Below are 117,019 nucleotides of genomic sequence, written 5' to 3' on the forward strand. Positions count from 1 at the left end.
AGGGAGATATGAGTCTCCAGCTTCAGGGATTTTTGCAGTTTGTTCCAGTCATTGACAGCAGAGAACTGGAAGGAAAGGCGGCCAAAAGAGGAATTGGCTTTGGGGGTGACCAGTGAAATATACCTGCTGGAGCGCGTGCTACGGGTGGGTGCTGCTATGGTGACCAGTGAGCTGAGATAAGGCGGGGCTTTACTTAGCAAAGACTTATAGATGACCTGGAGCCAGTGGGTTTGGCGACGAATATGTAGCGAGGGCCAGCCAATGAGAGCAGTATACGGGGCTTTGGTGACAAAACGGATACCACTGTGATAGACTGCATCCAATTTGCTGAGTAGAGTGTTGGAGGCTATTTTGTAAATGACATCGCCGAAGTCAAGGATCGGCAGGATAGTTAGTTTTACGAGGCTATGTTTGGCAGCATGAGTGAAGGATGCTTTGTTGCATAATAGGAAGCCGATTCTAGATTAGCATGCATTTAGATTTACTTGCATGTAAGAGCAGTTGAAGGCCATGGAAGGAGAGTTGCGTTGTGTCCTAGAGACCACAGTAAAGTTGTAAAACGCTTCTAGTGATAGTAAACTCTCTGCCAAAGTATAATGCATTAGAATGTCTCCGCTGGAACTACAAACATAAACCTGTAACTGTCTCTGTTCTGAAACTAAATTTATGTCAGAAGAAATATATTGTTTCTTATTCAAGAAGTCTGGTGTCAGGTCATAAATGGTGATTTTGTGTGTTGCCACATTCTGGTAGGCCTTCTATTGCTTAAAACTAACCTCCAAAATAAAAAATACATTTCTGGTTAAAATATTATTGTACACATCTTAGCTAGCTTACACCATTCACTAGGCTATGAAGACATCATTGAAGAAGCCTCTTTATGCATGCAGAGCATCACGCGGTGGTCTGGCCTCTCCTCATCTATGAGAGACTGAGGTCTCTGTTTCTATGGCAACACCCCTCCTCCCTCCTCCCTTCCCTCACGCTCTGCGCGCACAACTCGTACGCACCCTCCTCTCTGTCTGCATCCCTTCTCCGAGGCAACGACCCCCATGCTCTGTGCGAGACCCATAGCAGCGTCGCTCTGTCAGGAGGATAAAGCAGGAGACGAGACAAGGAAACAGGGGAAAAAAACATGGCGCTCATCCCATCTCAGGTGCTAAGGGTAGCCATCCTCCTGTCCTATTTCTCCATCCTCTGCAATTATAAAGCCATTGACATGCCCGCGCATCAAACATACGGCGGTAGCTGGAAGTTTTTAACATTCATAGACCTGGTAAGTGTAATATTGTTCTCTAGAACGGCTCCTGGTCAGAAATGGTAGCACGTCATAGTATGGTATGCTACAGACGGTCAGTGACCTACCTCCAGTTGTTGATACCGCCCACCCTCGGTTGCGAAACGGGCCTAATATGTCTTATTATGATGTCCGCTACAATATGTTTTGTTTTTTCCAGCGTTAATACGGATTCCTCACATTTTTGGGCACGTGTTAGACATAAAAAGCTCACACCCACTAAAAAGTGCCACTCTCTTCTCGGCTGCTGCTGATGCGCGCAAGCGGTTTGCCTTCTGTTGCAACATTGTAATCATATCATGAATCACAATTAAGCAGCCAGCCGTGCCCCGTGGGTAACCGAGATGATGTTATTAAGATAACAAGGTCCCGAGCTCAAATTATTCCCCTGTTACATTATCACACAGCCGTCATTTTAACAGAATGTGGTTTGGGTAGTAAAACATGTTGTATGGAAACACCCAGGATGTTTTCTTTATCTCTCTTTCTGTCTTGCTTGTTTTTTTTTTTGGAGCGTTGTACTTTTGTTTTCTGAAATTAATTGTAATTTTCAGCTTTACTACTACTGCACACACACACACACACACACACACACACACACACACACACACAGACACACACACACACACAAAGCACACACTTTTATTGGGCCAGTCAATTTTTTTACCAATGACTCATGTTTTCCACATTAGAAGCCCACTGCTGAACTATTTTTATGGCAATAGTGTTAAATGCAATAACAGCAATAAAATGTTTTGTTATTGTGCATTACAACAGCTATTGATTTTGCCTGTCATAAATCCTGACACAACAAAGTATGTGCGTGCGTGTGTGAGAGAGTATGTGTTTGTGAGAGAGAGAGAGAGCGTGTGTGTGTGTGTGTGTGTGTGTGTGTGTGTGTGTGTGTGTGTGTGTGTGTGTGTGTGTGTGTGTGTGTGTGAGTGAGAGAGAGAGACTTTCGTGCGTTCAATATTCCATCTTTAATCGTGATCCTACAGTAATAAGAAAAATGACAATATGAAGTCAATATGCAAATTCCAGGAATAGTCCTTCAATTGGCTCCTCTTTTTTGCTTCCTATTTACTGTAATTAAATTGTACAATGTCTCTTCCCATTATAATGGATCCTCTCATTCTGGCATCAATATGTTTTTTTTCTTCTTCTCGGGAATACGTGTTTTAGCTCATACAAAATTGCCATGACGAAAATAATCTAACATGAAGTGACTCAGAGGTGGAAATATATTGACTTTGACATGAAACAGCTACAGTATGTACAGGCCTTTTGAATAACTGGTTTGGTTATTGGTAAGGATTACAATTGCTTTAAGCATTTCTTATTCTAAATGTTCATCATGATTGAGTCATCTTACCTGTTAGAGTGGTTGCTATATGTAGAAGTTACTGGAACAGACAACAAAAAACATGTCATCACAGCACAATCTCTAGCCACAATAAGACATGCCACTCGCTCGCAGGCTGTTGTGCAACGAACCAGACCTTTCCAAGGGGGAATGGGAAACTCTAGAAACAAGCTGTAGGCCTGTCATCCATGGATCTGTCAACACTAATTCTGTAACACTTCACTTACCTTGCTGTGATTTTAACCTGTAGATAGATTTTCATTGGGACTCAGTCATCCATTATTGAGTGTTTGGGTCAGATTTAGGTTCCCATCAGGGGGATACATTAGGAGGAGAACACAGGGCTGTCACGTGGGGTTATACCACCAGTGACAGCTGGCCTTTGTCCACATCAATCAATAGACAGAGCGAAACCTCTAACCCCTGTGTTTGGAGGAATCAAATGATCTGAAAAATCTCGCTCCGGTTTAACATAGTGCCTCCGTCGGAAAAAAAGTGAGGCGCCTAGCAGACAGATTGTGAAACTGAACGTCTGTTTGGGTCATACCTTTGGTTTAAATTGTTCTCTCACTTCCACGTTGTTCGTTAAACTTATCAGTTTTAAGCCAAGTAAGTAACCGTATAGAGCAAGTGTCATCTACTCTATGTTATGAATCACATGCACACACATAAGTAGTATCACGCACATAAGTAGCATTCGATAACTGCGGTGACAGTGCAGAACCCTCCTGCCTTGCCCCACAGAGTCAGAGTGTCAGGTGATGCTTAGAGTGGGGCAGGTGTGGACAGAGAGATATTCTGTCTGGCTCTTTAGTACATATGAAGTGTGTCCCCGTCCCTGGAGTATCCAGTCCAGTTCTCCCTCTCTGCCTCTGGCCAGCATGCTACACAGCACGTGTAAAGAGGGATAGGTGGAGTGTAGGACAGTACCTAATGTCTACGTTAACTAAGGACTACTATACTCTCCTGTCAGCCTCTGCTAACTGTGGAGGTAATTAGATTCCTATATACATTACATTACTTCCCATTGTTCTATAAATGGCTAACTGATGTTTCCTTAATGCTCTTCTCTAATGTAATATAGTTAATACACACTGGATATGTTCAGGCTTGTAATTATTGTATTGTACGTGCGTCATAACTCCTATAGCTGTTGTAAAGATAAACTGTCTCACACTTGTTCATGCAGCATCCATTTTCTCCTTCCCAGATTCCCTCTGGCCCAGCTGTATACATTTGAGTTGTGTGGAGCAACACTTTATGACTTGCGCTCCAGTCCAGGAATTACTGTGGTTGCACCTAAGTGCCTGCGATACAGGGTAGGGAAAGGAGCCCATAGAGCTAGTAAAGGGTTTTATACTTAGCAATTGGCATTCATTCCCTGTGAGAGCTCTGTTTTTCAAACCCGTTGCATTTGATCTTAGTGAAAGAGACCTGGAAGGCATTCGTTTTTAGAATAGCCTCAGGCTAACATGCTGTTACGGAGGCAAAAAACGAAGTAGAAGATATAAAGACAACTAAGAACTTCTGAGAAATTAAATACCTGTCTTGCGTGTTAGCTAGGGGTCATACTAATGCCGTTGCTGGGCACTACCCTGTCCTCAAACCAAGTTTTGCGAGGCAATTTTCGGACCAAAAAGATGTGGGTTCCTGGAATCCTAAATTAAACAGTGAATTAATGAGAATTAAAGTCACACTTTCCAGTCTGTTGGATTTTTGCTGTGGAGATAAAGACACCCTGTTATGTTCTCTTGCTCTTAATTTAATGCATTAATAATCTCCACCACTGCCACAGACTGCTCTTAGACTCACAGAAAATGACATATGCTAGCTTAAGGGGATAGACATTGACAGGATGGGGTTTATGCAATTGTTCAGTTGTTATATAATGCTTATTTAAATACAAAATACCCTCTATGAATGTATCTATCTCCATTTTTTGTATTTATCTCTATACTTAACATGAATATTCATCGTATTTTAGAGAACACCTCAATTGAACTCCTTTGTGATATACATTCTGTACATTGAGCTCCAAAAGTTTTGGGACAGTGACACCATTGTTGTTGTTTTGGCTCTATACTTCAGCACTTTGGATATGAAATGATACAATGACTATGAGGTTAAAGTGCAGACTGTCAGCTTTCTTTTGAGGGTATTTTCATCCATATCGGGTGAACCGTTAGGAAATTCACCTTTTGTGTATAGGCCTGTCACGGCTGGCTAGGTGTGTAGCGAGGAATCAGGCGCAGAGAGCAGAGAGGTCCAGGGGAAAAGTGCACTTTAATACGGCACCAAAATGAAATGCCCAACACGCAGGGCGCAAACACTGACCAACCCAAAACAACGGGTAACAAGGTCCAGAGCACTAACAACACCAACGATACAACGTGAACATCAAAATAATCCCGCACAACAAAGGGGCGGGTTCCATACGCTAAATAGGGAAGAAAATCAAGCACACACAAAATAGGAACAGGTGTAACAAATGAGACAAAACTACCCGAAAAGAAAACGGGATCGGTGACGACCGCCGGGCACCACCCGAACAGGCGGGGGAGCCAACTTCGGCGGGAGTCATGACAGTACCCCCCCCCCCCCCCCCCCCGCGACGCGCGACACTCGCAGGCTTCGAGGGCGCCCCGGAGGGCGAGGCAGTGGAAGGGTTCAAAATGTCCCCCACCGGTACCCAGCACCTCTCCTCCGGACCGTACCCCTCCCAGTCCACAAGGTACTGTAGGCCCCTCACCCGGCGTCTCGAGTCCAGAATGCTACGTACTGTGTATGCCGTGGAACCCCCGATGTCCAGAGGGGGCGGAGGGACCTCAGGCACCTCACCTTCTTGTAGGGGACCAGCCACCACCGGCCTGAGGAGAGACACATGAAACGAGGGGTTAATACGATAATAAGCAGGTAGTTGTAACCTATAACACTTTGTTTATCCTCCTCAGGACTTTAAATGGCCCCACACACTGCGGCCCCAGCTTCCGGCAGGGCAGGCGGAGGGACAGGTTTCGGGTCGAGAGCCAGACCCGGTCCCCCGGTGCGAACACGGGGGCCTCACTGCGGTGCTGGTCAGCTCTCTTCTTCTGCCGTTCCCCAGCCAGTCTCAGCGATTCCTGGACGGCTTTCCAGGTGTCCTTTGAGCGTTACAGCCATTCCTCCACCACAGGAGCTTCGGTCTGGCTCTGATGCCATGGGGCCAGGACTGGCTGGTAGCCCAACACACACTGGAAGGGAGACATGTTAGTTGAGGAGTGGCGAATGGAGTTCTGAGCAAGCTCTGCCCAAGGAACATACCTCGCCCACTCCCCTGGCTGGTCCCGGCAACACGACTGCAGAAACCTGCCCACATCCTGGTTTACTCGCTCCACCTACCCATTACTCTCGGGGTGGAAACCTGAGGTCAAGCTGACGAGACCCCCAGCATCTCCAAACTCTGGACGTGAACTGGGGACCCCGATCAGAGACGATGTCCTCAGGCACCCCATAGTGCCGGAAGACAAGTGTGACCACGGCCGTTGTGGAACGGGGAGGGGCTGTAACTTTCCTCTAGGAAGGTGTCGAGGAGCCTTGCTCTGAGCGCACACTGAGCAGGTGGAGACATAAAACCTCACTTCCTTCGCCAACGTGGCCACCAGTATCTCCCCCTAAGATGCCAGGATGACCCGAGGAGCCCAACGAATCAGCCTGTCACGGACACCCCGCGGCACGTACTGAGCCCCCGCTGGACACTGAGGGGGGGCAGGCTCCAACCGTAATGCCCTCTCTATCTCCGCGTCCACCTCCCATACCACCGGTGCCATGAGACGTGAAGGTGGAATGATGGGGGTCGGCTCGATGGACCGCTCCTCGGTATCATATAGGCAGGACAGCGCGTCGGCTTTAGTGTTCTGGGAGCCTGGCCGGTATGAGATGGTGAAGCAGAACCTGGTAAAGTACATGGCCCATCTAGCCTGACGTGGATTCATTCTCCTCGCTACCCAGATATACTCGAGATTACGAAGGTCAGTCCAGATGAGAAAAGGGTGCTTAGCCCCCTCAAGCCAATGCCTCCACACCTTCAGAGTTTTGACTATAGCTAACTCCCGGTCCCCCACGTTATAGTTTTGCTCCACCGGGCCGAGCTTCTTCGGAAAAAAAGCACAAGGGCGGAGCTTTGGTGGTGCGCCTGAGCGCTGGGACAGCACGTCCCCGATCCCCTGCCTCGGACGCATCCACCTCCACTATGAACGCTAAAGAGGGGTCCGGATGAGCCAACACTGGCGCATTGGTGAACAGCTCCTTCAGATGACTGAAAGCTCTGCCCACCTCTGCTGACAAGCGCAAGCGCGCCGGTCCTCCCTTCAGCAGTGAGGCAATGGGAGCAGCCACCTGACTAAAACCCCGGATAAACCTCCGGTAGTAATTGGCAAACCCTAAAAACCGCTGCACCTCTTTTACCGTGGTCGGAGTCGGCCAATTACGCACAGCTGTAACGCGGTCACACTCCATCACCATCACAACGGCTTGTTTGGAGAACACCCATTTCTCAGCCTTGACATACAGGTCATGCTCCAGCAGTCGCCCAAGTACCTTACACACCAGAGACACGTGCGCGGCGCGTGTGGCATAATAGATCAAGATGTCATCGATGTACACTACCACTCCCTGCCCGTGCAGTTCTCTGAGAATTTCGTCTATGAAAGATTGGAAGACGGCTGGAGCATTCTTCAATCTATATGGCATGACGAGGTACTCATGCGGTTTTCCACTCATCTCCTCCCTGGATATGCACCAGGTTATACGCACTCCTCAGGTCCAGTTTTGTGAAGAAACGCGCCCCGTGAAATGATTCCACCGCCGTAGCGATGAGAGGTAGTGGGTAACTAAACCCCACTGTGATTGAATTAAGACCTCTATAATCAATGCACGGACGCAGACCTCCCTCCTTCATCACAAAAAAGAAGCTTGAGGAGACGGGTGACGTGGAGGGCCCCTGCCCCTGCCCCAGAGATTCAGTGACATATGTCTCCATAGCCACTGTCTCCTCCTAGGACAATGGGTACACGTGACTCCTAGGAAGTGCAGCGTTCTCCAGGAGGTTTATCGCGCAGTCCCCTCGACGATGGGGTGGTAATTGGGTCACCTTCTTCTTACATAAGGCGATAGCCAAATCGGCATATTCAGAGGGTATGCGCACGGTGGAAACCTGGTCTGGACACTCCACCGTAGTCGCACCTATGGAAGCTCCTATACACCTGCCTGTACACTCCTCTGTCCACCCTCGAAGAGCCCCCTGTCTCCATGAAATCACTGGGTTGTGATGAGCTAGCCACGGAATTCCCAACACCACTGGAAACGCAGGTGAATCAATAAGGAATAGACTAATCCGTTCCTTATGACCCCCCTGCGTTACCATGTCCAGTGGCACCGTGGCCTCCCTGACCGGCCTTGACCCTAATGGTCGGCTATCTAAGGAGTGCACGGGGAAAGGTTGGTCTAACGACACCAAGGGAATCCCTAGCCTTAGTGCGAGCCCATGATCCATAAAGTTCCCAGCTGCGCCTGAATCGACTAGCGCCTTATGCTGTAGAGAGGGAGAACCCAGGTAAAGAGGTCTGATGCAGACTCACCTGGGGTGAATGAGTAGTGCTCCGCCTGCCCTCCCGACTCCCAGTCGTGTGTCCTCGCCGACTACAACTGGTGCAGGAGGAAACTCCTCCTCCGGTCCCCCTCGATGCAGCCCCCCCTAACTCCATGGGGATGGGAGCAGGAGGGCCTGGGGGTGGAATCAACAAGGCCCGTTCCGGACGCCTGCGGGCTGCCAGCAGGTTGTCCAGACGAATGGACATGTCCATCAGTTCATCCAATGAGAGAGTAGTGTCCCGACACACTAGCTCCCTGCGGACGTCCTCCCTGAGGCTACAACGGAAGTGATCCATCAAGGCCCTGTCGTTCCACCCAGCTCCTGCGGCCAAGGTCCTGAACTCCAGGGCAAAGTCCTGCGCGCTCCTCGTCTCCTGTCGCAGGTGGAACAGCCGTTCACCCGCCGCTCGGCCCTCCGGTGGGTGATCAAACACAGCCCGGAATCGGCGGGTGAACCCGGGGTAGTGATCTCTCGCCGAGTCTGGGCCATTCCACAAAGCATTGGCCCACTCCAGGACTCGCCCCGTCAAACAGGAGATGAGGAAGCTCACGCTCTTCTCCCCTGAGGGAGTCGGACGGACGGTAGCTAGGTATAATTCCAGTTGGAGGGGGAACCCCTGACACCCAGCCGCCGTCCCATCATACTCCCTGGGGAGCGCCAGACGCAGGGCCCCGGAGCCGGATGCTGAAGCAGGGGTAGGTGGTACTGGTGGGGGTCGGTCCATCCTCTCCATCATTTGATACATGGCGGACCCAATCCGGTGAAGAACGGTGGTGTGATGGAGGACCCTCTCCTCCATCGATGGGAGAGGAGGTGTGGCTGCTCCTGCTGATTCCATATTAACAGGTGCGGGATTCTGTCACGGCTGGCTAGGTGTGTAGCGAGGAATCAGGCGCAGAGAGCAGAGAGGTCCAGGGTATAAAGTGCACTTTAATACGGCACCAAAATGAAATGCCCAACACACAGGGCGCAAACGCTGACCAACCCAAAACAAGGTCCAGAGCACTAACAACACCAACGATACAACGTGAACATCAAAATAATAACACACAACAAAGGGGTGGGTTCCATACGCTAAATAGGGAAGAAAATCAAGCACACACAAAATAGGAAGAGGTGTAACAAATGAGACAAAACTAACCGAAAAGAAAAAGGGATTGGTGGCAGCTAGTATGCCGGTGACAACGACCACCGAGCACCACCCGAACAGGCGGGGGAGCCAACTTCGGCGGGAGTCGTGACAAGTCCCCCAGTTTAGGGGACCAAAATAATTGGGAAAATGTACTTGTGTATGTGTATTAAAATAGTAAAAAGTTAAGTGTTTGGTCCCATATTCATAGCACACAATGACTACAGATGCACAAGTATCATACCCCCTCCCAAAACTGCTAACCTGCCCTGTTATTGTAATGGTGAGAGGTTAGCATGTTTTGGGGTATGATATTTGTGCGTCTGTAACTTTCTCGCCCATCATTATTCACGATTCATTCACGATTATCTATAATCATTGCCTCATCCACATGAATGTAGAAGTGTTTAGAAACATATTATATTCTTATTTACAATAAAAGTAACCCCAAAATTACACAATACATTATTTACCATTCACAACATAATCTGAAACACAACTAAAACAAACAGCAAATGCATCCAACAAGTTTGTGGAGTCACAAGCTTTATGTAGTCATTGCATGCTATGAATATGTGACCAAATACTTAATTTTCTACTACTTTAATACACATATAAGTTCATTTGTCCCAATACTTTTGTTCCTCTAAAATGTGGGGACTATGTGCAAAAAGTGCTGTAATTTATGTACAGTTCACCTGATATGATTGAAAATACACTCAATTTATAGCTGACAGTCTGCACTTTAACCTCATAGTCATTGTATCATTTCAAATTCGAAGTGCTGGAGTACAGAGGCAAAACAAATGATCACTTTCCCAACTCTTTTGGAGCTCACTGTATTAATGTATTGTAGATATCTTTTTAAGGATTACTATGTTTTTCATGAATATAATGTGATGTAAATATTTGAAGCTACTGTGCTCTTGAGAAATGAGGAACTACTGATTTTGTGAAAAAATGATCAACCATTTCCTGTTTGCTAAAATTCGAATAGTTTGCCTAATTTCAGTTTGTGACAAAACAAGCAATGTATCGTGTAGAGAATCATTGTACCATCTAAACCGCTGTGAAATATATTTTCATTACACCAAAAATATAGTATTTTCTTTCAGCTGTTTGAAGCTGGTGTACAAAACTGAAAGTAAAAGACTCAAAAACAAAACTTAAGAACGGGAAACATAGACATAGAGCACATTGAACAGATCTACCACTTCTTAGACTTGCTTTCAATGAGAATGACAAATCTATAACTCAGATTTCTATGTGAATTTGGTCAAGTCGCCCAAAAAGTTACATATTGCAGCTTTAAAGACATGCTTTGGTACTTTGGCGACTTGTAAACATTTTTTAAACCTTATGCTTTGGATGGGATGTGTCAATGTGTATTTCAGACATGCATAATTTATGAGCAGAATTACCGTTTTACCTGAATTAGTGTCACGGATCCCTACGGAACTTTAATTGCGCACACCTGGCCCCTATTCCCACTGATTGTATTTGTATATATATATATATATATGCCTTTTGTTCACCATGGTGCTGTCGATTATTGTTATTATGCCGTTGGTTGTGTGAGTACCTGTGCTGTGTGGTTTGACTTTCGTGCCATTGTGGATTGCGCAGATGATTACGGGTCTCGTCCCGTGTGTTAATCTTTGTGCGTTTGTGTTATTTATTCGAGGTACTCCTCGCTCTTTTGTTTGGGTTTCAACCCTGTGTTTTGTGTACGTGTTTGTTTGTTTTTTGTCCCCGTGTCTTTACACGGCTCGCCCTAATTTTGGGTGTAATAATAAACCTTTTTACGCATTCCTGCTTCTGTCTCCCGATCCTTCATGCCAACGTGACAGAATAATGGACCTTAAAAGGAGACAGCAGGAATGGCCCCTCCGACGACCCTGAGACTGGTCCGTCCGGCACTTATGGGACTTCGGCAGCTGCAACTGGTTCTTCCGACTTCGCCACAACTGGCCTGTCTGACGCCGCCACAACCGGTCCGTCCGACGCCGTCTCAACTTTGGCAGCCGCAACTGGCCCATCACGATGACGACGCAACTTCGGCAGCTGCATCTGGTCCTGATCGACCCACACTGCATTCCTGTGATCGTCCTCGAGGCCGGTGTCGTTGCGCTGCTGGTGCAGATCCCTCTGGAACTTTCATTATGCACACCTGCCCCCTATTCCCACTGATTAGTACCTGTATAAGTGTGGCCTTTGGTTTCCATTGGGCTGTCCATTATTGTTACAATGTCCGTTGGTACGTGTGAGTACCTATGCTGTGTGTTTTGGCTTTCATGCCTTTGTGGATTGCGCAGATTACGGGTCTCGTCCCTTGTGTTAATCATTGTGCGCTAGTGTTATTTATTCGAGGTACTCCTTGCTCTTTTGTTTTCGGTTTCTACCCTGTGTTCTGTTATGTGTTTGTTTGCTCTTCGTCCCCGTGCCTTTGCACGGCACGGCGTAATGTGGGCTTAATAAAAAAAAATATTACGCATTCCTGTGTCTGTCTCCCGACTCATTCATACCTACGTGACAATTATCCACAAAATCCTTAGTTTGAAAGCAACTGTTTCCCCCCACGTGGGCCAGCTTTTAGAAATTATTTATAGCCAATGAGCTTCAGCCCCTTGCCATTTGAGGTACAGCTAGCTAGATGCACACACAGTAGAGCGAGAAGGAGAGAAATGGCGTGGTGCACATATCTATAATTTTCGAGAACTACTTTTGGCTCGTGGGCGCTACTTTCAGAATTACGGGCTAAAAAGTATACTAAAGTACCGGTGAATCCCTTTAAAATGTGCAGAAAATGCTTTTCTGTGACAACTCCTGGAGCTGCTATATTTTTTTTTTAAAACACTAACTACTATGTACTCTGTGTGTGGCTGATCTGTCTGGAAGTACACATGATGTGATCTACATGTGTCTTCTCCTCCCCTGTTCTAGGTTATCCAGGCAGTGTTCTTTGGCGTGTGTGTGCTGACAGACCTGTCCAGCCTGCTGACCAAGGGAAGTGAGAGCCAGGAGCAGGAGAGGCAGCTTAGGAAGCTCATTGGCCTGAGGGACTGGATGATGGCCGTGCTGGCCTTCCCTGTTGGAGTGGTAAGTAGTAGTCACCAAACAACGCAAGGCCTAGGGCATTGGAGTCTGCTCTCAGATCTGTTTGTGGTATATCGCCAACTCAACGACCATTGGTGTATAGCACACACAGATCTGGGACTAGGATATAGCACAAAATCTGAAAGTTAGTTCAAGGAGAAATGAGCAAAAAACACTCTGTGAATGTTCTACATTGTAAATAACTGCGTTTCTTACTCTGACTGTCTAGATGCTTGAAACCACAGATCCACAACAAACAGATGCTTCCATTCTCATTGCCTTTTCAAGCATTATTCATGGGTAAAATTAAGATTTTAAAAAATGTACATATTTGAACAAACAGATGCACCCGAATTAGCGACGTAACGATTCACCCAATTCAATTGTTTAAGATGCATGTCACCAACTCAAACCTTACTAATCACCAGTTCAGTTTTTTTGCTTCATATTACATTCTTTCTAAAAAGACCTAATCTTTTGTGACAAATGATGCTTCTTCTGTTTCAGTGTTGAAATGCATGTAACTGTGCTGATCTACAAGTAATTTTGCGTGCCTAATAACACCAGACAATATCAGGAGCCTAGTCAAATTTCGCACTGTGCCCAGCTTCACGGGCTGACCAATGTGAGGCGGCCTGTTCCTGATCTTGCCCATTTGCGCGGCACCTTCAGTATTCAAATGCTAAAATGGCTTGTGTGGTATTAGGCTTTATTAGTTGTATGACAACCTGTCATTTGCTAGGTTATTGTTATCTATGAGCCATTGAAAATGGTGTTTTACCAGAATTAAAGTAAACTACCAGAGACAACTCTCATCTGGCAATAGCCTACCTGCTGAACAGGGCTTACAATAGCTGTTATTTCGATTGCCCAAGTTCAGCAATAGTTTTGGTAGTTTTGCTTTAAACAATCGTTGTATATGTTCATTTTTAGATATATACGGTAAAGTGAATCATTTCATAACAAGCAATCACTTTTGCGAGGTGCACTGTATGGCCGAATTGAAAGAAGAGGACATTTCTGTAAATACATCTAAACGGTCAAAACCATTGAGATGGGGGTGAAATCCAAAGTTGTGCCTGACTATGTCATAGCTCATTTGTAAACAATAATTATTGATATATTACCAGTGTTGTAGTGCTATTTTTTTTAGGTGAGGAACAGCATTTTTCCTCAAAGTTTGTACCGACAGATGTAGCCAATTTAATAGCCTATCATTAAAGAAAATGCTTATGCTCCTTCGATAGCAAGGTCTGCATGTGCCCACACATATTGTCTCAAGAAAATGTTATATTTGTAATACCCTCAAACACCAAGTTAGGCATAGGCTACCTAATTTCAAAATAGGCCATCATCACTGTCCATCGTAAATTATAATTCTTCACATTTTACAAGTTTTACATTTTACTTCCAAACTGCATCCCCTGTTAATAATTTGATTGATCTCAATCAGTTTCATGTATTTAGATCTTCTTGAATTACTGTTTCATGAGTGAATTAGAGCAAATGATGTTAACAAACTATTAGCCTTTCTTGTATTTTGTTTCAATCAAACCATATGTCCATATGGCACAGTTTTGGCACATTATATTTTTTTGTCTTTTGACTATTCAGCTTCAGCTAACCATCCTGAAATCTCATTAGAAATGAAGAGGTGTTTTTGGTGGAACAGTAAACGTTGAAGGACTATGCTATGGTATGATATCTGGTTCTGTTATGTAAAATGCGAATTCATCATTATGTGATCTTGCAAGACATTGATTCAGCTTTGATCTAACTTTACTAAATGAGCACCATTGTGAGAAGTGATGATATTCTGTTATAATAATAATAAAATATTACTATTATTATTATTATTATTACTAAGAGATGAGAAGGACTATTAGGCGTAGGCAACAGATCTTGATGAGTGTTATTTTAAGCGATTGGAGCGCCCTTCGGGGTGCTGAAGGACAGCGCCAGGATTGCGTAATGATGTTAAAGAAGTTGAACCAACTTGTGGTGCTGAAGGATAGCGCTGCCATTTGGTTCAGGAACAACAATAATTTGCAGTAGGCCTATAGCCTAATAGGCCTGTGACTATATGGTATAGCTATTTGTAGGCTATAGCCTAATGTAAATACAAATACATATAGCTTAATATCATTACACTGTTTGCGAGGAGAGCTTTATTGTGTGTTGGCATTTTCATTGTATTGTGTACCTTACACACGGCATCATAAATAAACTTTGATTTGATTAGCTTAAACCCATGGTTACAATATACCCTATTACAGAATAAAACAGAGGTGAACTATCACTTCATAGAATTTATTTGAATAGATTAAACATGCTATCAAATAAATTGACCAAGTAGTGAACATGAACCATTACTACGTAGAATTACAGGAAATTCATTATGAAACAGCCATAAAATCAAAATGTTGGTGTGGCGTATTCATGCATCTCAATAAACTAGAAGCTTAATGCATTGTTACCTCCAACTTGGACCAATTTACAATTCACATTCCTGACTGACATTCTAAGCTAGAACAGGCCCTGCATCTCAGCTAATAGTCAATATAGGTTAAAGATCCAAAGCAGAGCTACAGCAACTTCCAGACAGGGTCCGGCTTTACAGTGGCCACTCTGGTTTGGGTGTCCTCGGCAGAATGGTACCACTGTAACCAAGTGGTCGCATATTGTTCTGGGTTCCACTGTGCAAGAGGGTTCCGCTTTTGTGAACATCAAGGCAGACACACAGTGAATTTTTATTTTTTTTCAACGTTCTGATTGGCCAAAATGGTCAAGCCGACGGGCCTCCGCAGTGCACACACAGCCTATAGTTTTTCCTCATTCGCACCACCACCAGAGAGAAGACAGGGGAGAAACCCCCATTCACCTCTAGGCTGCGATACATATTTATTTGGTTTGTCATTCTATCGTTTTTCATGGAGTTTTAGTGGTAATTAAATATAATTTATAATTCATTTTCCAGAAATAGTTTTATCAGCTCCATGTATTCTCAAATTGAAAAAAGTGAGGGCAGCACTACTCCCCTGTACATTACTAGCTCAAACACTTAATCTGCAAAAATGAATAGTTAATTAGTGGGTGATGGTAATTTCAAAACCAAAGTGGGGAGACAAAAAACAGGCTACATTGCCCCCTCTAATCTGGTAGTGGGGTGGTACAGTAGATGCCTAATCTCCTGTATGGCTCAGCTCATAGTACATGCACCATAGACAACTGGTCAACTGGTCAAACATGTAATTTGGAAATTTTGCACAGAAAATCTTTCCAGGTTTTTCTTTTTAAGAGTTATTGCATTTTTGTTTGCGAAAGAAGAAGAGTTGACAGAACTTAATTGAAGCATTCATTCTATCTTTATGACATTTATGACATTGTGGTGAGCAAAGGTTTATATCGTTTCTAGGACAACATATGACAGAAGAGAAGCTGCATGTATCTAATTACAGTATAGACAAGTTGACTAAGAAATAGCCATACTAAAATGTTGGAAATTATAAGCAGAAACATATGCTATCTACAGTGCATTTGGAAAGTATTCAGACCCCTTCCCTTTTTCCAAATCTTGTTATGTTACAGCCTTGTAAAAAATAGATTACATTATTATTTTCCCTCATCAATCTACACACAATACCCCACAATGACTAAGCAAAAATAGATTTTTTGAAATATTTGCAAATGTATTAAAAATAAAAAACAGAAATACCATATTTACATAAGTATTCAGACCCTTTGCTATGAGACTCGAAATTGAGCTCAGGTGCATCCCGTGTCCATTGATCATCCTTGAGATGTTTCTACAAGTTGATTGGAGTCCACCTGTGGTAATTTCAATTGATTGGACATCATTTGGAAAGGCACACACCTGTATATATAAAGGTCCCACAGTTGACAGTGCATGTCACAGCAAAAACCAAGCCATGAGGTCGAAGGAGTTATCCGTAGAGCTCCGAGACAGGATTGTGTAAAGGCACAGATCTGGGCCAGGGTACCAAAAAATGTCTGTACCATTGAAGGTCCCCAAGAACACAGTGGTCTCCATCCGTCTTAAATGGAAGAAATTTGAAGACTCTTCCTAGAGCTGGCCGCCCGGCCAAACTGAGCAATCAGGGAGGTAACCAAGAACCTGATGGTCACTCTGACAGAGCTCCAGAGTTCCTCAGTGGAGGTGGGAGAACCTTAAAGAATGACAACCATCTCGGCAGCACTCCACCAATCAGGCCTTTATGGTAGAGTGGCCACTCCTCAGTGAAAGGCACATGACAGCCCGCTTTGAGGTTGCCAAAAGGCACCTAAAAGACTCTCAGACCATGAGAAACAAGATTCTCTGGTGTGATGAAACCAAGATTGAACTATTTGTCCTGAATGCCAAGCGTCAGGGACTGGGAGACTAGTCAGGATCGAGGGAAAGATGAACGGAGCAAAGTACAGCTAGATCTTTGATGAAAACCTGCTCCATGGGCTCAGGACCTCAGACTGGGGCAAAGGTTCATCTTCCAACAGCACAACAACCCTAAGCACACAGCCAACAGAGGGGTTTCGGAGGGGTTTCGGGACAAGTCTCTGAATGTCGTTGAGTGGCCCAGCCAGAGCCCGAACTTGAACATCTCTGGAGAGACCTGAAAATAGCTGTGCAGTGAAAAAAAGGAGGAAAAAAGAATAAGGCTGTAACATGTAGAAAAAATGTAGAAAAAGTCAAGTGATCTGAATACTTTCCAAATGCACTGTATATCAAAAACATCCTGCACCCCCTGTCAAAAAATAATTATGCCGTCTGACTGTAGCCTACAACGCATTTTCTATATTTTTCGGATTAGGGTCGGGTGTACATATAGTTGGGAGGTTGCCGATGGGTTATTCCATATCTCGCATTTTCCGTAATTGACACATATGCTTCGCTTTTCAACTAGCTAAAAGCTAGCTAGTTCGACTGTACAGTACTTCTGTTTGTACTACTGCATCGTAAAACAATGCACGAGTTGAAAATATTGAACGCATGCAGTACACAGAACGCACCGCAGCCCAGTGCGGCACCCCCATTCTTCCACGAGAAATTCCATCATTTGGAGCACCTCTCCAAAATCTCACATAAGTGTTCAATTGGGTTGAGATATGGTGACTGAGACGGCCATGGCATATGGTTTACATCGTTTTCATGCTCATCAAACAATTCATTGACCATTCGTGCCCTGTGGATGGGGGAATTGTCATCCTATGGGGGAATAGTATGGTAGCCAAAATAATGTCCAAAATAATGGCTTGCTCAGTATTTTTATACATGATCCTAAGCATGATGGGATGTTAATTGCTTAATTAACTCAGGAACCACACCTGTGTTGAAGCACCTGATTTCAATATACTTTGTATCCCTCATTTACTCAAATGTTTCCATTATGTTGGCAGTTACCTGTAAATGAGAAATAGAACCGAAACTCAACCGCTCCAGACCTAATAACCTATAAACAAGTGTCTGTTTTCCTCCTACCTCGCCAGACAAATGCTAGTCTTTAGTCTATATGTAGGTCAGACAAATCTAGGGTTGTCTCACACCTCGCAGGTGAAACAGCAAGGCTGGCGGAAAGGAAAAGTCCCCTAGCTAGCCTTCCGTCTGAGTTAGTGGACACTGTCAGCATTCTTTCCCTGCTGCATACCGCTGCCTGTGGCCTATCCTGGACTGCACTGTCCTCTGGGAGGGCCTTTGCATAAGCCTAGTAGGGACACCGACACACATTGTCTTGGATGCAGCACAGCCAATTTGCTTTGCAAATGCCAAGTCATCTATCTGGCTGGGTGTCATGCCGTGGCCTTGGAGGCAACGGGCAGCGAGTAGTAGCAGGACCAGAGGGCTGAGCCCTGGGAGAAAAAGGAAACACTGCATGTTTGTCTTACTTTTATATGCCCTTGTGTCCGTGATGGCCATCTGATAATTACTCGGAAAATATTTAAATTGGTTCTTTGCTGCTGCCTCTTTTCCTGTTAGCAGGGAGAGGTGATGTTTTAGTTTTATATAGTGAGGTGGTGGTGGTGAGGGGCCAGGATGCCCAGGCAGCAGGTGCTGAGGGGTTCATACAGGGATGTGAATTTATAAAGTACTGGGTAAATATTTGAATTATAGTGGAAAGGTACTGGTTGCTAGTATACAGTTTTTCTTCCAGGCCTCAAGCCAAAAGAGAGGGAAATAAATTAATTTGTACTAACTTTGGCTTAGTAACTGTGTAATAAGGAAGAACATTGCATGTCGTGTCATCATCATGATATCTATTTTTTACCATGACCTACAGTGCCTTCGGAAAGTATTCAGACCTCTTGACTTTTTCCACATTTTGTTACGTTACAGCCTTATTCTAAAATGGATTCAATTGTTTTTCTCCCTCATCAATTTACACACACTACCCCATAACGACAAAGCAACAAACAGGTTTAGACATTTTTGCTGAAATATAAATAAGAAAAAAATGTAATATAAAATGTACATAAGTATTCAGACCCTTTACTCAGTACTTTGTTGAAGCCTTGAGTCTTCTTGGGTATGACGCTACAAGCTTGGCACACCTGTACTTGAGGATTTTCTTCCATTGTTCTCTGCAGATCTTCTCAAGCTCTGTCAGGTTGGATGTGGAGCATTGCTGCACAGCTATTTTCAGGTCTCTCCAGAGATGTTCGATAGGGTTCAAGTCCGGGCTCTGGCTGGGCCACTCAAGGACATTAAGAGACCTGTCCCGAAGCCACTCCTGTGTTGCCTTGGCTGTGTGCTTAGGGTTGTTGTCCTGTTGGAAGGTGAGCCTTCACCTCAGTCTGAGGACCTGAGTGCTCTGAAGCAGATTTTCATCAAGGATCTCTCTGTACTTTGCTCCGTTCATCTTTGATTTCATCAGACCAGAGAATCTTGTTTCTCATGGTCTGAGAGTCTTTAGGTGCCTTTTGGCAAACTCCAAGCGGGTAGTCATGTGCCTTTAACTGAGGAGTGGCTTCTGTCTGGCCACACTACAATAAAGGACTGATTGTTGGAGTGCTGCAGAGATGGTTGTCCTTCTGGAAGGTTCATCCATCTCCACAGGAGAACTCTAGAGCTCAGATTTACCATCGGGTTCTTGGTCACCTCCCTGACAAAGGCTTTTCTCTCCCGATTGCTCAGTTTGGCCAGGCGGCCAGCTCTAGGAAAAGTCTTGGTGGTTCCAAACTTCTTCTTTAAGAATGATGGAGACCACTGTGTTTTTGGGGACCTACAATGCAGCAGCTATTTTTTGGTACCCTTCCCCAGATCTGTGCCTCGACACAATGCTGTCTTGAAGCTCTACAGACAATTCCTTTGACCTCATGGTTTGGTGTTTGCTCTGACATGCACTGTCAACTGTGGGACCTTACATAGACAAGTTTATGCCTATCCAAATCATGTCCAATCAATTGAATTTACCACAGGTGGACTCCATGCAAGTTGTTGAAACATCTGAAGGATGATGAATGGAAACAGAATGCACCTGAGCTCAATTTCGAGTTTCATAGAAAAGGGTCTGAATACTAATGTCAATAAGGTATCTGTTTTTTATTTTAATACATTTGCAAAAATGTCTAAACCTCTTTTCACTTTGTAATTATGGGATATTGTGTGTAGATTGATGAGGAACATTTGTAATTCATTTTAGAATAAGGCTGTAACGTGACAAAATGTGGGGAAAGTCAAGTGGTCTGAATACTTTCCGAAGGCATTGTATACTGAAATAGGGACATGCGTGTTATATACATCACAGGCCCTGCTTACCAGAGATCATGTGATGTGTGCTGTGACCTGTGTTCTTCTGCGTAGGTAGGCTTTAAGTCATGAGTCATCAGAGCAGCAGAGCGGAGAGAGAGAGACGACGCGCTGCTCCTTACATATCCTCCTAGAAACTAGGGACCAGTTGCTACACTCTTAGAAAAAACACGTACCTCTGTGTAAAGGGTTATACCTGGAACCAAAAAGGGTTCTTCATAGGGTTCACCTATGGGGACAGCTGAAGAACCCTTTTCTCGTCACCGTCACAGATCAGTGCAGTGTATGATGAGCCACTTGGCACCAGTCCCTGTCTGAGAGTTGGCCACACAGTTCAGTTTACACACCACACAATGGATGTCATGTGCACCGCAGCTAATGCCGGGAAATGAGCGCTCATTAGCGTTGATGCTTGGATAATGGTAATATGTGTGTATCTGTAGTCTGCATGCTGCTCTGGTTTGTGTGTGTGTGTGTGTATTCTCCCTGCATTGGTCAGGTGTGAATGTATCCCTGGCAGGGTCTAGCGCACCCCTCCATTCTTCCCACCTCTCCACATGATGATGAAAGAGGAGTGTGTGCCATCAGGGCACAATAGCGGGGACATTTCACATGCATCCATCTGAGGCGCAGATGGCAGACCAGGTAATTCCATCCCCCTCGGCTGGGCTGTGGATGGTTTGGCTCCTGGACAGGCCTAGAGGCCCCTTACGGGGCCAGGTGTGGTTTCCCTACGGACCCGACGATATGGAGCCCATGCAGCTAAAAAGGCTGAGGGTGTGGAAATGTGAAATGTCTAAATAAACTACCTGTGTCAGACTGAATCCATTTACTCACACTCTGCACCTCGGAGAGGAAATAAGAAATTCTGTTTCTCACTTTCGAGGGTCTGTAATAAGCTGCTCCCTCAGAGTCAATGCTCTCCATTCAGCAGGCCTGCCTGCTTGCTGTGGCCTTGTAGTTCAGCCTGTTTATTTGGCCACAGTGGCAAGAGACTTACGGGAAATCGTAGATCCAGCTAAATAATGCGAGTACAAAGCAAAACAGGATTCTGTCAAATCCCTAATCGAGGTCGATTAATGCAAATAGGTTGGGTAGTTTGGTAGGGTCGGGAGCAGTTACAACTGTCTGGATCAGAAGGATTACAGGCAGAACTGGAATTCTTTCATCGAGGAAGCTGCTCCACTCCACAGAGCTGGAACTTCAAATACCCCTTTTCAAAGCCTGTACACTCGACAGTAACATGCTTGTTTTTGCTGTGCATTTGATCTCCTCACAAGCTTACTGCTGTCCTTCTTACAGGAGGCATACAGGGCTGGTGGAGAAGCGTCGGGATAAGAGACAAGGAGCGGCGAAGAAGTCACCTCTTAGGGATTAATTATGGTATGCTGATATTAAAACATTAGCCCCAGAACTGTCGCTTCGCTTCGCCTCACCCGGCATGGCAGGCTTTATTGCTAGCTCGCCTCGGTGTTAGTCGGAGAGTGCCAGGCAACCTGGATGAAGGAGATAGCTAGTGCTCAGGTCAGAGGCTGACATCTTTATGCTCCAGCACTGGTCCTTAGAGGGGCAGACTGTGGGGGCAGCAGGGTCAAGCTCAACCCAGGCCAAGCAGGAAACCTCAGAGAGAGACAAGAGAAGAGCCAGGCCACAGAACCAGTGGATTTCCTGGGTATATGATGACCTGAGGTGAATGGCGTGTCCAGAGGGCATAAGACAAGGGCGGAAAATGGTCTGGAAAACCCCAATAGACCATTACATTGCCTGTCAAATTATGAACATACTGTATTTGACTGAAAATATAATGTACTTAGATTTGTATTTTTATTACACTCATAGCTATTATGCAAATCTCTTTTGTGGATAGCTTGACCTACATTATCTTGGGATAACATGGGCAGCATGTAAACATTCATGGTTATTTGACCCCCTGGGCCAAAAGCTTCTCCGGCTCTCTGTGATATACATCCAAGTGGGCATACGACCTGATAAAGACATATTTTTCTGGTTGAAATCTGGTCGGGACGTCTATAACTCGATCACAACCAGATTAAGACCTCTTTTCCATGATGTCTTTTTGACGTCATGAAAAATAAATATTGTTCTTCATTGAAATCTGATTGAACAACTAATCAGTTATCTTAATGCTACTCAATTAATAGACACCAATCTATATAAATATGCACAGTGCATTCGGAAAGTATTCAGACCCCTTGACTATTTCTGCATTTTGTTAAGTTACAGCCTTATTCTAAAATGGATTCAATTGATGTTTTCCCTCACCAATCTACACATAATGGAAAAACTAAAACTGTTTTTTAGAAATTTTAGCAAAATGTATAACCCCCCATTTACATAAGTATTCAGACCCTTTACTCAGTACTTTGTTGAAATACCTTTGGCAGCGATTACAACCTTGAGTCTTCTTGGGTATGATGCTTGGCACACCTGTATTTGGGGAGTTTCTCCCATTCTTCTCTGCAGCTCCTCTCAAGCTCTGTCAGGTTGGATGGGTAGCATTGCTGCACAGCCATTTCTCTCCATAGCCATTTCTCTCCAGATCCATTTCTCTCCAGGTCTCTCCAGATGTTCGACCGGGTTCAAGTCCGGGCTCTGGCTGGGCCACTCAAGGACATTAAGAGACTTGTCCCAAAGCCACTCCTGCATTGCCTTGGGTGTGAGCAAGGGGTTGCTGTCCTGTTGGAAGGTGAACCTTAGCCCCAGTCTGAGGACCTGAGTGCTCTGGAGCAGGTTTTCATCAAGGATCTCTCTCTGTACTTTGCTCCGTTCATCTTTCCCTCAATCCTGACTAGTCTCCCTGCTGCTGCAAAACATGCCCACAGCATGACGCTACCACCACCATGCTTCACCGAAGGGATTGTGCCAGGTTTCTTCCAGACGTGACGCTTGGTATTCAGGCCAAAGAGTTCAACCTTGGTTTCATCAGACCAGAGAATCTTGTTTCTCATGGACTGAGAGTCTTTAGGTGCCTTTTGGCAAACTCCAAGCGGGTAGTAATGTGCCTTTAACTGAGGAGTGGCTTCTGTCCTTCCACACTACAATAAAGGCCTGATTGGTGGAGTACTGCAGAGATGGTTGTCCTTCTGGAAGGTTCATCTCCACGGAAGAACTCTGGAACTCTGTCAGATTCACCATCAGGTTCTTGGTCACCTCCCTGATCAAGGCCCTTCTCCCCGATTACTCAGTTTGGCCGGGCGGCCAGCTCTAGGAAGAGTCTTGGTGGTTCCAAACGTATTCTATTTTAGAATGATGGAGGCCACTGTGTTCTTGGTGACATTCAATGCAGCAAACATTTTTTGGTACCCTTCCCCAGATCTGTGCCTCGACACAATCATGTCTCGGAGCTCTATGGACAATTCCTTCGACCTCATGGCTTGGTTTTTGCTCTGACATGCACTGTCAACTGTGGAACCTTATATAGACAAGTTTGTGCCTTTACAAATCATGTCCAATCAATTGAATTAACCACAGGTGGACTCGATGTAAGTTGTAGAAACATGTTTTGTCATTTATGGGGTGTTTAATTTAATACATTTTAGAATAAGGCTTTAATGTAACAAAATGTGAAAAGTCAAGGGGTCTGAATACTTTCTTAATGCACTGTACATACTGTAGTGTTTGGGATCATTCACCCATTGGATATAAGACACTAGAACCATTAAAATGATTGAAATTGGAGTAAATGTTCTTTTTCAGCAGGGTTTGCATGATTCAGCTTAAAACATTTGGCAAACGACAGCTGGCAGAGCGCACCAAAGCGGGTTAAGGTCTCATGGCATACTGGACCCAGTCAACACGTTGGGCTCGTGCCTATTCCATTTGAGACTTGAAGGACTCGGCATGGACTTGGGGGGACTTCGTACGGATGAGCTTTTCCCGCGTCAGGCCGAATCATATCACTCTGGGCTCCGGCTAATGGTACTCGAGCCGAGCCCATTTCAGTTTACCCGGGCCGATTCACTTTTTCAGGAGTAGGGCAATTTAAGGTTTTTATTCGGCAAGGGATGAAATACCAATATAAAAAAAATATTAAAAAATATATATATTTCACCTCCAAGTCATCGAATTTTCTAGGTCATACAATTTGTGTCAGTCTCTGCGGTCCTATAGCTATCAGAGATGGTCCCTAATTTAGAGAATATCCAATCCTATAAATGCTTTTGCTTTTACTAAAGGCTATGGCAGCTTTTGTTTTACAGTCCACCCAATTAAAAAGTGCTCATTCCTTTCCATAACATTGTTTCTAGGTTACCAGCATATAAGATATACGTGCACAATAATAACTTTACAAACATTATCTGCTAACTTGCTGTGTGTGTTGGCTTCTATGGTCATCTTTTGTCTGTGTTAGCTAATTGCACTGTTTATTGTGCTGCACATGTTCTTCTGTTCCACTGTATGCCATTTTGATGTTCTATTATGACTAACAAAAAAAGATCTGAATTTAACAAATAACACACAGGCCTATTTTTTTCAATATCCTACTACAATTTACCAGGATTGACAAAATCCTATTTTTATCGCATTTATTTTAATCACTAATTAGTCAAACATGATTGCACCTGAATTTGATCCTGAAAATATGACTATAATATTTTCCCTTAAAGCTTTTAAGCAATAAACATAATGCAGGCGGTAATTGTATTTTAATTTCAGTGGCTAAATAAGGAGGTAGGCATATCAGTTCCAGCTGAAACTTGGATTGGAATCTGTGCTTCATGTGCAGCAATAGATCTCTCCGGGCAGCGGGCAGCCTGCTTGCTTCAGCATTCCATAAAGCCGTTGGGACAGAGCACCGGGTAGGCTACACAACAACACAGCTGGAAAAGAATGACAGTTTCTCAATGTACACCAAAAATATATATATTTGACTGCTAAGTGGTAGTCCCTGTTCTCCGGCATTCTTGTTTTACTGCTGTAAGTAAAGCGGTGGTTTGTTGGGGAAAAGAACGTCAAGGAAAGGTTCGCTAGCTAGCTAACTTTAGCTAACTAACGTTATCTCTCTGGCTAACCCTCCGTTGACATGGTAAGTTTTCATTTTGATAAATGTTTAGTTAATGACAGTAAATGTGCGTGTGTGTGTGTTCTCTGTGTGAGAGAGTGTGTGTGTGTGTTCTCTGTGTGAGAGAGTGTGTGTGTGTTCTCTGTGTGAGAGAGTGTGTGTGTGTTCTCTGTGTGAGAGAGTGTGTGTGTGTGTTCTCTGTGTGAGAGAGTGTGTGTGTGTGAGTGAGAGAGATGATGATGATCACAATAACTTATAGAAAATATAGTTGTCATGTCAACATTGTGACATGCTAGCTGTGTGTGTGTGTGAGAGAGAGAGAGAGAGAGAGAGCGCGAGATGGTTGATGAGTACACATATAAGAAACATTGATTGTGTGTGTGAGACATTGCAAGCTAGTCTAATTCTTGAAATGTGTACCCCCCCATATGGATTAAAAAAAATTCTTGATTCATCAGAGATCCTTGTATTTTTGTGTATTTTGTATTTGACAATACGATACATTTTGCTATACCTGCTCCCCCTCAACACTCATTCACATGTTGCACCTGTCAACTGCCTTTTTCAATTCTTGATTCTCTTTTTTTGCGGAAATCTTCACACTGGGCACACACTAGTTGAATCAATGTTGATTCCACATCTTTGAAATGAAATTACGTTGAACCAGCGTGGGATAGACGTTGGATTAACGTCTGCTCCCAGTGGGGTCCAACTTGGATGGAAGGGTAGAGGTGGTAACAAAGGAAAGAAGTACAGAAGTTACCCAGCCTGCTGACTAAGCCATTTAAATAGCCTATCTCTCGCTCTCCATCTGTCTGCCTGACTGCCAGATTGCTGTGAGGCAACATAGTCAATGTACTTGCTAGGCTAAGTCTAACTTAGTGAAGACCTTAGGCAATGGTTAATCATGATTTGTCTCGGTCTTTAAAGTTCCTGAAACATGTCAATGACATGATGCACGGCTTCTACACCAGTGCTTGGCCACACACTCAGTTACCAGTGACCTATTCTACTACATCCCAGGGATAGGATAGTCATAGTCATTGACAGTTTTGTGTGGAAAATGTTGTTTTTGTCTATTTGATACTCTGATATTCAATGTGTATTGATTCCTACTAATCAGCTTTGTAAGAGCTAGGTTTGTACTAGCTATGCTGATGATCGTTAACATTTTTCCATTAAATCACTGAGACTGGATTCCCCAAGAGACATGCTATTCAGCTGCCCATGATTGCCTGAGTAAGTAGATCCAAATTGCTGTCAGTAGATCAAATTGGAATAGCACCACTTCTAATAATAGAAGTTTGTAAAGCATATAAAATCCTATTTTAACTCACTTTTTTTTTTCAGGTGCAAAACCGTTGTTCTGATTCAAGAGATACCTACCTCCCTTGGTGAGTCATGTGAAGTTTCTACCATTTCTCTCTTCCTCATTCTTAAAACATTTAGAGATATTATCCAACTACTGTTACATTTTTCAATCCTTTTTCTTAAAATGTTTCAGATGATGACCAAAGAATTAATGTTCCACTTCAATATAAGGGCTAGAGGAGCAAGCATGCCTTTGCTACCACTAGTGTGTGCTCTTCATTGTAGTTGGTAAGTAAATATGAGCAGTTGAGACATTTGACATAAACAACAGCTAGATTTACTTCAGATTTTCATGTGAATATTCACAAATACACATAAAAACAATATGCACATTTTCTAAACAGAGTTGAGTTTCCATCCAATTGACTTTTTGGTGATGAATGGCTGTGCGTGATGACGTAGTAAACATAACATTTGCGGTTAAATTCCCTTGTACCGAATAAGAAATACAAGTTAAATGGGTTTCCGTTGCATTTTCAACTCTACTGATGGTTTTCTCACAACAAATGTTGCGTTACATCGTGAATGTGCCCACTTTAGTCTTGGCATGTGCACTCAAGCCAACAGCTGGCAGATACAATGTGGGCAGGCTAACTACAGTGCCTTCAGAAAGTATTCACACCCCTTGACTTTTTCCACATTTTGTTGTGTTACAGCCTGAATTTAAAATGGATTAAATGTAGATGTCGTTTTTGCACTGGCCTACAAACACTACACCCCATAATGTCAAAGTATAATTTTTTTTTTCAAAAGTTTTACAAATGAAAAGCTGAAATGTCTTAAGTCAATAAGTATTAAACCCCTTTGATATAGCAAGCCTAAATGAGTTCAGGAGTAAAAATGTGCTTAACAAGAATAATATGTTGCATGGATTCACCTTGTGCAAAAATGGTGCTTAAAATGATTTATGAATGACTACCTCACCTATGTACCTCACACACAGAATTATCTGTAAGGTCCCTCAATCGAGCAGTGAATTTCAAATACAGACTTAACCAGAGACCAGGGAAGTTGTCCAATGCCTTGCAAATAATTGCACCTATTGGTAGATGGTTAAAAAAAATGAATATCCCTTTGAGCATGGTGAAGTTATTAATTACACTTTGGATGGTGTATAAATACACCCAGGCACTACAAAGATACAGGCATCCTTCCTAACTCAAGTTGTCGGAGAGGAAGGAAACCACTCAGGGATTTCACCATGACAGTTACAGAGTTTAATGGCTGTGATAGGAGAAAACTGAGGATGGAACAACATTGTAGTTACTCCACAATACTAACCTAAATGACAGAGTGAAAAGAAGGAAGCCTGTACAGAATAAAACATATTCCAAAACATACATCCTGATTGCAATATGGCACTAAAGTAATACTGCAAAAAAAATGTGGCAAAGCAATTAACTTTTTGTCCTGAATACAAGAGTTATGTTTGGGGCAAATACAACACATTACTGATTACCATTCTCCATATTTTCAAGCATAGTGGTGACTGCTTCATGTTTTGGGTATGCTTGTAATCGTTAAGGACTGGGGAGTTTTTCAGGATAAAAAAATTAACGGAATGGAGCTAAGCACAGGAAAAATCCTAGAGGAAAACCTGGTTCAGTCTGCTTTCCACCAGACACTGGGAGATGAATGAATTCGCCTTTCAGCAGAACAATAACCTAAAACACAAGGCCAAATCTACAATGGAGTTGCTTACCAAGAAGACAGTGAATGTTACTGAGTGTCCGAGTTACAATTTTCAGTTAAATCTACTTGAAAATCTGTGGCAAGACCTTAAAATGGTTGTATAGCAATGATCAACAACCAATTTGACAGAGCTTGAAGAATTTTGAAAAGAATAATGGGCAAATGTTTCACAATCCAGGTGTGGAAATCTCTTACAGACAGAAAGACTCACATCTGTAATCGCTACAAAAGGTGCTTCTACAAAGTATTGACTCAGGGGTGTGAATACTTACAGTATGTAAATGATACAGTATTTTTTTCAAACTTGTACTTTACTTGCATAAAAAGGTTGGATGGAAACCAATGTTAATGAAACATTTTTTGTAGATTCTGACTGTTGAAGATAGTTTTACTGTGTATTACTGTTCTGTCATATCCTGCATGCCCACATTATGCCAAATCGTTCATTTATTTTCTTATCTTTTTATGCTTACAGTAAGTGTCATGAAAAGTCAGAACACTCAGGAGGTTGTGTTACGGGCTCTCTGGAAAGTCCTAAAATGTGCCCCTGACTGTCGTGGTGGAGGAGGACACAAAGTATGTACCATGAGTATACAAAATATTAGGAACACCTTCCCATATATTGAGTTGCACCCCCTGTGAGGCCCCGGTTAGTTGAGGTAATATGTACATGTAGGTAGAGTTTTTAAAGTGACTATGCATAGATGATAACAACAGAGTAGCAGCAATGTAAATAGTCTGGGTAGCCATTTGATTAGGTGTTCAGGAGTCTTATGGCTTGGGAGTAGAAGCTGTTTAGAAGCCTCTTGGAACCTAGACTTGGCGCTCCGGTACCGCTTGCCGTGCGGTAGAAGAGAGAACAGTCTATGACTAGGGTGGCTGGAGTCTTTGACCATTTTTAGGGCCTTCCTCTGATACTGCCTGATATAGAGGTCCTGGATGGCAGGAAGCTTGGCCCCAGTGATGTACTGGGCCGTTCGCACTAACCTCTGTAGTGCCTTGCGGTCAGAGGCCAAGCAGTTTCCATACCAGGCAGTGATGCAACTAGTCAGGATGCTCTCGATGGTGCAGCTGTAGAACCTTTTGAGGATTTGAGGACCCATGCCAAATCATCAGGAAGTCCAGGATCCAGTTGCAGAGGGAGGTGTTTAGTTCCAGGGTCTGAGCTTGATGAGCTTTGAGGGAACTATGGTATTGAATGCTGAGCTGTAGTCAATGAATAGCATTCTCACATAGGTGTTCCTTTTGTCCAGGTGGGAAAGGGCACTGTGGAGTGCAATAGAGATTGCATCATCTGTGGATCTGTTGGCGCGGTATGCAAATTGGAGTGGGTCTAGGGTTTCTGGTATAATGGTGTTGATGTGAGCCATGACTAGCCTTTCAAAGCACTTCATGGCTACAGACGTAAGAGCTACGGGTCGGTAGTCATTTAGGCAGGTTACCTTAGTGTTCTTGGGCACAGGCACTATTGTGGTCTGCTTAAAACATGTTGGTATTACAGACTCGGACAGGGAGAGGTTGAAAATGTCAGTGAAGACACTTGCCAGTTGGTCAGCGCATGCTCGGAGTACACGTCCTGGTAATCCGTCTGGCCCTGCGGCCTTGTGAATGTTGACCTGTTTAAAGGTATTACTCACATCGGCTGTGATCACACAGTCTTCTGGAACAGCTGGTGCTATCATGCATGCTTTAGTGTTATTTGCCTCGAAGCGAGCATAGAAGTAGTTTAGCCCGTCTGGTAGGCTTGTGTCACTGGGCAGCTCTCGGCTGTGCTTCCCTTTAGTCAGAGCATCACAACTTTACATCACATTCAGAGGCACTTCAATCTTTTTGTCTTGCCCATTCACCCTCGGAATAGCACACATGCACAATCCATTTCTCAATTGTCTTAAGGCTTAAACATCCTCCTTTAATCTGTCTCCTCCCCTTCATCTACACTGATTGAAGTGGATTTAACAGGTGTTATCAATAAGGGATCATTGCTTTCAGATGGATTCATCTGGTCAGGCTATGTCATGGAAAGAGCAGATGTTCCTAATGTTTTGTACAAGTTGCTCTTTTTTGAAGACACCTCTAATCTATAACTGCCACAAATGTCTTCAACTCGTACCATGGAAATACATTTAGTCAGCTGAGTTCAAAGTTTCTTCAGGAATGTTATTTTCTAGTTTTCTTTAAAATCTCAAATTGATAAAGTTGTGATGCACTGATTCTGTTCATTGCAGATCTGACACATCACACGACTCTTCAAGGCCACTACGCTCCAGATCGTCTTCTGTGCTCAGAGGTCCTTCATGAGGATCTACCCCATCACACCACTCTTATTAATCATGAATAAAATAAAAACAATGAGCCTTTATACACTGTGTCCCAGTCTTTCTATGTATGTAATGTCTGTGGGTGAATTATGAAACAATTACTGTATGCAGATGTGCAAAATGTTTTGATGTATATTCGTTTTTGCCATTGCTTGATATATTTTAAATGTAAGAATATGTTGCATATTGAAACATTAATTGGTGCCTATAGAAACTCATAGAAATGTAATGAACCATGTATTCAATATCAAACTTCATCCTCTGCAATACGTGTTACAGTAGGTAATAAGCTGTAATCAGGTGGTCATTCAGGTTATGATATCTTAACTATGACCAGTATATACAGTGCCTTCAGAAAGTATTCATACCTCTTGACTTTTCCACATTTTGTTCAAATCCTCACTTATCTACGCACAAAACCCTGTTAATGACAAAGTGAAAACATGTTGATAGAAATGTTTGCAAATTGATTGAAAATTAAATACAAAAATACCTCATTTACATAAGTATTCACACCCCTGGGTAAGTCTAAGAGCTTTGCACATCTGGATTGTACAATGTTTGCACATTATTTTCTTCAAGCTCTGTCAAGTTGCCATAGATTTTCAAAACGATTTATGTCAAAACTGCAACTAGGCCACTTAGGAACATTCAATGTCATCTTGGTAAGCAACTCCAGTGTATATTTGGCTTCGTGTTTTGTCCTGCTGAAAGGTGAATTTGTCTCTCCGTGTCTGTTGGAAAGCAGACTGAACCAGGTTTTCCTCTAGGATTTTGCCTGTACTATTCCGTCTCGTCTTTGCCGATGACAAGCATACCCATAACATGATGCAGCCACCACCAGGCTTGAAAATATGAAGAGTGGTACTCAGTGATGTGATTTGCCACAAACGTAATGCTTTGTATTCAGGACATAAAATGTATTTCTTTGCCACATTTTTTGCAGCTTTACTTCAGTGCCCTATTACAAACATTGAATATTACAAACATAATGAATATGTTTATTCTGTACAGGCTTCCTTCTGTTCACTCTGTCATTTAGGTTAGTATTGTGGAGTAACTTACATTGTTGTTGATTCATACTCAGAGTTTAATGGCTGTGATAGTAGAAAACTGACTGTTTTAATGTCACCATCATGGTGAAATCCCTGAGCAGTTTCCTTCCTCTGAGTTAGGAAGGACGCCGTATCTTTGTAGTGACTGGGTGTATTGATAAACCATCCAAAGTGTAATTAATAGCCACCATGCTTTTTTTATCCATCTACCAATAGGTGCCCTTCTTTGCGAAGCATTGGAAAACCTCCCTGGTCTTTGTGGTAGAATCTGTGTTTGAAATTCACTGCTCGGCTGAATTTATAGATAATTGTATGTGTGGGCTACAGCGATGAGGTATTATGTGACTTGTTAAGAAGCTGTGTACTCCTGAACTTATTTAGGCTTGCCATAACAAAGGGGTTGAATAATTATTGACTCAATACATTTCAGCTTTCCTTTTTAAATGTTTTTATTTACCATAATTCTACTTTGACGTTATAGGGTATTGTGTGTAAGTCATTAACACAACATAAAAATTCAGGCTGTAACACAAAAAAAGTCAAGGGGTGTGAATACTTCCTGAAGGCACTGTAATATAGCCCATCATATAGTGGTCACAATTATGATCCACTTGTCATATGGTGGTCAGTAAAAATTACATTTTTTTTGTTCAACCAGTTTGCGACCAGAATAAGTTTTCTTAAAATATAATAATTTTGACATCTTTTCAACCAGGTTTTGCCCACTGGGATATAGGGTGATATACTGTATGACAGTGCCTAGCTGGATGGTGTGAGCCATGACATGGCTCAGGGTGCTGTACATTTAGGTGTGTAATGGTATGTGTGTCACCTATTTATAGACTCGCCACGCATTGTTTCAATATTCAATCATAGTATTTCCACGTCAACCAATATGCTTATGTGAAGTGCAGTGAAATCTAACTTTGAATTAATCCTAAACATTATTTTTTGATGAATGGGTTTTCTGAGAAATGTAAGCTCTATTGCGGTCTTACATAAACATTTTATCTTCTCTATGTGGATTATCTGTTTGATTGTTTATCTTTGTGATTCATGATTGTTTGATAGTTAATCTTCTTTTCATGTAACTGATGTCATCACTGTCTCTACTCTCTTTGTCCTCACTATGTCACTCTATGTCCTTACTACGTCTCTCTATGTCCTTACTATGTCTCTCTATGTCCTTACTATGTCTCTCTATGTCCTCACTGTCTCTATGTCCTCACTATGTCTCCTATGTCCTCACTATATAGCCTATATCCTCACAGTCTCTTATATCCTCACCTTGAATCCTATATCCTCACTATGAATCCTATATACTCACTATGTCCTCGCTATGTCTCCTATGTCTTCGCTATGTTTCCTATGTCCTCACTAGGTCTCCCATGTCCTCACTATGTCTCCTATGTCCTCGCTATGTCTCCTATGTCCTCACTATGTCCTCACTATGTCTCTGTGTCCTTGTCTCTCTGCAGTTTGTGGTGACCATGTTCTGGGCCCTATACTTGTATGACAGAGACCTGGTGTACCCCAGACTTCTGGACAACTTCATACCCCAGTGGCTCAACCATGGCATGGTGAGTACTGTCTGTTTACTATACTGTTCCGAGACCTGTCATAGCGTTACACTGTTGATTATTTAGCGTGGTTAGTACAGGGTGTTTAGGTAGCTAGAATACGATTTTAAAAAATCCTTCATTTTTGCTCAACATTTGGGTCCAAAAGACAAATGTTATTTAGTCCCAAAGATACATGTTATTTCACCCATCACACTTCTCTGTGGTAATATTTGTTATTTATCATTATAATTTACAAACATGTTATCAAGTAGAGGTATGTATTATAGACCATAGAGCATTTTTCCATTTCCCCCACTCTATTTAAGAGCCCACTCAGTAAATAAATATACATTTGAAAGCATATCTGGAGCCCCAAACACATCAGTCACAGTGGACAATGGGCAGCTAATGGTGCCTAAACGCTTCCCATAATAGCAGACACAGTAGTGAGGCACATCTTGTTCCCCCCAATAATCTTCGCTATGGTCATGTTGACGTCAGCAGTCAAAACAATGGGAAGAGGTTGTGTAACTAGTGATATCTATCAGGTGGAACCGAAGCCCTCCGGCTGCCACAATTAGATGAAAGGCTTGTTATTCTAGCTGGTTACACTGGTGATTGATGGATGTGTTCGTTCGGTGTGTGTGTGTGTGTGTGTGTGTATGTGTGTGTGTGTGTGTGTGTGTGTGTGTGTGTGTGTGTGTGTGTGTGTGTGTGTGTGTGTGTGTGTGTGTGTGTGTGTGTCTGTGTGTCTGTGTGTGTGTGTGTGTGCATTCGTGCGTCCCAGCGCCCATGCTGCATGTCTTTTGGCTCCACAATCACATCCCAATCCTGCATCAAGAGTCGAGCTCCAGCTGTGTCCATAGACAGTGTATAAAGAAGCCTCAATGGATATCTTGACGGATGCGACATACTGTAGTAGTCTGTCACTGCTAGCAACCAATAATAGTACACAGACTGGTTGCTACATAACAATAACTGTTCACAAAGACTGTGGGAAATTCTGTGTAAGCAATTTGGGTGTATGTAAATGTCCAAGGCATTATGTATGATGATATTAATTGGTGTTTAATGGGCCATACTACAGAATATCAGCATAGATTTGGCAGTCAAACCGTGGAATAAAGCCTTGTTTTGATTGTAACTATGGATATGCGATCTTTCCATTCACGTGAGAGATAAATCCGATCATTTTCCAGCGGCGCTATGCAAAAATGCCGGTCTAATTTCCTCAAGCATATTACCCCGACCCATATCCACTTCAGCGCGTGCCGGGAGTGTTGTTTGTTGTGTGTGTTGGAGTCTGTGTTGCTACGGTCAATTCAAGTCCCAAATGCTCCGATTAAATACAGACCAAGAGTCTTTAAGTCAGGACGAGATGTTACCCCGCGCCTCAACAATCATGTGGACCAACATGAGTTTAACCCAGAACAGACACTCACAGAAGGTGATCTGGCCTCCAGTCCTGCTAACTATTTTACTAAAGGCTGACCCCAGAGAAAACCCACAACGGGTCCAACAGCTGAAAACAATTCATGATATGCAAAGCCTCCAGATACAGTATGTGAGTGCTGAGCACCGGACGGGTGACGACTGCAGCAGCAGAGTTATTACTCCACAGTAACTATTTTCCTGCATTTCATGGTACCGCATTTGTTTGTTTACCCCCGCTGCCACGGCAACTGTCTCCAGCTCCCCTCGGTATGAGGAGAGAGTGACCGAACCCTGTTACTGTTTGGCAGCCTGGCCTGTGAGTGCTATTACAGTTCACTACAGAGCAAGAGAGTGTGGCCTGGTTCAGCCCTGTATAAACACTGTGTGTGTGTATGTGTATATATATATATATATATATATATATATATATATATATATATATATATATATATATCTTCACACCACACCATCTTCACACCAGTCTCAACGTCAACAGTGTAGAGGCGACTCCGGGATGCTGGCCTTCTAGGCAGAGTTCCTCTGTCCAGTGTCTGTGTTCTTTTGCCCATCTTAATCTTTTATTTTTATTTGTCAGTCTGAGATATGGCTATTTCTTTGCAACTAATGATACTAATGTACTTGTCCTCTTGCTCAGTTGTGCACCGGGGCCTCCCACTCCTCTTTCTATTGTGGTTAAAGCCAGTTTGCGCTGTTCTGTGAAGGGAGTAGTACACAGCGTTGTACGAGATCTTCAGTTTCTTGGCAATTTCTCGCATGGAATAGCCTTCATTTCTCTGAACAAGAATAGACTGACGAGTTTCAGAAGAAAGGTCTTTGTTTCTGGCCATTTTGAGCCTGTAATCGAACCCACAAATGCTGATGCTCCAGATACTCAACTAGTCTAAAGAAGGACAGTTTTATTGTTTCTTTAATCAGAACAACAGTTTTCAGCTGTGCTAACATACTTCCAAAAGGGTTTTCTAATGATCAATTAGCCTTTTAAAATGATAAACTTGGATTAGCTAACGCAACGTGCCATTGGAACACAGGAGGGACAGAGTCGGAACATAGTCGTTTACAACATTAACAATATCTACACTGTATTTCTGATGAATTTGATGTTATTTTAAATGGACAAAAAAAATTGCTTTTCTTTCAAAAACAAGGACATTTCTAAGTGACCCCAAACTTTTGAACGGTATATGTATATATATATCTCCTCCTCACACTGCTTATCACGTGGCGGCTGTTTTGAAGATTCAAATACACCGGCAGGCGGTGGGATCTAACATAGCAAAGGAAGGCGGTCGGGAGGTATTTTGCACCCTGTCTACCACACAATGAAGCCTTGGTGCACACAGGGAGCGAGGTGTTGATAGAAACCCGGTCTCATCTTTCTCTCTGGGTGGGAGATACGACAGACCATCCGGACACAGTCCCTGACACAGTGCACTGCTGCACACAGCCGTAGAGATAACGTTTATTCAGGGAATGCACAAAGAGAAGACAGAAATGTTTTATAGACTCTGTAAGGAGTGGTCTGATTACGATGCTGTTGGTACAGCGTGTAGTACTGTCAAAATTATATCCCACTGAATAACCTAGTAACGTTCTGTTCATTTATGCAGAATATCCCTCCCTGAATATTCATTTCAAGTTCACAAAGTAAAGCGAGACGTGACTTGAAAAGTGTGCCATGGAAAGTGCAGATCTGCCGTCAAGAGATTTGCCTTCAAGAATTTACACAAAGGCAGAGAATATAAACCAGTGTGAATTCCGGAGCATTTGCAACCAAAGTGGGAATAGATGGGACAGTTTTCCTCAGCACACGTTTTGATGTTGTCAAACCCGGTGCTGCATGTTTGACAAGCTTAACAGGACTCCCTTAATGTGGCTGTGACAATTAGGGCAGAGTCATTTCATCGCCACTTGAAGAGTTCGGTGTCACGCGTTCACTGCGAGAGTTCCACCGAACCATCAGGAGGCAGTTTACCTGCGTCAAACTCACTTTGACAATAATCCACATCTCCACTATGTAATTAGTGGGCTGCCGAAAGAGGGCTGTCACAGAGGGCCTCTCTGTCTCTACTGTAATGTTAATGCCAGCCATCTCCCACAGCCCAGGTTCAAAGCAGCTCAACGCGCGTCAACACGGAGGTAAACATCTCACATTTCCCCAGAGGGATACGTGTAGGGATGGAACTCGATACCAATGTCCCGGTTCTCAAAAACAACAATGAGAGAGACAGAAACTGACTAAACAAGCAAGTTGCAAGTTTGAAGGTATTCTTGTTCGGCCCCTGTGGAATTAGAAGGAAGCCTTTATCCATCTCTCGCTCTGTCTGGGCCACCTTATATTTAATTCAGCAGGTCGCTTCAGGGGACATTTAAATGACACTGTGCCTTGAGATGGACCTCATTGTGCACTGGGGCCTTTATGAATGATTATCCCTGGTAAACACCCCCTATGTTGGCCAGGCCTTTAGTTGCGCTGCCAAGTGTAAAGCCGGAGAGACAATGTGATACACCACAGCACCCTTTTCATAAGAGCAGCTCTCTGATTCGCCCAACATCAACTATTCATGTCCCTCCTCTTTAACTCTGCGTGTGTTCCCTCTCTATGTTCCTTTGTCATGTGCCAGTGGAAATGCATTTGGATTATTTGAAAGAGTTTGTCACACATGGTTGTACCAACAATGTAGTTATACGTGCATTTTCAATATCCCCTCCTCATTCCCGTCTGTTTATCTATCTAATGCAATTTTTCTCCCTGACTGTCTCTCATTAGTTTCGAAGTTAGTACAGTGATTGGACTGAAGAAGCTGTAAACTCTGTAGACTGCCTCTTAAACTGTCTCTGAACTATTTGCGGCGTTTCAGTCCAATTCCTTGTGCTGGATTTGCAGGCAGTCGTTAAGAGTGGAAAATAGCAGTGCCCACAGACAAATGTGGAATAGGCCTTTCGCAGAGGAGAAGATTGTCTCTAACTGTAAGCCCCTGCTGTGACTTTGGAATTTAAGACTGGGACAGAGGAGATATCCATTTAAAGTAAGACTTAACAGTCCCTACTGTAACTCTTGTGAAAGTAGAGGTCTCTCTTAGTAGGGCTACGACCGATCAACATCCCTTCCAATATACTGCTAGGATGATTCAGGCTTCCAATGCACTCTAATGGTGTCCACATTGTTGATAATGACATGTTTGGTTTACCAACACCTAAGGAGCTACATACAGTCCCAGACAGCTTTCAAGTTCTTTTCCTTTTAGTTGTATTTGATTTAAAACATTTTGAAAATGTGTTTTTTATTGTTTTTCCACGGCGCACCACAAACACAACACAACACACAAACAAAATGGCCACTATACAACACATTCCCCAAGGTGATCAACATACGGTTTCCACATTTTGTCAAATACCTCCGTTTTTTGTTTAACTTCATAACTGACAAAACCCAGCGGCATCACTAGATAGTTCAGTCCTCCACTTTGTTATTTTTGCAGCAATTGGACTTAGATCACAAAACTTACTCTGATATTGTTCACCAATATTAACATTTCCCAACAGACATAATTGTGGAGATGGATGGATATAAAGTCCTACACACAATGAAATGACAGCACATACAGCACATAATCCCAGAACGGTGTCAGTTTATCACAGGACCACAACATCCTTTGTGCTTTTTTGCATCTCTAACAGAGATGTGACCTTTCTGGGTGCGTTACATGGATTTGGGCAGGAGTGTAGGAAGTCCTATAAATGATCTTTAAACTGCAGTAGTTTATGTAGTGTAACTTCAACCAATGCTATTACCCAGACCAAAGAGAAGACACTTTTACTACGAGAAACAGAAGTGTTTGTGTTAAGTCCACTGTTTTTCAGAACTCTTGTAGACTTCACATTTCGTACCGTATGCACACTTGGATCCCAAGCTGTTTTAGGTGCAACCTCAAGAACGCAAACACAGATGAGGCGAACACCCCATTCATAATGAGAAAGACGTAGCTAGGCGTAGCCCACTGTTAACCAGACTTCCCCCATTGTTACAGTACTGCACCTCCCACCTAAATCATTCAGTCATGTTCGGAACTCTGTGGTGCTTCCTCTGTCTTGGACTGATAAAACACCTCACTGTTACAGTCCAGGTAAGACAGAGGCAGCTGAAATAAGATTGCCCTCTGGTGGGCATTGTCCATAGCTGCCTGGCACATGAATCAAAGTTTATTAGCTGACATGACACATTTTTTTATTGCAGGTATAAAGGCAATTGTGGGTCCTCCGACATTTGTACCTTGACATATATCATTTCGACTTGTTATAGGGCCTAGTGTTCCTTGCGTTATCTGATGACTAGGCCCATCACTCAGGGCAGTCCCACAGAATTCTCCATGTAGTGTCATAATGTAGATAACTCTTTTGTGGGGCGTTGTAATATAAGATGTTAGGTGTGACGAGATAGCAGCACAGCGGTGTATGTCTCTGGATTGCAGTCTAGTAGTAGGAACCGTAGAGGTATTAAAGGTAGCTGGGTATAATCATTGCGCTTCATTAGACATACCAGGGTACTTGAGAGTGCATAACACTGTCCCATAACCTGACTGAGCATGTATGTAACAACCAAACCCAAAACCACACTTGCTGTACCTTGCTTCATTTTCCACTGCTTGTTCATGTTTTGTCTGTCTGCCATTATACAGTCATGTAAGTGTTCACTTTTACACGCTTACTACCTGCAGCCTTTTAGAAAATCTGGAAAGTGACAGATGGGATCTGTATGTTATTACTGGCAGGTGTTCAGTATCTCACGAAGGACATAGTGTAACCCAGTCTTACGTAAGACATGCTCAGTCGGGGCTGGGATGGCAGAGGGAGGAGAAGACGAGTGAAGAATAAGAGAAAGGCAGGCGTACGTTATTTTAGGAATAAGCTGCCCCAGGTTCTTCCAGAGAGCAGAATGGGCCAGTTTCATTGTGATTAACGCCCAGTAAAGACAGTCAGGTCACAACAAATCATTGAGAATGGTAAGAGGCATCGTTGACAACACAAGGCCAGAGGTGCTATCTAGCCTGTGATTGATAACTCTACTATTCTAGAGGGTGGCCTTCCTTCACCCCTTTTCCCTTCCTATTTAATCCCTCCATCCCAGTACAGGCCTCTCCCAACTGGCCTGTCCTGTCCTCAGGGTTAGGTCAAAGGTCATGGCCCCAGCTGGCATCAAGAGTTAGGCACATCATCACTACACAGCGTGCCCACTCTAGCCCAGGGAAGCCCTAACACTGGTGCCAGGCATTTTCATCCAGGACAACCTGTCATAACATGAGATAATCACATCAAGACTGCCAGCAGAGCCCAGTGTTCTGCTCCCATATAGTACAATCAAAGATACTGGTAACTAACTCAAGATATATCATTGCATTGTTTCCAATGGGAACAAATGAAGCATACTGGGCATGACAAGCAAGCAGGTGGGCAGAGCCAAGCACCAGCTAGCGAGATTCCATTGGGGCATTCTAGAATGTATTTGCATATTTCCGTTAGGGAATGCCTACTCTAAATGCCACGTGTGCAATAACTCAAAACGCCCTTGCACTTCTAAACAATACCATTTTTAAAACTTGTACAAAGGGTCAAGTGAAGTCTAAAAAACTGCGCTCTGTTCGTAACATATTTTAGGTTTTGGGAACAGAAAACTGCATTGAGATTTAATATTTAATCGATGAGAGAATAAGCAGAGAGTCAGCCAAGTTTCATCTAGCTCCATCTCCTCCCACTTCCCGCCACTGGACTTCCTCTCATCACCATATTTGGTGGTGAGAAGATGTTCTAAACGGATGCTTCAGATTTATACATCCTGTGAGACATCTGGCTCCTATCTGTCGTACAATGCAATCATCCTCTTCTCTCCTTCCTAATGGGAGACATTACACAGCAATCCAATCCCCAGTGGGATAACCAAACGGCCCTAGCTTTCATTTCTCCACACTGATTATGCTTCAATGTAATTAGATGTTGAGGGGAAGTCAAATGCCATCATTTTCAGTGGATAAGGAAGGAGATATTGTTGCTTGTTTCATTTGTATGACACAGGACATCTTTAACCTCTGCTCTGTAGTCATCATATCAAAAGTCTCTGCGTACTGTTTCTCATGCCTCGGACAATATCCGTCAAGATTCTCCCAAGAGGTGCATTTTTGTACCTCTGTGTCATAAAAACGCCAGCTAATGCTTCCTGCCTATCTCCTCCCTCCACCCCTAAACTCCCACCCCTTCACACAGACACACACCCCGCCTGAAATGTACATTAGGTTAAGCCCGACTTCTCAAGCTGGAGGAAAACAATGCCTCTCGAGAAAATCTTCCTGTTTAGAGCTTCGTCCTGGGAAGACCCGTAAAACCAAGAGGAGCGTATTAAAACACGGTGTAACATTTTTCACGGAAACCTTGTGGGCCTGCCATGAACTGTTCTTTATATCACACACAGACGTTGGAGGGAAAACAGAGGGAGGGGATGGTGGGAGTGTTGTGGAGGAGTGCAGAAGAACAAAATAACCTGGCATCATTAGCTACTCAGCAGTGAGCCTCTCCCCGTCAACTTAGACTTGCTTATTTGGTTTAGGAGATGTTGGCCGTCGCTCAAAGGTTTTCACATCTGCTGAAATTTGTTCGGTTCAGGATTCCAGAAACGGGTTTCTGAGCGCAGATGAGCGAACCAGGGAGCGGCCAAATTCTGAGAGCGTTTGAGAGCGTTCTCTGTCCTCTATAGTTACGCTAAAAGAGTTGCGCATCACAACAGACTTGTAAAAATAGCAGGTGAACCGCAAATCCGCACAGCACGTGTCAGGATGGTAGTCAGTCACACAGACGAGCATGTGTTGTTGTTCGATGCATGGAGCAGATTTTTAATATAGCCCATCAGACAACAGTGTGATGTCACAATTAGAGGTCCATCTGATACTACAATCAATTCCATATGTAATGTGATAGGACAACAACCTCTCCCTCATCGTCAGTAAGACAAATGAGCTGATCGTGGACTACAGGAGAAAGAGGGGAGAGCACGCCCCCCTCCCCCCCCCCTCCATCCACATTGACGGGGCTGCTGTGGAGTGGGTCGAGAGCTTCTAATTCATTGGCGTCCACATCAAGGAAATTACAAGATCCACACACACCCGCACAGTCGTGAAGAGGGCACAGCAGTGCCTCTTCCCCTTCAGGAGGCGGAATATTTGTATTGCATGGGCCCTCGGATCCTCAGAAAGTTCTACAGCTGCACCATCGAGAGCATCTTGACTGGCTGCGTCACTGCTTGGAATGGCAAATGTACCACCCTTGACCGCAAAGCGCTACAGAGGGTGGTGCAGACATCCCAGTACATCACTGGGGCCGACTCCCTGCCCTCCAGGACCTCTATATCAGGCGATGTCAAAGGATGGCCCGAAAAATTGCCAAAGACTCCAGCCACCCAAGCCATAGACTGTTCACTCTGCTATCATCCGGCAAATGGTACCAAAGCATCGGGCTTTCAGACCAAGAGGCTCGGAGACAGCTTCTACCCCCAAGCCATAAGACTGCTAAAAAGTCAATTAATGTTACCCGAACTACCTGCACTGACATTTCCCTAGGATATATATACAAACCATATACACACACTCACTCACACACACTACATTGACACTCCCACACAAAACCCACACACATTCACTACATACAGTTGAAGTCAGAAGTTTACATACACCTTAGCCAAATACATTTAAACTCAGTTTTTCACAATTCCTGACATTTAATCCTAGTAAAAAATTCCCTGTCTTAGGTCAGTTAGGATCACCACTTTATTTTAAGAATGTGAAATGTCAGAATAATAGTAGAGAGAATGATTTATTTCAGCTTTTATTTCTTTCGTCACATTCCCAGTGGGTCAGAAGTTTACATACAGTCAATAGGTATTTGGTAGCATTGCCTTTAAATAGTTTAACTTGGGTCAAACATTTCAGGTAGCCTTCCACAAGCTTCCCACAATAAGTTGGGTGAATTTTGGCCCATTTCTCCTGACAGAACTGGTGTAACTGAGTCAGGTTTGTAGGCCTCCTTGCTCGCACATACTTTTTCAGTTCTTCCCACAAATTTTCTATAGGATTGAGGTCAGGGATTTGTGATGGCCACTCCAATACCTTGACTTTGTTGTCCTTAAGCTATTTTGCCACAACTTTGGAAGTATGCTTGGGGTCATTGTACATTTGGAAGACCCATTTGTGACCAAGCTTTAACTTCCTGACTGATGTCTTGAGATGTTGCTTCAATATATCCACATAATTTTCCTTCCTCATGGTACATCTATTTTGTGAAGTGCACCAGTCCCTCCTCAGCAAAGCACCCCCAGAACATGATGTTGCCACCTCCGTGCTTCAAGGTTGGGATGGTGTTCTTCGGCTTGCAAGCATCCCCCTTTTTCCTCCAAACATAACGATGGTCATTATGGCCAAACAGTTCTATTTTTGTTTCATCAGACCAGAGGACATTTCTCCAAAAAGTATGATCTTTGTCCCCATGAGCAGTTGCAATCCATAGTCTGTTTTTTTTTATGGCGGTTTTGGAGCAGTGGCCTCTTCCTTGCTGAGCGGCCTTTCAGGTTGTGTCGATATAGGACTTGTTTTACTGTGGATATAGATACTTTTGTACCTGTTTCCTCCAGCATCTTCACAAGGTCCTTTGCTGCTGTTCTGGGATTGATTTGCACTTTTCGCACCAAATTACGTTAATCTCTAGGAGACAGAACGCGTCTCCTTCCTGAGCGGTATGACGGCTGCGTGGTCCCATAGTGTTTATACTTGCGTACTATTGTTTGTACAGATGAACATGGTACCTTCAGGCGTTTGGAAATTGCTCCCAAGGATGAACCAGGCGTGTGGAAGTCTACAATTTTTTTTCTGAGGTCTTGGCTGATTTCTTTTGATTTTCCAATGATGTCAAGTAAAGAGGCACTGAGATTGAAGGTAGGCCTTGAAATACATCCACAGGTACACCTCCAATTGACTCAAATGATGTCAATTAGTCTATCAGATGCTTCTAAACCATAATTTTCTGGAATTTTCCAAGCTGTTTAATGGCACAGTCAACTTAGTGTATGTCAACTTCTGACCCACTGGAATTGTGATACAGTGAATTATTAAGTTAAATAATTCATCTGTAAACAATTGTTGGAAAAAATTACTTGTGTCACGCACAAAGTAGATGTCCTAACTGACTTGCCAAAACTATAGTTTGTTAACAAGACGGCTTCCGGCTTCCGGCTTCAACTGTATGCACACACACAGAAACACAACAGAAACACTCATACACACATGCACACTCACACACTTTTACACTCATCATATGCTGCTGCTACCCTGTTCTTTATTTTACTCTTATTATTTAGTCAATTGGCCTTGCCTTCATGTACATATCTACCTCAAATACCTCGTACCCCTGCACATTTATCTGGTAATAGTACTCCCTGAATATAGCTCCATTCTTGTGTATATAATTGCTCGTGTTACTATTATATTTGTATCTTTATCTTCTGCATTGTTGTGAAGGGCTCGTAACCAAGCATTTCAAGGTAAAGTAGCATTTATTTCACACCAGTTGTATTCTGCGCATGTGACATAACATTTGATATCACAGAGGGGCCATTATAATGAACGAGGTCCACTCTTAGCATTCTCATACACAAGATAAGATAACATGGGGTTTGTGTTTAGCCGTGCTGGGTATTTTTGGAAGAGGCCCTGTGAATGCCAGCACTATCCCAGGCTGCATGTTAGAGGGCTGAGGCAGGGAGGTGGCAGGTATCCATGGTCGACAGGTGTCCAGCTGACAGCTACTCTCCGGGAGGGCCGTGGGCCCGCTCTAACCCAGCTCTCATCACCCGCTGGCCTGGCTACTGCCTCTGGTGCCACAGACACATACACACAGTGGTGGTGAGCTGAAGGGGTCTGTAGGGGCACGAAGCTGCTCCCCGTCATCAGAGACACCTCTTCCAGTGTCGGAGGGTTAAAGAACAGCACTGCAGAAAAGATCATTGATATTTGAGTCTGCGTTTGATGTTTGTTTTTTTAACTTTCTAACAAGATGATGAGGGCTATGGACATCTGCAGACTCAGCAGAAATGAAGGCCTTTCTTAAAGCCACAGCTCTGACTCGCTCCTGACTGACCTTATTTAAGTGAAAACAGAGAGGCAACTCATTGTTAAACATTTTAATGTAGTGCTCTCAGAGCCCTCCCTGCCGTGCAGATGCTTACCGTGGGGGAACATTTTGACGGGAGATTTAGCTGAAAAAAATCTGATTCTACCTTGCTGCCTGGGCCAGTTGTGTGTGAAGTGGGAGAACAGATGTGCACGGTGTCTGAGAGAGACAGATTCAGTTAGCCGGAGAGAACAAACCCAGCTTCTCCAACAAGCCAGAGAGGGAGTGAGTGAGTGAGTGAGTGAGTGAGTGAGTGAGTGAGAGAGAGAGAAAGAAAGAAAAACAGAAAGAAAGAGTGAGAGAGAGAAAAAAAAATGAGTGTTCAATGGTATTGATTCTCTGCCAGGAAAACAATCCTTTCCCGTTTGAAGTGTTCTCTGCTCTGCTATTTCCTTCTGGTTTGCAGACTGCTGGGGGATTACTTAAAAAATATCGATAATTGCAGGTCCATTTTTCTGGACGCTAATATTTCAGGGCAGTCGGAGGCGCAGGGGTGTACAATATCATGATTGAGTCGCCGGCCACATTGAGCCTGGAAAAGTTACTAGGTTAAGTTCCCCCGTCCAAACCCTGTCATTAAAACGGGTGCATAGCTGGCTCACTAGCTCATCCTTGACAACTGGGAAATATTTACTAATCTCGACCCAGTGAACGATGGCCGTTTCACAGCTTGCTTTTTTTGCCCATTGTTCCCAAAGCCGGTGTAAAGCTTACTGCGTGAGTAAGTTGGTTAGAAAAACACAATTTGTTATTTTGTTCAAATGACAAACTCCTTGAGTGTGTCTCTGCTTTTGCAGTACATTTCCAAACATCTGTGATCATGTGGCAGCAGGTGAGGTGTGATACTGAACACTGGCTCCTCAACGCATAATGAGATAGTCTTGACACGACTCACTAAAACATTAATTTCTCATCTACTACTTGCCATTTTCGGAGCAACGTGAACCCGCTCCTCTCTGCTCTTTCTATTTGTTTGTTTTTTGACATGGCCTATCCTGTTTTAGCACTGGACCGCTTGAGTGAATTGCGCTTGTTTTGTAAGAGGGGATTTTCCACAGACAGTGCTGGCATCCAGTCTTAACCACAAGCATCTGAGAGCTCCTCAATCTGGTGGTCAGAGAGAGAGAGAGAGAGACTGCCACGTTAGATTAATGTGGGGGGGGGCGAAAAAACAAGTCTAAAATAAAACATGATGGGGGGGGGGTTGCTTGCTGACAGGGAAATAGGGGCTATGGGGACATGTGAGCCCTCTGTTGACTGGGAGCTGCTCAGAGTGTGGCGTGGAGCAGCTCTTGTGAGGGACTCCTTGTGAGGGAGTACTCTTTCTGTCACCCTATACCCTCTGGGAGCCCTCCACCAGTCCAGCAGGCATCCCATCCTGCCACAGCAAAATAACTGTCGTAAACAATCCCACAATGCCCTGATGGCAGCACACACACACATGTGGCCTGGCCTGGGAGGGAGGGGACAAGGGGGATAGCTCATGACACTATGTGCACAGGGAGAAATTACTTAAGCATGTCCGGCGTCTTTATTGGCCCTGATTAGAAAGGGAACTGAGAGCCCAGCCAATAATTCATGCTCCATATGCTCCATATGTGACAGAGGAGGTGGAGGAGAGGGTCGCTCTCACCTCACAGTGTTAGTAACCTACTGCAGGGTAACTCAACATTGGGGGGGGGGGGGGGGGGGGGGGGGGGGTTAAGAAAAGCCACCGAATCCCCAGTGTTTGTGCATACGTATGTACGCCTACGTATGTCCCCTTTGTCACTTACAGTCATTGCCACAAAGACTACTGGAACCAGTTCATTTGTGCATGGACAGTCTGTTATGTAACTGAATCAGTCTGACACAAATGGAAAGGCCAGAGACGTTGTGGGTTTAGAAATGCTCTCTCTTATTGTCTATTTATTTGTTCTCTGGCTGTCCATTGTGTGTGGTTATGGTAATTACGATGCTTTGCATAACATACACTCAGAGGTCTTCAAAATACTCCCCCAGCACTTGGATAGCAGTAGCAGACAACAATGAAAATAGAAGCACCAGTAGCTGAGGTCTCGCACTCCTGACCGCAGGGTGTCGGGTTCAAATCCCAACCAGGCTACAGCTGTGAATTTGACCCTAATTGCTCTGTGGGGAAACGGAGAGCCTGAGTAGCTTCCAGGGTATCTTCGCTGTGGACCAGGGCATCTGCCAAGCAACATGTTCAATGGAAATCATAGACCTCTCCATTGCATGAATGAAGAAGCATTGTCAGGGAGCATGAGAGCAAAGCTCATCATGGACAAGGTTTTCATGTGGCAAGTCAAAGGAGATTACGTGTGAGCACTGGCAGGGAGGGTTGTTCTTGGATCTTGTGTCAAAACCCGGTTCCTTCACTGGCCTGAGTCTGTTGTGGGAGAACTCTTCTCAGCAGTGCTAACCAAACTCTTTCCCCTGGATCACTCCACCTAATCCTGATTGGCCCGTAGGTGATAGCCATTAGTGCTCAAGTAAACCCATACTGTAAATCTAGAGGTTATTCTTGCCTCAACTTTTTTTTGTTTGTCTGAAAAAGAGTGTCAATGTCTACGTTTTTTTTCTATTAGAGAAAGAGGAGATTGAGAGATTGAAAACAAGTGAGGGAAAGACAGATAGATAAAACAGCAGGCAAGAGCACTTTCAGATCCAGGAGAGTAGAGTAGAGCAGTGGAAGAGCTCTTCTCTGTCTCCTGACAGGGAGGACGTAATGTCTCTGAGGAGATGAGGGACTTCTTACCATTATTATTTGCACCTGCAGCAGCTGCATAGATCTGCCGAGTGTCATGGCTCACTCCCAGGCTTTAACAGCGACACGTTAGCTTTAGGTGGGCTAACGAGGTGCCTTCAACTCTCAATCTCTAGTTTCTTCCTAACAGTCAACGGTTGGCGGTTTAGGTCACTGGAACGTTGCTTGCCTAACACTCTTCCCAGAAATGTGGCTGGTTGAAAGATTTAAGGCGTATGAAATTCTATTGTTCATCTCCAAGATCAACAGTCAGTTTGTCTTAATCTTGTTATCGTACCAACAACAAATTACAAACAGATTGTAGTTTATGTAAATGAATACAGATGTCCCCAGTTGTCTCACTAAGAAAATGGAGGTAATCTAGAAAGGTAAGTGTAACATAGATTAACTTTGAAATGTGACAAATGCAGCATGTGTCCGATGGTCTGACACGGGTATATACTGTAGTTAGATAGATTATGTCATTATGGTCAAAGAGTGAACGGGAGTGAGACAGAGAAGACAGACAGAGACAGAGAGACAGACAGAGAGAGGCAGACAGAGACAGAGAGGCAGACAGAGACAGAGAGAGGCAGACAGAGACAGAGGGAGGCAGACAGAGACAGAGAGAGGCAGAGAGACAGACAGAGAGAGGCAGACAGACAGAGGCAGACAGAGACAGAGTGAGCATAGTGAGCATAGCCTTGCTATTGAGAAAGGCCGCCGTAGGCAGACATGGCTCTCAAGAGAAGACACCACAAAATGAGGTGGAAACTGAGCTGCACTTCCTAACCTCCTGCCCAATGTATGACCATATTAGAGAGACATATTTCCCTCAGATTACACAGATCCACAAAGAATTCGAAAACAAATCCAATTTTGAAAAACTCCCATATCTACTGGGTGAAATTCCACAGTGTGCCATCACAGCAGCAAGATTTGTGACCTGTTGCCACGAGAAAAGGGCAACCAGTGAAGAACACACACCATTGTAAATACAACCCATATTTATGCTTATTTATTTTATATTGTGTCCTTTAACCATTTGTACATTGTTAAAACACTGTATATATATATATATATATATATATATATATATATATATATAAAATATGACATTTGTAATGTCTTTACTGTTTTGAAACCTCTGTATGTGTAATGTTTACTGTTAATTTTTGTTGTTTTTCACTTTATATATTCACTTTGTATGTTGTCTACCTCACTTGCTTTGGCAATGTTAACACATGTTTCCCATGCCAATAAAGCCCTTGAATTGAATTGAATTGAATTGAATTGACAGAGAGAGGCAGACAGAGACAGAGAGAGGCAGACAGAGACAGAGAGACAGACAGAGAGAGACAGAGACAGACAGAGAGAGACAGACAGAGACAGAGAGACAGACAGAGACAGAGAGACAGACAGACAGAGACAGAGAGACAGAGAGAGGCAGACAAAGACAGAGAGAGGCAGACAGGGAGAGAGAGGCAGACAGAGGCAGAGAGGCAGATAGAGACAGAGAGAGACAGACAGAGACAGAGAGAGGCAGACAGAGACAGAGAGAGACAGACAGAGACAGAGAGAGGCAGACAGAGACAGAGAGACAGACAGAGAGAGACAGAGACAGACAAAGAGAGACAGACAGAGACAGACAGAGACAGAGAGACAGACAGACAGAGACAGGCAGACAGAGACAGAGAGAGGCAGACAGAGACAGAGGGAGGCAGACAGAGACAGAGAGAGGCAGAGAGACAGACAGAGAGAGGCAGACAGAGACAGAGAGAGGCAGACAGAGACAGAGAGAGGCAGACAGAGACAGAGAGACAGACAGAGAGAGACAGAGAGATGCAGACAGAGACAGAGAGAGGCAGACAGAGACAGACAGAGACAGAGAGAGGCAGACAAAGACAGAGAGAGGCAGACAGGGAGAGAGAGGCAGACAGAGGCAGAGAGGCAGATAGAGACAGAGAGAGACAGACAGAGACAGAGAGAGACAGACAGAGACAGACAGAGACAGATAGAGGCAGACAGAGACAGAGAGAGACACAGAGACAGAGAGAGGCCAGCTGTGAGGAAATACTCGTCATTGTGACTGAGGTCGTAATAAGGAACACACGATTACAGCATTACAACCATTATGGCATGGGGATACTCACTGGGACTGTGTCTGTGTGTGTGTGTCGTGAGTGCAATTCAATAGAGTGATTAGAAAGCTTCATTTGTGTGACCATGACATGGTAGAATAGGTTCTGTTCTGCTGTAGTGTGGTGAGAGGCCAGTAAGATGTGTAATAAATACCACTGAATAACACTTACTAGCACATTAATGAGGAGTTGAGGGTAAAAACCACTGTTTCTCGGCAGAGATGCGTCAAGCCAACATGTCAGGTATTTAAATAACAGGTTAGATTGGAACATGGCTCATTTATAGCCACTGATGTGATGTGGTGTACATTGGGTCAACTGAGGCTAGACAGGTGTGGGAGGAGACTTTTCTGTTGGTCTGAATGTAAGAAGGCTGCCATCTAGCGACGGGTGTAAGTAATACATACATGGAGAGGCCAGACAGGGTCCTCCAATGATCTTTTTATGAGATAAGTACCATTGGAGCACTGTAAGCTTTGTTTTAACGTCCCAGCATAAAGGCTGCCCACATGCCGCTGACCAAAGCACAGTGAATTACATTCTCACCACATGGTTATATGGGCCGAGCCATTACCATTCACATTAACATAAAACTATTTCATTTTTGGATGAACCACATGGTAATACTGTATTATGAACCCAGGCCACTTCTAGCCCACTCAGTGGAAGTGTATGTTCAGGGAGCTGATTCATATTTCAATTAGCGCAAGAGGGAGGTCTCCGCACTGTGACCCTCCACATCTCCACCAGATGGTTACCACAGCTCTAGAGAGACTGTCATTAGCTGCCATTTGCAATTAGTCACATAGAACATTTCCTTCACGGCCACCCAACCTGTGCCTTTGTCAATGCCAGTGTGGTTTTCAGTCTGTTTCTGCTTGATACCAACTTATTTGGTACGGCAATGATTGAATAATTGGCTGAAGCAGAAACAGACTAGAAACAAGGTTAACTTTAGTATACTACCCTGTAGATATTAGCCTGTTACCGAGCCTGATCCTGTTACGATGTGCTTTCAAACCCAGCACTCCTATTTCTACTCAGCTGTGCGCAGACACCTAGACACGGACGCGGACACACACAGGGGTGTAAGGTAACGGTTCTATTCCTGACAGAGCGCAGGTGGTCTATAAGAACAGCAGGTGAGTCGTGAGCACGTTGATTAATTTGAGCCGTTCGTCAGGGCGCTGTCGCGTTCCGCTGCTCTGTGTGTGGTAGGCGGGACAGGGTGGGTTCTACCGGGCCCAAGTGGTCTGCTGGTTCAGCTAGGTGAAATAACATGGTGAGAAATAGCAGCACGACCCGCACAGTAAATATTAAAGGGTGTTAATAGTTCATGTTGTCTGCTGTAGGCCCCGGGGCCCCCACTCCTCTGCAAACACATCTGTGCCACGCTGGAGACGCAGGCAGACTCTAAAAAAAGATTGGATCCTTTCAGCACGTCGGAAAACAGGTGCCACATCGCGAGCCAAAGTAAGCAAGATTACTGAACTCTTGACAAAAGTGAGGTGTGTCAGCGAGAGAACACAAGAGGGGAGCAGTGGGGATTTTAATCATAAGACACTCACTCTGGAGAGCAGAGCACGTCATCTGTTTAATGTCTCCCACACATGGCTCTAGAAAAAAACTTCATTACCCTCTTATGACCCTGCACTCCGTGTCCCAGACTGACAGAGCTTCTAGACTCCCACTGTTTACATGAGCCCATCTACAGTATGTCTGCCTGAGTACCTCATCATAACATCACTCTCTGTCTCTCTCTCTCTCTCTCTCTCTCTCAAAGCCATTCTGTGTGTTACTAATGTGTCATGTCTCTATCGTTGTCACTGAGCCTGAGGTGAGACAGGCGGCGTGTCGCTTATAGTAGCTAGCTGTCTGTACGTGGCTAACGAGAGTTCTTTCCCTCTGTGTTCTCTGCTCCAGCACACCACCGTCCTCCCCTTCATCATCATTGAGATGAGGACCACGCACCACCAGTATCCCAGCAGGCCTTGTGGACTGATAGCTGTGTGCAGCTTCGCTGTGGGATATGTTCTATGGTAAGAGCCCCCTTTTCTTCCCACAATGGTAGGCTGGACTCTTTTTTGTTGTTGTTGCTAATTGATAAGAGACCATAAGATGTTATTGTCCGTTTCCACTTAACTTTGGTTTTAAAATACAAGAACATACTGTACAGAACAGAGAAACATCACTTTATAAACACTGCATAGTGAAGACCAGCAGGCCCGCCCCTCCCCAGTGAGCATGTTATCAGGCTAGCTGGCTACCTCTCCTCTCCAGGCCCATGGCTCTGGCAGCTAGCTCCACTTCAACACCTGTTTCTCATGGCTCTGTCCCTCCACACCCTCATGATGGATGGCCCTCTCCCAGCATGATGACACACAGTCTCTCGCAAATCTCCTGCAGATAAAACAGCCTCTAACCTTCCTCTATCAGTCAGGAAAGAGAGAAAGCGAGAGAGAGAAAGCGAGAGAGAGAGAGAGAGAGAGAGAGAGAGAGAGAGAGAGAGAGAGAGAGACTGTCTCTGGTCTGGGAGAGAGGCCTGCCTTGTGACAAAACATTCTACTGAACCAGAGAACCAGACCCTAATCCTGACACGGCACGGCAGATTTAATGCTCACGGAAGAGGGGAGAACAGGAGAGGCTGGGAGCTGGAGGAGCCCTCTACTGCAGCTAACCAGGGCCGACAGCATGGAGAAAGGGTTTCCAGAATCACCTGAAATGTAGGAGTACCACTAGAAGTGTCAGGGCCCCCACCTCTCTCTGTATTAATCCCTGGCTAAAATGAAGAGGATTATATCCCCACACGTCTCACAGGGTCAGAGAATCTGTCTCGCTTCCCTCAGCAGGAGAGGGAAAGTGCTGGAGCTGGGTAAATCCATAGTCTGCCTTACACGGGGATTACCCAGCTATGGAGTTACAGAGAGAGAGAGAGGGGGAGGGAGAGAGAGGAGGAGGGAGAGAGAGGAGGAGGGAGTGAAAGAGAGATAGAGAATGATGTCAAGCCTAAAGTAGGACGAGTTATGCTTCAGTGGCAGACGATCTGATCTGTGTACTGTTTTGTTAGTCTGTCAGACACTATCAATAATACAGACACAGGTACAGTAGGCTCAATAATTAGGATTTTCTAAAATCAGGAAACTGAGGAAATGCTATGTTACTAAAAGGAACATTGGGATTTTCCCCTGAATCCATGGAGTCAGTCGGAAAAATATATATATTGTGGCTTACGAAAGAAGCATACAGTACATCATAAATGAGGGGAGAGGTCAACGGATGTAACAACGGATGTAACTGTTAGATGAACAACCTTGTTTGCCCCCACATGTGCAAACGGAAGACCTAATATTCCCATTCAATTAATTGCCCAATTGTTGAATTCAGCTAATTGAAGCATTTACATAATTTACCATACTCACAGCTTCTCCATGTGGTCTAAAGTAGTCTAATCACTTGATATTAGTGAGATCACCTGTATTGTGGAGCAGCCTAGGGCCAGGGTAAGGGCCAGTCCAGTCTCACCCTGAGTGATAGCTTTGGAATCAGTGAGCTAAGGAGAGGCTGTGAGTGGACCAGCTGACACACTACTGTCACCTGTCACTAATGTGCCCTTGTCCAGTACTGTATGCTCTCTCTCTGAGACCTCCCCTGGCAGTTTCTCTCCCTCTCTCTCTCTCTCAATTAAATGTCGATTTAAGTAGCTTTATTGCAAGTGAAATAGATAATAAACAAAAGTGAAATGAACAAAAAATATACAGTAAACATTACACTCTTTCGCTCTCCCTGAGACATCCCGTGGCAGTGACTCTCTCTCCCTGATATCTCCCCTGGAAGTCTCTCTCTCTCCCTGAGATCTCCCCTGGAAGTCAGTCAGTCAGACTCCCTCTCTCCCTCCCTCCCTCCCTGAGATCTCCCCTGGCAGTCTCTCTCTCTCTCTCCCCGAGATCTCCCCTGGCAGTCTCTCTCTCTCTCCCCGAGACCTCCCATGGCAATCTCTCTCTCTCTTGCTCTCTCAATTAAATGTCAATTTAAGTGACTTTATTCAAAGTGAAATAGATAATAAACAAAAGTGAAAAACAAAAAATTTACAGTAAATATTACACTCTCTCCCTGAGACATCCCCTGGCTGGCAGTCTCTCTCTCTCTCTCCACAGATGGTACTTCCAATGTCCTCTGCTACTGTTATGTATCAGTAGCACTTTATGTTCAAAAGTGTACAATGAGTATACCAAACATTAAGAACACCTTCCTAATATTGAGTTGCACCACGACCACCTGGATTCACCTTGTCAGTCTGTCATGGAAAGAGCAGATGTCCTTAATGTTTTGTATACTCGGTGTATGTTACATTCATTTCAGTGGTTCAGCATAATTTAGGGCCGGTATGTTTTTAGAATCATCTCACTATAAAAAAAATGAGTCTCTGGATTCCTACAGTAAGACAGCTGTCTGTCTCACACTCAAATGACCAGACTCCTAACTTTATGAAAAGGAAGTGGCTGGATACTATAGTAGGCAGACAGACAAAGGGACACGGAGAGTGGGTGTACTACAGCTACAAAGGATCCCGACTTTGGCCATCTTTGAGCCTCTATTGCATACACACGATAACATACACACTATACACATGGATTTTGTAGTGTAGATATGCGGTAGTGGTGGAGTAGGGGCCTGAGGGCACACAGTGTGTTGTGAAATCTGTGAATGTATTATAATGTTTTTAAAATTGTATAACTGCCTTCATTTTGCTGGACCCCAAGAAGACAGCAGCTAATGGGGATCCATAGTAAATACAAATACAGACAAGTGGGTATAATTGAGCATAAAGGTGTGGCTAAGGGCTGTTCTTATGCGCAACGCAACACGGAGTGCCTGGATACAGCCATTAGCCGTGGTATATTGGCCATATCCCACAAACCCCTGAGGTGCCTTATTGCTATTATAAACTGGTTACCAACATAATTAGAACACTAAACAAGCCATTTTTGGTCATACCCGTGGTATACTGTCTGATATACCACGGCTTTCAACACAACCAGCATTCAAGTCTCAAACCACCCGGTTTATAATATAAACAAACTCTCTACTCTCTTTCCTTATATATCCCTCTATCATCTCACCCCTTACCTCCCTCCCTCTGTCAGGATGTGCTGGGTGCATCATGTGACCGGCGTGTGGGTCTACCCCCTGTTGGAGCAGATCAGTCCCCTGGCGAAGGTGGCCTTCTTCTCCTGCCTCACTGTCCTGATTAACATCTACTACGTCCTGGGAGAGGTCCTCAACAGCTACATCTGGGACGGCTCCAAATGTAAGCCCTCAGCACGTCTGGCAGCTGCTCCTTCTGTGTGTGTGTGTGTGTTCCACAGTGTGGAGCGGGATAGCATGCTAAGGGCCTCTACTAGCATGAATCCTTGTGGTTTCAGAGCCTCTAGTGGTGCTCTCAATCACACACCAGCACTCACCCACGAGTGCAAACGAGTTCAAAAATGTGTACACACACTAACACACACACGCAAACACAAGTACACCGTTGAGCTTACACACACACACACACATTCCTGTACCTATTTGCATTTAAAGTGCGGGCTGGGAGGTCCGTGGGAGGAGAGCTATCTGCAGCGCTACAGATGGGATAGGAGAGAAGAGTCGAAAAGCAGACTGACTGCAGCTAGCAGACAAATCCCTCCATCCCTCCTCCTCCCACCTGTTTAACACTGACCCACAAATCAACACTACCCTTCTCTTTCCTCTCACACCCTTCCACGTCCTACAATCTGCTCACTCCTCCCACATCTCTCTTTCCTTTCTAATTCATCTTCACCCCTCCCGTTTCCTCTTCTCCTTTCGTTCCTTCTCCTCCGCCCGTTCTCTCCTCTCTCCCTTTTGTTTGTCAGTCCCTTCTTCCTCTTTCTCCCTCCTTTCTTTCCAATCCCCTCCCTCCTCTCCCTGGTCTAGTCCTGCTGTGATTTAATTCATTTCTCTCTCCCACAGCTCCTTCCCTCAGAGCTCATATTCCCATCTCACCGCTCCAACATAACCTCAATATACCCAAATGGGACATTTAATGATAGCTACAGTATATGAGGCCAATTGGTCTGCTATGAATGTTCAATTTGGCATTTCATTTTGGATGGAGTGACTACAGAGTCGTATTAGAAATGATGGTCTCTGAAAACGTACAAACTCTTTAGTATTCCTGTTCTTTGTCTTACACAACTTCATATTCCCCCTCAACACCACTGATTCAAGTTATGCATGATTAACAAGAGAAAACCTTGCATTGATATTCATATCTGTCTTCCAGGTGTTATAGACACAGACAAGGCTAAAGCTGACTGAAGGCCATTGCGGAGTAGGAACACTGCGTTGTGGGTCGCTGCAAAGACAGGCCCAATCCCAACCCGGACAGCATAATAACAACCTCTATGTAAATCAATTATTTAAAAAATATGTGAGAATATGATCAGATTTTTTTCTCTTTTGAAAATAACCTTTTGGGCTTTTAAAGTGCTGAGTCCTCCTCTTGAAGTTGTTGGACTGTAGCTAAGACCTGAGATGCCTGTTTCCCGTCAATGACAAGGTGGGATATGAATTCACCACTTTGCTATGGACTAGGAGGTATTGCGATGACATTACATTTACTCACGTATTAGTATTTACTATTTAATCATCCTGTTTATCCATCTCTATGACTCAAGTATTATCTGAACACCGAGTATACTGCATTAAATGGAATGAACTTATTGCTATGGGTGTGATATTAATCTTAAGATGCTTAGGCACTCCGGCAGAGTTAGCAAAAGCCATGTATCAGGATTAGCTTTCTCTTCTTTTTCTCCCTTTTCACTGGAGAGCTTTCTAGCGAGGGCATCTCTCCTACAGAGTGGCATGAATGACAGCCTTTTCCTGGTTGTGTAGTGTCTAACAGCTGTACCATAGAATGTTATTTTCTAGGACAGCCAGAAAATAACATCAAAAGTACCCCTTTCTTGTTTTTATGTTTTTGTAAAAAAGGGATGACAGCGTTTGACTCTTGAAGTGTGTGTATGGTCTTTCAATAAAAAGGTGTTAAGTTATTTAGAGCGAGTCAGATGTGTCGTGTGTGTGTGTGTGTGTGTGTGTGTGTGTGTCAGTCAGAGTCTCACTACAGCTCTTCTCTTCAATTAAAAAGAAAAAATCACCACACTTGTGATTTAATGTTTGGCCTATATTTTCTCTGGCATTTCTGTCTGTCTTCTTTAGACACAGACTCTGCCCTAACATAACAATTCCTTTGTGCAGTGCTGGACAAGCTCTTAACGAGAAACACACATTCCAGCCCATAAGAAAATGGGTTAGCTCGACAGACTAAATAACCAGAAGCTCAATACAAAAGAAATGTACCCATAATATGCCTTTTCATTCACATCACAGCTATTCCAAGGCGCTAGTAACTCTGGGAGACAGACCTCAGAAGGTCTCATGAAATAATATGTTAGCCTATAAATGAAAGTATACCACAGTAGCATAATAGATAAATGGGATAAATTCTTTATGAGTGGCTGTAAGTTTGTTTTGACAGTGATATGATCTCAGCTGCTATTTATCATTTTTAAACAGGCTGTCATTGTATTACAACCCTATAAAATGTTTTAAACGTAGAGCCAAAACTGCAAAACACAACCGTGTACTATACTGCATCTCCTCTCTAGCTATCCCCACTTCTTAGAAAACAAAACCTCTAAAAGTTTGCAACCAGCCAGCTCCCGTAATAGTAGCCGTCAGCTCAATTATATGGAAAAATTAAACCCTTCTCATCCATTCCTCTGCAAACACAGTCGTTTGTAGTGAAACAGAAATAGGTGCTCTTGACAACTGTGGTTTTTCATCCTGATAGATAATGACATCTTTGCCGGGTAAGTTGTTTGTATACATTTTTGTCATGGTGGAGTGTGTGCACCGTCGCAGGCTCTCTGTCAGCTTGATAACGAGAGAACGACACTTCATAGTCTTCTCATTAACACTGCCGGTCCCCCATGTGGAGGTGACAAATTGAATGCATTTTGAAGGATTTTTTGCTGGCATACATTAGCATAGTAATTGGGAAGTAAACGGTGTTTGGTAAGCAGGAGATGCTTGAGCAACATTGCAAGGCTTAGTCACAGCCAATCAAAAGTATGATAACTACAAACTTGCAGGCGGAAATGCCAGAGTCTGAGCACAAATAACATCACCGCTCAACGCGTACTGACATTAGTGGAAGTAAAAGCAGTTTAAATGCAGCCTTTCTGTTCTCCAGGCCCCAGTGGGTGGAAAATCATAGAGTGACACCAAGCAGCTCATTCAGCGGGCACAAGATGGAGGCCCAAATATAGCCCTGCATAGTGGCTCCAAGTACTCACTGTGGTGGCACTCAACCCCTGCACCCTCCAAGCACAGAAAATATGGAGTACACAGATCCTTTGGCAAGGTGTGTGTGTGTGTGTGTGTGTGTGTGTGTTTGTGTTTCTCTGCCGGATGTGTGGGGGCAGGCGGCTGAGCATGTGTACTGAGCCAGTCTTAGGCAGGGATCCTGAGTGGTTCTTTGGCCATAGCAGCAGAGCTCTACATGAGTGACCTTCAGGGGGGGGTTGTATGGTCAGAATGTAGCGAAGGGCATGACATCTCTCATCTAACACGCCACTACTGCAAGCATCAAACATTTAAAACCTTTATGTAGGAATGAACCATAACACACAAAACCAGAGGGAACTGGAGAGAGGTTATTATTACGTGATTAAGATCAATAACATGACAGCATGTAAGGGCCTAATCACTGTTTGTAGAAAAAACTCTCAAAGATAAATTATCTAAAAACCTGAGGGATGGAGCTGGAGAAAAGAAAGCACTCTCAAATTCATACACAGTGACTCTGTCAATAAAAAAAGTGGTCATATGAAGCAGATGCTAAGCTACAGGACTGTTTTGCTAGTACAGACTGGAATATGTTCCGGGATTCATCCAAAAGCATTGAGGAGTACACCACATCAGTCACTGGCTTCATCAATAAGTGCATTGATGACATCGTCCCTACAGTGACTGTACGTACATACCCAAACCAGAAGCCATGGATTACAGGCAACATCCGCACTGAGCTAAAGGGTAGAGCTTCTGCTTACAAGGAGCGGGACTCTAACCCGGAAGCTTATAAGAAATCCCGCTATGCCCTCCGACAAACCATCAAACTGGCAAAGCGTCAATACAGGACTAAGATCGAATCGTACTACACTGGCTCCGAAGCTCGACGAATGTGGCAGGGCTTGCAAATTAGTAGACTGCAAAGGGAAGCACAGCCGAGAACTGCCCAGGGACACAAGCCTACCAGATGAGCTAAATTACTTCTATGCTCGCTTCGAGGCAAGTAACACTGAAACATGCATGAGAGCATCAGCTGTTCCGGACGACTGTGTGATTACGCTCTCCGCAGCCGATGTGAGTAAGACCTTTAAACAGGTGAACATTCACAAGACTGCAGGGCCAGACGGATTACCAGGACGTGTACTCCAAGCATGCGCTGACCAACTGCCAAGTGTCTTCATTTACATTTTCAACCTCTCCGTGTCTGAGTGTAATACCAACATGTTTCAAACAGACCACCATAGTCCCTGTGCCCAAGGACACTAAGGTAACCTGCCTAAATGACTACCAACCCGTAGCACTCACGTCTGTAGCCATGAAGTGCTTCGAAAGGCTGGTAATGGCTCACATCAACACCATTATCCCAGAAACGCTAGACCCACTCCAATGTGCATACCGCCCAAACAGATCCACAGACGATGCACCCTCTATTGCACTCCACACCTGGACAAAAGGAACACCTATGTGAGAATGCTATTCCTTGACTACAGCTCAGCATTCAACACCATAGTGCCCTCAAAGCTCATCACTAAGCGGCGTGGCTGGGTGCTTCCGGTGACGCAACTTAGGAAATGGCTGCCTGTTTTTTCGTACTGCACATCAGTTGGGTATTTCCCCACCTAAATTCAAGTATTTACTCTGAGCATTATAATAACTTACACAAAATGGAAAAATAGGAAAAGGTAGCGGAGCTACCCATAACAAGACAGAAGAAGATATAATCGTCGATGAACCCGAGATGGCTAACGCTAGCGCAAATAAGATAGCAGCAGCAAAATAACCCTAGTTTCGTGAGGTGATGAAGGAGGAATTGGGCGAGGCACTCACAGGCTTACGAGAGGAACTTCGAGAAGATGTAAGAAAATAACTAAATGAGTTCAAGAAGGACATTAACTAGAAACATGAAGAAAACAAATTAGAACTTCACAGCATATCTACAAGAATGGGGGACTCAGAACAGCGCATTGGGGAAACGGACACATGGAACTTTGCAGTCATGAAAAAAGTTGAACAGTCACTGAAAAGCCAACAGGTACTGCAGGCAAAAGTGACAGAACTCGAAGGTTTCTCACGTCGAAACAACATTAGACTTTATAAAGTAGTAGAGGGCGCAGAAAAAGACTATGCCCAATTCGTGGAGGGTCTATTCAAGGACATACTTGAAGACGACCCTGACCTGGGATTCGAGAGAGCACACCGAGCTCTGGCCTCAAAACCCCCCAGCGGCGCCCCACCAAGATCCATAGTACTACGGTTCCTAAAATTCTCAGTTAAAGAGAAAGTCTTACATGCAACCTGGAAAAAGCCTGTTAACTTCCAAGGCCAACGAGTGTTCTTTGATCATGACTACGCGGGAGAGATACTGAAAAGAAGGAAAGAATACACCCCCATTAAGAAAGCACTTAAAGAGAAGAGTATTCGCTTCCAAACACCATTCCCGACATAAATGAGGGTATTTCTGGAAAACGGCCCGGTTACATACGAGCATGCAGACGAGGCGGCTGAGGACCTGAAGACAAGGGGCTTCCCAGTGGAGTATACCGCCAGGAGAAAGGTGACATCACCAGTGGAAAGACTCGAGCAGGCTCTCCCATGGATCGTTGTCGACAAGCAGGGTCATGGAGAAAGAGGGAAACCATCTCGGCAAGAGGACGTTTACATCCGAGAGAGACTCAGGCATTTCCAACGGGAAGATGGAAGAGACTGAATCAGATTTAACAGAATTAATAGTTCCCGCGAGCTGTTAAGACTGGGTTGTTATGGTTGACATTGCAATAGGTAAAATATCTCCCCTATTTAACCCTAATGCTGAACAAAGGTGAGTAGCCAAAGGGCATGTACTCTTTATGAACACACTAAGTAGTGTCACATTAATAACGTATATATTAGCTAAGGATTAATGACACATTGACGGGGCGACAGAAGGGCATATCAGGGGGAGGATTCATGATATGCAAGCATGACCGATATAGTTTCACTTGTAATTAACCAATGTGTATAAGCGACGAAATAGGCGCGCTTATTATTTTCGGATCCACCAGGTCTTGTTTGTGACTACGTCACGCATTTTCATATCTGAGCGAGGGGCAAATCCTGCGGACAGGCTCATCCCCTCAAACCCCAGAGGCAAGAGACAATCCTCTGACATGGGAGTCCAAATACCAAAGTATTTCCCCACTTTGGTTTACTTTATTATCGTTCTTGATTTTTCATTCATTTTTAGGCTCATGATAAGCAGGCAGATATGGTGCACAGGTCTTTTTTATTTATATTGATGCACCATCGGTAATTTAAGGTCATAAGTCTCAATGTAAACAGACTGGGGAGTGACATCAAGAGAAGTAAGGTAATAGCAAAGATGAAACGGGATAGTTGACATACTATTCTGGCAGGAATCTCACTTATCCACACCTGAACACGAGAAACTAAAGAAAATGGGATATAGGAACACTTTTTTTTCTTCTTACAAAATGGGTAGAAGGGGAGTTGCAATCTTGATCCCAAATTCAGTTAATTTTGAGTTTATGTCAGAAATAAAAGACAAGGAGGGTAGATTTATACTTGTTAAATATAAACTGGATAACAAGGAAGTTACATTTATTTAATGTATACGTGCCCCCGGGGAGTGACATGGTCTTCTACAGGAAGGTGTTTGATTTAATTGCCACAGAAACCTCTGGCACTCTTATCTGTGGAGGGGATTTTAACACAGTTCTAAACTCAAACTTGGACAGCACAAATCAAAATAGGAAAATGAGTCTAGTTGCTAAAAAGATCAATAGGATACTGCAGGATCTAGGACTGCTCGATGTGTGGCGTTGACACCCACAAGACCGATAAGGAATATACTTTTTACTCAGCCCGCCACACTGAATACTCAAGGTTAGACTACTTTTTTATGTACAGGGCAGATAGACACAGGCTTAAGGATTGTAGGATCGGGCAGAGCGACTTATCAGATCATAATGGAGTTTACCTTACTCTACACCTTGATAGCAAACCAATAAATACTATATGTAGACTTAATACAAACATGCTGAATGATCCAGCATTCAATGAATCAATAAAGACAGAATTGAACATTACAGTGCCTTGCGAAAGTATTCGGCCCCCCTTGCCACATTTCAGGCTTCAAACATAAAGATATAAAACTGTATTTTTTTGTGAAGAATCAACAACAAGTGGGACACAGTGCTCCTTGGGATGTTTAAAGCTTGGGAAATCTTTTTGTATCCAAATCCGGCTTTAAACTTCTTCACAACAGTATCTCGGACCTGCCTGGTGTGTTCCTTGTTCTTCATGATGCTCTCTGAGCTTTTGACGGACCTCTGAGACTATCACAGTGCAGGTGCATTTATACGGAAACTTGATTACACACAGGTGGATTGTATTTATCATCATTAGTCATTTAGGTCAACATTGGATCATTCAGAGATCCTCACTGAACTTCTGGAGAGAGTTTGCTGCACTGAAAGTAAAGGGGCTGAATAATTTTGCACGCCCAATTTTTCAGTTTTTGATTTGTTAAAGAAGTTTGAAATATCCAATAAATGTCGTTCCACTTCATGATTGTGTCCCACTTGTTGTTGATTCTTCACAAAAAATATAGTTTTATATCTTTATGTTTGAAGCCTGAAATGTGGCAAAAGGTCGCAAAGTTCAAGGGGGCCAAATACTTTCGCAAGGCACTGTATCTGGAGAATAATGATAGCGGGGAAGTATCTCCTGCTACATTGTGGGATGCAGCTAAGGCAGTTATTAGAGGAAAGATCATAGTCACATCTCTCAAGAAAAAGATTAAAGCACAGAAACTGCTGAAATTACAGGAAACCCTAAGAAACTTAAAACGATCTCATAGTCAATACAAAGTCCCTCTTATATTACAAGAGATTCAAAAGGTAAAACAGGAAATTGACCAGATTTATAGAGAAGAAGTAGAGAAAAAGCTTAGGTTCCTGAAACAACGATATTATGAAGCAGGCTCAAAGGCAACCAAATTACTAGCATGGAGACTCAGGAAACAACAAGCACAGAATATCATTTTCAAAATAAAAGACCCCAAAACAATGAAGATCACATGCAAATTAGATGAAATACAGAATGCATTTGTATCACATTACACAAATCTGTACAAGCAACCAGAGAAGGCAGATGCACAGACAATAGAGCATTTTTTGAACTCAATTGATCTCCCCTCATTTGGGACAGAGCAAAATGATAGACTAGAAATAACTACTGAAGAAATGAATAAAGCAACATCTCAACAAAAAGTCAACAAGTCTCCAGGCACTGATGGCTTCCCTTCAGAATGGTTCAAGACCTTCAGAGAACAACTAACACCTCTACTTAAGGCCTGTATTAACTGGACTCTGAGGGAGGGGGGTCTCCCACCGTCATGGAGGGAGGCCATCATATCTGTAATCCCAAAAGAGGGTAAAGATAAGAATGCAGTTCATATAGACCTATCGCAATTCTTAACACAGATTATAAACTATATGCATCAATAATAGCCAACAGAACGGAGAACATAATCCCAGAATGTATTGACGGAGATCAAACTGGTTTCATACAAAATAGGCAGACACAAGACAATATAAGGAGAACACTACATGTCATGGACCACATTACTCAGAATAAGACAAGTGCAATATTAATCAGCCTAGATGCAGAAAAGGCATTTGATTCAGTGGGATGGGATTACCTATTCCAAGTTATGGAAAGATTTGGTTTCAACAAAGAAGTGATACAGTGCATCAAAACACTGTATTCATGTCCGACCGCTAGAATAAAGATAAATGGACATTTGACACGAACGATCAAATTAGAGCGAGGGGCAAGACAAGGCTGTAATCTTTCACGCACGCTCTTCTCCTTGTACCTCGAACCATTAGCACAGGCAATAAGACATGACCCAACCTTAGAGGGAATAACAATAAGAGGCAGTGAACACAAGATATGCATGTATGCTGATGATGTTCTGTTATTCCTTGAAGACCCAGGCTCAAGTGGACCTAGACTGATGGATGTTTTACAAACATTTGGAACATATTCAGGGTATGTGCTTAATGTACACAAGACCCAAATCCTAGTATATAATTATACCCCACAGGAAGAGCAGGTATAACTTCCACTGGACCTCTTCATCCATTAAATATATTGGAGCATATCTACCAAAGATACACCCAAACTTTATTGCATGAATTACGATAACATCACCAAGAACATATATGATGACCTATAGGTGGAATTCACTTCCCTTAGATCTTAGTAGTAGAATTGAAACAATCAAAATAAACATCCTGCCAAGGTTACTGTATTTGTTCCAATCACTGCCCATACAAATCCCACCTAAACAGTTTAGGGAATGGGATGAACGGATATCAAGGTTTATCTGGAACAGTAAGAGACCAAGAATTAGATATACAACATTACAATTACCAAAAAACAGTGGGGGTATGGCCTTACCAAACCTACAAGATTATTATGTGTCAGCCCAATTGAGACCTCTGGTGTGTTGGTGCAATTCAGAATACGAATCCAAATGGAAAGACATAGAAACTACTTTGACAGATATTCCCAAAACTGACTGTATGGGTAATAAGGACATGGTAATAGAAATATACAATATACAAAATCAGTGGATACATTTCTCTCTGAAGACATGATTTAGGGTAGTTAAGCAAAATAATTTAGACAGAGAGATCAAACTGCTGAGTTGGCCCGCATACAACCTCAGCTTCATCCCGGACAGCAGATTTAAACAATGGACGCAGAACGGCATCACGTCATTCAGTACAATTATAAGGAATGGGGACCTAGATAACTTCCAGGACCAAAGTAAAGAACGTGGCTTGGATAAACAAGATTTTTACAGATACCTACAAGTCCGACACTATTTCTTAAGGGAGATAAAAGTGACTGACCCTCGAGCACCTCAAATTAATCCAAGTATTCACTAACGCATACAACTTGGGGAGTAACAAAAAAACATTTACAAATCTCTACTTGGGTATTCAATCACCAAAGAAACATTCTACAAACTATATTAAAAAGAAATGGGAGGAACTTAACATTGAAATAACTGATGAAACATGGTTGAACATATTAGAGACTCAACATAGCTCCACCAACTCCAGGTCATGTAGAGAATTCTGTTGGAAGAATGTTATACGTTTCTTCATAACACCTAAACTGAAATCAAAACAGACTGGCTCCCTACACCCTTGTTGGAGAGAATGTGGGCTATCAAGGGTGGATCACTCATATCTTCTGGTCCTGCTCCGCAATCAAAACTTACTGGGGAGAAATAAGATCGAACATTGGAAAAATAATGGGATTTGACATCGAACAAACATTCATTTCTTTGTACTTGGCTGAAATACCTGATGACTTACACAATAGAGAAAAGTACCTCTTGAAGGTCCTACTGGCAGCCAGTAAAAAGGCTTTCAGTAGGAAATTTCTACAAAAAGACCCTCCCACAGTGACACAATGGATAGATATTGTAAAATAAATATACCACATGGAGCAAATTACCTTTGCTTTAAGAACTCAACAGGAGAGAGGTAAATATTGGGAAAAATGGGTTTCATACTTGAAAAAGGTCTAATTCAAAGATGTCAATGTAACTAATATGATGATGAAGATATGACGTGCACTGTAACTGACAGATCTTTTTTGTTGTTCTTTTATTTTACATTATTTGTACTTTCTTTGTGTTCCTACAATAAAATCAGAGTATATTTATATATATATATATATATATATATATATATACAGTGCCTTGCGAAAGTATTCGGCCCCCTTGAACTTTGCGACCTTTTGCCACATTTCAGGCTTCAAACATAAAGATATAAAACTGTATTTTTTTGTGAAGAATCAACAACAAGTGGGACACAATCATGAAGTGGAACGACATTTATTGGATATTTCAAACTTTTTTAACAAATCAAAAACTGAAAAATTGGGCGTGCAAAATTATTCAGCCCCCTTAAGTTAATACTTTGTAGCGCCACCTTTTGCTGCGATTACAGCTGTAAGTCGCTTGGGGTGTGTCTCTATCAGTTTTGCACATCGAGAGACTGAAATTTTTTCCCATTCCTCCTTGCAAAACAGCTCGAGCTCAGTGAGGTTGGATGGAGAGCATTTGTGAAACAGTTTTCAGTTCTTTCCACAGATTCTCGATTGGATTCAGGTCTAGACTTTGACTTGGCCATTCTAACACCTGGATATGTTTATTTTTAAACCATTCCATTGTAGATTTTGCTTTATGTTTTGGATCATTGTCTTGTTGGAAGACAAATCTCCGTCCCAGTCTCAGGTCTTTTGCAGACTCCATCGGGTTTTCTTCCAGAATGGTCCTGTATTTGGCTCCATCCATATTCCCATCAATTTTAACCATCTTCCCTGTCCCTGCTGAAGAAAAGCAGGCCCAAACCATGATGCTGCCACCACCATGTTTGACAGTGGGGATGGTGTGTTCAGCTGTGTTGCTTTTACGCCAAACATAACATTTTGCATTGTTGCCAAAAAGTTCAATTTTGGTTTCATCTGACCAGAGCACCTTCTTCCACATGTTTGGTGTGTCTCCCAGGTGGCTTGTGGCAAACTTTAAACTACACTTTTTATGGATATCTTTAAGAAATGGCTTTCTTCTTGCCACTCTTCCATAAAGGCCAGATTTGTGCAATATACGACTGATTGTTGTCCTATGGACAGTCTCCCACCTCAGCTGTAGATCTCTGCAGTTCATCCAGAGTGATCATGGGCCTCTTGGCTGCATCTCTGATCAGTCTTCTCCTTGTATGAGCTGAAAGTTTAGAGGGACGGCCAGGTCTTGGTAGATTTGCAGTGGTCTGATACTCCTTCCATTTCAATATTATCGCTTGCACAGTGCTCCTTGGGATGTTTAAAGCTTGGGAAATCTTTTTGTATCCAAATCCGGCTTTAAACTTCTTCACAACAGTATCTCGGACCTGCCTGGTGTGTTCCTTGTTCTTCATGATGCTCTCTGCGCTTTTAACGGACCTCTGAGACTATCACAGTGCAGGTGCATTTATACGGAGACTTGATTACACACAGGTGGATTGTATTTATCATCATTAGTCATTTAGGTCAACATTGGATCATTCAGAGATCCTCACTGAACTTCTGGAGAGAGTTTGCTGCACTGAAAGTAAAGGGGCTGAATAATTTTGCACGCCCAATTTTTCAGTTTTTGATTTGTTAAAAAAGTTTGAAATATCCAATAAATGTCGTTCCACTTCATGATTGTGTCCCACTTGTTGTTGATTCTTCACAAAAAAATACAGTTTTATATCTTTATGTTTGAAGCCTGAAATGTGGCAAAAGGTCGCAAAGTTCAAGGGGGCCGAATACTTTCGCAAGGCACTGTATATATATATATATATATATATTTTTTTTTAAAGCTGGACTTCCTGACGGGCCATCCCCAGGTGGTAAGGGTAGGTAACAACACATCCGCCACCCTGATCCTCAACACGTGGGCCCCTCAGAGGTGTGTGCTTAGTCCCCTCCTGTACTCCCTGTTCACTCATGACTGCACGGCCACGCACAACACCATCATTACCTTTGCCAATGACACAACAGTGGCAGGCCTGATCACCAACAATGATAATACAGCATATAGGGATGAATCTGGGTTTGGCGAATGCCAGGTGAACACCTCGTGCCCCAATGCATAGTGCCAACTATAAAGTTTGGTGGAGGAGGAATAATGGTCTGGGGCTAGGCCCTAGTTCCAGTGGAGGGAAACACTTTTTTATTTATTTTTTTATTTTTTTATTTTACCTTTATTTAACCAGGCAAGTCAGTTAAGAACAAATTCTTATTTTCAATGACGGCCTGGGAACAGTGGGTTAACTGCCTGTTCAGGGGCAGAACGACAGATTTGTACCTTGTCAGCTCGGGGGTTTGAACTCGCAACCTTCCGGTTACTAGTCCAACGCTCTAACCACTAGGCTACCCTGCCGCCCCACTACAGCATACAATGACATTCTAGACGATTCTGTGCTTCCAACTTTGTGGTAACAGTTTGAGGAAGGCCCTGTCCTGTTAACAGCATAACAATGACCCTGTGCACAAAGCGAGATCCATACACAAATGGTTTGTCGAAATCGGTGTGGAGGAACTTGACTGGCCTGCACAGAGCCCTGACCTCACCACCATCGAACACCTTTGGGTGAATTGGAACGCTGACTGCGAGCCAGGCCTAATCACCCAACATCAGTAGGCGAACTCACTAATGCTCTTGTGTCTGAATGGAAGTCCCCACAGAAATGTTCCAACATCTAGCCTTCCCAGAAGAGTAGAGGCTGTTATAGCAGCAAGGCACTTTACAGGCCATGGATAGTGTCCACTGTCCATTCAAACTATGCTCTAAGGGTATAAAACACTGTCAATAATATGAAAATAAAAATGAGTGCTGATGCAAAAGGCTGAGCGAATAAGTGAAAAGATGAAAAAGTACATTTGATTTCTTTGTCAGACAAACAAATCCATAGGACCCATGGTTGTGTTCCAAGTCTGTTTCAGGAGAACCCTTTGTTAGCTACTCCCTTTACCTCATGTTCGTTCTCTACTCCTCACCTCATTACTTAACGAATATTGCCCCCTGCTGGATAGCAACAGTATCTCACTCCTTCCTTGTTTTGGGCTTGGGGGCTGAAAGAGAATGGGAAAAATCCAAGTTGCAGGCCTACTGTAGGTGGAAATACTTAAGATACACATGTTACAAGATAACAGTAGCAGATCTTAACATTTGGGTTCTCCTGTTTATAAAAAGGTCTTCAGCATTTACACTGCTTCTTCTGCTCTGAAACATGAGAAACACTGAAAATTAAGGAGTATATATATATATATGAATAAAGTATATGAATGATCCTATTCAACTATTCAAATCAAGGCTGCTGCATTAATGAGGATGTATTTGAACACGGGATGCATTTCTACCAAAATGCTGTAAACACTATAGACTGTACTTTTATTGATGACCCAGTGTGGGGTAGATCAGCAGAATTATGTCTAGAACAGATCCACAGTCACCAAACCTGCCATTATAACACCCATACACCATCTGTCTCACTGTTAAAGTAAAACAGATAATGACCTATACTCAGACATGTACTATAGAGGAATTCTCAAGGTAATAACCCTCACGATGAGCATACACCAATGCTATGGTAAACCGCAATGGGTAAACTCAAGTTTACTGCTTGATGAGGTCAAGGACACTGATCAGGCGAAGAGCTCCTGCACACCTGGCACCTGATGCGTGGCTCCAGTCACATAGAGCAGAGTTTCCCAAACTCGCATCCATGTCAAGACAAAAAAACAATGATTGCAAAGTTAAACAAACCATTATCCAAAGCTTATTTTACCTGTAAAGGAGGTGGAGATTATTATTAGCAGACCATTACAAGTAGTTTGTTGTTGTAATAATTTACTGGTGGGACTGTTCTGCCTTTAGTCGTCACTGTTTCGTTCCTTTTGTTTTACTTCTTCATAGTGAAAACGCAAAATATATATTTTTTTGTTTGTTTCTCTAAAAGTTAACGCTAAATATGAGGAACAAAACAGCTACCACAAACGGCGCAATGTCCTGCCCCTATGCCTATGTCAAATTTAGCATGTCAAAGACATTAGCCATCCATCTCTGTAAGTCGAAGACACATGGCTGAAAGTATTTTCTAGAAACGACATACTTTTCCACATTCTCTATCCCCATGTTAGATGTACATTCTGAGAAACTACATCAATTAGAAGATGCCACAAACACACACGAACTACCAGAATGCTCAAGCGACAGCCTTATAACACCATCGCTGCCTGGAACAATTTCATGGCGCTTGGGTGCATTGAGGGGGAAGATAATATTGGACGGACCACTCAGTAATTTACAGATGATCGCAGAAACACCGATGAATCGTTATCGCTTTGCTTAGTGTTCTGCTTCACACATGCATGTTTGACAGTTAGCAGCTAGCCAGCCACCTAGCCAGGGAGAGGCTATACCAAAGACAGTGCATTATGAAGATCCCTGGGCACACTTGTAGGCGACCTCCGCTAGCAAAACTCATACGTAGAAACACGTTATCGGGTCGTCTCGCGCCGAACTGCGCATATGCAGTTCGTCAACTCAGAGGCACTCTTTCTATATAAAGTTGTTTTTGACGAAAATGAAAACGTGTCAGTTTGTGACTCTCACAGGGTTGGAGTCATAACAAGTTCAACTACATAAGACATTGGCTCGAATCTAAATTGTTCCTTTAGATTTCGAGAAAATTAATGAATAAGTAAGCTCCTATCTTTGGCTATACGGACACTCCTGGTGCCCAAACTGATGACGTATGTAAGTATATCGCGCAGCTGAGAGTCAGGTGTGGAATTTTGCAATTGTTTTAGATGCTGCTTGATTCTTGAGGTCAAGACCCGGGCCCTGTATCAGAAAGAAAGTTTAACAAACTCTGAGTTTAAACCTGAACTCTGGGTTGACTAACTCTGAGCTGTCAAACTCAGAGTTTTCGGTTACAGAGCAGGTGATAACAAAGAGTTAAATCAAAGCTTGGTTAACTTGTGCATGAGGAGATAAAGAGCCATCATCAATGGAACGCAGATAACATGATTCATCATGGCAACAGGAGAAAAGGTCTCGAACCTCCTACTGCTCCCCAGTGGAGTTTGAAATGTTAACGAACGCGTATGCAGAATATGTGCATATATTTAAGGAAAAAAAATGCCGTAGCATCAGCAAAATAACGTGAGTTTGCGTGGCAGAAAATTGCTGACCAAGTCAATGCGTGAGTATTAATTTTAAGAAGTTGTATCTCGTGTTCCACTTATTCAACATTTTATGTGTGCGTGTGTACCGCGCGCGCTTAATATTATTGCATGTCCAACCCAACAGGCACAAAACCTACTTGGCAGACACTGAAGATGAAATATACAAATATACTTCAAACAGGTAAAGTATCATTTCATTACAAGAAATTGTGATGTTGTTAAGCCTACCCTACCAAATTAAACAGCATTCAGTGGCAACATTCAACCTATAATATATTTAAGTAGTTAGTGACATTTTCTAAGCAAAAAAATTATGTTTTTCAGCCATCCCAACACTGCCAGTATTTGAAAGTAACACTTAAATTCCTTTGTACATACATGTCTCTGAATTTGTGCTTACTGGACATGTTCAAATTTGACCTCAATTATAACCAATAGAAAAAGTCTGAGGGCTGAAAAACGGGTGGGGTCCACCACCACTCACAGACGCTGAAGAGATGGCCCTCAGTCAAAACAGTGGGTGACCTATTGATGAAGGTATCTTTGGAGGAAGCTCATTAACTGATTTAGTGCTTCATACTAAATACATTAATTATTGCTTAGACTGATACCTGTAATTCTGTGGCATTCTTCTTTGAGTCTTGTGAGTCTGTGACTTGGGAACTCCACAAAAGTGTACAGTAAACGTTTCAGTGCAAGAGTCACATTTCTGACGGCCCAACAGACGGTTGCCTTGGAAATATGCTCAGCGTCACCAATGTTATATAGAAAACTCCCGTTGGCAAAAAAACAAAGTGCAACAAATTAATTTATTCCAAACTGAGAGCATGTCCACAATGTGTCATATGAACGATATGAGGGCTGAGAATATTGTTCAGATGAATGATCGATTGAACGTTTCTGTTTTTCTGCACAAACATAATCAGGGAATGATAAAACATCCAAGCGGGGCATGATCACCCTCTCCCAACTGAGAGAGGGTGGTATTTGTGCTTCAATTTCAACTGGCTCTTCAAGAAAAGGACACGCCATGTCTGACACCTTAAGTCTGCAGGCTTCAGCTAAAGAGGAGGAGAAACTCGGGGCTAGTTGAAAACCTGCCAGCGAGCAGGTTAGCTCCACGGAGTATGTTGCCATAGTCACTGACTCCAAGTTAAACTGAACTGGCTTTTTGAAACCGAAAACCCAGACTTTCCTTCAACTCTGAGTCAAATAACTTGAGTTTTCACAAAACCCGCTTTCTGAAACAGGGCCCTGACCCTCAGAACATACCTACAATTAACCCTGTTGACTCATCAGTAGGAAAGACTTGTTTTTGTTTTAGTCCATTTAACAACAATAGAGCTATACGAGCCTTGTTTCAACAGGAAACTTACTGAAATGGTTTTATTGATAATATCTGTTGTAGAAAAAGTTTGGATGTTGCCACATACCTACTTAACACAATTAAGGAAGTTTCTTCTTAAATTATAAATAAATATTATCCTGCCAACCACTATATGAAGAAGTAAAAAAAAATCCAAATTCAATATTGTAGCTTCTGTAATGACCAAGCAGAAGCATTTGCAATTTTTTTGTCATTGTATTCATGTAAGGAATTTGTGGCAAGACATCAGTAGATTTATAATTGAACACATTTATGATTATTTTACGCTATTATGGGGAGATGTGCTGCATGGATTCTTTTCTTATGATAGATATAAGTTTAAATAATTTTATTAGATTAATTTCATTATTCTTTTGACCAAATTTCATATTCACAAATGTAAATGTACAAACAAAACACATTTTCTTACCTTGCAAAAATAAATTGAACTATTTTAAGACTATTAAATACTCTACCAACAAAACAGCTGTTAGAACTATGTGTGTATGTCCCATAAGGACCTTGTGTAATGTGATATTGTACCCCCTAGCCCAATTGTCCTTTGTATGTGTGTGTATATACACTTTTGTTCCCCCATGTACTTTTTGTGTTGATTTGTTGTTAATAATAATACAATTACAACATTGTTATGTTTTAAAGAGTAGTGAGGAGACAAATCTGTTCAGTCGGCAACAACTTGTAAAATAAAGTGATGTTTATTTTGATGGGTGAGGGAAAAGTAAATTGTAATTGGTCACCACTTACTTGTACATATCTACCTCAATTACCCAGTACCCCTGCACTTTGCATCGGTACTGGTACCCCGTGTATATTGCCAAATTATACTTACTCATTGTGTATTTATTCCTCGTGTTATTATTTCTTTGTATTGTTGGCAGGGACCAGATTAAGAAACCATAGGCACCCAGCCTTTTAAACACGCATTTAATTCAATTCTACGTCATTTGTATGACAGAAGACATTAGCTGATTTATTTTTTAATGGCACACAAATGACCAAAATGAGTGGCTACTAACAAATGTAGATCAATCTGGTAATGAATTCAAACAAACAAACCATACCAATGAAGCGACACACAGATTGTACAATATAAGGACGAAATATATAAAGAGTATATTGTAGGCTACTAAATACAATTTCCATTGGCACACTGACTCACCAAACGATGAAGCCATAGGCTACTCACGGTGATGGTCGATGCACTAGTCGTGGCAAGGTAAATAAACAGTGCTTCTGTTAGCTACAAATTGGGATTGAGGATTGTTTTTATATACTGGTTCTACAGACCGATTAGTCTTCTCTTTCCAAACAGTGCATTCTTCCAGCGATTGTATTTTGAAATCTGCAAAAGGAAAATCGACAGCGTAACCAACCATATATATAATCGATATAGTTTATAATCCGATTATATCTATGGCCACAAAGCAACAAACTGTACCTTCCCGACTGTAGGCATACCGGTAACTGCCAAAATAAAGGAAACACTTGAGTAAACAAGTGATACAAAGTATATGTTATGGTGTGGGGTGCATTTCGATGGAATGGTTTAAATCCACTTGTAGAATCTATGCCAAGGAGCATTGAATCTGTTCTGGCTGCTCGTGGTGGCGTAACACCCTAAAACACTATGTCGGTGTTTCCTTAATTTTACCAGATAGCCTTTCCTGTATGTGCTTCTGATAACGTAATCCACATTTATTTTTTATAAACTGTTGATCCTCTATGGCTAAATTATGCTCTATGGTGTATTTTGAACATTGAGAGCGGGCTCCTGTGGGTGGATCATTTTTATTATTTATTTTCTTATTTTTTGCCTCTTGGGCACCGCCCTGACACAATTGACCAGTCATTTTTATTTATTTATTATTCAGTTTAAAATGTAGGCCTACTACTGCTGCATTCACGTACCTTTATTTTTGTACAAAACATATGGACAACTGAATGATTCTGAACAATCTCCCAAGTTCCAACTTTGGCAGACAAGTTTCAAATTGTAGTTGAATTTTCTAGGAACAAACACAAATTACACTAGCTAAAAAAATACATGTAAGTACAGTAGCTATCTGAGAGGCTCATCAAGACAACTGACGGATCCGTTCGTCTCCACTAGACTCGCTGAGTGAAACGCGTCACCAATTTGGGCACCAGGCGTGTCCACATAGACAATACAGTATGCCTCTCCACACCTCCATCAATTTCGTGTCATGTGCGCTGTGGAAAATAACACACTTGGGTGCTTTATTTATTGTATTTTATAAATATGCAATCGTCTCAATGTTTTCATCTACTTGGAATTTCCTGAAACGCCACAAAATGAAATGTATTTTCGCAGGGACTTTTGTCGGATTTAACATAACGTTAACTGCTAGCCAGGAATGTTTACCTGTCTGGGTTTGATCAGATGTATTTTATGTCAACTATGACTATTATGCATTTATGAAGCTAAGTTATATCTAAATAGTTAAAAAATAATTAGCATGAAATATAATCAGCATAAATCTAACTAGCTGATGGCCGTAACGTTAGCAAATGTTGGTGCAGTCGTTCTAGCTAGCTACATCCTGCCTATCTGTTCCAGGTGTGTACTTTCTTGGTAAACATACCCAAAAGAAAATCTGAGATATACACGAGCGTGAGGCATCAGAGTATATCGCTCAAGCCTGACGTCAGTTCCACTTCGAGAGTAACCAGAGAACGTGCAACATGACAGGTAGGCTACAGATAGTCATCTCACCTTCAGTCTATTAACAGTAACAGGCCCTGAAATCTCCTGCAACAATCATGTCAAATGATTGCGATACTGCTGTGTTGATGATTCATATTTGTGCATTTTGAAACCCTGTTGATTTTTAAAAAATGTATAGTGTTGTCAATGCTCCCTACCTTAATTAAGAGAAGCCATTTTACATAATCTGAACTCAGAACCTCACAGCACTGCTGAAGAGCATGTACGTACGCGGTCATGACTTGATAGCTCAGCAAAATTATTAGTTTATTAATGACATCACCTGTTTCTCTTCTAGACCAGCAAATAAACTTTAAATATGGGAGGACCTGAAGATTATCAGTGTTATTATTCTTCTTCTACATGAATTCATTTGAATCAATAACTAAAGTGATTTAATCTGTCATATGGTAATCACCCCCAGGTTTCACCCGAAGTGTCGTGGCTGTGTACAGTGTGTTGATATGTTGATTGTTTTACACCATGTTCAGCTCAATATCATTTGTGGCTACTTATACATGGACAATTCTGTCAGCAAGAATTGAATGGTACGCCTTTAAGCTTTAATGTCTTGTACCCTATGGGGCAGCTTCAATTCCTAGTTACATATTAAGCCTACATTCAGCACCTCCCATGAACTGCAGAAATGAAGGAGTGGACATTTTACTGGTAGACCTGGACTTCTTGGCCTTCTCTGTATGTCTGCATGACACTGGACATCACAGATGGAGGAAGAAATGCACTTATTCTCTGTACCAAGTCACAAAACTCAAGAGGATCGGGTCCTTGGGAAGTTACTGTTCCCTGTCCTTGGTGGGAGAACTGTGTTCCATTGTGGACTGTAGGGTTCTAAACTGCTGCCTTCTTTACCTGGACACTTCAAGGTCAAAGACCCACTGCATCTTCTGTCGTTCTGCCCTTAACCCACTGTTAACTGCCTTGTTCAGTTGTCATTGTAAATAAGAATTTGTTTTTAACTGACTTGCCTAGTTAAATAAAGGTTCAATCTTTACTGTTCCCCCAAGGCTTAATAAGTCAGCCAGACAGCCCACCATGAATCAGGTCATTTTCCTGTGTCATTATGAAGAAAATCCTGAAAGCCTTATCCCACTTTACATAGCTGTTGCTTTGGTACATTAAAGCTGAAATCTGCCAAAGGAGCCACGGACTGCCCCAGGAGCATTTGTTGTTTTTGTTTTGAGGAAATGAGCACCCAGCATTGTGGTGTAAAAAAGAAATCAGCATACATACCCTGCTGTTCTATCGCTCGTGCAATGATGTCCGAGAGATTTTTGTTGGTGTTTGAAGTCTTTGTTGTAATATGTGTTCCACCAATTAGGTGCCTTTTTGAGTAGTGTAACTTTACAATAAACTTTTAGAGAAAAAAGCCCCAGTTTTACAGTATTTCACCTAATTTTAACATTCTTCAATAAAGGGCACACATTCTTAATTATTTTACAACATCAACAGATACAAATAAAAACCATAGCAAGTGCCAAATAAAGTGACTTCATCTTAAATCAGCCATAAATCCCCTTGTGGCGAGGTAATGGAAGCTTGTGTGCAGCAGGAAAAGGCAATTGAATTCAAGCGTAAAATATTTCTAGCCTGTATCTATAGCTAACAGGGTTGACATGTTATGCTTGACCCTTGCTGTTTTCCACCACAAAACACCAGATTATTATAATTTTTTTATTTATTTTTTTTCAAATTACAAATAACTTAATTCTATATCAGCATTTTGACTTGTCCATCATTGTCTCACGTCAGATCAGTGCTGATGGCTGTCGCACTGACCTGAGACAAAGGGAGATATTACAATGCTGAATTTTGGCACGCCTATTATTTTTTTTAAATGAGATATTTATGCACAATTTCTACTTAAAATATCAAAGGTCACTTTTATCCTTTGACCAATATCGCAAATGAACTCGGCATTTTCACTGCTATGGATTGCAGCTTTAAGCATAAAGTGAACCAAGTGTCAGTTTGAGTCTAAACAGATTAGTCTTAGTTTTTCCATTCTATTACTGTTGTTGAGGAATCAGTGTACAAAACATTAGGAACACCTTGTCTTTCCATAAGACTGACCAGGTGAATCCGGGTGAAATCTATGATCCCATATTGATGTCACTAGTTAAATCCACTTCAATCAGTGTAGATGAATTGGACGAGACGGGTTGAAGAAGGATTAAAAGATCCAGTGCTGTGCCATCTAGACTGCAATTCCCCATTCAACCTCTAGGTTTACTTTCTGTTCAACAATGTTCTTTACTTCACTGCACTGTTGACTTCATCTACTTTGTCTCTGTCTTTGAAATGTCAGTGTTTTTTTCTTATTAAATCATGGAAATTGGAAATGTACTCATATTTCTGTTAGGGAATGGGGGTGGGCCTTAAAGTTAACCTTGAGGTTTGTTAGGGTACTTGAAGTGAGAATGTAGGCCTGTCTATTTCCTCTTTGTAACATAACATTCTGAATAACAACAGAAAATGTAAGTACTGTAGCATTGACATTAAAAATTATAAAATCACGATTTAATATATTCAGTGTCTCTTTTATTTGTGTTTCCTAATATAAATGTAGGTAACTATTTTATGGACCACTTTGCTTCAGGGTCATACTGTCGTCTCTTTAGATGTTCCTCTGCTCAGCAGCAGAGGGCAGCACATAACAATAAGGACTAACACTATACTGGACTCCCATTGCGTCAATACTGCCCCTGACAATTAACATGTATGATGGATCAAGTAGGCTACATCGCTATCAAATGCTTTTGGGACAAACACATTTGATTTATAAAGTTAAAGCTCAAAAGTGACCTATAACATTCAATATTTTGTGTACTTGTTTTTGAAACATCACCATTTATTACGAGTTCTAGAAAATACTGATGGTAAACACAACCTTGTTACCTTTGTTTCCCAAAATTGTAAAGTGTTATTAGATGTAAAGTATTTGTTGTATTTAGAATATGTTAAGTTGCCACGATATACTAAAAACAATTAAAAGAGATCATAAAATACTTTCTTTACTTACTACTATGTTCATATCAGGTGAAACATGTCACACAAATGACTGACTGGCTGAAAGACATTGGTAATAATAAGACTGTGGGAGCTGTAGTGTAGATTTCAGTGCAGCCGTTGATATTATTGACGGTCATTTGTTATTGGAAAAACTCATGTTATGGCTTTACAACAGCTCTCTATCCAAGATATGGCAGATATCTATCTATTAGAACACAGAGGGTTTTCTTTAATGGGAGCTTCTCTGACGTAAAACATGTCAAGCGTGGTATTCCAAAGGGGAGCTATCTTGGCCCTTTTTAATGTTTCCTCGTTAATGATCTACCACTGGCCTTAAACAAAGCCTGTGTGTCTATGTATGCAGATGTTTCAACACTACAGAGTGCCTTCTGGATGTATTCACACCCCTTTACTTTTTCCACATTTTGTTGTGTTACAAAGTGGGAATAAAATGGATTTAATTGTCATTTTTCGTTAACGATCTACACAAAATACTCTGTCAGTGGAAGAAATTCTAACATTAAACATTTGCGAAAAATAAAACACTAATATATCTTGATTAGATAAGTATTCACCCCCCCTTGAAAGAATTCATGTTAGAAACACCTTTGGCAGTGATTACAGCTGTGATTCTTTCTGGGTAAGTCTAAGAGCTTTGCACACCTGGCTTGTACAATATTTGCCCAATCTTTTTATTTTTTATTTTATTTTTTTATCTTAAAGCTCTGTCAAGTTGGTTGTTGATCATTGCTGGAATGCATTTTCAGGTATTGCCCTAGATTTTCAAAACGATTTTAAGTCAACTTTAACTAGGACACTCAGGAACATTCAATCTCGTCTTGGTAAGAAACTCGTGTACTTTTGGCCTTTTAGGATATTGTCCTGCTGAAAGGTGAATTTGTCTCCTCAGTGTTTATTGGAAAGAACACTGAACCAGGTTTTCCTCTAGGATTTTGCCTGTGCTTAGCTGTATTCCATTTTATTTTAATACCCCCCTAAAAAACTCCCTAGTCTTTGCCGATAACAAGCATACCCATAACATGATGCAGCCACGACCATGTTTGAAATATGAACAGTGGTACTCAGTGATGTGTTGTGTTGGATTTGCCACAAACATAACGCTTTGTATTCAGGACAAAAAGTTCATTTCTTAGCCACATTTTTTGCAGTATTACTTAAGTGCGTTGTTGCAAACAGGATGCATGTTTTAGAATATTTTTATTCGGTGTAGGTTTTCTTTTTTTCACTCAGTCAATTAGGTTAGTACTGTGGAGTAAATACAATGTTGTTGATCCATCCTCAGTTTTATCCTTTCACTGTTTTAAAATCACCATTGGCCTCATGGTGAAATCCCTGAGCAGTTTCCTTCCTCTCCGGCAACTGTATATTTTTAGTGACTGGATTTATTGATACACCATCTAAAGCCTAATGAATAACTTCATGCCCAAAGGGATATTCAACGTCTGCTTTTTTATTTTAACACATCTACCAATCGGTTCCCTTCTTTGCGTGGCATTGAAAAACCTCCCTGGTCTTTGTGGTTGAATCTGTGCTTGAAATTCACTACTTGATTGAAGGACCTTACAATTATCTGTATGTGTGCAGTATAGAGATGGGGTAGTCATTCAAAAATCATGTCAACCACTATTATTGAACACAAAATGAGTCCATGCAACTTATTATGTGATTTGTTAAGCACATTTTTACTCCCTGCACTTATTTAGGCTAGCCATAACAAAGGTGTTTCACTTTTTTTGACTCAAGACATTTCAGCTTTCTGAAGGCACTGTACATGTCAGTGTCCCACGCTAGTAAAATCTCTGAAGCTCTAAACAAAACGTTGCAGTCAGTTGTAGAATGGGTTGCTAGGAATAAACTAGTCCTGGTCATAACTAAAAACCAAAAGCATTGTATTTGGTACAACTTATTCCCTAAGTACTGGACCTCAGCTGAATATGTTAATGAATAATGTGGCTGTTGAGCAAGTAGAGGAGACTAAACTTCTTGGTGATACCTTAGATTGTAAACTGTCATAGTCAAGGTGTATTGATGATATTGCTGTAAAGATGGGGAGAAGTATGTCTGTGATAGAGGTGCTCTGCATTCTTAACATAACATTTGACCAAAAAAGTCCTGCAGCCTCTGCTTTTGTCACATCTTGACTATTGCCTGGTTATATGGCCAGGAGCTGCAAAGAAGGACCTAAGAAAGCCCAGAACAGCATGTTTTTCCCTTCACTGTACACAGAGGGCTAAGGCATGTCAGTCCCACCTGACTCAAAGTAGAGGAGAGATTGACTGCATTATTTCTTGTAAGTAACATCAATGTGTTGAAAATTCCAAATTGTTTGTATAATCAACTTACATACACCTCTAAAAACCAACACTTACCCCACCAGACTTGTCACCAGGGGACTCTTCACAGTCCCCAAATCCAGAACGTACTCAAATCAACGCACCGTGTTGTATCAATCGATGGTTGCATGGAACTCAATTCCAACTCGGATCACTCAGGCAAGTAGCAAAGTTATCTTAAAAAAACAAGTGAGGCAAAACCTCCCGGCACAACGCCACTGACCTTGTATGACCTAAAAACCTGTATGTACAGGTAACTGCCAAAATAATGGAAACACTTGAGGGAATGAGGCATACAAAGTATATTGAAAGCAGGTGCTTCTACACAGGTGTGGTTCCTGAGTTGATTAAGCAATTAACAGCCCATCATGCTTAGGTTCATGTCTAAAAATGCTGGGCAGGCCATTATATTGGCTACCATGGCTATGCCCCCATAGGATGACAATGCCCCCATCCACAGGGCACGAGTGGTCACTGAATGGTTTGTTGAGCATGAAAACCATGTGCCATGGCCATCTCAGTCATCAGATCTCAACCCAATTGAACACTTATGGGAGATTCTGGAGCGACGCCTAGACAGCGTTTTCCACCACCATCAACAAAACACCAAATTATAACATTTCTCAAGGTCAAATGATGTGGCCTCCCTGCGACAGAGTTCCAGACACTTGTAGAATCTATGCCAAGGGGCATTGAATCTGTTCATGTTCATGGTGGCCAAATGCCCTATTAAGACACTATGTTGGTGTTTCCTTTATTTTGTCAGTTACCTGTATATGCTGTTTATGAATATGGTGTATGCAGTACAGGACTTTTTTAGTTGTATTGTTCTTATTTTAAATTGTGTGACTGTTCTTGTCTATTAGTATTATGCATTTTGTCATGTTTCATGTTTTGTGTGGACCCCAGGAAGAGTAACTGCTGCTTCTGCAACAGCTAATGGGGATACAAAATACCAAATATGAACAAAGACTTTTATTTCTGTTGCAATGAAAGAAGGCATGTTCGTCACACACCCACTCATCAGTGCGTCTAGTGATTTGGAAGAGTAGACTGCTACTAGACTGTGGTTTTACATTGTGCTATTTATGTCCTCAACACAGCCGGCGGTTTATGAAACATAGACATGAAAGAAAATGAATTCCTAAAGAACAAAAGAGTGTAAGATTGTGACTGATCTGGTGGTGCCATTATGGCACTTTTCTAATGGCCCTAGTCAAGGTTCCCAGAGTTTCATAACAAAGCCTTCCAGTCAGAGATCTGGAGCAAGGCTAAATAAAGGACAGTGTGTACTCAAGTCCATGGTTAATATGGGCTAAGTGATGCTAAAAGTGATGGCAATCCTTTGCCAATTGTGTGGCATGGGGAGAAACTGGTTTAGTCATACTGACGGACGCAGTTTTGGTGCCCAAATAGAGGGGTAGTGTAAACGTCCATAATGGATGCTTTGTTACATAAAGCAATTACATGTGCTGAGTAATTGTTAGGGTGTTTTCCACAAAGCACATTCACAAACAGCTCACCTCCAATCACGTGACTTGTTGTGAGTGTGCCCTTTCTTGTGTGCTTGCCAGCTAACAGGAAATTCCCCTATCACATGAGTGTGGTCAAGAAGCTGAAGGCATGAAGGCAGACATCCTGGAACATTATGGGAGATACTTCTGGTAAACATTTCAGAGATGTTGCATCAGGCATTTTCCCTGCTCTTTCCTACTCTGAGAATGACTAAGCAGGTTTACAGTGCCTTGCGAAAGTATTCGGCCCCCTTGAACTTTGCGACCTTTTGCCACATTTCAGGCTTCAAACATAAAGATATAAAACTGTATTTTTTTGTGAAGAATCAACAACAAGTGGGACACAATCATGAAGTGGAACGACATTTATTGGATATTTCAAACTTTTTTAACAAATCAAAAACTGAAAAATTGGGCGTGCAAAATTATTCAGCCCCCTTAAGTTAATACTTTGTAGCGCCACCTTTTGCTGCGATTACAGCTGTAAGTCACTTGGGGTATGTCTCTATTAGTTTTGCACATCGAGAGACTGAATTTTTTTCCCATTCCTCCTTGCAAAACAGCTCGAGCTCAGTGAGGTTGGATGGAGAGCATTTGTGAACAGCAGTTTTCAGTTCTTTCCACAGATTCTCGATTGGATTCAGGTCTGGACTTTGACTTGGCCAGTTTTTGATTTGATTCTTCACAAAAAAATACAGTTTTATATCTTTATGTTTGAAGCCTGAAATGTGGCAAAAGGTTGCAAAGTTCAAGGGGGCCGAATACTTTCGCAAGGCACTGTATATATTAGAATGTAACAGTACTAGTTTGCATAACTTATTGCAATAGCATGTTGTTACAGAGCATATTCTAGAAAGATTGCGGTTTAACATGGGTTCGCTGGTCAGTCATGTCCCTTTAGTTTTTTTCAGATAAAAAATGTATGGCTTTGTTAAGAACTCAAACCTTGTATTCATTGACACACAGTAAGGCTGGACAACAGTAGCTACTAACAGATAACACAAACTAATACATTCTGGTATTGTATTGTAGATATCAGTGACGGTCTGTTCCGTTTAAAATTAGGGAGGACAATGTTTTTTTAGGAACGCCTTTTCTATTACAGCATATTGGATGACTGTTCATTTTCCATTCATCCAGCTCAATATAACATCGATAGGTTTAGGCCAACTACTACATGATACCCAAATTTGCCTTATACCGATCATGAGGTTGCTACAACTTAGCCAACAAATGACAGTTTACAACATAGGATAACAGATCAAGAGCCAAATTGGAGTAATCAAGGTGACAGACAGGGACTCATTCAATATCGCATTGCACTCGCTTGCCTGCACCTAGCTGATCTGAAATGTAATCATTAGTTTCAGTTTCATTCTGTTTGGTTCAGTTTAAGATACGTTTTGCAACAGAATCTGTGAAATGAATACAACCTTGATCATCCGCACACACAGTTCACTTTCATAGCAGCCACATACAGCATCATCACTTTGCTAGTTGTATAATTCATTCTCGCATCTACACACTCTCTTCCTATCACAGCTTGTGGACTTCAGTGCACAACACAACTGTGTCCAGGCGCAAAAACCTCTTCAAGCCAAACCTTCACACCATAAACCCTAACAGCTACACAGCCTACATCGTTATCACCACATTAACGATATAGTCAACAAACTAGAACTAACATGTTAGTAAACCCACAAACCAATTCATTTGTACAATCACGCAGTACAATGTACAGCAAGCAGTTTAGCAGTTACACCGGCGGGCCCCGGTGACAATACATTAATTAAACGGAAAGCTTACCTTGACTTGGAAGAGTTTTAGTGTTGGATAGCCTTAGCCAGCTTGGCAACATAAATAGCATTTCTCTCTGTTTGAGTCAGGTTGTTGAGTAGGAAAAATTAGCTGCGTTACCTAAGTAAGTGAAAAGTAAACTAAGAAGAAGAAAAAATACACCGATATCTCTTTCTCTCTGCTGTTTCTCCTTCATTTTTTTGAAAATATATATATATTTTTTTACCTGTTCAACTATTGTCTTTCTGTCTCTGAGTCAACTACTCACCACACTTTATGCACTGCAGTGTACCTTCATTGCAAAACAGTGTTTTAATCAGTTATTTGGTGACGTGAAAATAATTAGTTTAGTTTTATATTTTTTTCTGAAATTCACTAAGTAGGATGGTCCTCCCCTTTCTCCTCTGAGGAGCCTCCACTGGTAGATATTGATGTGTATGCTGCAATGAAATTAGTGTAGTACATAAGCAAAAATGTGAATGTTTTATGACCCAATTCAGACCAATAATAAAATAGATTGTTTATAACACAATCTCTAGCGTTTTGTCACTAGTGGGTTACATTTGAATATCTGTTCTACTTAACTTAATCCTTCAATCTTAAATGTCTGCTTCTCCAGCAATTAAGGGTGAGTCATCACAACTGGCAATGAATCACCAGAACCTTCCCTGTCAAAAGACTTGGCTCACCTTTCTTCCTATCAAACCCATAACAATAACAACCCTTATCACATTATCACAAGACTCTACTGAGGCTGTGGTTTCAAGTGAAATAGGCTATTTATTATCTCTTTATCACATAGGCATACAGCATGATGGGAGAGAAATGGTTCCCAACTTCAACTGTAGGCTACCGTAGATTTATAAATAATAATGAGAAGTATTTCAAACTAATCTAAAAGCAATGTAATCTAAACCATGTGCTAGACTTGTTTACCAGCCATGTGTCTTTGGCAGCCCTTATCAGAGGGTTGGCTGTAAGCGTGCTAATGGAGCAGCCTGTTCAAAGCAGAGTCCATTTGCTCAGGCCCTGTGTTTTGTGTGTGTGTGTGTGTGTGTGATTGATTTCTTAAACCAGTCCCTGGAGTAATCTCTGACCTAAGTCCTGATTGGTCCCGGGCCAGTGTTCTCATTAACTATTCACAGAGTGCTGTGATGATGCACGCTGCAGTCACACTACAGATTAGAGAGCTGATGTCACCTCACCTGAGGAATCCTGTTGGCTAAAGACCCCATAATGGCAGGCTCGAACAATGAGCATTCATTTGATCCCTACTTCAAAACAGTGAAGTTACAAAAAAAAAATCACATGGCTGTTCTCATATGACGCCGCTTCGGCAAGTTGTAAAGAGTATTGTAACAATTCATTAGAAATTAATGCCAGTAAATCAGTGATACACTCTAGATATATGTATCTCTCTGGATATACTGTCCCCGTCCATACAGCCATCGGTATTCTCCGTATATCATGCGGACAGGAAGAAAGAACTCTCCGGAAAATAGAACGACGGAGGTGTATGTTTCATGATTAACTATTCATAATGTGATTGTCGTAAAGAACAGGAAGTACAGTCCTTTTGTTTCCCGATCGGGAATAGCTCACTATCAAATGCAGACTCTGGTTATCGCCACGGCAGTGTATATTCTCCTACAATGAACTACACTGGTCTTTTTTTAAATTATTTTTTTAAGGGGGTAGATCAGCTTTAATGTTGCAGATAGATTGTAACTTCCATCAATGAAATTGTCAGCACTGGCAGCTTCATTAAATGGTACCCGCAAAACACCAGTCTCAACGTCAACAGTGAAGAGGCAACTCCGGGATGCTGGCCTTCTAGGCAGAGTTCCTCTGTCCAGTGTCTGTTCTTTTTCCCATCTTAATCTTTTATTTTTTTGGGGCCAGTCTGAGATATGGCTTTTTCTTTACAACTCTGCCTAGAAGGCCAGCATGCCGGAGTCGCCTCTTCACTGTTGAAGTTGAGACTGGTGTTTTTCAGGTACTAATTAATGAAGCTGCCAATTGAGGACTTGTGAGCCGTCTGTTTCTCAAACTAGACACTCTAATATACTTGTCCTCATGCTTGTCATTATGTGCACCGGGGCCTCCCACTCCTCTCTCTATTCTGGTTAGGGACAGTTTGCCATTTGAGCCTGTAATCGAACCCACAAATGCTGATGCTCCAGATACTCAACTAGTCCAAAGAAGGACCATTTTATTGCTTCTTCAATCAAAACAACAGTTTTCTGGTTTTCTAATGATCAATTAGCCTCTTAAAATGATAAACTTGGATTAGCTAACACAACATGCCTTTGGAACACAGAAATGATGGTTGCTGATAATGGGCCTCTGTACGCCTATGTGGACATTCCACTTAAAAAAAGCATCTGTTTCCAGCTACAATAGTCATTTACAACATTAGCAATGATTATACTGTATTTCTGATCAATTTAATGTTATTTTAATGGACAAAACATATATATTTTTTAAACAAGGACATTTCTAAGTGACCCCAAATCAGCCACCAATTGTGCAAGTTCTCCCACTTAAAAAATATGAGAGAGGCCTGTAATTTTCATCATAGGTACACTTCAACTATGACAGACAAAATGAGAAAAAAAAATCCTGAAAATCACATTGTAGGATTTTTAATGAATTTATTTGCAAATTATGGTGGAAAATAAGTATTTGGTCACCTACAAACAAGCAAGATTTCTGGCTCTCACAGACCTGTAACTTCTTCTTTAAGAGGCCCCTCTGTCCTCCACTCGTTACCTGTATTAATGGCACCTGTTTGAACTTATCGGTATAAAAGACACCTGTCCACAACCTCAAACAGTCACACTCCAAACTCCACTATGGCCAAGACCAAAGAGCTGTCAAAGGACACCAGAAACAGCTTGGTTTGAAGAAATCAACTGTGGGAGCAATTATTAGGAAATGGAAGACATACAAGACCACTGATAATCTCCCTCGATCTGGGGCTCCACGCAAGATCTCACCCCGTGCGGTCAAAATGATCACAAACGGTGAGCAAAAATCCCAGAACCACACGGGGGGACCTAGTGAATGACCTGCAGAGAGCTGGGACCAAAGTAACAAAGCCTACCATCAGTAACACACTACGCCGCCAGGGACTCAAATCCTGCAGTGCCAGACGTGTCCCCCTGCTTAAGCCAGTACATGTCCAGGCCCGTCTGAAGTTTGCTAGAGAGCATTTGGATGATCCAGAAGAAGATTGGGAGAATGTCATATGGTCAGATGACACCAAAATATAACTTTTTGGTAAAAACTCAAATCGTCATGTTTGGAGGACAAAGAATGCTGAGTTGCATCCAAAGAACACCATACCTACTGTGAAGCATGGGGGTGGAAACATCATGCTTTGGGGCTGCTTTTCTGCAAAGGGACCAGGACGACTGATCCGTGTAAAGGAAAGAATGAATGGGGCCATGTATCGTGAGATTTTGAGTGAAAACCTCTTTCCATCAGCAAGGGCATTGAAGATGAAATGTGGCTGGGTCTTTCAGCATGACAATGATCCCAAACACACGAAGGGCAACGAAGGAGTGGCTGCGTAAGAAGCATTTCAAGGTCCTGGAGTGGCCTAGCCAGTCTCCAGATCTCAACCCCATAGGAAATCTTTGGAGGGACTTGAAAGTCCGTGTTGCCCAGCAACAGCCCCAAAACATCACTGCTCGAGAGGAGATCTGCATGGAGGAATGGGCCAAAATACCAGCAACAGTGTGTGAAAACCTTGTGAAGACTTACAGAAAACGTTTGACCTCTGTCATTGCCAACAAAGGGTATATAACAAAGTATTGAGATAAACTTTTGTTATTGACCAAATACTTGTTTTCCACCATAATTTGCAAATAAATTCATTAAAAATCCTACAATGTGATTTTCTGGATTTTTTTTCTCATTTTGTCTGTCATAGTTGAAGTGTACCTATGATGAAAATGACAGGCCTCTCATCTTTTTAAGTGGGAGAACTTGCACAATTGGTGAATGACTAAATACTTTTTTGCCCCACTGTATATATACAGTTGAAGTTGGAAGTTTTAATACACATAGGTTGGAGTCATTAAAACTAATTTTTCAACCACTCCACACATTTCTTGTTAACAAACTATAGTTTTTTACAAGTCGATTAGGACATCTACTTGGTTTACAGACAGATTACTTCACTAATAATTCACTGTATCACAACGCCAGTGGGTCAGAACTTTACATACACTAACTTGACTGTGCCTTTAAACAGCTTGGAAAATTCCAGAAAATGATATCATGGCTTTAGAAGCTTCCGATAGGCTAATTGACATAATTTGAGTCAATTGAAGGTGTACCTGTGGATGTATGTCAAGGCCTACCTTCAAACTCGGTGCCTCTTTGCTTGACATCATGGGGAAATCAGCCAAGACCTCAGAAAAACAATTGTAGACCTCCACAAGTCTGGTTCTATCTTGGGAGCAATTTCCAAACGCCTGAAGGTACCACGCTCATCTGTACAAACAATAGTACGCAAGTATAAACACCATGGGACCACACAGCCGTCATACCGCTCAGGAGGGAGACACACGTTCTGTCTCCTGGAGATAGACCTTGGTGTGGAAAGTGCAAATCAATCACAGAACAACAGCAAAGGACCTTGTAAAGATGCTGGAGGAAACAGGTACAAAAGTATCTATATCCACAGTAAAAATGAGTCCTATATCGAGATAACCTGAAAGGTCGCTCAGCAAGGAAGAAGCCACTGCTCCAAAACCGCCATAAAAAAGCCAGACTACAGTTTGCAACTGGACATGGGGACAAAGATCGTACTTTTTGGAGAAATGTCCTCTGTTCTGATGAAACAAAAATAGAACTGTTTAGCCATCGTTATGTTTGGAGGAAAAAGGGGGAAGCTTACAAGTCGAAGAACACCATCCCAACCGTGATGGTTGGAATGGCCATCACAAAGCCCTGACCTCAATCCCATAGAAAATTTGTGAGCAGAACTGAAAAAGCGTGTGCAAGCAAGGAGGCCTACAAACCTGACTCAGTTACACCAGCTCTGTCAGGAGGAATGGCTAAAATTCACACAACTTATTGTGGGAAGCTTGTGGAAGGCTTCCCAAAACGTTTGACCCAAGTTAAACAATTTAAAGGCAATGTTACCAAATACTAATTGAGTGTATATAAACTTCTGACCTACTGGGAATGTGATGAAAGAAATAAAAACTTAAATAAATAATTATCGCTACTATTATTCTGACATTTCACATTCTTAAAATAAAGTGGTGATCCTAACTGACCTAAGACAGGGAATTTTTACTAGGATTAACTGAAAACTGAGTTTAAACGTATTTGGCTAAGGTGTATGTAAACTTCCAACTTCAACTGTATATACTGAATTCTAGTCAAGGCTCATCCTATATAACTACTGCTGTACACACCTTTTCTATTCATATACTGTCCATAAACCATCATATACATGTACACTACCGTTCAAAAGTTTGGGGTCACTTAGAAATGTCCTTGTTTTTGAAAGAATTTACAAAAATACACATTTTTTTTACCCATTAAAATAACATCAAATTGATAAGAAATACAGTGTAGACATTGTTAATGTTGTAAATAACTGAGCTTTTCTTTCAAACACAAGGACATTTCTAAGACACCCCAAACGGTGGTGTGCAGCCTTTTTAGCTGACATTAGCTCTCACCCCTGATTCTGCAACTTATCCACTGCTTCCAGGTAAACAAGCTACAGTACTGGCGCTGCGTGTGAAGAAAGTGTTGCCAAGTTCATGTTAACCAGTCTACAAATTACACTGAAATAATACAATGCAGGGAGCCTAGCTGCAAAAGGAAATGAGGTCAGGGCCTGTGAAGGGCTTGGGAATCCTAGTCGCGGCTTGCCCTCTGCTGCCTGCCCTGCCTGTCTGCATGCCTAGGATGAAAGTCCATTGAGTGGGAGGGTGTTGCTATGGCTGCAGCCGGGTAAACACAAACACAGGGCTGGGATCTGGGCTGCGTTCAAGGGTGAGCGCACTAGAGGATGTAGTACTGATTTAACTGGGGCTTGCTTTATTAATAACTATGACTTCTGCTGTCCATGCACGATGCCAATGTACAGTGTTGAGAAAGCTACAAACGATTATTTAAAGGCTACCGTGTCAGTCAACGTCTTGAACGTAGTGAGCTCATCTCGCCAACTTTGGCTTTGTGAAAGTGCATCGTCACCAAGTGTCACTGAGCCTATTTACATCTAGACTAATTTTTGCCCTCACCTTTGCCAGCCATTGCTCACAGGATCCTTTTAGCTGTAATAGTGGTTGCGATGAAGGGCAGTACATGTTAGTTCCTGATTTCAGTGACCTTTGTAACAGAGGGAAGTTACTGCTAACCATCCTTTAATATTTATATTATAGGCCATCCTAAATTAGGGCCTCGTAATACTGAGGCCTTGAACAATGTCTCTGAATATCCGCTAGGGTTTCCCTAGATCTCATACTGTATGTATCAAATTATCTGGGGAATTCTCTGACACTCACTGTTCACTATACTCATTTAGACACCTCATGGGTTATGGCCTCAGCAACACTAGATAACTATCAACTAACCAGCCATGATGGGACCAAGAGGCATGTCAACACATTCTATAAAGGAGAAAAACTAAATGAAGACACTTCTGAAGCCCCTCTTAATAAATATGGTGGCATTAGCCCTACAACAATGCTATGGTTTAATATTGTTGACTAATAACATTAATAATAATTAATATAATATTCAATGGTTGTTTAAATATTATTATGTAATACATGTATTATTGTTATTTATATTAGTACTACTACTATTGCTCCTAATTCATTCATTTATCTTTATATTGTTGATTATGTTTGCCTATTTCTTCAGCAAATGTTCACAAAACAGGTTCCAAACAATCATGGCTGACTGCATCAGTGAATTCTGGCTACTAATGATGGTGGGGGATGTCTATAAACTACACATCCACGAAAAACGAGATCCTACAATTTGTGTTAAATGTTTGTATTTCGATGTTAATGCTGAATAGCCGAACCGTAATATTACATACTTTTTTAGATTGGAGCGTTTCTCGGTGCAGGTGGATTGCAGTTCATGACTAATGTTCTGCACCTTACGGGAATGTGGTGGTGATTCACTCAGATCGAAAGTGCTTCTTGTATAGCCTGACTGCCTACCCCTCGAACCTAGTTCAAATTATTTCTACCTTTTCTCTGATTCGTTTTCCCACATTCCAGCTGGTTGCCTATAATGCTAAAGGCAGGGTGAGTCGGCCACTTCACTTCCCGGAAACGATTACGTATTCTGCTCCTTGTCAGAATCAACAAGTATCGACGTTTTTTCAAGTAGGGAGAACCATGTTATGTTATGTAGGGTATATCACTATGGAGTATAAACATTGGAACGTCTATTGTAGCTGTCACATGACGAAATACAAGTTAAAGTGATGCCACAACAAAATAAATAGTGAAAGTATCCTATAATGAAACAAAATTAAGGGCAAAACATGTAAATGTATAGCCAAAATAGTCTACATATTACCCCTATTGAATAAACAAACAGAATAGAATATACATGTATAATAAAATACATAAAAATTCTTCAAAATCATGACAGTCTGTATGTAATTGATTTGTTATCTTGCAAAACAACTTTTTTTTATTTACCTTTATTTAACCAGGCAAGTCAGTTAAGAACAAATTCTTATTTTCAATGACGGCCTGGGAACAGTGGGTTAACTGCCTGTTCAGGGGCAGAACGACAGATTTGTACCTTGTCAGCTCGGGGGTTTGAACCTTCCGGTTACTAGTCCAACGCTCTAACCACTAGGCTACCCTTATCAACTTACTCAACCTAAACTTTCCAAACTCTCCTGTAAAATGTGGCTTGACACAACAGCATAATGATTGGTATCCCAATGTATCTGCCCAAGGCTCCCTAGTGGCACAGCAGTCTAAGGCACTGCACCTCAGTGCTAGAGGCATCACTACAGACCCTGGTTTGATTCCAGGCTGTATCACAACTGGCCATGATTGGGAGTCCCGTAGGACTGCGCACAATTGGCCCAGCTTCGTCCGGGTTAGGGTTTGGCCGGGGTAGGCCATCAATTGTAAATAATAATTTGTTCTTAACTGACTTGACTAGTTAAATTAAATAAGTAACAAACATCAACGTTTTGTGGAAGTAAACCAGCAAGCCATAAACTTGTACGGACACAAGTTTAGTAAATCAATTTGCTTTGTCATGATGGATGGACATTTATAGTTGCACAACGTGAGTTAATGTTTAGCCTCTCTCCATCATTTGCTAAAGAGATTTAGGGAATCAGAAACAGCCCGGAGAGATGCCTGTGTGTTTCACACTTAATGAAACTTTGTGACCGACTAGTCCTGCTTGCATTTCACACGGTCCACAAACTGTGGTCACAGCTCATAACAAGAAGAGGCTAAAGTGTGGCAAAATGACAAAACATCCTGCCTTTTCCAGAAACTTCTAAATTGATGAATAAGAGGACATAACTTAAGGAAGTAAAATGTGTTCATAAACCATGAGGAACAAAACATTAATTCAATATTTTCTATTGTCATATTCAATTGAGAGTCATTAAATGATATAGCAAGCCAGATTTTATCATACAGTATAAATAGCAAGTGGGGTTAGTATGTGATGTATCACAGACCCAACATCTTTTTGAGGGTCGGGCATGACCCTAGACCTTTGAAACACCTGTCTGCATACGTATGGTGAGACGTAAAATACTATGACGTGATTATATCTTGGGAGTCCAGGCTGTCTAGATGCATTGGGTGATGTTGTATGTTTGGAAAACTGCTCATGGTCTTTGGCTCAGCGTAACTGTTTATATGCCTTGAACTTTCTGAGAGGGTATAAAACATATATCAACAACACTCAAGTAACCATGACACATAAAGGTCCCAATGATCTCATCACCAGATAAAGTAAATCAAATCAATACATTTTGGTATGAAGAATCACTCTTCAAATGTACTTTGAGGTGTTGGTTAAACCTAAACATGCTGCCTTTCCTGTTTTCTTTTCTTTTCACTCAACTTTATGCAATAATTGTAAATCCTCTTTATGGCTTTTTTTTAGGACACTTGCAGTGCTTAGAACACTTTGACTATTTTTGTATACACCCTTACATGTATTGCTTAATTAGCTTACAATTCACATTCAAAACATGTTAAGCCTAAGGTAAATATCCACGTTTGGGGAAGCCATCTAGTTAACATGAACTTTTACAAGTACGGTATGCCTCGGAGTCATGGTTATATGACTGTATGATGTCTACAAAGCTTCCAATATGGAAAATCAACAAAGGGATGTTTCCAATACTATGATCAGTGGTGTAAATTACTTAAGTAAAAATACTTTAAAGTACTACTAAAGGAGTTTTTGGGGGTATCTGTACTTTACTATTTATATTTTTGACAACTTTTACTTTTACTCCACTACATTCCTAAATACAATAATGTACTTTTTACTCCATACATTTTCCCTGACACCCAAAAGTACTCGTTACATTTTGAATGGCTAGCAGGAGAGGAAAATTGTGAAATTCACACACTTATCAAGAGAACATCCCTGGTCATCCCTATTGCCTCTGATCTGGCAGACTTACTAAACACAAATGCTTCGTTTGTAAATTATGTCTGAGTGTTGGAGAGTGCAGCTGGCTATCCTTAAATAAAACATAAGACAATTGTGCCATCTGGTTTGCTTAATATAAGGGATATGAAATTATTTATACTTTTACTTTTAATACTTGAGTATATTTTAGCAATTACATTTACTTTTGATACTTAAGTATATTTAAAAACAAATACTTTTAGACTTTTTAGTCATTTACTGGGTGACTTTCACTTATACTTGAGTAATTTTGTCTTAAGGTATCTTTACTTTTACTCATGTATGACAATTGGGTACTTTTTCCACTACTTACTATGTATGATATGGCTCCCTGGTAACAATGTGTCTGTACAGAAACAAATGAAACCAGCAGCCAGCAGAAGGGTCAGCAATGATTAATGGTGGAACGATTGGGGATAGGATTTAAAGTTTCCAGAACACAAAGGTAATAGCTGGGATCAGGCAAGGGGGGGGGGGTGGGGGGGGGGGGGGAGAGAGTGGCTGACCTGACTATCATCAGAAAGCCGCACTTCACATCAACTAGAGGAATGCAGTACTCGCTTACTCCACACTCCCAACCACCATTCTCCCAGAGGCCAGCACAGCTTGAACAGAGGCAAAACTATAGTGAAACACTTTCAAGTGAGCCACCTATGAACAATTATCAAGATTTCAAAAGCTATTTCATATTTTAAAATATAATTTTGAAAATCTCTTCATCCATCCTCACTTTATGTTTATGACATACAAAACACAATAAAACTAACACTTACCTTGCCCCCTCGCAAAAATATTGAAACCTCTTGAAATGCAAGTATGACTTAGAAGTTTATATCTTATATATAAATATATAAAGTAAAACGTTTAATTAGCCCGAGAAATTAAAACTGATCTATGTGTACCCACAACTGAAAGATTTTCCAACTATGAAATTAAAGCAGTGAACCCTATATTACTTCAGTCTCACTAGCATGGTTTGCCACAGTTTCCTATCAGTTTAATCTTGTTTTGGAATCAAACAAAGATACCATGGAATAGTGGGGATTTTATACCTGTTATCAAGTCCTCAAAATATCAGTTTTTCCATGAGACCTAAATTAACTGTCCTCTGTAAGATTGAGACCATAGCTCATGCATGATATATATATATAAAGTCCTGACACCTGGCCACCCATAGCATTCAAGATTTGTAATTCACTTAAATGAATAACTATGTAATAAACGTGTAATTAACATCAGATATGACCTCTCTACAATTATAATATTTCAATAATCTAAGTAATTTAGGTATAAGTAATACATAACATCCAAAAGCAACACACAGCACACAAACAAATGTTTTAAAAATTACAGTACCTTGAAAGGCAAATCCTTATTTTGAAAATATTACTGTAGTTCAATATACATTTACTTCATTCAGAAGCTAAATTCAGAAGCAATATGCTACTTCATGGAAGCTCCCTGATAAACTAGGTTTTATTATTATTATTACTGTTATTATTATTTTTGCTAGTAGCCGAGACATACCCTTGCACTGAATGCTAGAGATGATATGACTGATATGTTAACAGGGATCTCAGATGGGCAAGCCCCTCGCTGAAGGTATGTATACCTTTAACACATTTTTTTTTTTACATAGACTTGACAAAAAAACACCTCGGATCATTCAACTATTACGTCTGTATTTGCTCATTAGTATGAAATGTTACGACTTAAATTCCTTGTGAGTAAAGGGGGTTGAGCCTGCCCTTTTATGGTGTGCTACAAAGGGTTGCTGGATTGCATCATCGCAACTAAGCTTCCACGGTGCTATAAATAGGATGACGTCACCACGACCGGCCCACCAACTAGTAAATGCCGAAGAGTCCACTATAAAAAGGGGTGATGCAACGCTCAGTCGACAACTGTAACTTTCTTAACAGAACAGAAGAGTCTCACACCCAGGAGCCGAATAAATGCCTTTCAACGTCTAACACAATTTCTTCACTCAAAACATAATCAGGTAGGTCTATTTTCTTAATAAGAAGTTTCTTCCGGTGTTGGATCGAAGTGTCAGAAGATCCGCCTAGGGTGCCCACAACAGCCGAAATGTTGCATAGTTTAAGACGGACCGATGTCCATTCATAAAGAAAACGGGTTTAAATGCACAATTCTTAGGCTACTCGTAACTTTTGTTTTTGTGAATTAAACTAGAGTTTATTTATATTTGTCTTATTAGTTATTTTGAAACTTGAATTATAAATGAACTGTACTTACCCGACGACTGGGTAGATGTTACATTTACTGTCCTTAAAAGTGACACGCATTGTTACATTGTTTAACAGGGATGTATTTGCCGGTATTGTTACATTGTTGGGTTACATTGTTGGCATGTTGGGCTACAATGTAGAAAACTTTAACTGCTGTGTCTGGTGGAATTGTAGCGACGTAGCCTCTGTATCACACCCATAACAGAGAACACGCTAGCGTTCTTTTGTAGGCCTATAAAATATTCCAATGGTATACATTAGCAAGAAACTATATTTTTTGACGTGAATACACCTTTTCTATAAGCTTTTTAATCGTCTTGCTCACTTGTCAAGATGTTGCTGCTTATCTGACGTTCTATTCAGTCCAGTGTCCAAGGGTTGTTGTCTTGCTTTTGTTTCGATTTTAGTACGCGTTATGTGACAGAGCACCACTTTTTGTTTCAGTTGTTCATAATGATGCTTCAGCATCAGGGATTCAGCCTGTCCGAGATCAGCGCGTCAGCCTTTGTGCCCTGCCTGTCCCCACCTGGAACACTCACGCTCGAGGACTTCACCAACTTCACTCCCCTGGTAAAGGAGGAGTTGCGCTACGCTATCCAGCACAGGCGGCTGTCCAACGGACTGAGTACCGATATCATGAGCGACTGTGCAAGCTCAAGTTCAGACAGACGGTCAGAAGCCACAAGTGTCAAGAGACTGGTAAGAATGTCGACATTAGCCGCGTACTGTAATATCTACTCCTTTTCAGTTATTTGTTGGCCCGCATAAAGCCAATAGTAATTCTTACATAGTAATAACTCTTATAGGGGCCTTTTTTTTGTATAGGCCTATGTTTTCACCGAATTGTGTGAGACGGTGGTAAATTAATTCGTAGCTATACAGAACACTGTAATTACATGTCTACCGACACATTTTAGCACACACTAGTTTGGTGCTGTTATTCGAGGTTGTTCATTTTCCCAATGCGTGTTTATCAGGCGACCCCGGAGGAAAGCGAGAGGAGGAAAAGAAGACGAGAAAGAAACAAAGTAGCTGCTGCCAAATGTAGGAATAAGAAGAAGGAAAAAACGGATTGTCTGCTAAAGGTACGTTCAATATGTATTTTAAAGGGCAGTACAGCCTTATTAGGATGGAGAGAGATTATACATTTTACCCAGAGGCTGCCAGACTGTCAAGTGGTCTTTTGTGATTTATTAAGTAGACATAGTGTTTGTTATATTATGCAATATCTTTATTTATTCAAAAGGTTTTTAAAATAAAGTTAGAGCCTCATGAATGTGCCTCAGTGATACTTTCTATTTAATCTCCCATATTTTTTTTATGATTTAAGTGAAGGGTAGAGGTTCCCCTTTTTTATGTAAGGGCTCAATGTAATTATTTGCATACAAACTCAATTACACTAAACATAATTGAGTATTCAAAAGATGTACCAACATGGTTAACAGGATCTGACCAAACTACTATTCCAGGAGTCTGAGAAACTAGAGTTGGTGAACAGTGAGTTGAAGGCCCAGATTGAGGAGCTGAAGAATCAGAAGCAGCAGTTGGTCTACATGTTGAACCTCCACCGGCCCACCTGCATCGTACGGGCCCAGAACGGCCAGACCCCTGAGGACGAGAGAAACCTATTCATCCAGCAGATCAAGGAGGGAACCCTGCAGATGGGTCAGCTTGATCACCACCACACCTCAGTGTCAACCGCTTGTGGCCATCTCTGATCCACCCACTCTGGGGTAGTAGGGTACTACTTACACACTCAAGCACTCACCTTCCCCTGGCTACTGCACTCTGTACCTGCATCAAGTGAAGGCTCTTTCAGGCCATCAAAGCAAAGGAGCTTTACACGTTCCGCTCCTCAACATAGTGACTGCAGCTGGGTTGGTGAAAAGAGGAAGGACTGGACAGCACAAGGACGGACACCCCGTGTTCCACCTAGGGTGGCTTGGGCTGTTCCGGCACATAGGGCGAATGTCAAAGCACTAAAACATAGAAATACATCTAATGTATTTATTGTTTCCTTAAATCTTTTACAATTTTATTTGAGGTAAATTACTGATTCTCTATTTTTGTACTAAAGCATGATGTCAAAGTGGTAAAGGCACATGATTTCACTGGTCAGTTGAGATATATGCTTGTTGAGGAAAAATACTACTTGTATAAGCTATCTTTATGGCACACAATACACGTGGAGAGATATTAATGGCTGTGTACTGTGTGCGACATTGATAGCTGTGTTATTACTGTCATATTGAAAGTTTTTTGCATACGTAGGTATGAAGTGTTTGCTGTTATTGAATATATTCTGTATTAGCTCTGGCTATAGCTCACTTTCTTCCCCCTTGACTAGCCTAACAAAAACCTCTGAAGCTGCTACTACTACCACTAACTCAGACGATACAGGTGTAGTTCATATCACAGGAACCCTCTAATAAGAGGACAATATAGGGAGTGCATGTAATGTTGATTCACTTAGATAGCATTTCATTTAACTTACTGACAGACAATGGCACTGTTAGACCCGGAACTCTTTTCTTGAAAATCATTCATTACATTTCTGTATGCTGGTGTATTCTGACTAGACCCTGATTTTGTAGTGATCTGTCGTATTTTCTCTGAAATGTTGAAGTTATGCTTGTGTGTTTCCTATTACATTTTGTTCACGTGTAAACAAGTGTGTATTTACTGTATAACATATATGTAAACCAATTTACACCTCCCTATTGTCTTCAAAAAGGTGTTTGTTTGTGTTATTGAAGCTGGACTTATCAAATAGAACCACTAGGTATAAGTAGCTAGATATCTAAGTGGAATTATTTAGCACTCTGCTTGTCTGAGGTTTTCACTTTGAAGTCTTGGAAGATGACATGAATTGCCTCAGTGTTTGGCTGCAATTACCAAGTCACTGCCAAACAACCCCCTTCCCTCTCCCCTCAGTCCATTGGTTATGCTGCCACTTCCTCTTGGTAGGCTCATTGCGCAAACAACACATTTTTATGATCAATAGTAGCTTTTGTCTCTATATTCTGTAATGTCTCAAAATAACATGTGTGGTTTATGGTAAGGTACTGTTTATCTGTGTGTGTTTGTGAGTAAACGGTTGAGAGGAAGACGGTGAGAGACGCAGGCGTCCATGTGTTTTATTTGTTTTTGTGTAGTTCAGTGTTTCGTGTTCAAACAGGCATGCTAGTCATGGCTGGGAGCTTACTACTGAAATACTTCATTTGAAGGATGACACGCCTGTTTTATGTTCTTCAATACCTGTCTTGTTTTTCTGTTTCACCTTCCATTTTCTTCTCTCACTTAAACATTGTTCACTAAAAGTATTCGTGTAATGAGAAATATCACATTGTATCAAGTCCGGTAAAACCACAAGATGAAACCAATTAAGTACTCAATTCTATTCTGTCTTTTGATTTTTCTGTTTTTGATACTTTGTTAATAAATATATATATACTTCAAATGTTTTTGTTTTCTATTGTTTCTGGGGAAGGATTCACAACATTTAAAACATTTTTTTTTCAATGGCATGGTATTCAATGGCATTGGTATATTGACATTGCATAGTTGTGATGCAAAACAAATATTCATGAACATGTTTAGCATCTCAGCACATTATTTGTGTTGGCGTTCATCTGAGGACAAGCCAGGACATGTCTCCCTCCAGAAGACTCATATTATTGAGGGCAGGCCAGGCAGGGGAGAGACTGGAAGAGTGTGTTCTCCTGTGCCTGGCCTGCTCAGTATAGTTCAGTGGGTGTTATCTGATGAGATAGGCTGTGACATAATGTTTCACTCAGAACACAAGTATCCCTCACTCCACCCCATCGTTGTGGTCCATATTCCATAAAAAGTAATATCCCATTTTTTCTGATGGTGGTTTTTGATAACTACACATGAGTAACTCAATACTCATAACAGCCAGAATGCAGCCAGACTGTGGGACGTCTTTATTCTTATCACAGACTGCTACGGTAGATCAAATTACTGACCGTCCAGCGGTTTTCCTGTAGTGTTTCTACAGAATCTTCTTCAGTGTTTCTCTAGAACTTGATTGTGAAACATGGATAATACTTAGATAACTGATTACTCTGACACATTTCCCTAAACACAGGAAGTTTAACACACTCTGAGATGAAAATCTCCATAATCTGAACAGTGGATCATGATCTAAACAAATGATTAACCATATTAAAGGCACTGGATCATTATTTGGCACCAGAGTTCGAATTTGGGGAAAGTTGGGAGGTGAAAAGGTCTGTGTGCTGTAATGTTCTCATATGTGTAGCACCACACAGGATGTTTTCATTCTCTCTTGCAGAGGCTGAGGTATGTTATTGTCCTGTATAGTGCCTTCAGAAAAAAAAAGTGTTATAAAGTGGAATTTAATTGTCATTTTTGTCAACGATCTACACAAAATGCTCTGTAATGTTCCATTGTAATTTGTTAAAATACTATATGAAAAATAAAACACTAATATATCTCTTACATAAGTATTCAAACCCCTGAGACAATATATGTTAGAATCACCTGTGGCGGTGAGGACAGTTGTGAGTTTTTCTGGGTAAGTGTCACGCCCACCCTGACCTTTTCTTTATATTTTGGTTAGGTCAGGGTGTGACTAGGGTGGGTACGCTAGTTTTGTATTGTCAAGGGTTTTTGGATTGTCTAGGGTTTTTGTATGTCTAGGGTTTTGTAGGTCTAGGGGTTTATGTAATTCTATGTTGGCCTGATATGGTTCCCAATCAGAGACAGCTGTTGATTGTTGTCTCTGATTGGGGATCATATTTAGGTAGCCATTTCCCTTTGGTGTTTGTTGGAATCTTGTCTATGTGTAGTTGCCTGTCAGCACTCGTTTGTATAGCGTTTCGTTTTTTTTATTTTGTTAGTTTGTTCAGTGTTCATTCTTTAAATAAATAAGAATGTACGCATACCACGCTGCGCCCTGGTTCGATCCTTATAACGAACGTGACAGAAGATCCCACCACAAATGGACCAAGCAGCATGGTCAGGAGGAATGGACCTGGGAGGAGATCCTGGATGGAGCAGGACCCTGGACGCAGGCTGGGGAGTATCATCCATCCTAAGGAGGAGATCAGAGGCAGCGAAAGCGGAACGGCGATATTATGAGGAGTTGTACCAACGAGACAAGCACGAGAGGCAGCCCCATAAAATAAATTGTTGGGAACACGGGGAGATTGGCTGAGTCAGGTTGGAGACCTGAGCCAACTCCTCGTGCTTACCGTGGGGAGCGTGTGACTGATCAGACACTGTGTTACGCAGTGATGCGCATGGTGTCTCCAGTTTGCATTCATAGCACGGTGCGCTCTATTCTAGCTCCTCGCATTTGCCTGGCTATAATGGGCATCCAGCCAGGACGGATGGTGCCGGCTCAGCGCTCCTGGTCACCAGTAAACCTCCTTGAACCAGGATATCCTGCGCCGTCTCTGCGTACTTCTGCACAGCCCAGTGCGTCCTGTGCTAGCGCCCGCACTTGCCGGGCTCAAGTGAGCATCCAGCCAGGACGCATTGTGCCAGCTCTACACTCCAGATCTCAAGTGCGCCTCCACAGTCCAGTACGTCCTGTGCCTGCTCCCCGCACTCGCCCTAAGGTGCGTGTCTTCAGCCCGGTGCCACCTGTACCGGTCCCATGCACCAGACCTCCAGTGCGCCTCCACAGTCCAGTACGTCCTGTGCCTGCTCCTCACACTCGCCCTGAGGTGCGTATCTTCAACCCGGTACCACCAGTGCCGGTCCCACGCGTCAGGTCTCCAGTGCGCCTCCACAGTCCAGAGCTTCCGGCGACAGTTCCCAGTCCAGAGCTTCCGGCGACAGTTTCACAGTCCGGAACCTCCAACAACGTTTCACAGTCCGGAACCTCCAACGTCGGGCCACAGTCCAGAACCTCCACCGACAGTCCACAGTCCGGAACCTCCACCGACGGTCCACAGTCCGGAACCTCCACCGACGGTCCACAGTCCGGAACCTCCACCGACGGTCCACAGTCTGGAACCTCCGGCGACAGTCCCCGGCGATGGTCCCCAGTCCGGGGCATCTGGCGATGATCCGCAGTCCAAAGCCTCCGGCGATGATCCATGGTCCGGTTCTACAAAGGCGGAGGGATCAGCATAAAGAGGGGGGGCTGCGTCCGGAACCGGAGCCGCCACCGAGGGTAGATGCCCACCCGGACCCTCCATTATAGGTTCAGGTTTGCTACTGTCACGCCCTGACCTGAGATATCTGTTTTCTTTATATTTTGGTTAGGTCAGGGTGTGACTAGGTTGGGTACGCTAGTTTTGTATTGTCTAGGGTTTTTGTATGTCTAGGGTTTTGTAGGTCTAGGGGTTTTTGTAATTCTATGTTGGCCTGATATGGTTCCCAATCAAAGACAGCTGTGTATTGTTGTCTCTGATTGGGGATCATATTTAGGTAGCCATTTACCTTTGGTGTTTGTTGGAATCTTGTTTATGTGTAGTTGCCTGTCAGCACTTGTTTGTATAGCTTCACGTTTTGTTATTTTGTTAGTTTGTTCAGTGTTCATCCTTTAAATAAATAAGAATGTACGCATACCACGCTGCGCCTTGGTCTGATCCTTATAACGAACGTGACAGTAAGTCTCTAAAAGCTTTCCACACCTGCATTGTGAAACATTTGCCCAGTATTCATTTCAAAATTCTTCAAGCTCTGTCAAAATGTTTGTTGATCATTGAATATACAGTGCCTTGCGAAAGTATTCGGCCCCCTTGAACTTTGCGACCTTTTGCCACATTTCAGGCTTCAAACATAAAGATATAAAACTGTATTTTTTTGTGAAGAATCAACAACAAGTGGGACACAATCATGAAGTGGAACGACATTTATTGGATATTTCAAACTTTTTTAACAAATCAAAAACTGAAAAATTGGGCGTGCAAAATTATTCAGCCCCCTTAAGTTAATACTTTGTAGCGCCACCTTTTGCTGCGATTACAGCTGTAAGTCGCTTGGGTTATGTCTCTATCAGTTTTGCACATCGAGAGACTGACATTTTTTCCCATTCCTCCTTGCAAAACAGCTCGAGCTCAGTGAGGTTGGATGGAGAGCATTTGTGAACAGCAGTTTTCAGTTCTTTCCACAGATTCTCGATTGGATTCAGGTCTGGACTTTGACTTGGCCATTCTAACACCTGGACATGTTTATTTTTGAACCATTCCATTGTAGATTTTGCTTTATGTTTTGGATCATTGTCTTGTTGGAAGACAAATCTCCGTCCAAGTCTCAGGTCTTTTGCAGACTCCATCAGGTTTTCTTCCACAATGGTCCTGTATTTGGCTCCATCCATCTTCCCATCAATTTTAACCATCTTCCCTGTCCCTGCTGAAGAAAAGCAGGCCCAAACCATGATGCTGCCACCACCATGTTTGACAGTGGGTATGGTGTGTTCAGGGTGATGAGCTGTGTTGCTTTTACACCAAACATAAAGTTTTGCATTGTTGCCAAAAAGTTCAATTTTGGTTTCTTCTGACCAGAGCACCTTCTTCCACATGTTTGGTGTGTCTCCCAGGTGGCTTGTGGCAAACTTTAAACAACATTTTTTATGGATATCTTTAAGAAATGGCTTTCTTCTTACCACTCTTCCATAAAGGCCAGATTTGTGCAATATACGACTGATTGTTGTCCTATGGACAGAGTCTCCCACCTCAGCTGTAGATCTCTGCAGTTCATCCAGAGTGATCATGGGCCTCTTGGCTGCATCTCTGATCAGCCTTCTCCTTGTATGAGCTGAAAGTTTAGAGGGACGGCCAGGTCTTGGTAGATTTGCAGTGGTCTGATACTCCTTCCATTTCAATATTATCGCTTGCACAGTGCTCTTTGGGATGTTTAAAGCTTGGGAAATCTTTTTGTATCCAAATCCGGCTTTAAACTTCTTCACAACAGTATCTCGGACCTGCCTGGTGTGTTCCTTGTTCTTCATGATGCTCTCTGCGCTTTTAACGGACCTCTGAGACTATCACAGTGCAGGTGCATTTATACGGAGACTTGATTACACACAGGTGGATTGTATTTATCATCATTAGTCATTTAGGTCAACATTGGATCATTCAGAGATCCTCACTGAACTTCTGGAGAGAGTTTGCTGCACTGAAAGTAAAGGGGCTGAATAATTTTGCACGCCCAATTTTTCAGTTTTTGATTTGTTAAAACAGTTTTAAATATCCAATAAATGTCGTTCCACTTCATGATTGTGTCCCACTTGTTGTTGATTCTTCACAAAAAAATACAGTTTTATATCTTTATGTTTGAAGCCTGAAATATGGCAAAAGGTCGCAAAGTTCAAGGGGGCCGAATACTTTCGCAAGGCACTGTACCTACTGGTTCAGGTCTTGCCATAAACTTTCAAGTAGATTTAAGTCAAAACTGTAACTTGGCCAACCATTCACTGTCGTCTTGGTAAGCAACTCCAGTGTAGATTTGGCCTTTAGGTTATTGTCCTGCTGAAAGGTGAATTAATCTCCCAGTGGCTGGTGGAAAGCAGACTGAATCAGGTTTTCCTCTAGGATTGTGCCTGTGCTTAGCTCCATTCCATTTATTTTTTATCCTGAAAAACTCCCCAATCCTTAATGATTACAACCATACCCATAACATGATGCAGCCACCACTATGCTTGAAAATTGCTGCAAACAGAATCCATGTTTTGGAATAGTTTTATTCTGTACAGGCTTCCTTCTTTTTATTCAGTCAATTAGGTTAGTATTGTGGAGTAACTACAATGTTGTTGATCCATCCTCAGTTTTCTTCCTATCACAGCCATTAAACTCTGTAATTGTTTTAAAGTCAGTTTTAAAGTCACCTTCCTTACAGATTTTGTATGCGTGGGGTACAGAGATGAGGTAAAAACATGTTAATCTCTAATATTACACAGTGAGTCCAATCAACTTACTATGTGTACTTCTGAACTTATTTAGGGCTTGCCATAACAAAAGGTTTGAATATTTATTGATTCAAGACATTTCAGCTTTTCATTTTTAATTCATTTGTAAATATTTCTACAAACAGTAATTCCATTTTGACATTATGTGGTATTGTGTGTAGCCCAGTGACAAAAAAAAATCAAAAAATGATGGCTGTAATACAACAAAATGTGGAAAAGTCAAGGGGTGTGAATACCTTCTGAAGGCACTGTATCCCATCATGATATCTGTTCCTTCAGCCTTGCAGCACTCAACTCATTCTCATGCCACAGATAATAAAACATGATCAAACATTTACATCAAGTACCATTTGCAATGCCTCTCAGGGTTGCTCTACAAAATATAGAACAGGATTTATGCAACCCTTACAGAAATGTGAATTGTCTCAACATTGCAATTCATGCAATGATAGGGAGCCCTACTTGACATCCTGACCTGCTTCCAAGATTATGACATGGGCGTGACATTTGAATTAATCTCCAAAGTTGTCTGGTATTCCTTATGTAGTACAGGACAACTACAAGCATCCACACATGAACCGATGGATGCTGTAAATCAATATCTATATCATAAATCCCCATCCAGATATCCATTCTCCTCTGAGCTGTGTCAGTTTGTTGATAAACTGACCTCTCTCTGTCAGGGTCAGATGAGAGTCATCATAGTGGGGTTGACACTGTGTCATGAAGCTCTGGGTGATGCAAGACAAGAAACCATGCTGTGCCCTTACAGGAAATGTACTATGAGGCAAGCTTCTCAGACATACAGTATCATGATGTTCAGTTCATGTGGAAAATTGATGCAATAAATTCATATGAGAACAGCATGCACTCAACAGCAATTGTAGGTCCCTTGTGAAATGTTAGTTCCACTGCTGCAGAGTTGTGTCATTGTGTTTTCATTCCAGCTTAATGCCAACCATCAGGGTCAGCCCCAGGCATAAGTGGTCGCTCCCATTTAGTTTTAGGAATCTGTCAGTGTCTCAATTTACTGTTGAACGTTAGAATAGTAGAATACACAAGGTGCAATTTAAAAACGTGCTTCAGCAGTTATGTCAGTAACTAACTAAGGTTTCCATTCCACCTTTTTATGCCTGTAAAGTGCATGTCGGATGTAAATTATCTTGACATGTTGTATGGTACCCCCACTATGACTTGTCGGGAAAGCATGCAGTTTATTAGGCTTCAGATTAAATCAATTGTGAACTTCACAAGATGGTGAAAGTTCAAGGTTGATGAACTTGACCCTCCTTTCCAATAAATATTGAGGGTCTTATTCTGGTGACATGATTTTCAATGCTTGGCTAGAGCACACGTGCCAATACCAAAGTGGGAAAACTCGCTATATAACACAAACAACTCAGTAGAGTTGAAAATGCAATGGAAACTCATTTTAACTTATTCGGTACATGGGAATTTGACCGCAAATTGTTTTTTAATGTGCACCTTTTACCTGAAACAAGTCAATTTGATGGAAACATCTCTGGTGGGAAAATGTGTATAGTGTTTTTATACAGATGTTTGAATATTCGCATTAAAATCTGTCGCCAATTGGATGGAAACTTAGCTACTGACGGTCACTCAATTAGCCCATGCCAGCTTCATATTGGTAAATTAGTCTAGTCAGCTATCTAAACTTGTAATCATGGCTGAATTATTGACCAGGCATGAAGGGTACTTCCAAGGGGCCCCATTGATTTTGTTAGTCACTCTCACTCAGATTACATATTAGCATGGCATAAGTCATGGCAAAATGTGTAGACCGCAAAAACAATTCTCTCCACCCTATGGCAAAATGTATAGAATTGCATGAAATTAGGTGTAAAAAATTATCATTTTTATCTCCGCCCCATGGCAAAATGAATAGAAATCCATTGAATTAGTAATAAAATTAGTAACAAAACCCCCATGGCCAAACATGTAGAATTGCAACAAACTTGCTATAAATGTGCAACATTTTCTCTGCGCTCCATGGCAGAATTCAACTCTAAAAAAAATGTTTTTCTCTCCATCATCAAGAGGGGGGGCCACTCAAATGTTTTTCCCCTGAGGTGGATGGGCTCCCCAATACAATTTTGCTTCAGGCCCCCAAAAAGCTAGGCCTGCCAACCACTGTTGGTGCTTTTGACAATGTCATGCTTGGTTTTGTATGGATGTTCAACTTCAGCAAAGTCTGGATATGTGCCTCTGTTCTTTTAGAAGCAACAAGGTGTAGAAATTAATGGGTGAGGCACTGCATCGCAGTGCTTCAGGTGTCACTACAGACCCGGGTTCGATCCCACGCTGTGTTGCAGCCGGCCGGGACAGGGAGACCCATTTGCCCAGTGTCATCCGGGTTAGGGGATGGTTTGGCTGGCCAGGATGTCCTTGTCCCATCGCGCTCTAGCAACTCCTGTGGCCTGCTGGGCGTATGCACGCTGACTTGGTCACCGGTTGTACAGTGTTTCCTCCAACACATTGGTGAGGCTAGCTTCCGGGTTAAGCGAGCAGTGTGTCAGTCAAGAAGCAATGCGGCTTGGCAGGGTCGGAGGACGCATGGCTCACGACCTTTGTGTCTCCCGAGTCTGTACTCTCCTGAGTTGCAGCGATGGGACAATACTGGGATAAAGATTGAGGATATGTCACACTGGGCATTCCATATGCCAGAGCTACGCATCTAGAATATTCATTGGCAAACAAAATGTCTTCCTCCACCACAACTTCTCAACTTGAGTGGGAAGGGACAGGAAATTGTACACAGTATATTCCACAAAAACATGTTTCAGTTCCTCTGAAAGTTCATGCCCCATACATTTACACAAGAACAACAAGGGACAGGGAATGCATCATAATGTAAATGTTAAATATTTGTCTCTCATAGTTCAGTCAATAGAGTGCAGTAAAATGACTAGTTTACCAAATCTGATAGCCATGGGGCACACACAGACAATGACGATCATTTTTTTTTTTAAGTATGAATGTAGGGTATCTATTGACTAGGCTACCCTGCCGCCAATGGGGCGGCAGGGTAGCCTAGTGGTTAGAGAGTTGGACTAATAACCGGAAGGTTGCAAGTTCAAACCCCCGAGCTGACAAGGTCATCTGTCGTTCTGCCCCTGAACAGGCAGTTCAGTTCCACTGTTCCTAGGCCGTCATTGAAAATAAGAATTTGTTCTTAACTAGTTAAATAAAAAAATGAAGGAGAAGGAAGTGAGAAGGATGTGATTTTCCAGTAAGGCTGACTTATACTGAAAGTGAAGTCATGTTAACCTGAATGTGTAAACTAAACTAAACTAATATTCGTACAGAAGAGCGTGTTATGTGAAATACCACATGATGCCCCAATATCTCCTGGATGGAACTGAAAGTAGTGTTGTTTATGTCCAAGCAATCTGTGCTCATGTGAAAGTTAGAAGAGAAAATGACTAAGAAGTGTGTGTAACAAGGTGTAGAAATTAATGGGTGAGGCACTGCATCGCAGTGCTTCAGGTGTCACTACAGACCCGGGTTCGGGTAAATGTGGGAAAAGAGCGATCCACACAAAAGGCTTTGTGATAATCACCACAATCTCCCTCAAATACAGTACACTGAAGTCAATAGATTCCTCTGGCATGAAAAGCACTGCCTGTGTGGCTGGAGAGACTTTCGCTTCTCTCATCGGTCAGCCTGCATTTCTTAGAAACTTAGAAACAGCCTTGCCAAATACTAGACTACTGGGAATGTGTACATCCATCCATAATAGCGTTGGAGAGAAGCCTGCAGTCATGTGATCAAGATAGACCATAACGTACTGTAGATCATTGACGTTGACCAGAATGCAACATTATTCAACATCACACATTTTTTTAAATGTTTGAGAAGACGTGAGGTTAGTGAGTGTTAACCCACATTATAGGGAAGAGAGAGTGGGTAACCTCAACAATGTAATAACATGAGTTAACCAAAATAGTGTAATATTACTCTACATCTGATATTGGGATTAAGTGATTTGATTATCTAATTGATCAATTAAGTGTTGAAATTCATAAATAGATTAGTAATAGCCAGTGTATAACCTGTTTTAGAGTAGGGAATAAGGAAACCCCCCCCCCCAAAAAAAAAATGTTTTATGGTTTATTGTTTCTGGTAAAGGAGAAGTTCCCACATGGCCAAACCCAGATACCGGAACACAAGTTCAAAAACACAAGTGATTAAAGGTGCGGTAACCACATTTATCAGACTGAAAGGGAGATGGTCTCATGGGAGAGGGATATGCAATGTATTTGCAATTTATTATACAACACATTTTAAACAGGACAAGCAATTTGAACATCTGAAACAAAGCTCGTTACTTCAACCTATAATTATTTGATTACAACTTGATTCAAGCTATACAAATCTAATTGACACAGAGAGTACAAAGGACAGAGGAGGACATGCGTGATCTGACCTGTTAACTCTGTTTACAAGTCTCCCATGTTGGTTTGTCTCTGTGACCTTTGCATGGTATGGTGGCTATCTGGGCAGACTGGAGAGGACCCCTACATCCCTGGGCCCTGACCCCAGGGTGGGAACACAGTGCCTGATTAGACAGAGAGGCTCATGGGCCTTGAGAGCCTCAGTCAGACGCATTTGCTCCTCAGACAGAAACTGTACCTCCTTCTTCAGCAGCCTGTTCTTCTGATCCAGACACTCATATGCCTGTACGGGACAACTGGGCTCAGTTACTTTATAATCTTACTAGTAGAGTAGAATACAAGTTGAATCCACTTGATTCAGAGAATACGTGTGACATTGATAGCTGTGTTATTCCTGTCATATAAGAGAAAAGGTTAGACTATGCCAAGATAGTTGTGTGACGATAAGGAGTCTGTTAAGCACGTACAGACCCACCTTATGCAACTCATCTGCTCTCTGTGTCTGTCTGTTTCGGCTCTTCTGTGCTGCCATCCTGTTATTTTCCCTTCTTTTATGTCTCCAGTCATCATCTTCATCACCAGAGCTCTGCAGCAGAGGTACAGAATGCCACATTGCATGTCAGTCAGAATATCACACAACGCTGCTACTCCCTCCCTGATTAATCTTTGTGTGGTCATCCAACACAATGACGCGGATTACTATTCCATTTGTCAACAGTGATAGAGTGACAAAAAAATCAACAAAGGAATAATTGTATAAACCATTCAACTTAAGCCTACTATTTTTGTGTATTTGACACTTACCTCGCACCTTTGAAGCATAAAACTGCTTTGATCATTGATTTGCAAAAAGCTGCTAGAAATATCGCAGTCAGACATCCCAGACGCAATAATAAGTTTAGCCTATATCGATTATTTAAAATATGAAATGTATTTAAAAAAAAAAAACGTTGAACGTTTTATTTCAGATAGCAAGTTCCAAGATATAGAGTCTACAAAAGTGATACGGATTTGCATGCAAGAGACAAAGAGTTTCACTTGTTCAAAGTGCACTTGCCGCTTCATTGAAGGCGCCAATATTTATTTTAAATCACGTGCTAAATAGTGTGTGACGCCCTTTGAGCGTTGGGACAAGAGCAAAGCAGCACATACTTTATTTGTTTTTAAAAGTGCTTGTTAAAATGTTTGAAATAGATTTAGGTTTTTTATTCAAATCAACATGCTTTATACATTTTCTTTAAATTTTAGGACCAGATGCTCGTTCCCACAATGTTTCAGAAAGTTTAACATTTTTAAATGTTATGTTCAATCTGGCTGTATTCTTATATTCTCATAAGCCTACAACTGAGGATGACCTCAACGCCGTGACAAATGTTGTATAAAAAATAATAACCCTAGCAAAAAAAGGGGACTGTTTTAAAAAGTGATTCTATGGAGGTGTATGCGTTGTACATACAGTATACAGTTCCCGTTATCCACCACGTGAGGGCGATATTGTATCACAGACTTCTGCGAACATAAACCCCATCACTGTTGATAAATACTACAGTATTGCATCCTTCCAATCACAATAGGAACATAGTTGTTGCTGCACAAATAGGAGCATAGTTGTTCCTGAGCTCTGCCTGCTCTATGGCTCTCTTGATGGGTGGTCTGGTCCTCCTAGCTGTCTTGTCCTCTCTGTTGGGCCTGCTGCTGAACACCTCCCCAAACACCTCCAGGGACTTGGCTGTGGGACGCATGTTCAGCACCTGTCTCAGGCCCTTAGCCCTCTGATGCACCACCTGGAGAGTCTTTACAGCAGACACATCGGTCACCAGTCACTCTCAACCGTGGTCATATATGAAACATACACTTATGTTGGATAGAAGAGGGTGTAATGGGAGCATAGCTGCGGCCTCCGACCGCAAGGCACTACAGAGGGTAGTGCGTATGGCCCAGTACATCTCCGGGGCCAAGCTTCCTGCCATCCAGGACCTCTATACCAGGCGGTGTCAGAGGATGGCCCTAAAAATTGTCAAAGACTCCAGCCATCCTAGTCACAGACTGTTCTCTCTGCTACCGCACGACAAGCGGTACCGGAGCGCCAAGTCTAGGTCCAAGAGGCTCCTAAATAGCTTCTACCCTCAAGCCATAAGACTCCTGAACAGCTAATCAAATGGGTACCCAGACTATTTGCATTGCCCCTCCCCCTGTTGCCAGTTTGTCTTGTTTGTCATGTCAACCAGCGTTTTTGTCTCAGCTCCAGCTTTTCATAGTCTCTTTTTCTCACCCTTCTGGTTTTGACACTTGCCTCTCCTGACTCTGAGCCCACCTGCCTGACCACTCTGCCTGCCAACCTGTACCTTTGCCTCACCTCTGGATTATTGACCTCTGCCTACCCTGAGACTGCCTGCCGTCCAGTACCTTTGCCCCACCTCTGGTTTACTGCCCTGCCTGCCTTGACCTGTCTATTGCCTGCCCCTGTTGGATTATTAAACCATTGTTAATTCGACGTTGTCTGCACCTGGGTCTTACCTTCATACCTGATAGTATGAACTGGCCATTACTGACCCAGCAGACCCAGACCAGTTGCGCAATGTTATCTCCTCCCAAGGAGCCTCAATTGGTAGGCATGAGGAATTGCTTCGGGGTCTTATGGAGGTGGTCCCAATATTGGCTGAGCGCCATGACCTTGCGTTGGACATGCTACTGGAGCAGTTCTGCGGGTTCTCTAGGGGGCAGCCTGCCAGGTTGGTAACCCCACCGCCCCTCTGTAACTCGGGGTTAGCAGTGCCACCCCACCAGCCTCTCCACCTTCCTGGGAGCCCCGTTTACCTCACCCTGAGCGCTTTAATGGAGAGCCGAGCAACTGTTGGGCGTTTTAGCTCAGTGTGCCCTCATTTTCGAGTTTCAGACCTCCTCTTTCCCCTCACATTGCTCCAAGAAAGCATACCTCATCATGCTGTTTCCAAGCCTATGCAACTAGGCAGAGCTGGGCTGTCGCCAGCGGAACGGCAACACAGGACCAACACAAGGAGCTGTCTGTATTAGTGTGTGCGTTCTCTAATTCTCTCCTTCTCTCTTTCTCTTTCTCGGAGGACCTGAGCCCTAGGACCATGCCCCAGGACTACCTGACATGATGACTCCTTGCTGTCCCCAGTCCACCTGGCTGTGCTGCTGCTCCAGTTTCAACTGTTCTGCCTTATTATTATTCGACCATGCTGATCATTTATGAACATTTGAACATCTTGGCCATGTTCTGTTATAATCTCCACCCGGCACAGCCAGAAGAGGACTGGCCATCCCACATATGCTCTCTCTAATTCTCTCTTTCTTTCTCTCTCTCGGAGGACCTGAGCCCTAGGACCATGCCCCAGGAATACCTGACATGATGACTCCTTGCTGTCCCCAGTCCACCTGACTGTGCTGCTGCTCCAGTTTCAACTATTCTGCCTTATTATTATTCGACCATGCTGGTCATTTATGAACATTTGAACATCTTGACCATGTTTTGTTATAATCTCCACCCGGCACAGCCAGAAGAGGACTGGCCACCCCACATAGCCTGGTTCCTCTCTAGGTTTCTTCCTAGGTTTTGGCCTTTCTAGGGAGTTTTTCCTAGCCACCGTGCTTCTTCACCTGCATTGCTTGCTGTTTGGGGTTTTAGGCTGGGTTTCTGTACAGCACTTTGAGATATCAGCTGATGTACGAAGGGCTATATAAAATAAATTTGATTGATTGTATTACGGGACTTTTGGTCATTTTGTGTCCTCTTGCCCGGTAAAAGACCAGGCTCACCGGTAGGAGCGAGTACTCTGGCGGGCCGTATGGAGAACTTTTCTGCTTCTCTTACTCGCACCCCTTTTCATGTCATTCTGCTGCGGGGAGACCAGTCCAAATCTCTTCGTGTCCTCATTGACTCTGGGGCCGATGAGAGCTTTTTGGACGCCACACTGGCTTTCGAGCTATAGGTTGGGTTACCCATAACACCACTCCTGGCTCCAGTGACACAATCCCCTCATCAACTGGTGTACGGGTGCAACCATGGGCTGGAGTCTGATCTGCCACGCCCATTGTCTGAAGTCGGCGCAACCTGCCCCGAGATGTCTTCCTGTGGGCTTGGATGTTGCTCCTGCCCTGTCCACCATTGCCACGGAGTACCAGGACCTCTGGGAGGTGTTCAACAAGTCCCGGGCCACTTCCCTTCCACCGCACCACCCCTATGACTGCAGAATTGACTTCCCTAGCACCATGCCGCCCTGGGGATGTCTATCGGGACCAGAGACCAAGGCTATAGAGATCTACATTGGGGAATCCCTAGCTACAGGATTTATCCGTCCCTCTTCCTTTCCCGCTGGCGCTGGGTTCTTCTTCATGGAAAAAAAGGACAAGACCCTGCGCACGTGCATTGACTACCGAGGACTTAATGACATTACTGTGAAGAACCGTTATCCATTACCACTCATTTCCTCGGTCTTCGACCCGCTCCAGGGGGCCACTGTTTTCTCCAAGATGGATCTACAAAACACCTACCACCTGGGGTGGATACGTGTGGAAGACCGCCTTCAACACTGCCAGCGGCCACTACGAACAGCTGGTCATGCCCTTTGGCCTCACCAATGCCCCTGCAGGCTCTGGTGAATGACATGTGAACCGGTTCGTCTTCATTTACATTGATGACATGCTCATCTTCTCCCGCTCTCCCCAAGAACACCTGCTCCACTGACCGGGCTGACCGGGCGTTTCGAGCCCTTAACCACCGCTTCAACACTGCTCCTATCCTGGTTCATCCTGACCCTTCCCGTCAGTTCGTGGTGGAGGCCAATGCTTCGGATGTCGGAGTGGGGGCTGTCCGGTCCCAACGTTCTGCCCTGGACCTTAAGCTGCATCCCTGCGCCTTCTTCTCCCACTGCCTCAATGCCATGGAGAGGAACAACGATGTGGGGAATTGGGAGCTTCTCGCAGTGAAGATGGTGTTGGAGGAATGGAGGCACTGGCAAGAAGGGGCAGAACATCCGTTCATTTTGTGGACGACTACAAAAACCTGGAGTATCTCCGCCCCGCCAAACGCCTCAACTCCAGGCAAGCGAGATGGGCCATACTTTTTACCCAGTTCAACTCTTCCCTCTCCTACCGGCCGGGGTCCAAGAACGTCAAGCCGGATGCTCTTTCTCGCCGCTATAACCCCACGGCTACGAACCCAAAGCCCGAGACCATCTTTCTCACCTCGTGCCTGGCGACGGCACTCAGCTGGGGTATAGCGAAACAGGTCCGGGAGGCGCACCGGTCTCCTGGTGGACATGGTCTCTCGTCCCGGTTCTGGAAGGTGTTCTGCATGCTCATTTGGTCGTCGGTCAGCCTGTCCTCCGGATTCTACCCCCAGTCCAACGGCCAGTCGGAACAAGGGCAGTCGGAACAAGCCAACCAGGACTTCGCTGCCTAGTCGCCGCCAACCCTACTACCTGGAGTCAGCAACTGGTATGGTTTGAGTACTCCTGCAACACCCTTCCTTGCTCTGCCACTGGTCTCTCGCCCTTTAGGTGTTCCTTGGGATATCAGCCTCCGCTCTTCCCCAAACAAAAGGAGGAAGTCAGCAATCCCTCTGCCCAGATGTTAATCCGCCGTACCTGGAAGAGAGCCCGGGCAGCTCTGTTGAAGACCACTTCCAGGTATAGGCAACAAGCGGATTGCCACCGGACCCCTGCTCCATGCTATCGGCTCGGGCAGAGAGCATGGCTTTCCACCCGGGACCTGCCCCTCTGGGTGGAGTCCCATATACTTTCCCCCCATTTAATCGGCCTGTCCCCCATCTCTAGAGTCATTAGCGTCACTGCTGTTTGTCTTTTGTTACCCCATACCCTCCGTATTCACCCTACTTTCCATGCGTCTAGGATTAAGCCTGTGTCTCCCCCTTCTTCTGTTTCCAGGCCCAGCCCTCCTCCCCGTGTCATTGATGGCCATTTTCCAAGCTGTTTAAAGGGATAGTCAAGTTAGTGTATGTAAACTTCTGACCCATTGGAATTGTGATACAGTGAATTATAAGTGAAATAATCTGTCTGTAAACAATTGTTGGAAAAATTACTTGCACAAAGTAGATGTCTTAACCGACTTGCCAAAGCTATAGTTTGTGAACAAGAAATTTGTGGAGTGGTTGAAAATGAGTTTTAATGACTCCAACCTGAGTGTATGTAAACTTCCGACTTCAACTGTAGCTGTTGACTTCATCACAGACCTTCCTGAATACTCTGGTAACACCACCATTCTTGTCATAGTAGACCGTTTTTCAAAAATGTGTCTGGTTCCTCTTCCTCATTTGCCATGGAATTGGCAGAGTGTATGTTCCAGCAGATGTTCTGTCTGTATGGGATTCCAGAGGACATCATCTCTGACCGCGGGCCCCAGTTTGTCTCCCGGGTGTGACGAGCCTTCTGTGACCGACTGGAGGTCGCCTTCAGCCTCTCCTCCGGGTACCACCCCCAGACCAATGGGCAGACGGAACACCTGAACCAATAAATAGGGAAGTACCTTCGCCAACAATGTTCTGCCTCGCCACACGACTGGAGCCGGTATATGGCCTGGGCCGAATACGCTCAGAAATCACCCATGCACTCATCCCTCCGCCTTACTCCGTTTCAGTGTGTCCTTGGTTAACAACCCCCCATATTTCCCTGGGAGGTGGAGCCTGGTACTGTCCCAGCTGTCGACGACTGGTTTCGGCGTAGTGAGTGTGTATGGGAGACCGCTCACCGGCATCTGCAGGAAGCCTCTAATAGACAGAAATGCATTGCCAACATATGCCGCCGACCTACGCCACTCTTTCACCCTGGACAGCGTGTGTGGCTCTCTACCAGAGACATCCGGTCTGAATACTTATTTGCATAAGCTATTTCTGTTTTGATCCGTAATACATTTGCAAAAATGTCTAAACCTGTTTTCGCTTTGCATTATGGGGTATTGTGTGTAGATTGATGAGGACATTTTTTTATTTAATCCATTTTAGAATAAGGCTGTAAGCTAACAAAATGTGGAAAAAGTCAATGGGTCTGAATACTTTCCGAATATACTGTACTGTAGGCCTACTCATAGAATTCCATGGAAAAGCCACTTATCAGATCACCAGTCCTATGCAGCAGGTCTGTCTGGCCCTGCACCATGCTTAAACGTACATGTCATATTCTGGTGTAAAAACTGTAAGATGATGTGACTTCTGTAAAGCAAACAAATTAGACTTATTAAGCCTGAGCTCCCGCTTGCTAAACTGTATGTGAACTCTCACAGAACAACTTCTTAAATCACTAACAATTCACCCTGCCTGCTGATACCCTACATGATCTATATCCTTTGCATGAGCTTTGGAAGGAATGCATGTCTGTCATAAACCATTTTTCACAATGTTAATTTGGTGGAGCCCAGAGAGGCAAGTATTAGGACAAAGTCAACAATGTCTCAATAACAACGCAGAGTAAGCTGGTGGGGACAGGGCGCTCTAGCTGAACATTCCCAGCATGTGTTTTTGTGTGGGACTGACTGACTTTTGGCACGGGCTGGGAAACCTTTGGCTAACCACCCACTGTTCAACTGGTTTACAATAAGCAGGGTCCTACTTTGCACTGCCCAGTGCCCATTTCAGATTTGTGCTGAGGTTATGTTTTGCCAATAGACTGAATCATTGACAGTTCGGATATTTTTCTGTTGACCCTCGTCTGTTAAACTGTCTCTTTTTATTATTTTGATTACAGATTGGTCTTGACTTCACACCTTGGTATGCCCCCACTTTTCAGGATAGATAGGAGCAGTTGACTGTTTTCAACAAGCAAATACAAATGTACAAGGAGCTTTGCCAGTGTGAGTTCATCGTGGATAGTGCCTTGATCCATATTGCTATGTGTACTAGACACACCATTACATGAATGTTATCGGATTGTGGGCAAGTGCAATGAGCAGTGTGCTTGGCAGGGATAAGA

General features: G+C 42.6%; 3 protein-coding genes and 2 long non-coding RNA genes across 9 annotated transcripts; 4 read left to right on the plus strand and 1 right to left on the minus strand.

The window, feature by feature from the left end:
* The first annotated feature begins 998 nt into the window (after positions 1-998).
* Positions 999-56,925, plus strand: LOC110522246 (androgen-induced gene 1 protein). 3 transcript variants are annotated; one of them, XR_002473275.2, is made up of 7 exons: positions 1,002-1,276; positions 12,362-12,517; positions 33,211-33,312; positions 51,192-51,312; positions 51,763-51,878; positions 54,984-55,147; positions 56,144-56,925. XR_002473275.2 is itself a non-coding variant. In XM_021600478.2 (6 exons), exons 1-6 carry the CDS (start codon positions 1,136-1,138, stop codon positions 56,176-56,178), a joined length of 714 nt encoding a protein of 237 aa, XP_021456153.1. In that variant the 5' UTR covers positions 1,013-1,135; the 3' UTR covers positions 56,179-56,925. The 3 variants fall into 3 exon arrangements, 2 of the variants coding, with proteins under 2 accessions (XP_036831716.1, XP_021456153.1); XM_021600478.2 differs by lacking the exon at positions 51,192-51,312 and having other exon boundaries at positions 1,013-1,276; XM_036975821.1 differs by lacking the exons at positions 33,211-33,312; positions 51,192-51,312; positions 51,763-51,878; positions 54,984-55,147; positions 56,144-56,925 and adding exons at positions 12,744-12,814; positions 13,022-16,209 and having other exon boundaries at positions 999-1,276.
* LOC110522247 lies at positions 23,839-31,205 on the plus strand. The gene is made up of 4 exons (XR_002473276.2): positions 23,839-26,690; positions 26,801-26,895; positions 28,835-28,935; positions 30,585-31,205. It is a non-coding gene; the product is annotated as an uncharacterized LOC110522247 (long non-coding RNA).
* Positions 56,926-70,128: 13,203 nt separating the features above from the next.
* Positions 70,129-77,760, plus strand: LOC110522248. 2 transcript variants are annotated; one of them, XR_005051481.1, is made up of 4 exons: positions 70,129-71,033; positions 71,141-71,197; positions 74,982-75,113; positions 75,427-77,760. It is a non-coding gene; the product is annotated as an uncharacterized LOC110522248 (long non-coding RNA). The 2 variants fall into 2 exon arrangements; XR_002473277.2 differs by having other exon boundaries at positions 74,982-77,760.
* Positions 77,761-95,358: 17,598 nt separating this feature from the next.
* LOC110522249 (cyclic AMP-dependent transcription factor ATF-3) lies at positions 95,359-99,210 on the plus strand. 2 transcript variants are annotated; one of them, XM_021600480.2, is made up of 4 exons: positions 95,359-95,503; positions 96,195-96,449; positions 96,728-96,835; positions 97,196-99,210. In XM_021600480.2, exons 2-4 carry the CDS (start codon positions 96,204-96,206, stop codon positions 97,466-97,468), a joined length of 627 nt encoding a protein of 208 aa, XP_021456155.1. In that variant the 5' UTR covers positions 95,359-95,503; positions 96,195-96,203; the 3' UTR covers positions 97,469-99,210. The 2 variants fall into 2 exon arrangements, with proteins under 2 accessions (XP_021456155.1, XP_021456156.1); XM_021600481.2 differs by having other exon boundaries at positions 97,220-99,210.
* Positions 99,211-108,915: 9,705 nt separating this feature from the next.
* Positions 108,916-110,151, minus strand: LOC110520978 (basic leucine zipper transcriptional factor ATF-like 3). Its single transcript, XM_021598424.2, has 3 exons — positions 109,878-110,151; positions 109,549-109,659; positions 108,916-109,356 (listed from the first exon to the last, which is right to left on the minus strand). Exons 1-3 carry the CDS (start codon positions 109,950-109,952, stop codon positions 109,171-109,173), a joined length of 372 nt encoding a protein of 123 aa, XP_021454099.2. The 5' UTR covers positions 109,953-110,151; the 3' UTR covers positions 108,916-109,170.
* Positions 110,152-117,019: the final 6,868 nt, after the last annotated feature.

Source organism: Oncorhynchus mykiss, chromosome 4 (genome assembly GCF_013265735.2).
Source record: "Oncorhynchus mykiss isolate Arlee chromosome 4, USDA_OmykA_1.1, whole genome shotgun sequence".
Taxonomy (NCBI): Eukaryota; Metazoa; Chordata; class Actinopteri; order Salmoniformes; family Salmonidae; genus Oncorhynchus; species Oncorhynchus mykiss.

Bases quoted from the DNA above. Each gene is read 5' to 3' on its own strand.
- LOC110522246 (XM_021600478.2), top strand. From the start codon at position 1,136: ATGGCGCTCATCCCATCTCAGGTGCTAAGGGTAGCCATCCTCCTGTCC. The intron at 12,518-33,210 runs GTAAGTAGTAGT...GTCTCTCTGCAG, and splicing joins TGGCCTTCCCTGTTGGAGTG to TTTGTGGTGACCATGTTCTG. The intron at 55,148-56,143 runs GTAAGCCCTCAG...TCTGTCTTCCAG, and splicing joins CATCTGGGACGGCTCCAAAT to GTGTTATAGACACAGACAAG.
- LOC110522249 (XM_021600480.2), top strand. From the start codon at position 96,204: ATGATGCTTCAGCATCAGGGATTCAGCCTGTCCGAGATCAGCGCGTCA. The intron at 96,450-96,727 runs GTAAGAATGTCG...CGTGTTTATCAG, and splicing joins CCACAAGTGTCAAGAGACTG to GCGACCCCGGAGGAAAGCGA. The intron at 96,836-97,195 runs GTACGTTCAATA...CATGGTTAACAG, and splicing joins AAACGGATTGTCTGCTAAAG to GATCTGACCAAACTACTATT.
- LOC110520978 (XM_021598424.2), bottom strand. From the start codon at position 109,952: ATGTCTGACTGCGATATTTCTAGCAGCTTTTTGCAAATCAATGATCAA. The intron at 109,660-109,877 runs GTAAGTGTCAAA...CCTCTGCTGCAG, and splicing joins TTATGCTTCAAAGGTGCGAG to AGCTCTGGTGATGAAGATGA. The intron at 109,357-109,548 runs GTGGGTCTGTAC...TGTCCCGTACAG, and splicing joins GAGCAGATGAGTTGCATAAG to GCATATGAGTGTCTGGATCA.